The sequence below is a fragment of the Pan paniscus genome, chromosome 15, assembly GCF_029289425.2.
Source record: "Pan paniscus chromosome 15, NHGRI_mPanPan1-v2.0_pri, whole genome shotgun sequence".
NCBI lineage: Eukaryota > Metazoa > Chordata > Mammalia > Primates > Hominidae > Pan > Pan paniscus.
The window spans coordinates 24,926,803-25,066,529 of NC_073264.2; the positions used below are offsets into that span (position 1 = coordinate 24,926,803).

At 48.5% G+C, this 139,727-nt stretch overlaps 5 protein-coding genes and 1 long non-coding RNA gene across 21 annotated transcripts in view; 3 read left to right on the forward strand and 3 right to left on the reverse strand.

The window, feature by feature from the left end:
- Positions 1–23,349: 23,349 nt before the first annotated feature.
- Positions 23,350–58,785, reverse strand: ZFHX2 (zinc finger homeobox 2). Of its 3 annotated transcripts, none has more exons than XM_055097352.2 (10): positions 55,550–58,785; positions 37,496–39,585; positions 36,778–37,295; positions 35,692–35,932; positions 34,334–34,408; positions 33,924–33,982; positions 31,811–32,026; positions 31,069–31,195; positions 27,425–30,901; positions 23,350–27,164 (listed from the first exon to the last, which is right to left on the reverse strand). In XM_055097352.2, exons 2-10 carry the CDS (start codon positions 39,534–39,536, stop codon positions 26,185–26,187), a joined length of 7,734 nt encoding a protein of 2,577 aa, XP_054953327.1. In that variant the 5' UTR covers positions 39,537–39,585; positions 55,550–58,785; the 3' UTR covers positions 23,350–26,184. The 3 variants fall into 3 exon arrangements, with proteins under 3 accessions (XP_054953327.1, XP_054953328.1, XP_003808129.3); XM_055097353.2 differs by lacking the exon at positions 55,550–58,785 and adding an exon at positions 55,235–55,530; XM_003808081.5 differs by having other exon boundaries at positions 23,351–27,164; positions 31,826–32,026.
- Positions 58,786–59,946: 1,161 nt separating this feature from the next.
- Positions 59,947–63,791, forward strand: THTPA (thiamine triphosphatase). 7 transcript variants are annotated; one of them, XM_008960149.4, is made up of 3 exons: positions 60,195–60,558; positions 60,958–61,519; positions 62,909–63,791. In XM_008960149.4, exons 2-3 carry the CDS (start codon positions 60,973–60,975, stop codon positions 63,052–63,054), a joined length of 693 nt encoding a protein of 230 aa, XP_008958397.1. In that variant the 5' UTR covers positions 60,195–60,558; positions 60,958–60,972; the 3' UTR covers positions 63,055–63,791. The 7 variants fall into 7 exon arrangements, with proteins under 7 accessions (XP_003808131.1, XP_008958397.1, XP_008958402.1 ...); XM_008960154.5 differs by having other exon boundaries at positions 60,196–60,558; positions 60,958–61,254; XM_008960152.5 differs by having other exon boundaries at positions 60,196–60,558; positions 60,958–61,249.
- Positions 63,780–71,529, reverse strand: AP1G2 (adaptor related protein complex 1 subunit gamma 2). Of its 6 annotated transcripts, XM_003808082.7 has the most exons (21): positions 71,326–71,529; positions 70,780–70,904; positions 70,494–70,635; positions 70,280–70,376; positions 70,032–70,108; positions 69,822–69,917; positions 69,335–69,415; positions 68,777–68,875; positions 68,547–68,602; positions 68,260–68,373; positions 67,930–68,070; positions 67,798–67,852; positions 67,594–67,716; positions 66,719–66,808; positions 66,503–66,630; positions 66,177–66,281; positions 65,727–65,850; positions 65,511–65,646; positions 64,468–64,631; positions 64,151–64,249; positions 63,780–64,063 (listed from the first exon to the last, which is right to left on the reverse strand). In XM_003808082.7, the coding sequence occupies exons 1-21, from the start codon at positions 71,527–71,529 to the stop codon at positions 63,962–63,964; spliced, it is 2,358 nt and encodes a 785-aa protein (XP_003808130.1). In that variant the 3' UTR covers positions 63,780–63,961. The 6 variants fall into 6 exon arrangements, with proteins under 6 accessions (XP_003808130.1, XP_034793198.1, XP_054953330.1 ...); XM_034937307.2 differs by having other exon boundaries at positions 70,032–70,376; positions 70,819–70,904; XM_055097355.2 differs by lacking the exon at positions 66,177–66,281.
- Positions 71,530–72,247: 718 nt separating this feature from the next.
- JPH4 (junctophilin 4) lies at positions 72,248–83,293 on the reverse strand. Its single transcript, XM_024925535.4, has 6 exons — positions 82,401–83,293; positions 81,296–81,845; positions 79,906–80,677; positions 76,012–76,130; positions 75,138–75,670; positions 72,248–73,930 (listed from the first exon to the last, which is right to left on the reverse strand). Exons 2-6 carry the CDS (start codon positions 81,672–81,674, stop codon positions 73,847–73,849), a joined length of 1,887 nt encoding a protein of 628 aa, XP_024781303.2. The 5' UTR covers positions 81,675–81,845; positions 82,401–83,293; the 3' UTR covers positions 72,248–73,846.
- Positions 83,294–92,130: 8,837 nt separating this feature from the next.
- Positions 92,131–136,722, forward strand: LOC100977394 (uncharacterized). Its single transcript, XR_008620819.1, has 8 exons — positions 92,131–93,599; positions 119,507–119,652; positions 126,027–126,170; positions 128,817–128,925; positions 133,400–133,461; positions 133,821–134,103; positions 134,464–134,590; positions 135,537–136,722. It is a non-coding gene; the product is annotated as an uncharacterized LOC100977394 (long non-coding RNA).
- Positions 136,723–136,972: 250 nt separating this feature from the next.
- LOC100976049 (dehydrogenase/reductase SDR family member 2, mitochondrial) overlaps positions 136,973–139,727 on the forward strand; it is a 15,372-nt gene continuing 12,617 nt past the window's right edge. The window contains exon 1 of one of the 3 annotated variants that reach the window (XM_057299686.2): positions 136,973–137,093. The gene's annotated coding sequence lies outside the window, so the exon portion shown is untranslated. Of the gene's footprint in view, positions 137,094–139,597 lie in introns of those variants that run through there. The other 2 variants (XM_055097231.2, XM_008960145.5) reach the window with 2 other exon arrangements.

Consider the following 139,727-nt stretch of genomic DNA (forward strand, 5'->3'; position numbering starts at 1 on the left):
CTCATAATTACATCTCTCTCTTTTCTTAAAAAATAGGTACTCTATAGCTCCTTACTTGGAGCTAGATACTTAGCAAAGCCCTTGATAAATATTAATTGATTGACTAAGGTCTGACAATGAAAAGTAAGCCATTTCTGAGGGCCTTGGTGAAATAGTTTTGCATCACTTGACAAAATAAAACTCCCTTAGCTCTTAAAATTATATAGTGCTTTAAGATCCTTGGAGGGAGATATTGAAGTAAATGCAGAATGCCATCATTAGTCTGATGCATGCCATTGGGAAACCCTTGTCACCTTATGAGATGTGAGCTGCCTGTAGCTTCAGTCCAGGCCATGTGTTATAGAGAAAAGTGCCCTGGATTATGAGTCAGAAGACCTGGGTTCTACTCTCACCTCTGCTACTTACCAACAGGGTAAGTTTGAGGGAGTCAGCCTTTCAGTTGCCTCATCTTTAAAGAGAAAGTAATATCCACTCTGTGTTGATACATAGAACAGGAAATTTCCAAAGCAAAGCTTAAAGTAGAATGTGCTCTTAACCACAAAAACACTTTCCTCGGAGGCATTAAGTCTCCTGCGTCCAGGTAGGTCTGAAGTATCCCTGCCTTGCAGATGAAGTAACTGAGACCTACAAAGGTTATACTTTGAGCTGATCTTGTCTTTGTTTCAGAGAATGATCTTTACTCAAATGTCCCCTTCTCTATGACTGCTCTATTTAAAATGGCCCTATCTTTCCCTCTATACAAACCCCTGTCCCCCTTCCCTGCTTTATTTTTCTCTGTGGCATTTTCAACATCTAACATACTACATATACTTAGAGATGGCTTATCTACTGAACATTGCCTTATGGTACAATTTCTGCTGGCATTTCAAGAGCAGAGGAATGTCGTGGCTAGAGTGAGCCTTGGACATTATGCATCTTGGGTCTTGCCTTCTGGCTAAAAAGGGATCCTGCCAAGTGGAAGGATCTTGGTAGTCTGTTTAGCTGTGTTCAGCTTCAAGGTCAAGGATAAAACTGGTAGTAAATAATATTCGGAAGAAGAAATCTGGGAAATAGGACTATTGTGTTCCTTTGTTCCTGAGCTTGTCCCAGGCACTGTCCTGTTGGGGAAAGCCAAGAGGGTTCAGAGGGCTCAGGTTCCCTAGAGTGAATTCCTTGTAGATTGGTCCAGTTACTAATGAGGTTACTATATTAAAAATTCAGATTTATGGTGGCTCACACCTGTAATCCCACCACTTTGGGAGGCCGAGGTGGGCAGATCACTTGAGGTCAGGAGTTTGAGATCAGTCTGGCCAACATAGCGAAACCCCGTCTCTACTAAAAATAAAAAAAATTAGCTGGGCATGGTGGCGCATGGCTGTAGTCCCAGCTGCTGAGGAGGCTGAGGCAGGAGAATGGCTTGAACCCAGGAGATGGAGGTTGCAGTGAGCTCAGATCATACCACTGCACTCCAGCCTGGGCAACAGAGTGAGACTCCATCTCCAAAAAAAAAAAAAAAAAAAAAAAAAACCAAAACTCAAATTTATGCAAAATTTAATGATTAGTGAAAACGGTTTTACTTACAAAAAGATTTGGGACATTTATGTGCTATAGATGACAAAACCCTGGACTAAGACTTAGCAGCTCTGGCCTGGGTGCAGTAACTCACACCTGTAATCCCAGCACTTTGGGAGGCTGAGGTGGGTGGATTGCCTGAGCCTAGGAGTTTGAGACCAGCCTGGGCAACATGGCAAAACCCTGTCTCTAAAAAAAGTACAAAAATTAGCTGGGTGTGGTAGCGCACACCTATAGTCCTAGCTACTCAGGAAGCGGAGGTGGGAGGATCCCCTGAGCCTGGGAGGTCGAGGCTGCAGTAAGTCATGACTGTGCCACTGCACACCAGCCTGGGTGACAGAGTGAGACCCTGTCTCAAAACAAACAAACAGGGCTGGGCACGGTGGCTCACGCCTGTAACCCCAGCACTTTGGGAGGCTGAGGCGGGTGGATCACCTGAGGTCAGGAGTTCGAGACCAGCCTCAACATGGAGAAACCCCATCTCTACTAAAAATACAAAATTAGCCGGGCGTAGTGGTGCATGCCTGTAATCTCAGCTACTCGGGAGGCTGAGGCAGGAGAATTTTTTGAACCTGGGAGGTGGAGGTTGCGGTGAGCCGAGATTGGGCCATTGCACTCCAGCCTGGGCAACAAGAGCGAAACTCCGTCTAAAAACAAACAAACAAATAAACAAACAAAAGACTTAGCTCTGCATTCCAATCTTGGCTCTGCAGCTAATTATTTGTGTGGCCTTTGGTAAGGCACTTAACTTCTCTGAAGTTGGGTTTCACTATTTCTTCCTAGGTTGCGATCTCTCTAGTTTGATCACATGAGATCTTAGGTTTAAATTTTTTTTTTTTGAGTTGGAGTTTCACTCTTGTTGCCCAGGTTGGAGTGCAATGGCGCGATCTCGGCTCACCGCAACCTCCGCCTCCCAGGTTCAAGCAATTCTCCTGCCTCACCCTCCCTAGTAGCTGGGATTACAGGCATGTGCCACCATGCCTGGCTAATTTTGTATTTTCAGTAGTGACGGGGGTTTCTCCATGTTGGTCAGGCTAGTCTCGAACTCCTGACCTCACGTGATCCACCTGCTGTGGCCTCCCAAAGTGCTGAGATTACAGGCGTGAGCCACCGTGCCCTGACAGGTTTAAAGTTTTTAATGCTAGGCCAGGTGTGGTGGCTCACGCCTGTAATCCCCAACAGTTTGGGAGGCCTAGGTGGGTGGATCACCTGAGGATAGGAGTTCAAGACCAGCCTGGCCAACATAGTGAAACCCCATCTCTACTAAAAATACAAAAATTAGCCAGGCATGGTGGTGTGTGCCTGTAGTCCCAGCTACTCGGGAGGCTGAGGCAGGAGAATGGCATGAACACAGGAGGCGGAGCTTGCAGTGAGCCGAGATTGCACCACTGCACTCCAGCCTGGGCGACAGAGTGAGACTCTGTCTCAAAAAAAATAAAAATAAAAATAAGTAAAAGTTTTTAAAACTTATAAAGGAAAGAAGGATATGAATATGTGTTAGCATTTATTGGGTGACTCCTAAATGCCAACCACAGGATAAGGGGTTTTTCTTAGGAAAACTAGCTCATTTAATCTTTACAGTCACTGGGGCATTTTGCAACCATCTTACAGATGAGGAAACTGAGGCTTTTGGAGATTTTTCCTTAGAGAGTGAAAAAATTTTCCAGGGTTCCAGATTTATTACAAGAGCTCCTTTCTCAGATGTGGATCTTGGTCCTCAGGATGCTGCCTAGCTGCCCCCTTGGAATACTGCTGTTGCTGTACTGGCATGCTTCTTTGCTGAGCTTCAGCATGAGAATATAAATAGTTTTTCTTGGCTGGGTGCGGTGGCTCACGCCTGTAATCCTAGCACTTCGGGAGGCCGAGGCGGGTGGATCACGAGGTCGGGAGATTGAGACCATCCTGGCTAACATGGTGAAACCCCATCTCTACTAAAAATGCAAAAAATTAGCCGGGCGTGGTGGCGGGCGCCTGTAGTCCCAGCTACTCGGGAGGCTGAGGCAGGAGAATGGCGTGAACCCGGGAGGCGGAGCTTGCAGTGAGCGGAGATCGTGCCACTACACTCCAGCCTGGGCGACAGAGCAAGACTGTCTCAAAAAAAATAAATAAAATAAAGAAATAAATAAAATAGTTTTTCTCATTCAGTGGTGTTAAAATGGGAATCATCAAACAAAACAGTCCTAAGCAGTGTTCTATGGCAATAGCCTGAATGGGACAGATTAGCATGGCCACAAGATCTTTGGCTTTGCCCAAACCCAGTGGACCTCACCATTTGACCTGTTGAACTTTTCTTCTTGAAACTCTTCTTCCTTGGTTTCTGTGATGTACACTCCCATTGGTCTTTGCATCTCCCTGTTCCTTCTTGGTCTCTTTGGCTTCAGAGCCTTCTCTCACCCCTTAGACATCTTAAGAGTCTGTCCTCTTTTCTGCTTCTCATGCAGCATTTTCTCACTGGGTCATGTCATTCACTCCCATGGTTTCAACTACATCAATTTCCTAATAATTCCTAAGTTTCTATCTTCAGCTTCTAACTCCTGTATTCATTATTTGATGGGTACTTTCACCTGGATGATCTAAACAAACTTTAGTTTAATTTTTTTTGTATTTCAATAGTTTTTGGGGAACAGGTGGTGTTTGGTTACATGATTAAGTTCTTTAGTGGTGATGTCTGAGATTTTGGTGCACCCATCACCAAGCAGTGTACACTGCAACCAATGTGTAGTCTTTTATCACTCAACCCCCGCAACCCTTCCCCTCAAGTCCCCAAGGCTCATTGTATCATTCTTATATCTTTGATTCCTTATAGTTTAGCTCCCACTTATAAGTGAGCATATACAATGTTTAGTTTTCCATTCCTGAGTTACTTCACTTAGAATAATGGTCTCCAACTCCATCCAGGTTGCTGCAAATGCCATTATTTGGTTCCTTTTTATGGCTGAGTAGTATTCCATGGTATATATGCACCACATTTTCTTTGTCCACTCATTGATTGATTGATGGGCATTTGGCCTGGTTCTGTATTTCTGCAATTGCGAATTGTGCTGCTATAAACATGCATGTGCAAGTGTCTTTTTCATATAATTACTTCTTTTCCTTTGGGTAGATACCCAATAGTGGGATTGCTGGATCAAATGGTAGTTCTACTTTTAATTCTTTAAGGAATCTCCACACTGTTTCCCATAGTGGTTGTACTAGTTCACATTCCCAGCAGCAGTGTAAAAATGTTTCCTTTTTACTGCATCCACACCAACATCTATTATATTTTGATTTTTTAAATTATGGCCATTGTTGCAGGAATAAGTTGGTATCACATTGTGGTTTTGATTTGCATTTTCCTGATAAGTAGTGATGTTGAGCATTTTTTCGTATGTTTGGTAATTTGTAGATCTTCTTTTGGGAATTATCTTTTCATGTCCTTAGCCCACTTTTTAATGGGATTATTTGTTTTTTTCTTGTTGATTTGTTTTGAGTTCCTTGTAGATTCTGGATATTAGTTCTTTGTCGATGCATAGTTTGCAAAAATTTTCTCCCACTCTGTGGGTTGTCTGTTTACTCTGCTGATTATTTCTTTTGCTGTGCAGAACATTTTTAGTTTAATTAAGTCCCATCTATTTATCTTTGTTTTTGTTGCATTTGCTTTTGGGTTCTTGGTCATGAACTCTTCGCCTAAGCCAATGTCTGGAATTGTTTCTGATGTTATCTTCTAACATTTGCGTGGTTTTAGGTCTTAGATTTAGGTCTTTGATCCATCTTGAGTTGAATTTTATAAAGGTGAAAGATGAGGATCTGGTTTCATTCTTCTACATGTGCCTTGCCAAGTATCCCCGCAGCATTTGTTGAAAAGGGGTGTCTTTTCCCCACTTTATGTTTTTGTTTTGAGACGAGTCTCGCTCTGTTGCCCAGGCTGGAGTGCAGTGGCGCGATCTCAGCTCACTGCAACCTCCGCCTCCCAGATTCAAGCAGTTCTCTGCCTCAGCCTCCCGAGTGGCTGGGATTACAGGTGCCCACCACCACGTCCAGCTAATTTTTTTGTATTTTTAGTAGAGACGGGGTTTCACCATCTTGGCCAGGCTGGTCTTGAACTCCTGACCTTGTGATCCACCCGCCTCAGCCTCCCAAAGTGCTGGGATTACAGGCGTGAGCCACTGCGCCTGGCCCCACTTTATGTTTTTGTTTGCTTTGTTGAAGATCAGTTGGCTGTAAGTATTTGGCTTTATTTCTGCATTCTCTATTCTGTTCCATTGGTCTGTGTGCCTACTTTTGTACCAGTACCGTGTTGTTTTGGTGACTATAGCCTTGTACAGTTTGAGGTCAGGAATGTGATGCCTCCAGATTTGTTCTCTTTGCTTAGTCTTGCTTTGGCTGTGGATGCTTGTTTTTGGTTCCATATGAGTTTTAGGATTGTTTTTTCTAGTTCTGTGAAGAATGATTATGGTATTTTTTTGTTGTTGTTTTTCTTTCTTTTTTTCTTTTTTTTTGTTGAGACTGAGTCTTGCTCTGTCACCCAGGCTGGAGTGCAATGGCACAATCTCAGCTCACTGCAACCTCCACCTCCTGGGTTCAAGTGATTCTCCTGCCTCAGGATTACAGCTGGGATTACAGGCGCCCGCCACCACGCCTGGCTAATTTTGTATTTTTAGTAGAGACAGGGTTTCACCATGTTGGTCAGGCTGGTCTTGTACTCCTGACCTCAGGTGATCTGCCTGCCTTGGCCTCCCAAAGTGCTGGGATTACAGGCGTGAGACACCGTGCTGGGCCTTTTTTTGTTTTTCTTTTTGAGATGGAGTTTCACTCTGTTGCCCAGGCTGGAGTGCAATGGCGTGATCTTGGCTCACTGCAACCTCTGCCTCCCAGGCTCAAGCAATTCTCATGCCTCAACCTCTCGAGCAGCTGGGATTACAGGCATGTGCCACCACACCCGGCTAATTTTTGTATTTTCTTTTTAGTAGAGATGGGGTTTCACCATATTGGCCAGGCTGACCTGGAGCTCCTGGCATTAAGTGATCCATCCACCTTGGCCTCCCGAAGTGCTGAGATTATGGGTGTGAACCACCATGCCCAGCTGATGATGGTATTTTGGTGGGAATTGCATTGAATTTTTAGATTGCTTTTGGCAGTATGGTCATTTTCACAATATTGATTCTACTCATCCATGAGCATGGGATATGTTTCCACTTGTTTGTGTCACCTATGATTTCTTTCAGCAGCATTTCGTAGTTTTCCTTGGAGAGGTCTTTCACCTCCTTGATTAGGTATATTCCTAAGTATTTTATTTTTTGCAGCTATTGTAAAAGGGGCTGAGTTCTTGATTTGATTCTTAGCTTGGTCACTCTTGGTGTATAGCAGTACTACTGATTTGTGTACATTGATTTTGTACCCTGAAACTTTACTGAATTCATTTATCAGATCTAGGAGCTTTTTGGATGAGTCTTTAGGGTTTTCTAAGTATACAATCATATCATCAGTGAACAGTGACAGTTTAACTTCCTCTTTACTGATTTGGATGCCCTTTATTCCTTTCTCTTGTCTGATTGTTCTGGCTCACTTTCTTTCTTTCTTTTCTTTTCTTTTTTTTCTTTCTTTCTTTCATTTTTTGTAGAGACAGCGTCTCACTCTGTTGCCTATTGCTAGTCTTGAACTCCTGGCCTCAAGCAATCCTCTAACCTCAGCCTCCCAAAATGTTGGGATTACAAGTGTGAGCCATCGTGCCCAGCCTTAGCTTAACATTTCTAAAGCCACTACATCATTTCTCTGCCACATTTACTTCTTTTTTTTTCTTAAATAAACTTTATTTTTTTAGAGAAATTTTTGGTTCACAGAAAAATTGACTGAAAATTACAGAGTTCCCATGTCCCTTGTAACCCCTGTGTCCACACATGTACAACCTCCCCCATTATCAACATCCCCACGCCTCAGTGGTACATTTGGGGGTTTTGTTGTTTTTTTTTTTTTTTTTTTTTTTTTTTTTTTTTAGAGATGGGGTCTCACTAGATTGCCCAGGCTGGTCTTGAACTCCTGAGCTCAAATAATCCTCCCACCTCAGCCTCCTAAAGTGCTGGGATTACAGGTGTAAGCTGCCATGCCCAGCCTCACAGTGTACTTTTGTTACAACTGACAAACCTGTATTAACCCATCATCACCTAAAGTCCATGGTTTACAGTAGGATTTGCTCTTCATGTTGTACAGTCTATGAATTTTGTCAAATGTATACCGACATGTATTCACCATTATAGTATCATACAGAATACTTTCACTGACTTAAAAGTCCTCTGTGCTCTGTCTCTTCATCCCTCCCATCCCACTGACCCCTAGCAATCACTGATCTTTTTACTATCTCCATAATTCTGCCTTTTCCAGAATGTCATTTGTTTGGAATCATACAGTATGCATAGCCTTTTCAGAATGGCATTTTTCACTTAATGATATGCATTTAAGTTTCCTCCATGTCTTTTTATGGCTTGATACCTCATTTATTTTTAGCACTAAATAGTATTCCATGTACCACAGTTTGTTTATCTAGTCACTTACTGAAGTATATCTTGGTTGCTTCCAAGTTTTGGCAATTGTGAATAAATCTTCTATAAATATCCATTTTCAGTTTTTTGTGTGCTTATAAGTTTTTAACTTTTTTGGGTAAATACCAAGGAGCATAGTTGCTGAATTGTATGGTAAAAGTATGTTTGGTGGGGCATGGTGGCTCACGCCTGTAATCTCAGCACTTTGGGAGGCCAAGATGGGCGGATCACGAGGTAAGGAGTTCGAGGCCATCCTGGCTAACACAGTGAAACCCCGTCTCTATGAAAAATACAAAATTGGCTGGGCATGGTGGCAGGTGCCTGTAGTCCCACCTACTCAGGAGGCTGAGGCAGGAGAATTGCATGAACCCGGGAGACAGAGGTTGCAGTGAGCCAAGATCGCACCACTGCACTCGAGCCTGGGCGCCAGAGTGAGATTCCATCTTAAAAAAAAAAAAAAAAAAGTTCATTTTTTAAAGAAACTGCTGAACTGTCTTCCAAACTGGCTGTATCACTTTACATTCCCATCAGCATTGAATGAGCGTTCCTGTTACTCTGCATCCTCAACAGCAGTTGATACTGTATTTTGTTTTTAGCCATTCTAATGATATGTAGTAGTATCTCATTGTTATTTTTATTTCCAATTCTCTAATGACATATATGTTGAACTTTTATTTATATACTTACTTGCCATCTATGTATCTTTTTTTTTTTTTTGAGATGGAGTTTTGCTCTTGTTTCCCAGGCTGGAGTGCAATGGCACGATCTTGGCTCACTGCAACCTCCGCCTGCCGGGTTCAAGCAATTCTCCTGCCTCAGCCTCCTGAGTAGCTGGGATTACAGGCACCTGCCACATGCCCGGCTAATTTTTTGTATTTTTAATAGAGACAGGGTTTCACCATATTGGTCAGGCTGGTCTTGAACTCTTGACCTCAGGTGATCCACCCGCCTCAGCCTCCCAAAGTGCTGGGATTACAGACATGAGCCACTGCGCCCAGCCTGCCATCTGTGTATCTTATTTGGTAAGATATCTGTTCATATCTTTGGCCTATTTTTAAATTGGGTTGTTTTCTTATCATTGAGTTTTACATGTTCTTTGTATGTTTTTTGGATAATAGACTTTTATCAGGTATGTCATTTGCAAATATTCTCTCCCAGTGTGTTCCTTGTGTTCTCATTCTCTTGATATATATATATGTGTGTGTGTGTGTATCTGTATGTGTACACAAACACACACACTTTTTTTGGCAGAGCAGAAATTTTTGATTAAATTTTTTAAAATTTCAATAGGTTTTTGGGAAACAGGTGGTATTTGGTTACATGAATAAGTTCTTTAGTGGTGATTTCTGAGAGTTTGGTGCACCTATCACCTGAGCAGTGTACACTGTACCCATTGTGTGTGTAGTCTTTTAGCACTCACACCCCTCCCACCCTTTCCCCCGAGTCCCCAAAGTCTTTTGTATAATTCTTATGCCTTTGTGTCATCATAGCTTAGCTCCCAACATTTACTTCTTTTAGTCACTTTCCAGTTGGTGGTTCCAGTATCTTCCTGATCACCTAAGCACATAGTCTGAGCATCACTCTGGATTTTTTCCTCCACTTGTCCCTATATACCATCAGTTAAGGAAAGCTAATATTACTTTCTATTACCTATTACCCATGTTTTTGTTTAGTTTCTAATTACCTCTAACCTGAACCAGCCACAACCTCCTCTTACCCCTGCCTCTGGTATTATTCCTATTCAAATCTCTTCTTCAATTAGCCACCAAAGTAATCTATCTGAAGCATAAATCTTACCATTACTGTAATCCCAGCACTTTGGGAGGCTGAGGCAGGTGGATCACCTAAGGTCAGGAGTTCAAGACCAGCCTCACCAATATGGTGAAATACTGTCTCTACTAAAAAATACAAAAATTAGCCGGGCGTGGTGGTGTGCACCTGTAGTCCCAGCTACTCAAGAGGCTGAGGCAGGAGAATCGCTTGAACCCAGGAGGCAGAGGTTGCAGTGAGCTGAGATCGCACCACTGCACTCCAACCTGGGGCGACAGAGCAAGACTCCGTCTCAAAAAAAAAAGAAAAAAGAAAAAAAATCTTACCATTACTCCCCTGCTTAAAATCCTTCAATTGCTCTTAATAGCCTTCAGAATGACATTTAAATTTCTAAATGTAGCATACACAGAAAGCCCTTTCTGACCTGTCTTCTGCACATCTTTGCCTTATACTTTTTTTTTTTTTTAAGAGACAGGATCTCACTCTGTTGCTCAGACAGGAGTGCAGTGGTGCAATCATAGCTCACTGCAGCCTCAGAAATCCTGGGCCCAAGCAATCCTTCTGCCTCAGGCTCCTGAGTAGCCAGGACTACAGGTGCATGTCATCATGCCTGGCTTATTTTTTATTTCGTAAAGACAGGGTCTTACTATGTTGTGCAGGCTGGTCTTAAACTCATGGCCTCAAGCAATCCTCCCGCCTTGGTCTCCTGAAGTGCTGAGATTAATAGGCATGAGCCACAGTATCTGGCCCCTTGCCTTATACTTTTTGCTGTACAGCAGTAATCTACTTGTAGTTTCTTGTGCTCACCATTGCTCTTTTGCAGGCCTAGCACAGTTCCTGGCATTAAGTAGGTACTTATTAGTTTTATGTTGAATGATAGTGAAATATATAAATGTGAGATCGCATGGACTAGAAGTATTCCAGGTTCAGAGCTTCTAGAATAGGATACTAGGGAACCATCTTACCTAGAGAGCTTAAAATTTCCCTGAGGGGATATGTGGACACTACTGACTTTATAAAATTCATTTCTGCTGTTGATTCTATGGTGGGAGACTGATGTCCCAGCACTGTCCTGGAATTTAGGAGACTTAGATCTAGTCTTGGATCTGTCACTTGGAGCAACTAACTGGCCATCTATAGGCTCAGAGTCAGTGAGTTTGCAATGTAGTTAAAACAGTGGGCTCTGCATTTACTTAAGACAGACTGTGAAGGGAGTAGGTTTAGGGGTAAAATCAAGAATTTAGTTTTTGGAATAAGTTCAAGAGATCTATTGTACAAAATGATGACTATAGTTTATAACAATGTAGTGTATTGAAAATCAAGGCTGGGTGCGGTGGCTCACGCCTGTAATTCCAGCACTTTGGGAGGCCAAGGCAGGCGGATTACCTGAGGTCAGGAGTTCAAGATGGGTCTGGCCAAAGTGGTGAAACCCTGTCTCTACTAAAAATACAAAAAAATTAGCCGAGTGTGGTGGTGTGCGCCTGTAATCCCAGCTACTTGGAGGCTGAGGCAGGAGAATCACTTGAATCCGGGAGGCGGAGGTTGTAGTGAGCCAAGATGGTGCCATTGCATTCCAGGCTGGGCAACAGAGCAAGACTCCATCTCAAAAAAAAGATATAATGTTTTTTACCACATTTTTACCACAAAAAATGGTAAGTATATGAAGTAATACATATGTTAATTAGCTCAACTGAGCCATTCCACAATGTATACATATTTTAAAACATCATGTTATACACAATAAATATATACAATTTTTATTTGTCAATTAAATAAGTAAAATTTTTTTAAAAAGAGTGGGCTCTGGAGCCCAGTCTGCCTGGTTAGAATCTCAGCTGTTCCTCTCACTAGTTAACTTCTCCTTGCCTCAGTTAATAGGTGTAATAATAGACCCTATTTCACAGAGCTGTATTAGATGAGTTAATATAGCACCTGATATAAGGGAAGTGCTGAGTAAACACTGCTTGTTATTGTTATTGTTGAAGGAAATACAGTTGGCCTTTGGAGATCTCCAGGTGACATGACCTTAACCTAGTAGAAGCAGAGGAGACCCAGGGCTCCTTTTCAACCCCTAGTCTTGGGATCTGGCCTAGCTATATTATATCTGAGTGACCCACTCTTCCCTATTCCCAAACAATACTTGTTACTACAAATACCTTGTGGATGGGGAGAGTTATTAGAATGCATATTTCTGGGTCCTTCCTCTGCCCTAGTGAATCAGAGTCTGTGAAACATGGTCTGGGAATAAGCATTGTCAGCAAGCTTATCAAGTTATTCTTATGCTTACTCAAGTTGGAGAACCATGGCTCATCAAGTTATTCTTATGCTTACTCAAGTTGGAGAACCATGGCTCTAGAAGTTTGTATTTAATCTGGGATAGCCTGGAATAGGGGACTGAAGTCTGTGGAGGAGGACTAAGCAACCCCACTGAGTGCAAGTTGGGAAGGTGCTTGGAGTTCCAGAAAACATCCCACTGAAACATCCAGGTTCTCCTGATTGGCATGTTCTTGAGGCCATGGTGGAGACAGAGGAGGATGTAGAGTGTTTACCAGCCATCTTGCCAGTAGGTAGAGAACACTGAAATGACCCATTTCTCCCTGTGCTCAGCCTTAATGATGGAATTAATCAGATGGATCTGACCAAAACATATACCATTCTATACTTAGCTTTGTTCATTCAGCAAATATTTATTGAGCACCTCCTTTATTTCAGGCACCATTATTGGTGCTTGGGATATATCCGTGAATAAAGCAAAGATCCCTACCCTTGTGGAGGTTACATACCAGAGGTGAGAAATAGAAATAAACAATAAACATAATAGCTAAATTATGTAGTATGTTAGAAGGTAATAAATGCTTGGAAAAAGGAAAACATAGAGGAGGGTAAAGGGGTTGGGTTGGGTGTAAGCTACAGTAGGGTGGTCAGGGCCGGGTGCGGTGGCTCACGCCTGTAATTCCAGCACTTTGGGAGGCTGAGGCGGGTGGATCACCTGAGGTCGGCAGTTCGAGACCAGCCTGACCAACATGGAGAAACCCCATCTCTACTAAAAATACAAAATTAGCCAGGCATGGTGGCTCATGCCTGTAATCCCAGCTGCTGGGGAGGCTGAGGCAGGAGAATCGCTTGAACCGGGGAGGTGGAGGTTGTGGTGAGTTGAGATCGTGCCATTGCACTCCAGCCTAGGCAACAAGAGCGAAACTCTGTCTCAAAAAAAAAAAAAGAAAAGAAAAATAGAGTTGTCAGGCTAGGCCTCAGTGAGCAACAAGCAGGTGGAGGACAGGGAGCTTGCCACCCAGTTATCCAGGGACATGCATACCAGGCACAGAGGACAGCTAGTGCAGCGGCCCTAGGTGCGGAGCATATCTAGGTTGAAAGGTTGGAGTAGGCTGGTTCAGGTTGCAGGGGGGATGTAGAGGTGGTGGATGCTGAGGACTTTTCATCTTCCTCAAGGTTTCCTGGCCTTCTCTGTTTTTTCTCCTGCATAGCCTCCCCATCCCCCAAGGGCCACCACTAAGTAGTCTCTCCTGCTTCTTTGCTGCTAATGGTGGGAGGCTTGGAGAGTGGCTGTCAGGCCGAATGATGGTTCCAGAAGACAATATACAGTTTATCAATACTGAATCTTGTAGCTCACCTCTACCATCACTGTTGTAGGGAGCCAGCCAGGCTTGGCAATGTTATTTGATAATATAATAATCATCATTTATATTGCAGCTCTGGAGTGCCTCTGCTACTGACAACTGCTCAGTATCTGGGTGTTGGAGAGATAAAACAGGCTCTAGAAGAGAAAGTGAACCAGGATGGAATCTACAACCCTGGCAAACTGAGTACTGGCTTCTCTCACTGACCACTGAGGGGATAATTTATCAAAGATGTCACCCAATGATAAAAGCAGCCCTAAAATGCTTTCTTTAAAAAATGTGTCCTCTGAGAACATTTAGGTTTTGCCTCTAGACTCTGGTTAGGTGAGTGACTTCACTTTGTGCCCCTTTATCCTATGGTTCCTCAGCTAGAGGAGTAGTCAGCAGGTGGGACAGTGAGTCACACTCTAAAATGGCTCTGTCATTCCTGTGCCATAGGGCTGTCAGGAGTCTGGGACTTCTACAGGAGGCTTTAGAGAGGGAGGGAGGAGATGGGGTCAGCTGGGACATTGATAGGCTTTCAGAGTTTGGAGGGTCCTTATCACCTGGAAATATGAATGTAGATCTCTTTGGCAAATCAAAATTGTATTTTAAAGCTATTCTGTCTTTGAAATGGTATGGTGAGTTTTCTTGTGAAGAGTCATCACTCTTGTTAAGTTGTTGGGGGGGTTGTACACTGGGAGCATGGGTATGATGTAGGATGGGACCAACAATAGGACCCAGAAAGTGAAAAAAAATTGGTAATATTCTTATTAAAATGAGCTGGTCTCCACCTATTACCGTTGTTCTTCAGCTCCACAAAGGGCCATGCAAGGGAAGGTGGGCTCATTATGGCAGGGGGAGGCCATTCATCATGAGGGTAGATGTTCTGAAGCTCAAGGAGCTAAAGAACCACTCCTGGTCACTTGACAAGCTTTCCTCAAAGTGGAACCTGCTTCTGTGGGAATAAAATTTAAAATTAAGGTGAGTCATATGTCCCTGCAGGTTTCAGACAGCCTATCCTCTTGAGGACTCTGATAGAGAGGTTAAGTGACCTCAGGGACTCCAGATGCCTAAGTGAGGACAGGAAAAGGGAAGGTTGCTAGGGATGCAGCAGGAGATGTCCCAGGAGACATTTGTAGTTTCTGGACCAGAATGGGATTGAGGAGGTAATAGGAATAGAAGCTTTGTGTTGATGCCAATGGTCTATAGTGAAGGATGTCTTAGAAGAGAGAGCAGAGATGGCTTAGAACTGAAGTTCTGAATCCAAGATATCAGGAACACTTAGGGGAGATTTTGAAAAACACAAACTCCTTCTCCCATCCCCTACCCCTACAGGGATACAGAATAGACTTTCCTGGGGAAGATAGATGCTGCAGGGTTCCAAAGATGGGGTGAAGGCAAAGGGTATAGGTCTGTGATATGATTTCCGCACCCCATGAGCTGGTTTGGTACTTTCCTGTATTACTCCTACATTAGAAAGACAGCCTCACTGCTGTCCCTTTGTTCATGGACTGTTAGGATCCTGCTGACCTGGGTGGGGACGGCTTATCCATCTGCCAGCTTCCAGGTCAGAACCAGCCCTAGTTACTTGATAGGGCTTTCCACAAAGCAGAACACTGCTTCTGTGGGAATAAAATTTAAAATTTAAAATTTAAAATTGAAAGTTAGCTGGGCCTGGTGGTACATAACTGTAGTCTCAGCTACTTGGAGGGCTGAGGTGGGCAGATTGCTTGAGCCCAAGAGTTGGAGGCTGCAGTGAGCTGTGATCATGCCACTGCACTCCAGCCTGAGTGACAGAGCAAGAGCCTACCTCAAAATAAATAAATAAATAAATAAATAAATAAATAAATAAAAATAAAACTTAAAAAGTAAGGCCTCTATGGCCAAATAAGTTTGAGAATTAGTGGGTTAAACATGATCAACCATTTGGGTTTTTTAACCAGCTCCTCAGAGCCTTTAACATACCAGCATACATTGTGAATCTCTTGAAAGAGGGAATATGCAGTATTTCTCAAACTAATTTGATTGGGGGGTCCTTTTTTTCTTGAGGAGCATTTCATCAGATTAATGTTTCACAGAGCACACCCAGGAAGAAGTTTCACTATACTGGCATCTCTCTCCTTTTTAAAAAAATAACAACTCAAAGTTAGATAGCCCTTACTGACTTATTCCTAAATTCCTGACTTTTGAGGTAGGTAAGAGTACACACTTTTCCTACTCTGGAACTCCAAAGGCAGGCAGTGTTATGTTGTGGTCTTCCTAAAGCAGTCTTACAGGCAGTGCCAGCGATTCTCTGCTATTAATAATTCCCATTGATTTGATACCCTCACATTTCCCTATATTGATCTCCCATGTCTCCCTGCAGCAGATGTTCCTAGAATGCTCCTTCCCCTTGACAGAGAGGTAGACAAGGGCAAGTCAACAGGGGCCCCTCTGAGCCCAGAGTGTTCTCTTGGTGACCTGGTCTGAGGGTCAGTGTGGCTGAATTGACAAATAGTAGCTGTTGACTCCCTGGTTTGGGGTTGGTTTTCTATAGGAGAAGCAACTGTTGGAGTCAGCTGCCTGAGGAATATACTTCTCTAGGCTGGGGTGGGGAAATGAGCTTGAAGACAAGGAACTGGCTGAGTCTTAATTTGGGTAAGAAGGCTCGGTGGCGCTCACTTGGACCGCAGTTTTATACCCCATTTTCCATGCCTATTCTCCTCCTTCCCCCGCCCCAACCTGTCCATCACCACTCAGCTCTCTTCCTCCTTCATCCTTCTTTTGGGTTCTCTTTCCCTCCCCGCTGTTCTTCTAAGAAGACTGGCTGTCCTTCCTCCTCCCCCATCCCCATCTCTACTTCTCTTCACATCCCCTCTGCACCCCCAGCCTGGCAGCCTGCCCTGTAGGAATGTTAATTAGCATCCACGATTTAATTAATTCAGTAGCTAATTAATGATTGGGGACTGGGGGCTGGGGAGCTGGGGTGCAGGGGGTTGGGGGCTGGAGGTGACAGGGAGAAATAGCAGAGGCTGCAGAAGGCATCGCAGATGGCTGTGCGGTGGCTGGCACAGTGCCCACCGCCATGGATGCAAACACACTTGCGCGCACGCACACGTATACACACACACACACACACACACACAAAAAGGAAAGGGTGATCGAGGAATCAAAAGCAGGCAGGGAAGGGCACAGGGGCCCTGGGAACTGGGGCTGTGGGGCTGGGGGTGGGGAAGGCTCTAGATCTATTTGAATCTGCTCCGGAAGTAGAAGAGGAGAAAAAAAAGAAACAACCACAGGCGCAGAGAGAAGCAAGCTCTCCCGATACCCCACCTCACCCCACCCCCACCCCACCCCAGCCACCCCTCCTCCCTGGCATGGGATTCATGGGCACCAGCTGAGGACGGGGTCCCCTCCCTCTGCCTGCCATAAATATTGGTACTGAGGACCCAGACTCAGAAGGATAGGATATTCCCAAAGAAAAGAGTTTTTCTTTTAAGTTGCTTTAAAATATATATATGTGTGTGTGTGTGTGTGTGTATATATATATATGCATATATATGTATATATGCATATATATATATATTTTTTAATTGCACCCGTTCTGGTGTGAGGGCGAAGGCGAGTGAAAGAAGGTGACTGAGCCAGGAGGAGAGCACAGATGGCTTGGTGGTGGTATGGTGTGGTGAGTTGTGGGGAGGAAAAGAGGGGGGTCTGGCAGAGGTTGGGGGTGGGCGGAATGAGGACCCTGTTTTCTTCTTTTCGTATTGCTGTGGATGAAGGAGAGAGAGAAAAAGAGAGAAAGTGGGTGGGGAGAGAAGCGAGACAGATGGTAGAGTGGAGAGGCGGCAGCCAGTGCCGGCACTGCCCAGCCTGGGCGGACCCAGCTCCCTCCGCCTGCCAGCTCTCCAAATGCCACCCTTCCCCCATCCTCCCCTCTCCCCATCCCCCCAGCTTGGCACTGATCTCGGGGAGAGAGAGGGAGGGAGGCTGGGCAAAGAGCATCTGTTCCCTCCATTCTCCCAGCTCCATCGGCTGCCAACCTAGGGCCATCGTCTGCCTCCATCACCCCTCCGCCCGCCCGCCTACCCACCCAATCCCAAACGGGTGCTGGATCAGGTGCTGAATCCGGCTGCCTCCTCGGGTACCAGTCACTGTGCATTGCTGTGTGTCTGCCACCGCTGCCTGGCACTCATGGGGCCGTGTGTGTGTGTATGTGTGTGTGCGCGCATGTACATGTACGCATAAGCGTGTGCTGTACGTGAGCCTCCTGGGCATGGGTGGGGGTTGGCATTGCGGTTGCCAATCTAGTGTCCAACCAGAAGGACAGAGGGATGGAGTGGAAGAAGGAGGGGAGAGGCTTGGGGTCTGGGAGGGGAGAAGAGGGTGCATGAGTTGCTTCATGCTGCCTGCTTACAGGCATTGGCATTGTAGCTGCCACCCTTTTGCCCACGGAGATGGGAGGAGGCGAGTGGAGGGCGCAGCGGCAGGAGTCCTGTGCTCTGGGAGGAAGGCTTTGTACATGGGAGCTGTTGGCATCACATCTGTCAGGCCGGTGCCCAGAACTGGGGCAATGGAGACTGGGGGATCCAGGAAGCAGGGAGGAGGGGCAGAATGTGTTTCTGATGTTGCTGTCCCTCTAGAAGCTCAGCTCTGAAAAATGGTTGGAGTATGAGGTGATTAGTGCTCTTCCATCTTGAGGAAGTAAAGTGGTGGAGAGAGTAGCCAGGGAAGTGCCAAGAAACAGTCTACGAGCCAGGGAGGAGGGAGTGTGCCACCGTACCCAGGGAGAACTTGTTGGGGCTGGCAATCTGGCCCTTTGTCAGAGTATTGAAGGAGACAGCAAGAGGACCAGATGTGAGGTGGGTGGGTGCTGGCACTGCCCATGGCACCTGGCACAGGCTCTGGCATTGTGTGGAACAGGGGAGGGTGACAGTGCCTCTTGCCAATCTGGTTGAGAGGGCTATTGTGCCAGGAGTGAGAAGGAAGGAGGTGAAACATTTCGGGAGGTGGGGTGTTTGGGAGACCAGATTTTTTTCTGCCAGGTCCTCCTTCCCCTTCCCTCCTAGGCATGGGGAGTGGAGCAACAGACGGAGAGTGGCATGAAGACACAAAGGAGGAAACACACCATTGCCAAGACCCCAAGGAAGAAGGATGGAAAGCGCTGGCAGTCCTGCCTGGCCCCCAGCCAGTTCCCTGCTGAAGATGGCCAGATCCCCTTGTCTGGTCTGTATATGCCACTTTTGCTGGGGTGGAAGGAGGGAAGGGCTGGCTTGCTGAGCTAGGCTCTAGAATGGGAAGGGTACCTTTCTGCAGATCCCATTTGGACTCTCCACTTGAACAAGTGAGGTGTCTGATTTTCTTCTTTGGTACCTTCCTCTCCTCCCCCTCCCTTCGCCTCACCCCGCTTTCATCTCTCATCACCACCTGGGTCCTACTGCTTGGCACCCAACCAACTGGATGCCGCCATGTTTGGCAGTGCTGCACTGGCACGTGAACAGTGTCTCAGATCCTGGCACTGCAGCAAACCCAAAGCCACCAAACATGCTCATGATGCCACTTGGCAGCAGTCAGAGAGAGGGGGCTGTGCACATAGTGGTGCCAGGCATTGGGTGGAGCTCTGTGCAGGGAACTGGCATGAGAGGATGCCCTTAACAACTGGGCTGAGTCAGCACTCCCTGGTCAATCTCAGCTCTGCCTTCCTCCCAACTAGATATCCACCTCCTTCCTACCCTTATTGCCCCCACGAAAGGGATTTAGATGGTACCATATTGAGTGTTTGAGCACCATGCGAAAGGAAAGAAGCACAGAGGGACAGGCTAGAGCACAGGCTGTAGACACACCCAAGGCTGCAGGCTAGTGGACCATACATATCCTTGGACAACAACAACAACAACAAAACCCTAGGAGAGCAAAAGGAGGTGGAGAGAGGGACACCAGCTGTGTTGTTACCAGGATGGCACAAGAAGAGATTGGAAGGGAAGTAGGAAGGAGTGACCCTCAGACCTTGCTCTTGGGTGATGGGGTGGTTTGTACTTATGCATATTTCATTCTGCCTTGTGCCTTGTGATTTGCTGAGCTGTGGTTGAGATGAACTGGTTCTTTCTCCCTTGTTAAAAGGTCCATATTCAATAATAGTCCTAGAAAGATGGAAAGGTGCTCTAGGCCTAGAGAGGTAGACAGGTGTTAGGAAGACAAAGGGACTTGTCCTTCCAGAAAGACTATGCAAGGCACCCAGTTAGAGTTGGATAGATTTCCATATCTTTGAAATCCACCCCAAGAAGGGAGATTGAGGATAAGCAATGATCCCTGGTAGAGGGGAAGTCCCCTAGGAGGAGAATCCCCAGCATCTGTGGTTATACAGACTAGCCCTCAGAAAACTAGACCTTGGGCCCCCATCTGAAAGAATTTCTAGTAGGTTTGGCTTTCCCAGTGACTGGGCAGATCTTTAGAAGATCTGGAAGATTTGGCTGTGGGTGATGTGGAGGGGAGGCTGGGTGGCTCTGGGAGATAGGACCTGCCCAGAGGTAGGAGTAAAGTCCATGCTGGGCTGAGCTGCTCAGGGCTGGGGAAGTTCTGATTTCAGCATCTCTGGAAGTGTATGGCTACTTCAGAAGAAGCAAGGTGTTTTCCACAGCAGAGGAGAAAGCAGGGAGGCACTCAGCCAAAGTGGTGAGTGGACAATGTTTATATCTTTTCTCCTGTTCAAGAACAGCCAACGTGAGCCGAAGACCATGGTCAGTTTCCAGTATGTTGGGGGTGGGAGTCGGGGTGATGTCAGAGTAATGAAGTCGACAAATCTGAGGTTATGATAAGCCCTGGTGTGGTAGCCCCTGGGGTAGCAGGGTTGGTCCCTGGGTGCTGAAGAGATGGGGGCAGGTCACAGATATGGTGCTAAGCTCTCTAGGTCAGTGGTTCTCAAACTTCAGAGGGCATAGAATCATTTCAGGAGTTTCTGATTCAGTTGGTCTTAGGTGTGGTCCAGGAATATGCATTTTACATAAGCACTCATGTTGCAAGTGGACACTTGAAACGTTGAAAAACACTGTTCTGAGAGATGGCAGTCACCTTTAGGATGGTCGATCCAATCAGGGTTTCCCTTGCCTTTTGCATCTGTCTTCCCCAGACTTACTCATGTCTTTATGCTGACATGTTTGGGATATGTTTGTTGTGGGGTGTGTGTATGCGTTTTGGGTGGGAGCAGTGGGAGGAAAAGGAGAGATTGTGAGGTTGAATCCAGCGAATGTAACTGGTTAGAACAATGATCCTCACTGGCAGTAGTTACCACAGAAGAATCCTTTAGGGAACACTTTGAAAATTCACTCTTTCTTCACCCACAGATTCTGAAGGCTGGCTGCCCGTGGGTTTCTGAAACCTCATCATTGAGAATCACTAGGTTAGGAACATTGTCAAGAGATTATTCTCTGTGATCAAGTCAAAATTGTGTAGATTTTGTGGCTAGGTACAAGATGGGTCCTGGAGGCAGGCCTGGGTCCCGGGTAATGGAAGTAGGGGTCCGCAGAGTACAACTCAGCCTACTGCTGATACTCAGCAAATGGCAGAGGATGCTGTGGTTTGAGCACTTGGTGGGGACATCTAGAAATGAGCACAGCGTGGATCATTCTTCACATCCAATTGAGAAGACTTAGTGCAGGGTTTGGTATCAGGCAGGACCTGTAGATACGGGGCAGTGCTGAGCCCCTGCTGATTACTGGTTGTGGTGTCTTAGCCATTGTTTGTGTAAGAATATGTGTGCAGTTGGGTGGGATTATGAGTCAACCCCGGGTGCTGCATCACCTTTCCCCCTCTTCTTGGACAGGTTCAGCTTGTTCTGGTCTACCTATACTCAACCTGCTTCCCCATTAGCTTCTGGCCAGACTTCTTTCCATGGCTGCGGAATTGCAAGAAATACCATACTCAGACTACTGCCAGAGAATAATGACATTTACCCCTTGTCTGTGCTTTGTGTGAGGGCTGTCTGGGTCCCATATATGAAGGAGCGTCACTGGGTGGTCACGCAATTGAATCACGCAATTTTATCTTCTTCCCATAACATATAGTTTCTCTCAAGAGGAATTACCTTCATGATTACTTCCCATCTTTCCCCAAACTTGATGGGCCATGGTCTAGATCTTCTGCAAATGTCGTCTCTCAAATTTGCCTTCATCTGATCTTTTTATAATGTATCTGAGCTATAATCCTGTAGACCCTGAGGCTGGGTCTACAGACTTGCTGTAGCAAGAGCTTTCTCAGTATAAAGGCATTTCTTCCCAACTCAGTCTTCTAGAAATGATGCTTTCATGGCTTATAAGTTTCTGACTGGTTGCTTCTGAGAGAAATTGTCCCCTAATACCTGGCCATTCGCAGTTTACCCTGTTTGTCATGGTGACATCATATGAGTTTTCCCAAAAGTTTCCTCCTAATTTGCCTCCTACATATCTCTTCCCTGATGTCCAGAATAATTTACGGTCCTCTCCCCATCGGGTGTGTGTTTGTTTGTTTGTTTGTTTTTTGTGACTGCGAGGAGGGGAGTGGACCCCTCAACCATGTGCATGCCCCCGCTGCTGCCATCCCCCTGTCCCCTCTTGACTGCCAGCAACAGCTTGGTATGGGCCCAATGCCCATCCATTTTCAGGGCTAGTTGATTTGGCAGGTGAGTTGTTACACACTCCTTGGCAGATCCTCTCCCCATATGTTAATATTCAACATTTGGTCACTCTTCCTCTTACCGGTTACTTTTTCCTCTCACTTTCTCTGTTTATAAGCTTTTTCTACCTACTTTTGTGTGAGAAAAATTAGCGTGTGTTGGAGGGTGTTTCTGCTTATGGGAGTATAGGTCATGGGTCTTGGGGTATGTCCCTTGTACTTACACATATGTCCATGGGGCCCCATCCTTGCTGGCACTGGTGTGTTTCCCTGCAGCCCCCTCTGCTGGGGTCTGCTGCTGTTTCTGAGGGTGTGTTTGTTTGTTTCACTGGTGTAGTTATATATGTGGAGCTCTATATTTCAGATTTACGTATCTTTCCAGGGATGAATGGCTGTCTTAAAACAGATCACAGTGGTGGAGATTTGGAGAATCAGTGATCTGGTCTATAAGCCCTGAAAGTGGTTAAGAAACAAATACAAAGAATTAAGCAGATGGGTGCTATTATGCCTGGAATAAAAGGCTTGCTTGGTTCTTAAGCCTACTTCTGTAAGTATACTCCAGGGCTGGAAGGGTGGGATAGAAACAGATTTCTTTATGTGGTTCCTGTTGCAAACTCTGTCTTGTTTGGCCATTAAGGCTTCAGATTTTCTTATATTCTTCTAGCAATCTTTTTGTTCCTAGTTGAGGATTGGACACCTTACACCATCCTCACACAGACTCTGGTTTAGAGCAAAAATAGCCAAGATCACTTTCACCACCGCCTCTCGGTCTGACCCTGGTCGTTAAGTAGGGCGGAGATCAATTTGGATGCCTCTTTAAGGACGAGTGTATGTTAGAAGCCCTAGGTTTGCGGGGGGGAGGTACTGTAAAATAGGTGTTATTGTGCCAAATGCTTGAGTTACGGCTGTTACTCCACAGGAGAAGTACCATGATTTAATTCTGGTGACTTGGCATTAGCCTCTAGGATTCTGCAAAGGATTGTGCTGACTCAGCCTTCTGTCCACCAGAATGCCCACTGTGCATTGCTCTCTGGAGCAGGACTGCTGCTGCTAAGGACTTCTGGTGTGAGAAAGGGACTGGGAAGGAATGCTTCCAGCCACTGGGAACATGGAATGGTGCCCCCTCAGGAAGCATGTTAATTGACCTAAGTCAGCAGAGTCAGCCCGGCTCTTTTGCCCCCAAATTCCAGGGTTCCAGGTAAGTACAGTTGCTTAGAGTCAGCTCATATCTACTGTTGGGACCGCACATGGTATTGCCAGGCCAGGGTGTTAGGTGTAAAAGAACATGTTGCGTGACAAGAGGAGGGGGGATTTCTGGTTACATCAACTCTCGGTGAAAACACTCATAGTTCAAACTGAAGTTGGCTGAAATCCTTAAGATACAGCACACCACACTTCTAACCATTCCATGCCAGGTGTTTGTCGATGCTTTCTTTAAAACGTTTCCTTTGTCTTGTTTTTGTTCTAAATTGTTTTTGGTTTCTAACTTTTATACACAAGTCACATTCCCAGAAAGCACAAGTGAAGAATCTTCTTTCCTCAGATACATGCTGCTAAGAAAATAGTTTTATATACAGAATTTCAACAGGAGAGAGAAAAGGACAGGGAGGGAGGGGTACAAGAGAGGCGGGGAAAGAAGGTGGCAGTGAGCACAAGACCCGGTGGCCAGTTTCTCTCCTGTTGCCTAGATCTGTGACTGGCATTTTTGGTATCAGAAATTGGGGTGGAATTACAAAACTAACTCCACCTAATTTGCTGTTAGTTAGAAAACTAACTCCACCCCACCCCTAATTTGTTGGAGTTGGAGTATTTCAGAAGTGAATGGGACAGGAAGTGAGACTCACGGAATATATGGGGGCTACTGACTGAGCTGAATTTTCTGTCCCCTCCCATTCTGTCTGCATGTAAGACACTGCTTCAGTATTAACATGTTCACAGAGTGATGTGACTGATAGAGCAGAAAACCTAAATCCCAGGGCTGGGTGAATTTGTATGAGAATATGAAATGGATAATGATAGAGCAACAGCCTGAAGGGGAGAGAGGATGGAAGGAGAACACCTTGAAAGAGAAGTGGTCTTAGGGACAAGAGTAGTAGGAAAAACTACCTGGAGGACGAGGAATTTTGCAGACTTTTCTTTGCTAAAAGAAAACATGGACTTCTCTACCCCACACTACTTTAGCTGGGCTTTAGGGTTGCCAGAATTTTCACCTGATGGCTACAGAAACCATTTGCCTAGGGGTACGCAACATTCTTCTAGGTTCTATTGGTTCCCTTGGTGATAACACCCTATCAAAGATTGACCTGTGCTTCAGTCATCTCCTTGCCCACCCCATCCCCTCAATTCGTATCAGCTCTAGAACCCCATGAGTCTCATGGACGGGTCCCGATTCCCTTGGGAATGCCTCCAACAGCTGCTGCTTAATGGAGAAGCTGGGCTGGGCTGGACTGGAGGGAGCAGGAGCAAGGGCAGAGGACAAGGGGGAAGAAAAGGAGACTGGGGGGAAGGGAACAAGGGACCCAGCAAAGGTGGGCCTCTAGGGAGGGCAACAGGATTAGGAGTTTGTGAAAAAAGTAAATGCAAGGAAAAGGTAGGAGATGAAAGAGCAGATCTCAGATTCAGAAATTAAATACCCCACTCACCCCTTTCTTCCTGGGACTGCCAAGATACTTTTGGTGACACTGACTTTTCTAACTCATAGCTGGAAATGAAGGGCTATTACCTGTCCTAATAAATACCCAATTCAGGGAACTGGGACCTGTCTCTCCCCAGAGTTCAGGCTCTTCTCCCTATATTGCCAGCTCCCACCTTGGAGACTGGGCATAGCCAGGGGAAGGTTGCACTGACATCAGTCCTTCGAGGACCACCAGACCCATAGCAAGGAGCTAAAGCTGTTTGGTCTTCCAAAGATGAGGTGGTTTAAAGAAACCCTTAAACTGGGGGGATGGGAGTGGGACGGGGAGCAGGGAGTGACACAAATAGGAAAAAAAACACTTGTTTGATGGGAGTTCTCTTTCTTTTTTTTTTTTTCTGTATTTTCCAAGTTTATGTTTTTCTTTAGTTCATTCCTCTGGTGTCCATTTCTCTTTTTTGTGCGCGTGTGCACATACTCTCTCTCGCTCTCGTTTTTTTGGTTGTGTTTCAGTTTTTTTTTTAAAAGAACTTTGGATATGCCGTTGGTGGGCAGTGCCTGTCCCTGGAGGCTGGACCCTCACGTGGCAGGGCTAGGACAAGGGGCAGGCCCACGGCCGCTGAGAGGATCTCTGTGTTTAAAGCCTTTGAGAATAAGTTACTGCAGTTCCCAGGGTGCAAGGTAGGGATTGGCAGAGGGGTTTCTGGTGGCGGCATCCCCTAGAGTCCAGGCCACAGGGGCTCCCCTGTCAGGCAAGGAGAGGGTTAGGAGGGAGAGGGTAGGGAGAGTGAACCAGAAGCACTTCTCCCATGCCAGCCTCCAGTTTGGTTAGAGTTTTGTGGGCTCCCTGCCCATGCCAGGCTCCAACTTTGGGAGCCAACTGAGCATTTGGAAAGAGTTTGTGAGCGGTGTGGTGCTCTAGACAAAGGGTTAGGAAGGAGAAGAGAGAGTGGCAAAGTTTGTTTTCCTTCCCCCTTCTTTGCCTTGGGCTTTCTTTTTCGTTTCTTCTTTTTATCTTCTTTTTCAAAATTTTTTGGTGTTTTCTCAGTGGAACATCATGGGATAACGTGTGTGTGTGCATGTATGTGTATGCATTTATGGGGATGGGGAGCTGGGAATTCAGTGAGGAAAAGGAAGATAGAACCAAGGATATATTTTGTGTGTGGTAGGCAGACATGTATGAATAATCAGGGTGCCAAGATGGGTATATGTGTCTGTGAAGATGGGCAAGGGCTACATCTGCAAGGAGCTGAGGATGAGGATCAATGTGTGTGTCTGTGGGGATTGGGAGGAGGCAGGACTCTGCTGGAAGTGGGGTGTGTGGTGCCCACTGAGGGTGGGAACTGAACAGTTCCTGTGAGGTGGGCGGGGCCAGGGGGTGGGGTGAGGGATTTGAGCTCCCACCAAACACCCCTTGGGGTAAAAGAGGGAGCCCTGAGGCCCTCCCCTCTCCCCATCTTGGTTAATCTGTTTATAAAGCTAGAAGTGTAGAGGTAGTCGTAGTTTTTGGGTTGGAGTCCGTGTGAGGTAATCTTGCTTCCTCTTTGGCAAAAGCCACAGCAGCCGAGGCAGCAGTGGCGGCGTTGGTGATGGAGATGGGTGGGCCCCCTTGAGGTGGGGCTGCCTTGCGCCTGTGGGCCGAGGAGCGCAGGTGGGAGGCTAGGGCTTCACGCCCACTCAGCAGCACCTCACATGCCAGGCAGTGGTAGGTGCAGATGGGCACCCGCAATGGGGGTGGCATGGAGCCCCCAGAGCCCCGCCCAAAGAAGCAGAAGGATCTCTGGTGGGCAGTAGCCGGGGCCTCCCCGTCAAATGCCATCTTGCACTGGCGGCACAGGTAGCGATGGGTTACATCCACGGTGGAGATGCCAGTGCTGCCTGTCAGCAGCTCATCAACCTCACCAGCTTCCCCCTCCCCTGGAGCAGGCAGTTCAGGAGGCTTTGGAGGTGCTGTGGCTGTGGGCTCAGGGGGCTGGGGTGGTGGCTGGAGGAGGGCATTGGGGAGCAGCCCAATGAGGGTCTGAGGTATCATGGGGTTCATGGGAAATAGCCCCTTCTTCATGCCATAGAGCTGTTGGAAGTAGGCCCCCTGTAGCTGGGGGCCAAAGACAGCTGGCGGTGCTGTTCCCCCAGCAGGGGGCAATGGAAAGGGCAGGAACTGGCCCCCCAACAGGGCTGGGACAGTGGTCTTCCATGCTTTGAGGTTCTTGAGGGCATCATTGGAGGAGCTGGTGGGGCCTGCAACTGGCTTTCGCTCACTGGAAACCTTGTCCCCCAAGGGCTCAGTAGGAGGGCCTGGGACAGGGTCAGTGGTGCCTGCTGTGGAGGTGTTGGTTTGGTCGGGCATGGGTCTCTGAGGTAAGGGGCGGCCTGGGCCAGCAGTCTGGACCACTGTGGTGGTAGGCAGGACCGAAGTGGCGAGGCCGAGGAGGCCTGAGGAGGCTGCCGGGCCTAGGAAGGTGAAAGGAAGGATGAAGGATTAGCCATCTCCTGTCCCATCATTCTTCCTGCCATAGGCCACCTCCAGCCACACGCACCCATTCCCAGCACCGGATTTCCATGCCCCTTCCCTCCTCCTTTCCCCCAAGAGCCTGACGCAAAGGAAGGCCACAGGAGATTGGGCATGGGAAGAATCAGGGAGGAAAAGGAAGGGCATGTCATTAGAGGGGGATGTTCTCTGAAGTCCAGCTCCTCCCAGCCTCCCTACTCACCTGAATTGAAAGGAGCTAAGTTGCCCAGCGGTGGCTGAGCCAGAGCTGGGCCAGATAAGAGGACCGGCGCCAGGCGAGGCAAGGTTGGGGCAGCCCCGAGGGGCATGGAGGCAGGTGTGGTGGCAGATGGGGCCTTGAGAGCTGGGGGAGCCTCAGGTGCTGGGGCCAAGTCGTAGCACTTGCTTTCACTCTTCAGCTGGGCTCGAACCGCCTCCTTGAGCTTGGCCAGGTGCTGACGGGAAAAGAGATGGCCTCGGCAGGAGACATAGAAATCATACTTGACATCACAATAGGGGCAGTCAGTGCGCTGGGCTGCTAAGGGGCCCTCACTGCTGCCCCCAGTGCTCCCAGCGGCTGTCCCCTGTAGTTTGGCCTTCTTTTCCTTGGCACGAGCATTCTGGAACCAGACCTGGATGACTCTCTTGGGCAGCCCAATCTCCTCTCCCAGCACCTCACACTCCTGCATGGTGGGGGTGCGGTAAGCTTCATAGCAGGCTTTCATGATCTTCAGCTGCAGGCTGCTCATCTGGGTCCTGTAGCGCCGCTGCCCCATTCCATCTGGAACCCCAGTCCCACCTCCAGGCCCCCCACTGGTCCCTCCAGCCCCAGGGGATTCTGGTTCAGCTAGGCTGGAAGCAGATGAATCACTCAGATCTCCTGCAGACAGACTGCAAGCCTCACTCTCTGGAGAAGCTTTAGGTGGTTCCTCTGGGCCCTCTTCCTCGCTGGGTGGAGGGGGAGGTAGGAGAGGTAGAGGTGGCTCTGGTGTTGGGGTGGTGGCCTCTTTCCCAGGTGGTAGGAAAGGCTGGGGCCCAGAAGCAAGCGTGGCAGTGGGGTGGGGAAAAGCAGGTGCTTCCCTCTTTGGGGCTTCCCTCCCAGTGCCATCATCTACCTTGCCTAATAAGAGGTTGAACTTGGGCAAGGATGCAGGGGTGGCTGTGGCAGGCGGTTTCACTGCTGGACTAGGCACCCCCCCAGGGGTGCTTCGAAACTGGCCTTTCCTCTCCCGGGCCCTGGTATTCTGGAACCAGACCTGTACCACTCGCTTTTTGAGCCCCACCTCCTCGGAGATGCAGTCGAGCATCTTGCGTGTTGGGTTGGAATCCTGCATGTACCAACGGTACAGGATCTCTAGCTGCTCAGGCAAGATGGTGGTGCGCAGGCGCTTGTCCCTGGGGGGCTCGCCCTCCCCTCCTCCCCCTGCTTCACTGCCTGTGGGAGACAAGCTGCCGTCCTCATGCTTCCGTTTGAGAGGTGGACCTGGCATTGGTGAGGTGGCTGCCACCAGGGGGTTTCTCTCCCCAAACACCAGCAAGGGCAGATCTAGGAGTTGGGGGGGAGCACTGGGCTGCAGAGATGGCAGGAAATGTAGTCGGCGGTGACTGGTCAGGAGGTCCTGGCTGGAGAAAGAAATGGCACACTGGTCACAGGTATGGGCTGGGGAAGGTGATGGAGTAGCCTTCTCTTCAGGCTCTTTGCCTCCTGCCTTTGTTGCCTCTGCTTGGCTCAGCTCCTCCCCATCTGGAGGCTCTGGTAATGGGCCCTCAGGCCCTGCTGGAGGTTCAAGGCCCTGTTCCTCCTCTACTTCTTCTTCTTCCACCTCTTCCTCCTCTTCCCCTCTCTCTGCCTCTTCCTCCTCCTCTTCAAGGGTCTGGTCATCATAGCACTTCTTGAGGTGGCGCACCAACTCAAAAACACAGGAGAAAGTGGCGTGGCAACGCCTGCAGCCGGAGGCTCCGCCAGTGCCTCCTCCGGTTGGCATGGACCCACCCTCACAGGCATTTTTGCGTGCTTTCTGGCGGGCATTCTGGAACCACACCACCACCACACGGCTAGCCAGACCCAACAGACTTGCGAGTCGCTCCACCTCTCCGTCTTTGGGGTAGGCACTAGTCTCAAAGAAAGACTGCAGGGCTTGGGTCTGGAACTCTGTGAACTTGGTTCTGGAGAACCGGCGGCCAGCAGGCACCAGGGGAGGAAGATTCCCTCTAGAGCTTTCTTCCTCCTCTATGGGCCAGTGTCCCCCTGCTCGATTTCGCTCTTCAGGGGCACGGGTCCCCCCTGCCTCAGGCTCTGGGACCAGGAAGGGTGGGCCCAGATGGGGAGCAGGTGAATCCAGAGACCCATCAGGAGGTTTGGGAGGCTCTGCAAGGGGCGGGTATAGGCTGTCATAGCTCTTTCGAAACTGAGCAGCATAACGGCTCAGGGCTTCAAAGGGCAGAAAGCGGCGGTGGACATGTTCCTCGTGTGTCTTGAGGATAAGCATATTGGAGAAGAGTTTCCCACAGGCCCCACAGGCCAGCTTGTCCCCACCCCCGAGGGCCTCAGGTGGGGGTGGGGTAGGGGGAGGGGGCACAGCTTGCTTCCCTTCATTGTACTGGATCACCAGCTCAAAGCCAAAGTTTTCTAGAAGGGCTTTGGCTGCAGTGCGGGCAGCCTCGTTGGGCAATGGGTCGGGGGGTGAGGAAGGCCCTGCCTCATTACCCTCTTTGGCCATGGGGGGCCGCTCCCACTCCCGCTCAGCCAGCTCAGCCTTGGGAGGTTGGGGTGGAGGAGGAGGGGTGGCAGCTGGCAGGGACAGCACAGGTGCAGGCCCAGCTAGTGTCAGCTTGGGCCCCACCTTGAGATCGTGGAGGTAGAAGGGCAGGAGCAGCTGCTGCTGCTGGAGCTTAAGCAGTGATTCGGGCACCAGAGGGAAGGGGGGCAGGACTGGTGGGGTGAAGAGAGGGGCTGGGAATCGGTGCAGGTCCAAGGGAGGTGGGGGAGGGGACAGGAAAGGCAATCCAGATATGAAGCCACTGGTGTCAGGGCCCTTCTTCTCAGTGCCCACCTCCCCCTCTGTCTCGCCTTCCTTGGGCTCTTCTTGGCTGCGTTCTGGCCCTTCAATCTTGGAATCAGTCTTGGTTCCCCGAGAGCGAGTCTGATGCAGAACTGACCGCATGTGGATCTCCAGGGTGGAGCTCTGGTTGTAGGAGACTCTGCAGACTGTGCACTTAAAGGGCTTGTCTGTGGCAGCAGTGGTGGTGGATGGGGCACCGGCCTCTCCCCGTGCAGGGGCAGAGGGGTCAATGGCAGCCTTCTTCATCTTGTGAAGGTGGGAGACAGAATTATAATGAACCAACAGAATATTCTTCTGGGTGAAGGACTCCTTACACACAGTGCACTTATAGGGCCGGGCAGGGTCGAGAAACTTGTCCAGGGCAAAGTTGGTGGTTTTCCGATAGGTCAGAGGGTGGCGAGAGTCAGCTGGAGCTGGCTCTGCAGAGCGGAGCTCCCCAGTGGTCCCCTCTTCCTCCTCAGCCATGGTGGGTGGAGGAGCTACGTCTTCAGCTTGGGCATCAGGTTCAGGGACTGGAGATGGGGCTGGAGAAGGGGGTTGGCCAGGGCTTCCCGAGGGTTTGTCTGGGGCCTCAACTGAGGCCAGGGGAGGCTCAGGAAGAGGATCTGGACTGGCTTCTGGGGTCAGGTTAGGGCCTTCTAGGGGAGAGAGAAGAAAGTACAATGAGGAGGGAACTTTGTTTAAGCCAGACCCCACCCACTCAATACCAAGGCAGTGGACCTTGGCCTCAGTCATCTTCAGACCTTGTTGGCCCATGGAGTCCCCTTTCCTGGTACCTTGGGAGGTTTGCTGTTCCATTCCTTACCTGCTGCCTGGTCTCTGCTCGGTGTAGGCTCTGGCCCATGAGTGGGGGGTTCTTGGCCATTGTCCAGAGGGCTTAATGTGGGTCCAGACAGCACTTTGGTTGTAAATGTCATTTCTACAGTTGTAGCCTGCAATGAGAAAAAGCCTAGTGGCTTCACCACCACCCCCCACTGCCCCTATGCCACTCCTGACCCATCTGCCCTACACCTGTACTTGTGCCGAGATCCCTTTCCACAGATCCAGCCTCCTGTCTGAACAAACCTCCCACCTAATTGCTGCTTTTGCTACAGATGAGAGAGCCTGGGCTGCTGCCTCTCCTATCTGGCTTCCTCTTTCCCCAAACCAGAAGTCATCATTCTTTGAGGCTACCTGGTCTGGCAGGCTGATACCTGCTGTTCAACAACTCTTCTCAGGACTTAGTGGAGGTGAAACAGAAGCCTCTGCCTCATCTCTTAAGTAGAGGCAGCTAGACAAGCTCAGTTCTGAGTCTCCCTCTCTAAAATCCAACTTCAAATCCATGAAATGCTGCTTTTGTTGCCAACACATGCACTTGCCTGAATACTCCTGCCTCTTCCTCCCCTCCTGGATGGCCCTAACAAGGCCTTGTCGGACCGTCCTCACCCAGCCAGCACACGCACTTGCCTGAATGCCCCCTGCCCCCAACACATGCACCTGCCTGAATACCCCTGCCTCTTCCTCCCCTCCTGCACAGCCCTAATAAGGTCTTGTTGTAGCGTCCTCACCCAGCCTGTACTCACTACAAGCAGCAGCTTCTCAACGCACTCGGGCACCACGTTGTGAAGGTGGCTAAGGTGGAAGTGCAGGGCAGGCCGGCCCACCAGCTGTTCCTGGCACAGTGGGCATCTGTACTTGGGCTGCACTGCATGCTGGGAGAGTGTATGAGCCCTCACCTGGCTGGACTCTGGGCTCAGGAAGCTGCAGTATGGACAGCAGTATACCTGGAGGGTACATATGGGCAGTGGACGAAGTGTCAGGGAAGGATGGGACCCACCATCACATAGTCCTTTGGATGCAGCACTGGCCCGCCCCCACTCCTTTTTTTTTTTTTTTTTAGATGGAGTCTGGCTCTGTCACCCCGGCCGGAGTGCAGTGACGTGATCTCGGCTCACTGCAACCTCCGCCTTCCAGGTTCAAGCGATTCTCCTGCCCTCAGCCTCCCAAGCAGCTGGGATTACAGGCGTGTGCAACCACGCCCAGCTAATTTTTGTATTTTTTAGTAGAGACAGGGTTTTGCCACATTGGCCAGGTTGGTCTTGAACTCCTGATGCCAGGTGATCTACTCATCTTGGCTTCCCAAAGTGCTGGGATTACAGGCGTGAGCCACCACGCTTGGCCTCTCACTCCTAATTTAAGAGGAACTAGCCAGATAGGAAGGCATTACAGCAGACCCAGCCTCCAGCCACAGTCCTGAGAGCTGGCTCCTCCCCACTTTCCCTTGGATTGGGACAAAGGCCTAGCTTAGGCCGCTACCTTGCACTCCTTCTTTGTCTGGCCCTCTTCCACCATCCTGGCCTCTCTGCCTTTTCTTGGTATGACTTTCCCAGTCTTTGCTGCCTGCCTCAACCCTCCAGCTAACAGATGGCTCTGTACCTACTGCCCCCACCTTGGATTTAGTTTTCTTCCTTACCTATCCTATCCTGTCGTGTCTTCTCTGTGAAATGGTTCCATTTCCTCTGGGCATTTTCTGGACCCAGAGGCTCCCTTGTCCCTGCCCACTCTGCCTCTGTGAACCGTCACCTGAAAAGGGGCCCTACCTGTCTGCTCAGAAGCCAGCTCATCCTCCCTCAGGCTCAGCAGCTCCCACCTTATTTTCCATCTTTCTTTTTCCTTCTTCTTTTTCCTAATGTGAATAAACACCACAGCTCCCCCAGTGGCCCAGGAAAATTCTGGCCCAGCCCTCTCAGCACATTCTCAGCCACACTTCCAGAGGGGTGAGGCTGCCAGAGGCCCCACCATCACCTGACTGCCAGACCTACCCAGCCTGCATCCAGGCTGGCACCAGTGGCACAGGCCTGTGTGTCAGGGAGGGGATGACCATAAAGGAAGGGGATCCAGATGCTCATCTTAATGCACCTAGCCCCTGGAGCAGACATCTGGAAGAGGTCTGTTGGCGGGAGCAGGAGTTAGGAAGAAAAGATGCTGAGGACATAAGGCATTACTTCAGCTTGCAGTAATGCAGTAACACTGCGTATTGCAATAACAATAAATGTTACATATTGTATTCCAGTTTGGAGAGCTGTGAGGCACAGGATGGCATCTCAAACCAGAGGCTGGGAATCCCCTCAGAACACAGAGCTGCCATTCCTGGGTGCTGCCTAGGTCTGAGTCCTGGGGATTTAGAGATTTGTGGCACATGCTGTCAGCGTGAATCATTTGGTTGGTGCCTCTACCCTTAGTAAGGGGATGCCAGGACAGTTCCATCCAGGCTCAGGGCGTTTTGTAGGGTAGGAACACCGGTGTCTTGTCTTTCTGCTCCTAACTGAGGGATAAAGAGCTGGGCAGTAGCTGGTTGTTTGCTTTTGCCTTTCTCCTCCCCTCCTTCCAGCATGTACCCCCACTCTTTCCTACTCTCAGCACAATTCCTTTATTCATCTTTCCCTCAAGTTCCTGCTGTCTCCCTCCTATCATCTCCCTCTGTGCTTGACCCTGCTGGGCCAGCTCTGCCCCTCAAAGTGCTGAACATGTGGAACTGGATCTGGGTGGAATTTCTTAACTGTGCTATTCTGAGTGAAATAAGTCAAAGCATGACAAAATTACGTCTGCCTTTAGAATATGAGCAGATCTCAGTAAAGCCAGGCCCCCACTTCAGCTCTTCCCAGTTACCCCAATTCTGACCGTGGTCTGGTTGGCACTGTCTCTGGAAGGGCCAGTCTTGTTTTCTGTCTCTTCTGAAGCTGAGGATGAAAGAAGAGGAGATTAAGGAACCCTGACAGCCCTCAAGATGATTTGTAGCAGAGAGCTTCCAGGGTAGGGAGTTGGGCACTAGGGAAAGGGCAGGAAACTCAGTAGATAGGTGAGGCTTGGCAAGGGCTGACTCCGAGTCAGTAGGATGGTCAGGTCTGAGTTCTCAAAGAGGGCGGAAGTGCTTAGCCTCTCGTGGCTCAGCCTCCCTTCCCCCTGATGAGCCCTTTCTTTAATCAGTTTTGCTCCTTGAGCACAGACATTGCTGGGCTCCTGGATTACTGCAGGGTCCCATGAGCGTCTCAGAATGTAGGAGGACTTGGGGGAAGGGAGGGAAAACTCACCCAATTGTTCTGTCTTGTTCTGGGCATCTTTCTCAGGGGTGGGTGGCTCAGCTAAGGGGGTGACAGGAGCCTTCCCTGTGTAGGATGGGGGGAGAGTCAGCTTAAAGAGGTGTGGCATCAGGGAAGGGAGGACATAGGACAGAGGAAGCAGGACAAGCAGCCAGTCAATGAAGGAGAAAATGGATGGATCAATCAGCAGGTAGGAGAGTATGAAAAGCCAACAAAAAGAAACACGCACACAGAAGATAGAGGGAAAATTACAGTATTAGAACTGGTAGGGCCTAAGAGATCATTTTATTAGAGTCCAGCTCCTGTCCTTTTATAGAAGTCCAGCAGTAGACAGCAGAAACAAGACCAAACTCAGCTCCCTGTCTTAAATGACCCAGGAAGTGGGAAGCCCCAGAAATGTAGTGGGAGGGGCACTGAAGAAGGAAGCCTCGGCTGAATGGAAGCAGCTGCTGCAGTGAGCAGGAAGTGGCAGGTCTAGCTGGAAGAGGAGATTACCACTCAAGTAAGAATTGACAGATGTGTAGGAATTTATTTTCGGTGGCAGCCTAATTAAAGTGTTAAAGTTCCTTAACTCCATTCAGCCCTGCGCCAGGATCGTTAGCTATTGATCTGGGCCCCTCCGGCACTTAACTCCAGCCAGCATATTGGCAATTCAATTAGCACCAGTCAATGCTGCGTGTTCCTGGCTCCTGCTGCCCATGCCCTCGTCCTTGCCCACCACTGGCTCTGCAAAGCCCGACGCCCATGCCCACCTCTGGCAGCCCCTTGCAGGCTCTTCTCCTGTACCCTCTGGATCAATGGTGCCTGGCTGGCTGTCCCCGGCCTCTGCTGGTACAACCTCAGCTGCCTAAGGGTGACTCTAAGCCCAGCCTTAGGGCTGAAGACCTCCTAGGAGACAGGAAGAGGCTGGGAAGCTTGTCAGGGGCCTCTTCCCATCCCTGCTGCCTTTGGATCATGCCCACAGCTCCTATCTCCTTCCAAGAAGCCCTGGCCCAGCACAAAACAGGTTCTCTCTCCTTCCTACCCAGCTCCAGCCTGCCACCCTCCAGCATTACCAGGACACTAGTCACTACTCAGAATCACTGGGTGGTTCCTCTTCACCCTCTTCCTGTTCTATGTCATCCACCCAGCAAAGCCCCTGCCCTTCTTTGCCCCTCCACTCAAGGTAGCCTCCACGGTGCCTGACACGCTCATTCTGTCTTATCCCTTCACAGCTTCTTCCCATTTAGTATAGGTGGCCTACAGGCCCGCTTCACCTTACTTGTATCTCTAACTCCGCAGCCCCCGTGCTCCCCACATCCTGCTGCCCTCCCTGCCCAGCTCTTATTCTCCAGTCCCTTCTTCCTCACCGGGAGTCCGGAGCTGCCCGTGGCTGAAGCTCAGGATGCTCTGAAGAGCTGCGAGTCCTTCCTCAGCGGTTGGGCCATTCTGTAGCAGCTGCAGACGCCTCTGGGCCTGGGCATCGCGGTGGGCAGGTGTGCGCAGGTGTTGCAGCACAGCCAAGCGGGAGGGTGTCTCCCATGCACACAACAGGCAGTGGTATAGCCCCAGCTCTGCCCCTGCCTCTGCTCCCTCCATGTCCAGCAGAAACTAGAACCATGGGAAGAGGCTGGCTCAGGCCCAGAAGGGACATGCCGGACCTCAGGGGACTTTTTTTTTTTTTCTAGAGAGAGTCTTGCCCTGTTGCCCAGGCTGGAGTGCAGTGGCATGATCTCTACTCACTGCAGCCTCTACCTCCTGGGTTCAGTGATTCTTATGCCTCAGCCTCCCAAGTAGCTGGGATTACAGGCATGCGCACCACACCCGGCTAATTTTTGTATTTTTAGTAGAGATGGGGTTTCACCATGTTGGCCAGGCTGGTCTCGAACTCCTGACTTCAAGTGATCCTCCTGCCTCGGCCTCCCAAAGTGCCGGGACTACAGGCGTGAGCCACCGCACCTAGCCTCAGGGGACTTCTTTGCCTCCCCTAAGGGAGACTGACTAGCAGCAGCCCCCTCCCCACCCCTCGCTTCCTCCTCCTGAAACCCCCCCTTTACCTCCTATGGCCACCTAAGTATTATTGCTTGCTCTCCCCAACCCTTTCTCTTTCTCCTACCACTCCTGGACTCCCTCCCAGCATGCAAATGGAGTCTGGTTCCATCCTCTTGAACCTCTGGTGACATGACAAACTGAGCTGATACCACCCCTCCCTCCAGGGCCAAACACCAGAAGAGCTGAATAAAGTCTGTTTCACTTGTCAGAGTTTACTATCCTTTGGTCTCTTTCTCCATGTCTGTCACTTTGTTACCCTGGTACATATGTCGTTACCTGGTGCATACTTTCCTTTTTCTCCATTTGTCACCCAGGGTTTTTCTATCACTTTCTTATTCTGCATCTCCTCCCTCTGTCCCCATTCCCTTCTCCTCTTCCGATGGCCCTTCCTGACCCAGCCTCACCTTATAGATTTGGCTGTTTTCTTCGTGGGCTGCACCCCTGGCATGCAGCTGCATCTTCTCCTTGCTGTTGGACTCAAAGTCACAGATGTTGCAGCGCAGGTGTAGTGGGGAGACAGACCCATAAGGAGCCCCATCTCCCAGGGACACTGGGGAAGGGGTGCCCATGGCTCCACCCCCCTCCCACAGGTGGGCTGCCAGCTGGTACTTCTGAGCATGTTTGTCAGTCTTGAGGTGGAGTTGGAAGTTGGCCTTGAGCTGGGTGCCATAGCAGCAAAGCTTGCAGCGGTGGGTGTCACCGGCCACCTCCTTCCATTCAGCTTCCGGGAGGCTCCGGCCTATGCTGCAGTGGTAGAGCAGCAGCTCCAGGTTGTCTGTGCTGAAGGCCTGGCACACTAGGCAGCGGAACACCTTCAGGGACAGGCTGTCGTCTGGGGGTGGTGAGGTGGGCAGGCTGTCAGATGAGGAACCCAGGAGCTGACTTGGAGGCAGGTGGGCATCAGGGGATAGGCTTCGAGGGGCTAGAGGACAGAGACAGATTAGTGGCCCAAGAAAGAAATGGGGCACGGTTGGTTCACTATGTGGGGAGGTGGGTTAATGAGTAGGATAGTGCTCAGAGGGACTTATGGTTACCTAAGTGGGGAGTTGGTCCTTGGGAGAAAGCACGGAATAGAGTTTGGCCCTGGGGAGGAGAGAAGAGGGAAGAAGCACAGAAGCTTACCGGATGTGGGGAACTTGTGGGCAGGTGCTCCTAGGTGGTGGAAACCATTGAGAAGTAGCTGGGTTTCCAGGGGCTTGTCTGGCCTCAGCCCTGGGCCAGCCAAGGGAGTCTGAGGCTGCCCTAGGGCCTGGGGCCCAAAGTACTGGAAGAGTTCAGGGGGGCTAGTGGGGGTAGCCCCTGGTGGGGGAGGAGGGCCTGGCCCCATCAATCCAGGTGGCAGGCCCAGCGGCAGCCCCTGGTGCAGCATTAGGACATTCTGCATGTGCTTCTCAGAGGTCATATGGATGCGCAGGTTGCGGGAGATGTTTGTCTCGTAGCTGCACACCTTGCACTGCCAGGATGATTTGGTCTTAGGCTCTTTGTCTCCTGCGGAGGGTGGGAGTGATGCCTCTGGTGGACTTCCCTGCCCACCAGGGCCCGCCTGGAAGCCCTGCAGGTTGGCCAGGTGCTTGTCAGACTGCATATGGATGCTGAGGTTGCCTTTGGTGGTTGTAGAGTAGTTGCAGACGTCACAGCGGTAAGGTTTGTAGCCACAGTTGTAGCTCTCTCCACGAGCAAGGCGGGGGTGGGCGCCCCCAGCACTGCAGTAGCTGCAGTGACTATTGCTCTCAGGGTGCTTCTCTCGCATGTGCACATCCAGGGTCTGCTGGTACTTGTAGTGCCAGTTGCACTTGGGACACTTGAGTGTCTTGCAGGAGTTGCGTGAGTGGAGCAGGGACATGTGGCTGGACAGGCTGAGGCCCTGGAAGGCTGCAGGGGCTGGGGTATAGTCATCAGCTAGGCGATAGGGCTGGGGTGGGTCACTGGGGTCTTCGGGGGAGCCCACTGGGGCAGGGAGAGTGCCCCCCTCCTTGGAGGTGGGTGAGCTTTGGTTGAGTGGTGGGCAGAGCCCTCCATCCTCTTCTTGCCCCTCAGGGAACCAATCTGGCCCTGCCTCGCCTGCTGCCACTGGCGATTCTTTGGCTTGGGTTGGGCTGGGGTCCCAGGTGGCTGTGGGTGGAGAGGGTGGGCTGAGGGCCATAACTTCTTCATCCAGGAGGATAAGGGCCTGGACTTCTGCCTCAGGGGGGCCATCCTCTGTCTGGGCCACATTCGCCTCCATGTTCACTGTGCTGCTATTGTCAAGGGGTATGTCAGAAGAGGGGCGAGCAGGGAGTTTTGGCTCCAGAAAGCTTATGAGGGCCTTGCAGCCTTCATCTCCCTCCTGGAGCACAGCTGGGCTACCTGACAGGCCCTGATATTGGGCAGGGGTTAGCTTCACCCCATGAGACTGTGTGTGATCCATAAAGGCCTGGGGCTTGCTGAAACCCAGGCGGCACAGAAGGCAGAGCCAGAAGACTGCCACGTGGTTGCCCCCGCTGTTCCCCATGGGGCCATCTTTGGGATCTCCGGGTGGATTTGGAGCCAGTTGGTAGCTCCAGAAAGCTCCATGCCTTTCCTCACAGGCAGCCGGAGATGGTGCTGAGGTATCATGGGACAGAATTTGGTCAGAAGAGCTAAAGCCTTGGATTGGGTCAAAGCCATGTTGGATGTGAAGGGCAGTGAGGTGTGAGGGGGGTGGGTAGGCAAGGAAGGGCAGACTGGGCTCTTCCTTGATGCCCGCCTCACCCCAGGGGAAGCCCTTTGGTAACAGGAGTTCACTGCCACCTGGCAGGGACAGCTTGGCCACTAGGTAGGCCTCACCTCCAGCTGTGAAGAATAAGTGGTTGCTTAGGTCCATGGGAGGGAGCCCTTCTTCTTCCTTCTCCTGCTCCTTGTCCTTTTCCACCCCTGGGTCATTTGGTGGGAAGTGACCACGGTCAGGCCCTTCCTGGGGCTCCCCAATCTCCTTTGGTGGGACGAGGCCACAGCCCGACTCCAGGAGCTGTCCCCCTGGCTCTGAGGACCTCATGTTCTCAGAGGTGGAGGAGGCAGCAGGGGGATCTTTGGTGACAGGATCAGAGGGGGTGCTGGAGGAGGAGGTGTCCGAAGGCAGGGATGGGGCATTGTGCCCAGGGGAGGGGGTGGTACCAGTGGTAGAGGCTGAGTTAAGGGTGGCCATGGTAGACGGAGGAGTGCTGGGGGCTCATGTCAGCGTGACAGCCAGTACCCTGTAGGGAGACAAGGAGAGAGCAGTGCTGTGAGGCTGCAGGGACCCCAGCTGGGCAGCTGGATCTCTGGATACTCCTGCCCCATCCTCTTCCCTGAACACCAGACTCAGACACCACTTTGCTAACCTGAAATTTCACTTAGTGTCTAACATGCTTCACAACTTAATATGTCCAACATCAGAACTCTTCATTTTATTTATTTTATTTTATTTTATTAATTAATTAATTTTTTTTTTGAGATGGAGTTTTGCTCTTGTTGCCCAGGATGGGGTGCAATGGCGTGATCTCGGCTCACCGCAACCTCCACCTCCTGGGTTCAAGTGATTCTCCTGCCTCAGCCTCCTGAGTAGCTGGGATTACAGGCTTGTGCCACCACACCTGACTAATTTTGTATTTTTAGTAGAGACGGGGTTTCTCCATGTTGGTCAGGCTGGTCTCTAACTCCCGACCTCAAGTGATCCGCCCACCTCGGCCTCCCAAAGTGCTAGGATTATAGGTGTGAGCCACCGCGCCCAGCCTAGAACTCTTTATTTGTCCCCTGAACCTGCTCCTCCCCATCTTTCCTATCTCAAAAGTTGGTACCAACATTTATCCAGTGGCTTAGACTAAAAACCCAAAGTTTTATCTTGCCCTCACCTACTGGACATATCCACTTCAACAGCAACCTCTAAAACATGTCAATCCCTCCATTTATCTCCTTCACTAACACCATCCTGGGGCCCGCTGAAATCCGGGCAGCACAGAAGGCAGGCCATTATCATCTCTTTCCTGGACTAACACAACAGATGCCACACTGGCCTCCCACTTCCACTACTGCCCGCTACAGTGTATTTTCTCTCTATCCAGCAGCCAGAATGGGGGCTTTAGTTTTTGCTCTATCTTTAGCACAGAAAACAATGCCTGCCACAGTCAGTATCTTTTGAATGGCAGAATTCTAGGAAAGACCCTCAGATTTTCCATACCCTGATGAGGTAAATTCCCTAAGTCTTGCCAGAGATAGGGCATAATTGATTTCCCCTGGCATGCAGGCACCATGCTTCTCTCCAATGCCTTCCAGATCCATCTCTGGTCACAGCATGTGGAACAGATGGGAGCTTCTCTGGTCAGTTGAAAGATAACAGCTAGTCGGTTGCCTCCTCTTCCTCCCAAAAGAGGTAACAAATAATAAGTAATAGTAATAATATTACTAATAGTTATGTAGGTACATATACCATGGTCCTGGCACTATGTTAAATGCTTTATGTTAATCATCTCATTTAATCTCACAGCAACCTTATTTTACGGATGGGGCATCCAAGAAACAGAGATGTTAAGTGAGCTACTGAGGGTCACACAGCTCCAAGATAGTGAAACTAGAAATGGACTGATGAGGCACTGAGTAAACCCCAAAGTTGTGGTCTAGACTCCTCCACCCAGCTAGACTGTCCCTTGGACACAATACAGGCAAAATGAGACTCCAAAGGACTAGAAATGAGGATTCCAGTCTGGGCACGGTGGCTTACATCTGTAATCCCAGCACTTTGGGAGGCCGAGGCAGGCAGATCACCTGAGGTCAGGAGTTTGAGACCAGCCTGGCCAACATGGTGAAACCCTGTCTCTACTAAAAATACAAAGAAATTAGTTGGGCGTGGTGGTGCATGCCTGTAATCCCAGCTACTCAGGAGGCTGAGGCAGGAGAACAGCTTGAAACTGGGAGGCAGAGGTTGCAGTGAGCCGGGACTGCACCATCGTACTTCAGCCTGGGCAACAAGAATGAAACTCCGTCTCACCAAAAAAACAGAAAGAAAGAAATGAGGATTCCTGGGCTGCCTCCAGCTGACAGAAGCACCAAGGCTCCCATCCTTTTTTTTTTTTTTTCCTAAATCAGGAACCTCCCCCTCAAACTCACCAATTCCCATGCCTCTCCATCCTATACTTCCCCCAAGGTCCCAGTTGGCCCATCTACGTCCTCTCTAGCTCTCGTATTAGCAGATCTCTAGTGATTAAACTGGTAGTGCTTCAGGCCAGAGTGCTTCGTGTAAGGGGCGAGGGGCGTGGCCTCTCTTTTCCTGGGCTACCTCTAACCCTCACCTTCAGATTTTTTTATTTGGAATGGGTCCTCAGTCTGGCCCCACCCAACCTGAAGGCCCCATTGTAGCTTCCCTCCTCCTGGGGTTCTAGCCAGGCATGAAGTCAGAGCCATTAAGGAATGCTGAGTGGAATGGGATTAGCATGGTAATGAAAATGCAAATCAGCACCTGGGAAAGGGGTGGAAGGGATGGGGAGGTCGGGGGAGTCGGAGAACCAAAAGGGAAGTGAAGGAACTGGACTGAGGGGAGCCGATTTCTCGATAACCAGAAAGCAGAAGCCCTCAAGTTGAGGGAGAAAGGTATTCCTCCTACAGAATCCACGGTGGGGGAGAGGGGTAAGGGTGCTGGTTTGTGAGGGTCTGTTATTCCATCGTCACCCACAGGGTGGGCCACACCACCCTTCCACTACCCCTGGTAGGAATAACTGACTGGGCAAGAGGCCCTGTCCTGGGCCCTGCCGCCAAGGGCTGGACACAGGTGTGTGCTCTCTCCCAGCCGGCCCAAGTGCTACAGCTCACCCTCCCTAAGCCTACCAGCTGCTTCCTGGCTCCTGACTCACCACGCTCGATCACAGCTCAGAGTAGGGCTAGGCAGACCTAAGCCCCAAATCCTGCAGTAACTCCCAGATCCTCTCTCAAAAACATCTATTTCCTAGAACTGGAAAAAGACATAGCTGATTCCTAGCTAGAAACCAAAGGAGCTTAGCTTTTGGCTAGCTTGTAGGTGAGACTCTGATCGGCCGAGGGTAGGTTGGCAGCTATTTAAAATTGCAAATCTCTTCCCCACCTCCCAACCTAACCCTCCTCCTCTTTAGGAAAGAATTTCAATTGCAAATATATCTCTGCCTCAGTACATCCTCCCCCAACCCCAACTCCCCATCCCCCTTTCTTCTCGGAGCTTCTCCCATCACCCACTATTTATTACAAACCTTTAGCTGCAGCGATTATTTTTTCGCTTTTTTTCCCCTCATTGCATTTTCACTCCTCCATCTTTCCTTCCTTCCCTCTCAGAATCGCTAGGTCCCTTTCTTTGCCCTTCCTACCTTGAACTGGAGACAGTGCAGAAACGGACAGGCCTAAGAGTCATCCCCTCCTGCCACCCCCAAGACCAAGATTCTTGCTCATCCTCAGACCCATCGCCATTCTTCCCTTTAGTTCCCGGCTTTCCTTAAGGGCATCCCCTATCCCTGCGGACACATCTCAGATGTGGGTAAAGAGACAAGGCGACCCCTGAAAGGCCCTGACATTGTTGCCTCTGAAGGAGGCAAGAGGAGGAAGGAGGAAGAGGGTGGATCTGGTGTAGGGTGGAGGTTGGGGACGGTCAGGGAAGACCTGGGTAGAGGCAAGGGCTGGGGGCCTCTGTGAAGGAGAGGGGTTAGGGGAGACAGAGCAGGCAGTGGCGGTGGTGTGATTAGAGAGGAGATTGATGTGAAGGGGCGCCACAGACGGCAGAAAGAGTCAATAAAACGAGAGGATCACATTAGAGGCGACAGAGAGAGCTTTAAATTACAAGGCTGCTGCCACTGAGGGGGATGGGAGGAGGGAGGCCTGGAGCCAAGGGAGGGCGGAGAGTTCTGAGGGTGTAGTCATCCCCTGAGATGAATCTTGCAGCTCCAAAATGGCCCTTAGTCTCCAGAGTTCCCTGCTGCCCCTTCATTCTATCCTCCTCCCCTAATGCACTGTTTCGTCACAAGGCTGAGGAGGGGAGGAAGATGAAGATGGAGAGAAAGGTGTGGAGAAATAGAAGACATTTTTTCCTTTTGCTATTGCCCTCTTCCTCTGTCCAGACCCAGGTCTCTGTTTACTTCTCAGGATGAGAAAGGAAGGATGGAAGTGCAACTTTCAAGGCTCAGCCAGGGAGTTAATGCCCTACAAACAAAAAAATATATACAGTCGTAATTACTGAGCTGCAAATGTTCTTCCATGGAGGTGGGAAGATACACATTAGGACCCAGAAAGCTGCCGAGAGAGAAATGTGATGAGACAGAGATAAGAGGCTCAGATGTACAGTTGCAGAAACACAGGTGGAAAGCTGAAAAGGCAGGCCCTGACCGAGCAAGATGGGGGAAATAGTGAGACTTAAGGACCGGAGAATTACAAGAGACAAAGGGCATGGGCAAAGGAAGGACCAAAAAATTGAAGTCTGAGAAAGGAGAGAATCTGCCCCTCACTGAAGAGGAGCCATGTCGTGGATTCAGGCTGGCCGGCAGAACTGGAGGCAAAGCTGACCAGGGCTGCTTCCTCCCATCCCCCAGCAAGACCAGGGCTCCCTTTGGTACAGCCCCCTCCCACCTCTGGCTGACCAAGAGAGGAAAAGAAACACTACTGCTCCCTAGTGGTTACAGAGGGAATATCACCAAGGAGTTGGCAGGACTAATGGGACCTGACTGGCTCTTTCCTCCCTAACTCCCCTCCAAAAAACAAAACTCCTCCTTTTTCTCCAAACCCAACTCCATGGCAAAGTCTTTCGAAGTGAAGTCTATCAGGGCACCATCAAGTTTGCATACAATGATTTTCACATCAGGGCCTTCCAAACAGTTGTTTTTCATTTTTTGAGACAGGGTCTCGCTGGGTCTCCCAGGCTGGAGTGCAGTGTCACCATCTTGTCTCACTGCAGACTCTGCCTCCTGGACTTAGGTGATCCTCCCACCTCAGCCTCCCTCCCAGTAGCTGGGACTACAGGCATGTGCCACCACGCCCAGCTAATTTTTGTATTTTTTGTGGAGACAAGGTTTCGCCATGTTGCCCAGGCTGGTCTTAGATTCCTGGGCTAAAGCAATCTGCCCGCTTTGGCCTCCCAAACTGCTGGGATTACAGGCATGAGCCACCAAGCCCAACCTTCCTAACAGTTTTGCCTTTCACTTTTCTAATTGTTTAATCTACCCACTTTCCCTTAGAGTCAATTTTAGGACCTTTTTAAAAAAATTCCTCTCTCTTAAATTGTTGCCTCAGGCATTGCACCCTTCCATACTCACTGTCCTCGCCTTCCTCCCCTTTTTGTCTCAACCTGTTGATTACAAGAGGAGGTGACCATGGAGAGAAGGGGAAGAGAAACAGGAAGGATGAGATGTGTGTACCCCTAGTATGGAGGATTGTTTGGTATAAACAGCAAATAAACTATAACTAGATGAGCTCTATTTTTTAGGGCAATGGAAGAACATGGGCTTTGGATCCACGCACAGCCAGCCAGGTTCAATCCTTGCTCCATCACTCACTAGCTGTGCAACTTTGGGAAATTACTTATTGAGCCTTAGTCTCCTTATCTGGGAAAATGAGAATAATGATATTTTCCTTACTCAGTTGTGAAGACCAGATAGGTAACGTGTAAAGTGCATTTGCTGGGTGTTCAATGAGGGTAGTTCTTTTCCTTCTCTCTTGGCTGTCTCCCATCACAGAGTGGAGCATGGTGTTTGCACAGAGGCTGACAGCTTTCCTTCTGTTCACCCCTTTTTCTTTTTTCTCTTTTTTTTTTTTTTTGAGACAGTCTCGCTCTGTCACCCAGGGTGGAGTGCAATGGTGTGATCTCAGCTCACTGCAACCTCCACCTCCCAGGTTCAAGTGATTCTCTCTGCCTTAGCCTCCCGAGTAGCTGGGATTACAGGTGCACACCACCAGGCCTGGCTAATTTTTGTATTTCAGTAGAGACGGGGTTTCACTGTGTTGGCCAGGCTGGTCTCGAACTCCTGACCTCAGGTGATCCACCTGCCTTGGCCTCCCCAAGTGCTGGGATTACAGGTGTGAGCCACTGCGCCCGGCCTCTGTTCACCCCTTTCTTGACCAAGACTCATCCTCTAATCTCTGCCCTTTTCAACTGAGGGCAGAATCTTAGATGGACAGGATTTTTTTTTTTTTTTTTTTTTTGAGACGGAGTTTCGCTCTTGTTGCCCAGGCTGGAGTACAATGGTGCAATCTTGGCTCACTGCAAACTCCACCCCTGGGTTCAAGCGATTCTCCTGCCTCAGCCTCCCAAGTAGCTGAGACTATAGGCAGGCTCCACCATGCCCAGCTAATTTTGTATTTTTAGTACAGACAGAGCTTCTCCATGTTGGTCAGGCTGGTCTCAAACTCCCAACCTCAGGTGATCTGCCCACCTCGCCCTCCCAAAGTGCTGGGATTACAGGCCTGAGCCACCACACCCGGCCAGGATTTAAATCTAGTCTACTCAGCCATAGAGTTCACTTCTTACTTAGCCCTCTTGATTGCTGGGTCTAGAGAGACCCATTATTCCAGAGCAAAGAGTAGAAATTTTGCCCAGGCTCACATTTGGACAGAAGCAGCTAATAAGTGGATCAAAACTATTCTGGCCTTTCCCTGCCTGTCTTCTTTCTTTCTGTTTTTCCAGAGATCCTTTCCAAGTCATCCCTGCATTTAAAACTATCATTCTATCTCTAAATCTTACCTTCTATATTTAAAAAGAAAACAAACAGTACTTTGATTCTTCCCTTTTAATTCTACCTATCTCTTCTAGACCCTTCCCCTTCTATAAATATTTAAGGAGAGCTTACTTTGTGCAAATAAGTTTTGTCCAAAAGAGAGAGAAAGAATGAGTATGGCAGGAATGAGACAAGCAGGAAAAAGAGTGTTGTAAAGGGCAAAGAAAGATTGCTAAGGCAGAGAAGAGGAGGGAAGAAGAAGGGAAGGAGAGAGGGAGAGGTAAGGAAGTGAAGAGGAAGATGAAGCTAGGTCTTGATTTGCATATATTGAATCTTTTCCAGGCCTCCCAGCTCTGGCACCAGATTGGGATGGTGGCCTGTCCCCAGTGAGAAGGAGGTGGCAAGGAGGCTGTCTCTTGCACTTTGCAAGATGCTTAAGGTGGGCATGAGTAGATTGGGTGAGGTGTGAGGAGAAAAGGGTAGGCTCAGGAAGAAGATGGGGGTGGTAGGGAGCAGACAGGAGGAGAAGGGAAGCAGTAGGCTGAAACCACACACGTTCACATTTGCATGGATTTGCTGAGGTGTGCTGCAGAGTGTCTGCTACTGATGGGGGTGGGTGTCCAGGAGAGGAGGCATCTCCCTTGATGACTTGGAAAGTGTTGGATGTGTTAGGACAGCAGTGTGGAGCTGCTCTGCTGCACAGATCTATGTGATTTTATAGTACACTGGAGAGACTCACATCCTGCTAGATGTGGTTCTCTCGTTCTACATACCACAGGCTTAGACAATCACGAACCAGCTCGGAACCCTTCTTCTGTATGAGCACTCAGGGAGCTGTCCCCTTAAATTCAGAATCAGGATCCTATCTGATCCTTGCATGGGGGACTGCTGAAGAATTTGGTCTCCCAGAACTTGGTAGGAAAACATTCTTTTTTTTTTTTTTTTTTTTTTGGAGATGGTGTCTCTGTTGCCAGGCTGAAGTGCAGTGGTGTGATCTCGGCTCACGGCAATCTCTGTCTCCTGGGTTCAAGCAATTCCCCTGCCTCAGCCTCCCGAGTAGCTGGGATTACAGGCGCGTACCACCACAAGCAGCTAATTTTTTGTATTTTAGTAGAGACAGGGTTTCATCATGTTGTCCAGGATGGTCTCTATCTCCTGACTACCTGACCCGCCCACCTTGGCCTGGGATTACAGGCGTGAGCCACTGCGCCCGGCTGGAAGGAAAACATTCTGAGTGACCGTGTATGTAAATAAGTCTTTCTGGTTATTTTATTCTGTGAACCTGTGTGATGTAATGACTGCATTTAAATAGTATTACAACAACAAAAACTAATTGTAATAATAGTAAATAGCTAACATCTTTAAATGTTTGCCATGGGCCAGGCACCGTGCTAGGCCCTCGGCAAGTATCACATCACCTAATCCTCCACTTCAATCTGATGCAATAGATGTAGCTATTCATTCCTATTTTACAAACATGGAGACTGATTTAGATGGGTTAAGTAATTTTTAAGATCTCCTGCTTAAAAAGAAGTAGAGTTGAGATTGGAACTCAGGTAGCCTGATGTCAGTACCTCTGCTCTTGGGTTAATTTGTAAGCTTCTGAACTCTGGCTGGTATGCATTTTGAATGAGGTCTTTTGAGTCTGATTGTATTACTCTGTGTGTCACCTTGAGCATATGTGCTATCATGTTCCACTTGAAGGTGCTAGATGGCTGTCTTCCATTTGGTTTGTTTCTTAGTATAAGATGGGCCAGAAGAGGAGCACTGCTTTGTGCAACTCCAGGGTGCGTCATTCACACTGCAGTCCATGCAGGGGCACTGGCCATGCCCTGTGTGAAGGAAGGGAAGGAGCGGGAGGGAGGGAGTGGGAACAGGAGGGAAGGGATAGATAATGGCGGGTAGTGTTCTTTGAATGATATGTGTACCCATTTGTGACAACATCTCTTAAAGTTGAAGGTCTACACATGTGTATCCATATTAGCATATGAACTTCATCAGACAAGCACTCTCCCTCCAACAGAGGGAGACCCTGTCTCAAAAAACAAAAAAACAACAACAGCCTTTAGAGTCAGACAGACCTGGAATCAAATTCTAGTTCTGTTTCTTAATATGTAAATGACCTCAGGTAAGTTGCTTAAAGTCTCAATTCAGTCTCTTCATATAGAGAATGGGGCATGCGCCTATAATTCCAGCACTTTGGGAGGCCGAGGTGGGTGGATCATTGGAGGTCAGGAGCTTGAGACCAGCCTGGCCAACACAGTGAAACCCTGTCTCTACTAAAAATACAAAAAAAATGAGCCGGGCGTGGTGGCATGCACCTGTAATCCCAGCTACTCAGGAGGCTGAGGCAGAAGAATCGCTTGAACCCGGGAAGCAGAGGTTGTAGTGAGCCGAGATCGCACCACTGCACTCCAGCCTGGGTGACAGAGTGAGACCCTGTCTAAAAACAAACACATCAAAAACAGAAAAAAGAAAAAAAAAAAAAAAGGGAATGGGGAACTCATGGAGTTGAGTCCATTGAGAGGATCATCATTGAGACTGGCACTTTGGGTGTATCAATAAATGGAAATGGAATAATTATTCATCCATATGCCTTATTTCCTGTGTTGGGGTATGTGTATGTTGTTTTTTGATTGTATGTGGGGCAGCTGGTAACCTGGCTGTAGCCCTGTCCCAGTACTTCTTTGGGGTTGGTGAAGGTGCTTGTTCTCCCTGGCTGGATTTTCCCAGGCCCTCCATGTACACGTGTGTGGGCCCTGTGCTTCCCTTTCAGTAGTAGGGTATCCTGTTCAGTGTGTTGCTGTGAGCCCGTGTGTGGTTGGCCCGGCTGGCGCGGGCGTGTTTAGGGTGGTGGTAATTACTGGGATGGCCCAGCCCTAATGAGTGTGATCTCGTTACACTCTCGCTGCCTCTAATGGAGCTAACCTCATTTCACAGCCATTAGAGATGGAGATGAGGCCCCGCCCACTGGCCCTGCCAGCTGCAGCTTTTGCAGCCCTGGCCACGTTCTTTCCCTCCGGCTCGCCATTTCTCCATTCCACTTCTCCTTCTCCCACCTTTTTTTTCTGCTCCTCCTACCAGGTTTCCCTTTCCTGTCCCCCATTGTTCTTTTCCCTGGCTGTTTTTCTGCACCCCTCTCCTCCTTCATTCTCTTTTCATGTCTGCCTTCCCCGCTTCTCTCTTCGATTCCGGGCTCCTCTTCTCTTCACTCATCACCCTCCCTTTTTTCTCCTCTAGTCAATTTGTCCTCCACATTGCCATTTCTCCATCCTCTTTTCCTTCCCTCTCCCCCGCCCTTCACGGCTCCAGTTCCTCCCCTCCCCTACATTGCCCTGTCTGGCCAAAGGACAAATCTCAAGGGGAAACCAGCAAAGACAAACAAGGAGCAGTGACTTCATTATCGTCGCTAATTTGCCACTTCAGTTCCTCCCATAAGGGTCAAAGCCAGCACTGCTTGAACTCAGGACTGACACGCAGGCTGAGACCATGGCCTGGCTTTTCAGCCCTACTTCTTACACAACCACTCGTCCGCCCTCCTCAGCTGTCTTCATTTCCCTGCGGAGGGGTCAGGCTTCCTGTTTGCTCTCCAATTTCTTAGTCCTCACAGCCTACTGCACTCCTTCCTTTCTCATTTAAATTGTGGCCATCTCTCTGTGCTCTCTCCCATCTCCAAGTCATGGGTTTTTCACCTTTGACTCCTATCTCTGTCATACTCTCTCCCAACTTCTCCCTGCCTAATCTTTTCAGAACCTCTTTCTCATCCTTCCCTGGCCTTCTCTCTAATTTCAAGTGCACTTCTTTCCCTAAAGCAGCAGGATTTATCTGTAGGTTTGTGGAAACCACATAGCCTGAAGAAGCTGGAGATGAGAAGAAAGGCCTCTGTGGCCCAAGCAGACCACTGATACAGAACACAGAGATGGCTGGGGGGAAATGCAGACAACTGTGATGGAGGCAAGAGAAGCAGCAAAATCTAGACCCATGCCCATGGCCCAGGAATAAAGAAGACAGAGGCTTGAGACTAGGGAAAGGAAAGGGCATCACAAAACAAGGAATGAAAAATCTGAGGATGGAAATGGCGTTTACCCCATCAGGTCCTCGGGGAAACACAATCTAACACTCTTGGCCCACCCTCTGCCCTCCTTCACTGAGAAGCCAAACGACTGGTAATTGACTCTTGACCTCTAGCCCAAGCCCAGCCCCAAAGGGAGAGGTCCAGGGCAGTTAGCTATGACTGGAGGAGGCACTAGGGAAATGTGCATACATGAAGTTAAATTCCTGCCTACACCCATTCTGCCCCACTGACTTTGCACATCAACGTGCTCCACAGGACCAGACTCTCCATGCATAAACCGCTCTGCAGAGAGGTCTTGCACACCCTGGAACATTCATGTCTTTCTGATTGCACAGGCCCCTGTGCATGCGACATTCCAGTTGATGGTCCTGCTGGGAATTCCAAGGCCTGAACTTTAGCTTTGATGTAATCCTGTGTTCCTGCCAAATACAGAAAGAGGGCTCCTGTTCTCTCATTAGACTTTGGGGTAAAAAATGCTGAGGGGTGCTGAGCATCTCAGTAGAAATTAGAAAAATATATCTTCGTCTAGGTGTATGCAGCCCCCATGCCAGTGGTACAGCTTGGTGACAGGACTGTGGGTGGACCTCAGCTCTGTCACCCCTTAACAACTGCACATGAGGACCCTGGTCTCTGGACTAGTTCCTACATGAGGAAGCCACTGAGAGCCCATGGGATTACCCTACGGGGCTGGAAGTTACTTCTAAATCTTTCACCCCTGCCTTGCCAGCCTGGGGAGGAGGAATGGGCAGGCAGTTCCCTAGGACTTTCCCCAGAGAGGCAAGGGGCTCTGGGAAAGTGGGTGGTGGGATGACCGAGCTTAGTGTGAGGAGCTCGAGAAGAAAGATGGAAAAATCAATGAAATGAGTTTCTAACGGTGAGGTAAAGGACCGCTGTGTCGACAGCCTGTCGCTTGCTGCAAAATATGAGCTGCCCAACTCCGTGGCGGTGGCTGACAGTGCAACAGCCACCACTGTCCTTCCTTCAGGCCCCCCGCCCACCAGCCCCTTCTCTAGCTGCCCTGGCCTTGCTTATTATAGCCAGACTGTCCTCCAGCACTCCCAGCTCTCTCCCCTGTCTTCTTTCGTAGATTTCTCAACCCATTCAGGGGCTTTTTGGCCCTTCATCTCGTGATTCCTGATTGGGTGCATGTTTTCTATAGCTTCTGTGTATTTAGACCTCCTCTTTCTGCAGATTTTGCTCTGAGAGTTGTGGTGAGTTTTACATCTCTTGCCTCCCCCTCTTCTAGATACCTCTGGAGTCTTTCAACAATGGAGAGTCAGATGTCAAGGCCATCCCTCACAGGGTTCTTTACATCAAGATCTGGGCAGCAGTAACTTCTCCCTCCTTTGGCCTTTTGGCCCACATGGCCAATGCTGCCTTCGTTGTATTAATAATTACCTGGCTTGGGATAGGTGTTTAGAATGGGTCTGGTATTGATTTATGAACTCCTTATTTGCGGCCATTGTATATATACGGTTATGACCAATTCAATTGTAGTTTCATGATTGGGAATGGGGTGGGGATGCTACTTTTAATTCACATTTGCCAACTCTCTCTTTGGAAACAACTCTCAACCTTTTCTGGAAACCGCCTCCTTTCTCTTCCCTCCTCCACATCTTCCTCTTGGGCTCCTAGGGCTGTTCATTCATGTTTTCCTCCAATTATCACTACAAAGACTCTGCACATGAGCCCTGAGAGTTCCCCTGGCTGCCTCCAAGTGTGACCCTAACCCAGTCTCTCCTGTCTGCCTCAGATCTCACTGTCACTGGTTAACTACCCTCCAGCCATTCCCTCCGGTTTCTGATTTCCCAGTTTGCCCGTTAATGTAGACTTAGGTGGGGGGAGTGGGTGAAAATTAGGTGGGCAACTCTTTCCCCCAGCCTCTCCCTACTAATTCAACATTTGATCAATAGATATTTATTAAGCCTTTTCTGTGTGACAGACACTGTGCTAGGTGCTGGAAAACAATTGGAAACTAGACAGATGTAGCCACTCCTCAGATGACCATGTGACTAACCCTGAGTCTCTCACCAGACAGCTAAGTCTCTCAGACTAGGGGACTCTGTCCCATTTCCCCCCTTTCTGTACAGCCAAATTCCACTGTGCCCTCTGGCATTTCACAACCCTTCCCTTTTCTCAATCCCTGAATGAGTTTACACTCACACAGCCCTGATCCCTTCTCTCTGCATTCTAGCTTTAGTCTCCATTCCTAAACCCAAAGCCATTACACTTTCAACAACTCTCCTCCCCACTCACAAAGCCCTTCTCCTTTCACATTCTGTAACTGCCATTTCTAGTCCTCCTCTTCTGTCTCTGCCTGCCTTTTGATCCAACCATCCCGACCTCAATGCCCTGTCTTAGGTTCCTTCCTCTTGCTACTGTCAGGCTCTAGCAAACCTCAGGTGCTCACAAACAAGAGTTATTTGTGACAACTGTTGTTCTGAGCTGAGAAGAGCTCCAGGGAGGCAAAGTCAAGCTACCAGAGTCAGAAATCCTACCAATTCGACCCAGGCCCTGGCCCATAGGTGATACAGCACCCCGGCAAAGCAGCAAGTGATTCCTGTATGGGTCTCAAGGTAACACCAGCTGCCTCTGACATCATGGAGGGAGGAACCCTGTCAGGTTGCCAAGGCAATACCAGCAATTTATGACATCAGAGGCTTGAGGTCTTTGGTTCTCAGGGGCTGAGAAGATTCAAGTTCCTCTCAGCTGAAGTTTATGGGAATTCTACTTTTTCATCTCTTTGCTTGTGTTCTGGCTTGGGAATGAAATACAAAGGCCTTTTGTGGGGGTAGTGAGTGATTAGGCCAATGAAATGAATGCTCGTGAGGTTCTCTCTCTCTCTCTCTTCCCCGGATATTTCTGCTTTCTCTCCCTCTCTTGGGCATTTCTCTCTTCTGGGGCTTCGCCCAGTGGTATTCCTGCTATTTCTGCTATGCTTTTTTTCCAACCCCCCGGTCCCCCCGCAGTGCTCTCGCTCTCTTTGCATCAGTCACGCTGTGTCCTCCTCACACCAGAGGCATTTGTTTCCTTTGATACCTCATCCTCTCCTCTTTTCCTCCTACCAAGCTCTGTGCAGCTCTGATCTGCCTCAGCACTCCTTCGTTTGCCATCCATTTACCTTCTTTGTACCATACTCTCTTCCCATCTCATCTTGTTCAGCAATTCCTCCCTTCCCCCTCTTTACTACTGTATTAATTTCATAGTGCTTTTCTGTTGACCTCCACTTTAGGAATATTCTATCATTTCTCTTCCTTTTACCTTCTGTATTGCTATCAACACGTTTTGTTTCATTCTTCCAATTTCTTATTAATCACCCCTTGGTTCCTCCCCTGCCCCCGAGTCCGCATAGATTTTCCTCCCTTCCTTTGCACATCCCTCACGTCATACATTTCTCTACCCCGTGTGTTTATTGCACCGACCACCCCTTTCTTTCTTTAATTCTGTTCACCTCTGAAATCGTCCATCTTCTGCCCATGGCTGCCTGCTCCTTTTACCTTTCCAAGCTCCTGAGGTTTGGAAAAACAATGATGGGCTAAAAACTAAGGTAAACTCTCCAGATCCTTTATCCACCCTTACTGTTCTTCAGGCTGAATGAACTTGACTCCTTACATACGATAGCTTTTATTACACTAATAAACACTGCCTCATTAAAAAAAAAATGGTGCTGGATCTAAATATGATAGTAGCAGGGGCCTAGGAAGAAGATGAACTAAAAAGTGAAGAAAAAGCAACTGATATCTAGAATGAACTGAAGGATGGGTGGCAACCAGGCAGGGTGGAGCTTAGAGTCCTAGGGAATATCTCCTTACAAAATCAAAGTTGACAGTTAACTGACATAATGGCACTGACTGATGGAGGGGTTATATGCCCCTGGAAGCTCATTAAATTTATTTCTTGGCCTGTTTATGTGCCTTCACAAACCATACCCCACACCTCTCCCAGCCCTTTGCTTGCTGGTACTTTCTGCTGCTGGGGTTAAAATGCTGGATAAGAGGAAAAGGGATAAAAGAAACTAGAAACTTAGGGTGATCAAGAAGAAAAGGTAGGAAGAGGGCAGATTATGGGAACAAAGGTGGAAACTCAGAGCTCATGGGAAACAGATGGAAAAAAGGGGTGAAGCAAAATGGGGAAATAAAAAATATACAATGATAAAGTGGGGGAAGGGAGTAAAATTAAGTCAGCAGGGAAGAGGTTTTGTTGTGGGAAGCTCCTGGAAAGGCAGATGACACGCATGAGACCAGAAGGTGAGGTTCTGATGAGGGAGACAGGCACATGGCAAAGGGGACAGTCAACAATGCTAGGAAGTTCCAAAGCTTCTCTGGTGATGGTGGAAGAAGAGGCTGTCCTGGCCATGCTGAAGGCACTAGAGGCTTTGGCGAAGACACATTTGCTCCATCATCCCACTCCTCCAGGCCCTGACTGTGACCACCACAATCATGACTGATAAGCAAATTCCAAAGTAGCCTGAAAAGGCCAGAGATATCCAGACAGACTCTGAAGGAGAGGGCATGGAATCCTAGACCGACAGAACAGGCAGCCAAGGCGTGACACATAGTGATAGAGACACACAAGGAGAGGATCACTCAGATGGGAAGGGTCACAAGTGGAGACAGTGACATACAGATCCAGAGATGGATGGGATGGAAGAGACAAGATGAAGAACAGCAAAACCAAAAGTCAGGGACACATGGACAGAGATCAGCGGGGCTACAGGCACAGCGAGAAGCGTGGTCCTGTGCTTGAAAATGATAGGGCTGCTCAGAGGGGCAGACGAGCGGATGGGGGTGGTAGGATGGGCGTGCAGGACAGACACGCTTCACCTTGAATGGGCTTATGGCCTCCCCTCACCTACTCAACACTTTCAAAAAAAGGAATGGAAAGCCCAACTTCAGCCAAAAACGAACGAAGACTGAGAGTATCCACGTCCCCTCCCACTCCACGCCCCAGCGCGCTAGCCCATCCATCAGCCCGCCGGCCGCGGTTCTCCCATCCCACAGCCGGCGGGGGGCCGCCGAGACCCAGGCCCCTCCAGGCTGACAGCTCTGAGCCCTCACACTCACCGGGCCTCCCCTTCCCCCCGGGACCCCGCTCCCTGCCCAACTCGGCGCGGTCCGTCTAGGCTTTCCATACCCTTCGTCTGTCCGGCGGGCCTCTGCCTTTCCCGTTGCCGTTTCTCCCTCCACCCCCGCATCTCTCTCTTCCCCCATCCTCGCGCACGCCCTCTTCCTCCCACACCCCTGTCCGCTATCTCCCAGGGCTCTCGGTCTGTCTGTCCGTCCTTGTCCCCTCCCCCAGCCCCTTCCCGTCCCTCTCCGTCCCCTCCAGCGGCAGTCTCCAAGCGCCTCCTCTCCCGTCTCGAGCTTCCAAAGAGCAAGGAAGGGAAGAAGAGAGAGAGGGAGAGGAGAAAAAAACCAACCCAGCAGCATCGGAAATCGATGCACTTACACCTCAGCTGGAAGCAGGGACGGGAGTCGAACCGCGGCCACCGAGCAGCGCGAGGCGGGGAGGGGAGGGGGCGGCTCTTGGAAGGGACTTCTCCGATGTGTTGATTCCTCTTTTTTCCCCTCCTCCTCCCTCCCTCCAGCGCTCGCTCCGGGGCGTCAGGGACGGAGATGGAAAAAATAAATAAATAAATTCACGGCGGTGAGGGAAGTGAAGGAAAATAATCAATGCTATTTGGCTGCGGCTGAAGTGTTTCCCCGGCTTCGTGAGGGGGTTTCCATTGATTCACCCTGGGCACTCGCTCGCTCCCTGCCTCCTCCTCCTCCTCCTCCTCGCCCTCCTCCTCCTCCTCCTCGCCCTCACTCCTCCGCCTCATTCACTGGCTGGAGTCTAGGCGTCCCACACAATGGAATAATCAATACCCAGGCGCCCGGGGCTGCCCCACTGAGCAGGTGCAGCGGCCCGCCCGCCGCGGCGCATGCCGGGAGTTGTAGTCTGTTCGCGCCCGCCTGCCTGCCTCGCGGGACCCAGGGCCGGAGGCAGGCCGGCCAGCCCACCAGGTCGCCTCCAGGTTCAAGCCGGTGCCTGCAAAGAGGGCAGGCCCCTTTAAACTCTTTTCCGTCTCCTCTCCTCTTCATCCTGTGGCCTGCAGAAACCATACATGTGTTTTGTTGTTTTGTTTTAAATCAGCTTCAGAACAAGCCCTGAGCCGCCCAAGGCCTCTTTTTTTCATTCTCTTCTTCCTGCCTTATTATTCCGCCTCCCCCATCTCCCCCCGCGAAATTGGGTACTAGAACCTTCTCTACCGCAGCAATTACTCTTTAGTCTCTGAGAGCTTCTGCCTCCTCCACATGGTTACATAGTCCCCTGAGCTGGGTAGGGGGAGGTTCGGGCTCCTCCTCATCTTCAGTTTATTGCTTATTAAGTGCTCCTGAATTTTTTTTTTTTTTTTTTTTTTTTTTTTTTTTTTTTTTTTTTTTTTTTTTTTTGGAGACGGAGTCTCGCTCAGTCGCCCAGGTTGGAGTGCAGTGGTGCGATCTCTGCTCACTGCAACCTCCACCACCGGGTTCAAGCGATTCTCCTACCTCAGCCTCCTAAGTAGCTGGGATTACAGGCATGCATCAACACACCCAGCTAATTTTTGTATTTTTAGTAGAGACGGGGTTTCACCATGTTGGTCAAGCTGGTCTCGAACTCCTGACCTTGTGATCCGCCTGCCTCGGCCTCCCAAAGTGCTGGGTTACAGGTGTGAGCCACCGCCGCGCCCAGCCCGTTTTTTTGTTTGTTTGTTTTTTTCTTGAGACAGAGTCACTCTGTCGCCCAGGCTACAGTGCAGTGGCATGATCCCGGCTCACTGCAACCTTCGCCTCCCAGGTTCAAGTGATTCTCCTGCCTCAGCCTCCCAAGTAGCTGGGATTGTAGGTGCCCACCACCATGCCCTGCTAATTTTGTATTTTTAGTAGAGACGGGGGTTTCACCATCTTAGCCAGGCTGGTCTCGAACTCCTGACCTCAGGTGATCCACCGGCCTCAGCCTCCCAAAGTCCTGGGATTATAGGCGTGATCCACCTCACCCGGCCGCTCCTGTATTCTAATAACAATAATTTTTAAGATTTCTTGAATGCACAGGGACAGTTCCAAGCACTTTTACATATATTGTTTACTCCTCTCAATACCTCAAGCATGAGGTAGATGCTATTATAGTCTCATTTATTGAGGAAACTAAGGCACAAACAAATGAATTAACAGGCCCAAGGTCCAATGGCCAATAAGTAAGTGACAGTGCCAGGACTCAAAAACCTCCATGGTCTGGCTCCAGGGCCCATACTAACTGCTATAGCCTACTTCTCTTAAACAACACAACAAAACGCTGAAGTTCACATGACAAAAAGGAGAGATAAAGGAACATTTTGAGTTTATACTATGTGACAGTTTATGACTGAATCCTCACAGGTAACTGTGAGGCAGGCCACATTTTCTCAATGAAAAAGCAGAGGCTGGCCGGGCATGGTGGCTCACTCCTGTAATCCCAGCACTTTGGGAGGCTGAGGTGGGTGGATCACCTGAGGTCAGGAGTTCGAGACCAGCCTGACCAACATGGAGAAACCCTGTCTCTACTAAAAATACAAAATTAGCTGGGCGTGGTGGTGGGCACCTGTAATCCCGGCTACTCGGGAGGCTGAGGCAGAAGAATCGCTTGAACCCGGGAGGCAGAGGTTGCGGTGAGCCAAGATCACACCATTGCACTCCAGCCTGGGCAATAAGAGTGAAACTCCGTCTCAAAAACAAAAACAGGCCGGGTGCGGTGGCTCACACCTGTAATCCCAGCACTTTGGGAGGTGGAGGCGGGTGGATCACGAGATCAGGAGATCGAGACCATCCTAACAGGGTGAAACCCCATCTCTACTAAAATTACAAAAAATTAGCCGGGCATGGTGGTGGGCACCTGTAGTCCCATCTACTTGGGAGGCTGAGGCAGGAGAATGGCATGAACCCTGGAGGCGGAGCTTGCAGTGAGCCGAGATGGCGCCACCACACTCCAGCCTGGGCGACAAAGCGAGACTCCGTCTCAAACAAACAAACAAACAAACAAAAATTAGGAGGGTGGGGTGGCGCGTGCCTGTAGTCCCAACTACTCAGGAGGCTGAGGCGGGAGAATCATTTGAACCCAGGAGGCAGAGGTTGCAGTGAGCTGAGACGCCAGAGTGAGACTCTGTCTCAAAAAAAAAAAAAAAAAAAAAAGCAGATGCTTAGGAAAGTGGAGTAGCTTGCCGAAGGCCAAACATCTAGAAAGTGAAGCTGGGAGTCGACCTCAGTTCTGGCTCCGGAAACTGGTCTTTCTGTTCAAATAAGCTGCTGCTTTTGCCCCACTGGATTGGACCTTATAACATAAGGAAAAATTAGGTCTTCATCCCAGGTTAACAAAACCTGAAAGCAAAAGATGGATGAAAAGCAGGCTTTAGGAGCTGGGGTTGCTTCTCTCCCTAACCAACAGTGCTTAACATGGAGTGGGGACAGAGGTTGACCCAAGCTACTCCAAGTTCAAGATGCCATTTGTTTATTTATTTATACACAGGGTCTTGCTCTGTTGCCGAGGCTGGAGCGCAGGCAGTAGCAGGATCGTAGCTCACTGCCCTTGACCTCCTGGGCTCAAGCTATCCCGCTGCCTCAACCTCCTGAGCAGGTGGGACCACAGGCATGCACTACCACACCAGGCTAATTAACAATTTTTTTTTTTTTTTTTTGTAGAAACAGGGTCTTCCTATGTTGCCCAGGCTGGTCTCAAACTCCTGGCCTCAAGTGATCCTCCTGCCTCGACCTCCCAAAGTGCTAGGATTACAAGTGTGAGTCAACACACCTGGCCAAAATGCCATGTCTTTAAAAAAGTGTCCTTCTCCCTATAATACCTCTCACTGGTCATGTATTTCCAGAAACATACTGGTGAGAGGGCAGGTGTTGAGAACATGGCACTTCTCACCCATCATAGGAAGGAGTCCAGGAGTTAAGAGCCATGGTTCCTCAGGGAGCTTCCTCACATGTAAGGTCAGACATATAGTTAGAGTCTCCAGATAACCATAGTCCTCAGAGGGAGTAAGAAGGAATCGTCTCTATTAATATTTTGTCTCCCAAAGCATTCAAAGGGCCAACCCCCATGTTTTCCTGAATTTTATTTTTTTGGGGACAGATGGAGTCTCGTTCTGTCGCCCAGGCTGGAGTGCAGTGGTGCCATCTCAACTCACTGCAACCTCTGCCTCCCAGGTTCAAGCAATTCTCATGCCTCAGCCTCTGGAGTAGCTGGGAACACAAGCACGCGCCACCATGCCCGGCTCATTTTTGCATTTTTAGTAGAGACGGGGGGGTTTCTCCATGTTGGCCAGGCTGGTCTCGAACTCCTGACCTCAGGTGATTCACCTGCCTCGGCTTCCCAAAGTGCTGGGATTGCAGGTGTGAGCAACCGCACCGGCCTTTCTGTATTCTAAATGAACATAAGTAGTTCTACACCTGACAAAAACTGCTTAGGGACCGCTGGAAACTCTGACAAACTCCTCAGTCTAGCACTCAAGGCTTTTCCCTCAACTGCATTTCTAGCCTCGTCTTCTCCTTACGTACCACCCAGGTGTTCTCCAGTTTCTGGGCCTTTGCTTAGGCTACTCCTGTCTCCATCTAGGTCTCCAACTGTTGAAATACCATCATATCTTTAGTTCCTGGCCAAAATACCACTTTATTCTCTGACAGAAAGTTTCTCACCCACTCTTACCCTCAACGTTCACGCCAGGAGGTATTAGATCCCCTCTAAAACTCCAGAGTAGCTAAACTGGACTTTATTACGCGCTGCCCCCGCCCCCTTCCCTCCCCCCCACCCCAACCCCCCTCGCCACCATTGCCACTGGCCTGCGCTTAGCTGGCTGCTATAGCAGATATCTGTTGGACGGTGTGAATGGCTTGTATTCCAGGCCCATCTGCCTGCGTTGGGGGTGCGAAGGGGGGTGTTGGAGATGGGACTGGGGCTTGAGCTCCTTGCACCCGACTCTCCCCGCCGCCTTGTAGCCCCAGTTCAGCTTTAGGTAGAGTACCGCAGGCACCAAGTGCAGCTTTCCTGTCACCATAGCGACGGGCGGGGCGAGAGGGCAAAGTCTCCCTTTGGAACTACATCTCCCATCATGCATCCGCGCCTCGGGGTGCCTGGCTCAGCCTCAGGCATGAGACCTGTACCAGCCCCCGGGAGCCGTGCGGGGCCGACAATGAGGAGAAGAGTGCAAGGGGCGGCCTCGCTCCCCTGGCCACCGCGGGGGTCGCGGCCTCCCATTACATAGCGCGTGTCTCGAGCCCCGGCCTGCTCTCGGCACCGCCACAACGGGCGTAATATGGCCGCTGGTGCCGGGACCTGCCGGGCGCGCGGAGGGTCGGGCCGAGGTCCGGGATCCGGAACTGCTCCCGGCATTCCTCGCGAGTGTATGGCGTGGGCTCTCTTCCCCCTCTGTGGGTCCCGCGAGGAGACTCTCGGGCTTTGAGGTGAGACCTGAGGTTCCGCTGGCCGGTAGTGTAGCAGGAAAGGGCAGGTCCTCCCGGGTCGTGAGCCACTAGCCTCCTGGGGTGGCAAGGTGTAGAGAGGGGGGCGTTGAAAGGACACCCGCTACCCGGCCTGCTTTCTAGGGGTCTCTTTGGATTGAGGACATCAGCAGCAGTGGAAGGGATTTTACTGGAGACCTGTCACTGTCAGAGCCTTAAAATATCACCGACGGGGCCTTAATGTCACCGAGGTAGAGAGAAAAGGGCAGTAGCCCTAGAGACTATTGCGACACAGTGTGCCCCTCATAAGTTCTTCCAGGGAGGGGGTCTGTACTGAGTTGACGCCCCAGGAGCTGAGCACCAGGCTTTGCATCCTTGGGAACTCAGCAAACGTTTGTTCAGCCAATTGCAGGTAGCATGGCCCAGGGCTTGATTGAGGTGGAGCGAAAGTTCCTTCCAGGGCCTGGCACAGAGGAGCGGCTGCAGGAGTTGGGGGGCACCCTGGAGTACCGGGTCACCTTCCGAGACACCTACTATGACACCTCTGAGCTGAGCCTCATGCAGGCTGACCACTGGCTGCGACGACGAGAGGATAGTGGATGGGAGCTCAAATGTCCTGGAGCAGCAGGTGTCTTAGGACCCCACACGGAGTATAAGGAACTCACAGCGGAACCTACAATTGTGGCCCAACTCTGTAAGGTGCTGGGGGCTGACGGCCTGGGGGCTGGAGATGTGGCTGCTGTGCTGGGCCCACTGGGGCTGCAGGAAGTAGCTAGTTTTGTGACTAAGCGGAGTGCCTGGAAGCTGGTGCTCTTGGAAGCTGATGAAGAGGAGCCACAGCTCAGGGTGGACTTGGATACAGCCGACTTTGGCTATGCTGTGGGTGAGGTAGAGGCCCTGGTGCATGAGGAGGCTGAAGTACCAACTGCCCTAGAGAAGATCCACAGGCTCAGCAGCATGCTTGGTGAGGGTGACAGGCCCTTTTGTGCTTTTCCTGCTCCCCACTTTTCTCTTTTGGAGGCACCCGCTGGACCATGTAGTGGGGGAGGGCCTCCGGATTAAAAAAATTTTTTTTAATAGAGACGAGGTTTTGCCGTGTTGCCCAGGCTGGTCTGGAACTCCTGGACTCAAGCAATTTGCCTGCCTCAGCCTTCCAAAGTGCTGGGATTACAGGTGTGAGCCTCTGTGCCTGGCCTGGATTATTTTTGTAATGGGAATTGTTTTAGCAACTTTCTAAGTTTGCTTACAGTTCTGTGAAATCTCGTTTTCTCTTTAACAGTAGCTAATTTGGATCTAGTCCTTCCACGTGTCTAATTCCAGCCAACCTGCCTCATTTAGTTCTCATACCTATAGCCAGATCTCCTTCAGTTTCATTTCTCAGTTCCCTGCTTTGACTCTTCCTTCCCCCAATCTCTTTTTTTTCTTCTTCTTCAGTCACCACTCCTCCACAAGGAGTAAAAAGTAAGCCTTTTTACAAAAGCTGCCCTCTGGGAGGCTCAGACCCAGGATCTTCAGATCATGAGACTGATGCACTGCCCACTACACTGAGAGTCCAACCAGTCTTGTCCTTTTGTTTTACAATTACCTAGATCCTTTTAATTTGTCCTTTTGGCTTTTTGTAAAGGACAATAACATTATAGTTATGTGAGACAGTGAGGCATGATTTGGCAGATTTGTTCCTAAGCATAATTCCCTTGTAGACCGTTCATCCACACTAGGAATTGTGCATCCCATGGGGCCTTACAGCCCTGCAGTGCTGTTTGAGCCCCCTCAGCAAACATACACTGAGTTCCTTGCTATGTGCCCAGCATGCTGCCAGGCACTAACAACAAGACACTGGCAACAGGCAGTTCCATTCTCACCTCACCACATAGAGGCGAGAATTCTATGTGAATCCCACCCCATGGCTATAGCTTCCCTCCTCTTCTTTCTATAGCTCTTGGTTTCTATGTGTACATCTCTGCATGTGCTTCATTACTAAGCTAATGAGCTTTGGCCTGGTCTAGGGCTTTAATCTTGATTGCAGAACAGGGTAATAACTGAAATGAGCTGACGCTGAGGCATCCTTCGTTTTCTTGGTGCCTGGGTGCCTCTTCGCCATTTCTCCTTGCTGGAGGAGAGAGGCTCAGGTGTGGCTTCTAGTCCCACTCTTGCCTGAAGTTGCTCTTTTAGGTCCCACTTCCACAGGCAGGCAGGGCGTGGACTAGTGTGTTACAGAAGCTGGGTGGGTGACATTCAGAACCCCAGTGTGGCTTTGGAAACATCCATGGAGTCCTGGCTAGGTGGGCAGGGAGCAGAGTCCAAGTGCTTGTGGCTCTGTCCATTTCTCTCCTCATTGTCCTTTTACCTGTAGGTGTGCCTGCACAGGAGACAGCACCAGCCAAGCTGATTGTATATCTACAGCGTTTCCGGCCTCAAGACTATCAGCGCCTGCTAGAAGTGAACAGCTCCAGAGAGAGGCCACAGGAGACTGAAGATCCTGACCACTGCCTGGGCTAGGGGTGTCACTTCCTGGAAGGGGAAGGGAACTCTGGGTCTAATGGAGTCCACTCCTGGGCCCACTGTGCCTCTCCCCTCAGTGTCCCTTCTGACAGTGACTCCTCTCTCTCCAGCGCTGCCTGTTTCTTCCCCCTCCTCTAAGCTACTCTTCCTTGAGCCCTCCCTGGCTGCTTCCTCTCGCTCATCCGTCAGATGCAATCTGTGGGCCGCCCCTCTCCCCTGGCCGCTAAGCAGCCTCCATTGATTTCCGCTCGTGTTTATAGGATTTCCACTTAGCCGTGATCAGTAGTTAAGCACAGGAAAATCCCTTGCCACCCCCCCTCCCTTGGTCGATGCCATTGATTCTGCCAGCGGCTCCTAAACCGCCTTACAGCTGAGTTAGAAGATGAGGAGAGGCAGCAGGGATTTCCCTGCCTTGGGGTGCGGGAAACAGAAGAAAGTTGAGGAAATGGTTGGGAATCGCTGTTAGAACTCTAGAAATTCTAATCTGACTTTGCCACTGTGCCCAGCTCTGGCCCAGAGGGTAGAGTGCCTCCTGTGGAAGTTTAGGGGCAAATTTGTTCCCTGACCTGGAGAGGGTTAGAAAGAACCAACAGCTGCCCCCTCCCCGCCCCCGTGTTGAGACAGGTTCTCAAGGCTCAGGGGAAGATGCATACCTCCTATGTAAGAATGCTTTTCCCTTGCTGTTATTCATACACACTTTCCACTTCAAATATACCCAAATATGGCTTTCCTCACTTCTCAGGCTTTATTGGGCTTTATTTGTGGGAGAAGGGGGCTGGTCCCCAGTTTTTGCAGTGCAAAGCCAGAGCGCCACCTGCTGGTAGCCCTCAGGTGTAGGTTCGAAGCTGCTGGGGCCCCCTGGGGTTTGGGACACAGGAGAATTTCAGGCTGTGAGTGGAGACAGTTACTGCCACGATTCCACAGGCAAGTTGTTCACCTCAAAGATCTCCTGCACCGACTGGTGAAAGTGGTCATAGGTGAGGCGCAGCTTTAGCCGCAGGGGGGCCTAGGAATAGGAGAGCAGGGACCAGGGTTAGCACCCACGGCTTCTTCTATCCCTGGGTCTTGTCTTGGGGGAACTCCTGAAGCTCACCTTGTTAGGATTGAGGATTCTGAAGAGCTGGGTGATAGGAAGGCCACCCCGAGCTGGAACTGTGTTCCCACTGGGGGCCTGCAGCTGCAGCTGGAGACTCTGAACACAGGAGTTTAACAGAGCACAGTATGGCAGTAGGTAGGGCTCAGGCAGCCCCTCTATACTCAGTGGCTCCACACCCTTTTCCTGTAACTCCCCAAGTGCTGATCTCCAGATGACTCAATCCCATCTCACACTGTCTCCCACCCATCTCCTCCACTTAGTGGCCTTTTCTCCTGGAGTCCCCAGGCCACCTCTGAACTCTGATCTTTACAAACCTTGGGCACAGCAGCCTGGCAGATGAAATGGGTGACATCACCCTCTGAGAAGTTGGTGGCAGTGACGGTGATTAACAGCAAAGCAGGGTTTTCAGGGGGTCGAATGAAAGACAGATTCAGCTGTACTCCCTCACGCTCAAACACTTTGAGATCTGGGATGGGAGCTGGAGTAGGGAGACAGAAGCAGCTCAGTGTGCAGGTTTGAGAGAACATGTTTGTTCATTCATTCAACAAAAATTGAGCAAACACCTACTGGCCCTGCACTACTCGAAAGGCTAGTAACAAAGTAGACATGTAGATGAGGATGGAGCTTACTGTCTAATGGGGGAGAGAAACAATAAAAAAAGGCCGGGCATGGTGGCTCATGCCTGTAATCCCAGCACTTTGGGAGGCTGAGGCGGGTGGATCACCTGAGGCCCGGACTTGGGAGGCTGAGACACAAGAACAGCTTGAACCCGGGAGGCAGAGGTTGCAGTGAGCCGAGATCACGCCACTGCACTCCAGCCTGGGTGACAGAGCAAGACGCTGTCTCAAAAAAAAAAAAAAAAAAAAAAAGGCAAGATAATTACAGACCATAATAGATGCTATGAAGGAAGTAAGTCATGCCAGAATAACTGGGGAGAACTGACTTAAATAGGAGTGGTAGGGGAAGGCATCTGACATTTTAGCTGAAGACTGAAGAGTGAGAATGAGCTGGTCATTTGATGTGCTGGGGAAAGAACATTCCATGTAAAAAAGAACATGAAATGCCAAGGGTGGGAGGGTGTGAGGAGCTGAGAAGGGGGCAGTGAGTGGGTAGTGGGAAAGTGGTATAAGAAGGGTTGGGGAGGAAGCAGGGCCCTGTAGGCCAGGGAAAGAAGTCTGGAACAAAGGGAAGACAGATGACCATGATTGACTTCATTCTTTTACCTCCTGAGACGGCGATGGGATGGAGGACACACAGGAAGAAGCAGGGTCCATGAACCTCAGCCCTTGGCTTAGGAGGAGGAGCAGTACATTTCCACCTACCTTCTCTAAGACATCTCCCCTTTGCTTAGGCTTACCTGGGGGTGGAGGTACACAGGGAAGGTCAAGCAGGTGTATCAGGGCACCTCCTGGGGAGGGGTCCAGAGGGGGAGGATGCTGGACATCCCCAGAAGCCCCATCCAAGAGATCTAGCAGATCCAGGAGCTGTGAGGCCTGGCAGAAGGGACAGAAGGGGCAGGGCTGGGTATGAAGCTCAGCCCATCTTCCTACCCCAGAGTTTCTAGCCTTCTCACCTGGGGCTCTGTGGGCACTGGGGCTGCTTCTGAAAGCTGGGCTGCTTCTTTGCTTTCCTTTGCTTCCTCATCAGCCTGAGGGCCATCTCGCTCCACAAGAGGCATTTTTTCCAGGATGGCAGCCCTGAGAGGATGGAATGCAAGTGTGCCTCTGTGTGGTCTCTGGGCCTTTCACAAGAGGCGTCTAGGATGAGGACTAGGAATATGGAGCCCTGGGCACATGGTGGCTCAGAAGTACCCTTCTGATTTCCTAAAATGACATGTTGTTGCTGATTTTCAGATGAACAAGGAGGGTTGGAAGCCAGCTTAGCTTCAATTAACAGTGGGTGGGAAGCTCTCACCGTGGATATGGAAGAACACAGGTGAGGATGAGGCCCTTGTACCTAGAAAAGGGCATTTGGGAGAGGGCAGGGGTTTGGGTCCCATGCTGCAGCACAGTGCTGGACACACCTCATGTGGTCGTATTTCCGGAAGAGTGTGTCATACTCCACAGCCCGCTGCTGCAGCTCCACGTCCAAGCAGCTCCCGTAGATGGACACCACCTGGCGGATGCGGCTGGGCCAGTGTAGTATGTAAGTGGCTATGGCAGTGTGCCACTGCAGGATGTGGCAAGAAGGAAAGGCCCACGGAGCAGGGAAATACCCAGATTTGGCTCAAAAACAAGAACCTAAGGGCTGGGGGGTAGGGAGGGCTGGGCATGTATGCCTAGAAAGAAACTCAAAAATGGGTGGACCCAGTGACAGGCCATCTCTCAAGGGGCTGGGACCCCTTCTTACTTGTTGTCCCCACAGAGGCGAGTGCTGAGCTTCATGAGGGCTGTGAGGGCATATCCTCGAGTGGCTGGCAGGGACATATGGGACTGCAGCACCTTTTCCAGCAATGCCAGCACTTCCTCTTCGTCCACCTTCAGACATGGATACAGTTAGTGGCCCTGGTGCAAGTCCTGTCCCCCTGACGAGTCCCTCTTCAGTGTACCCCCAGTGAGGTCTCACCTGAAGGGGCTCAATCTCCTCGCAGTTCCCCGCCAGCAGGAGGTCCCCATACTCCCCAATGCACCAGGCTGCCACCTGCACCAGTGGTTGCTACATGGGATAAGAAACTGCTGGGCTGGCCAGGCATGGTGGCTCAAGCCTGTAATCCCAGCGCATTGGGAGGCTGAGGCGGGAGGATTGCTTGAGACCAGGAGTTCAAGACCAGCCTGGGCAACAAAGCGAGACCCCCCCATCTCTATTTAAAAAAAAAAAAAAGAGAGAGAGAAAGAAAGAAACACTGCTGGGCCAGTGTCTGAGGTCCCCTCCTCACTTCCAGACCTGGCAATATCCCTTTAGGCAGTGCAGAGATGGTGGGGGGTTGGAGGAGTGGGGAAAGGGAAGTTTGTTACCTGGCTCCCACTGCCCTCTGGTGGCCAAGCATCAGAACTACATGGCCTAACCAAACAGGATGGAAATGTGAGAGGGTCCCTCCCTTGTGGAAGGGGTGGATGATGCTTTCTGCCCACCCTATTTAATTAAGATGGAAAAGGGGGCTATAGATACTGGCTGGCATCTGTTAATTCATTCAGCATTCAAGGTAATAATAAAACCTCATAAACACAAGAGCTTTAATCTCAAGGCAGCTCTAAGAGGCAGTGAGGGTACATGGAGCATAAGGGAAGTTAGTCATCTGTAGTTACATAACCAGGAGGTACCAGAGTCAGGACAAAAGCCCAGATGTTCTTAAAAACAGGGCTCTGTGCTCGGATGTCTTCTGCACTATGTAAGCAGCTGTGACCTTGAGAGAAAAATTGGAATCTAGTAGGGAGGAGGTGGCCCAGGATGGGCAAGGGAGTGGTTGGGCAGCCCTGGGCCTAGGTAGGTGGGAATGGTACCTGGGAAATGTCTTCTGCCAGGGCATTGTAGAGGCGGCGCACAGAGTAGGCATGTAGCTCCTGGGCCCCCCCAATCAGCTGGGTCAGGTTGGCCACTGCATCATCCCGCACATGGGTGCCCGCCTGGAAGGTGTGGGCATGGCCAAGTCAGTGTGGTGAATCTTGACCACTTCTGCCCAGCTCTCTGACTGGCCCCTGCCTCACCGTTGTCAGCACATGCAGGATGGTGTCTATGTGCCAGCGTTTGGTTGGAGCAAACCTAGGGGATATATGGCTCATCAGTCCTGGTACTGACGCTCCCCAGATTCTACCCTCTTCGACTCCTGGGCACCTCACCTCTCTGCAGCCAGCAGGATGCCTGAGGCACAGTCAGCCCGTAGGTCAGGAGGGCAGGACTCCAGAAAGGCCTGCAGCTCTTGCATCATGGCTCGCACATTGGAGCTATTTACCAGAGCCAGGCTTAGTTCCAGGGCTCTCCTGGCAGGAGAAAGAGGTTTCCATGCAGGTAGCCCAGGTCATCCTGGTCCATGCCTCAGGCCCTCTGCTTCCCCAGGGACCTGTCCCCCTTAGTCCCCTTACTCCAGCTGCTCTAAGCTGGCTCGAGTGTTGGCCACCGGGCACTGGGAACCTCTGCCCTGCCCTCCTGTCCCCTCTATCACTGCTCACCGGCTGAGGGAGGCATCAGTTTCCCGTAGACATTCCACCACAGTGGGCCGATGCCGCTGCACAGCACTGTGATCAGACTGCACCAGTCGAAGCAGTGATGTCAGGGCTACATACCTGGTCAGGATGGGGGAGGTTCTATCATACCATGGCCATCAGCCCCCACTCCCCGTCCTGTCCTGGGTATAGGGATAAGATAAGAGAGAAATGGATCAGGAGGCTCTGGAGGAAGGAGGGCAGAGGGCCAGGGGATCAGTGGCACAGCCTAGGTAGACAGTTGGGACTATTACCTAATGTTCCTGTCACTGTTGAGTAGGAAGCGGCCAAGAATGTTGACAGCTAGAACCTATGAGAGGCAGAAGTTGGGGTCAGTCAGGAAAGGAGCAACCTGCTCAGCCATTGAGGACTGGGAACACACTGGCGCAAGATGATGGGGCTAGGAGGGAGAAACCAGCAAGCAGGACCTGTGTGGGTGAGGTGGTGGGCGGGGCCGTAGTGGGAGAGGCATAAGGGGTGATACCCGTAGGCCAGCTGCAGAGCGGATATCCATGATGGTGAGTACTGTCTCAAACAGGACCGCATTTCCGGCATTTCGGCTGGTGTCTGTGTTAGTGGCCACCTGAGGGGATGAGAGAGGAGATGTATCTGCTCAAGGCCCTCCTCAGGTCTCCTTTTTTTGATACAGGGTCTCACTCTTATCGCCCACAGCTCACTGCAGCCTTGACCTCCCAGGCTCTGATGATCCTCCTGCCTCAGCCTCCTGAGTGGCTGGGACTACAGGCACATGCCAACAAGCCCAGGTAATCCTCAGGATTCTTGAAGGACTCCAACATGTCATCTGTCCATCCTTCAACCATCCAACAAAGTTCCCTGAGCCTCTACTATGTGCCAGGGCCAGCCTGGGCACTGGGGCAATAGCACTAAGACAGACTGTGTCCCTTCTTCATGGAGTTCACTGTCTAGAGGAGATGGAGAGGCAATTACACGGCCACTGCACAGTGACGAGTCATGTGAGGGGCACCCAGGGCTGATGGGGTCTCCAAGCAACACAGCTAACCAGTGCCCTCCCAGGCCCCACCTGGGCCAGCAAGTCATTCATGGTCTCACTGCTCTCCTCGTGGTTCCGGCCCAGGATCCGAAGCAGACGAAGTATCTGGACCTGAGGTTGGGTTGAAAATGGAAAGTTGGAGGGGTTCATAGGATAAGGAGTCATGGGGCTGAGGAGAAAACTCCAACATGTGAGGGTCTGGCTCGCTCCCTAGAGCCTTCCCCCACCTCCTCACCTCCACAGGTCCCTTGGTCCTAGGAGGGGAACAGAGGTGTGTGAGGCCAGGGGAGTTTAGGACAGGCTTAAAAAAAAAATTGTTACCAAACTGTATTTTCCTGACTTTTAGGCATTCCCTCTCCCCTCACAGGTCCTGGGATGACCCGAGCAATCCTGTGCCTGCTACTCTGCTGCCCAGGACACTGAGAGAACCAGTGTTCTCTGGGAGGAAACCACTGGTCATGGTCTTACTGCTATGCCCTCTCTGATCCAGGGATACAGCAGTGAAAGGTCACCCCACCTGCAGGAAGGGGTCGCTGACTCCAGATATGCTGTGTTCTGTGGAGTATCCCATTGTCACCAGAGTCCGGAGGATGTGTACCAGCTGGGGTACCACCTGGAGGGAGGGCACAACTTTGGGCATTCGTTCTAATCCTCTCCAGCTAAAGCCCCATTCCTTCCCCACTGACCCTCTCTTCCAGGCCCAGGGCCTGCCCCTTCACCAGCCCACCTTTCGGAAGTGCCTGAGGGCTGCAGGGCTTCGTTCGCAGAGCTCCGTGATCAGCGTGATGGTGCCCAGCAGGATGCCTGGGGTCAGGGTCGGGGAAGTGAATGGTGGGGGCCAGGGGCAAGAGAGTCTATTGCGTGTGTGCCTGTGTGTGTGCACTACCATTCTCCTATGAGCTGGGGTTCCCATCCGATTTTCAATTCTTCTGTCCATAGACCTGAAGCAAAGGATGGGGGGCCCCACAGCCTTACCATGGTGACGCTCATGAAGCAGTTGGGCACAGGGTGGGAGGAAGACACTGGAGAGTTCAGGGACCTTCCGGATCATGTGCACTGCAGTCAGAATAGCCTGCAGAGGTCAGGGGCCTCAGACAGGGGTCAGATGGGATGGACCCCTGCATCTACTACTATATAGCACGCAGCAGGCAGTGTGCAGGAGCACGTGCCAGGAGTCCCGCCATCTCACCTTCTTGCGCACGTAGGGACTGGGCTGCAGGAGCAGTTTCTCCACCTCTGGGGCCAGGTCTCGGCACATCTCAGCAGAGCCCATGGTGCTCAAAGTGCACAAGGCCAGGCCTTGTACTGGCTGAATCCCCTGGCTCAGGTCACTGCAGGGGATTTGGGAGGACGGTCAGTCAAACCTCTGATAAAATCAGTCCTTTTCAATACCCACAACAGGCAGTCCCCTGGGATTTCCAAGGTCCCTATTCTCCCATCTCCCTGATTCCAAGTGATTGCCAGAACCCTCTCACTTCTTGATGCTGTTGGTAATGAGCAGGTGGGCATCGTGCCTCTCATCCAATAGAAGCATGGCCCCCAGGTAGCCCACCCTCTTGTCTGTGAATCTGGAGGAGGCGATCAGTTTCAGGCACTCCATCTATAGTGAAGGGGGCAGACCAGGAAGAGGCAGGGGTGAAACCATAGACACTCACATCCCTGTTCCATCTTCCTCTTTAAAACCAGATTAACCTGTGGGGCATCATATCTCATCACTCTCCCTTCAACAAGAGGAGCTTAGGAAATTCAGGCGTTAGTGGGTAGGAGGAACTAGGAGTTGAGGAGGATGGGAGCGGAGAGGAGGAGGTGCCTGCCCTAAAGGAGGCTGGCCAGAGAATGAAGGGTTCAGGCCAGCTGATGCCCAGTAGGGGTAGCAATGGGGAAAGAGGTTTGCAGTGCAGGCTGTGAAGACTCTGAAATTGTAGAATTTAAAAAACCAGGGCATAAACAGGTGAGAGAGTCTGGGACTCTGCCCCACTAGCCTTCATCAAGCTCAGGAGGGAGGTATTCCTGGCCAGTACCTGTCCAAAGTGGGCGGGGTAGCCCAACATGTGGACGTAGAGCAGTTTGGCCAGCTGCCGGTGCCTGTGCACTGGGTCCCCGTCGCGGAAGGAGGCCCGGATGTGGGCACACTCCTTTTGGATCACCTCCCGCTCCTGGGCCTGAGTCTTGGCCCCGCGAATCTCTTCGATGAGGTCCTGAAGCTTCAGCGAAGGCACCACCATCCTGACTGGCAGAGTCCGGGAGTGGAGAAACACTCTCTGGTCGGGCGTGCCTGGGCTTTCGGCCCAGGCCCGTCCTGTGTCAAGACCCTAAGAGCCCGGGTCCCACAGGTACCCTAAAATTGCGCCCGCATTTTACCTTTCCCGAAGTGGGTCTCCAAATTCCGCGCCCACCCCACCGCCCGAGAAGCCCACTACGCATGCGTCCGCACCCCACCGGCGCCCCTTCCTATTGAGCATGCGCGCGAGCCCCACCTATTTCTCTCTACCGTTTCCTCCCCCTACCTGGTACCCCATCTCTAGCTCAGCCATTGCTTTTTTTCCACGACCCTCCGCTGTTTCTTCCGCGAGCTTCCTCCCCCGATTTCCATCTCAGGCAGCGGCAGCGGCAGCGACAGCCTGCCTACCCCAGGACTCCAGCCTCACCTGGCTTCTGCCTCAACTCCGCTCCTCTGCCCCCCAGCGCTTCCTGGTACGGGGCCGAGCAGGGGTTGGTGCTCCGTGCGGTCCTTCCCTCTCCCCGCCTCCACCACGGGACCCCGCCCTCCTGGGCCGACTGCAGAGCCTTCCTGAATCCTCTGACCTCGGGCCTCAGGCTTTAGCGGAGAGACAGCATGATAGGCCTGGAGTTCTTCAAGAGGCCTCCTCGCACATCCTTACCACCCGGAGAGCCTCAGTTTGGATTTGAAGCCATCGCACCCCAAAGGAGATGACAATCCCCCCCCTTTTTTGAACTTTTTTATTAATATATTTTTTTTGTTAAATTTCTTTGTATTTTTTTCCTGCAAGACTTGGTGTTGGCGGCACTGTTGTAGTTTAACTTCAATCCCAAATTCCATGAAATAGAAATCAGAAGTAAAGGTTGAGAGGGGAGGAAGGAGGGAGGCAAGCCAAGGAATAAACAAGAGTTTGACTAGAAAAAAAGAAGAGGGTATGTGTGGTGGGCATTCCTGGGCAAGGCCATTCCTTGAGGGAGGGGGTTGGCAGGCAGCTTGCCTCTGCCTCATGCAGGGGAGGGAGGAAAGATCCCCTGGGGACCCTACAGTCCCCTCTTCCTAGGGCTTCCTGCTCCCAGGGGAAAAGCTAATACCAGAGAGGGATCAGCCACAACCTCAAACAGGGCTCTCCACCCACCTGTCACCCGGGTTTGACTCCCACCTCTGCCCTGCCTGGGAAGCATGTGAGATCAGCTATCTTTGATCCCCTCCTTCTGTTGTTTTCCCATTTCACAAGATTCTGATGTAAAGGGGGAAGGGATATAACCCATTTTGGGACTACTAAACTTGTCACAGCTTCTGCTTCCATGTGAGCTCCTGTTATCTTGTCTGGTCCTATCCCCCAGAAGTGCCTCCTCCCACCACAACTCCCAGAGTTGGGATGTGGGGGCCTTGCTCAAGTGCCTCTAACCCTCTGCAGTAGAAATGTCTTCTTCAGGCCCCTTAGGAATTTAATCAAAGGCCACAAGTGAGTCCAGACCAACCAAATAAACTATTATGGGGGAGACAGAAGGGTGGGAGAAGTCAGTGGCAAAGTCTGGGCAGGGTGGACTTGACTGCATTGGATATTCTCTGTTCCTTTACACGTTGCTCTTGGCATGGCATGCCACCAGAGGGGGCTGGAGGAGGGGCTGGCCGATGAGGAGAAAAAGAGGGAAATGCTAGGGAGTTACTCTACTTTTCACTTCCTTTCTCTCCTTCAGGGAAGGATGGAATTGGGCAGTAACCCAGCTCAGTGCTTGGAGGTAAGATAATAGCCTCCAAGATTAGCAGTGGAGGATGCACCTCCTGCAGCTTTTTCACTAGGCGTCAGAGGGACAGCAGGCCCCTTAGGCTAGGGAGCCACAGCCGCTCAGCCAGTGCCTTGCCCGACATTCAATCACTCCTTCTTCATTTTCTTCCTCTTCTCCATTCAGCTTCCAGGAGTCTCCTTAGGACACCAAACCCCCACCCGCAGCGAAGTTGAGGTCTAAAGAAAAGGTGGGAGGGCGTGGAGCAATGGTCTGACTTAGATTTGTGTGTCTCAGAGAAGACAGCAACTCTGAGAGAGAAAAGCCCTTCATATGTAAACAATCTAGAGAAAGAAGGGGTTGGGATGGGGAAGGGAGTGAGGAATACAGAGACAGATCCAGAAGAAATGAGATAATCTGAAAGAAGACAGGGAAAGAAAAAGCGAGAGAAAAAAACAAAGGAGCACAGAAAAGAAAGGAAGAAGAGAAAGAAAGATAGGAGAAAACACAGCCAGGAAGAGAGAAGAGAAAAAAGGCAGGTCAAAGGGGTGAAGAGGCACGCAACCAAAGCCAGAACCAGGCCAGGAAGTAGCCTCAGGTGAGGAGCTGGGAGAACAGGAATGCCAGGCTGAGGTCCAGGAGGGCCACGGCTCCCACCACCAGGGGGTTGGCAGCTCCCTAGAGAGACAGAGGGGGAAGCAGACTCAGTCCCCAAGGACAGGGCCCACCTTCCTGCCCTGACTGAGGTGGCAGAGCTGAAGGGCCTCAGGCACCTCCCTGCACAGTCTGTAGCAGGGGGATCGCCAACATTTGTTTTGGATTGCAAAACCCCCTCTTCTCCCAGGCAGGGCCCCACCTTTCCTCTGACACCTTCAATGCAGGGACAGCCCTTCCACCTCCTCCCTCTAGTCCCCTCCCATCAGCATATCATGTGTCCCACGCAGGAGGTGCCTGGCCTTAGTAGCAGACATTGGCAGCAGCAGCCAGTACTGCAGTAAGGCAGAGGGATGAAGGGGTGAGGATGTGGTTGCTAGGAAACAGAAGGCCTAGAGCCCAATCAGAGTAGAGGGTTCTGGGCAAACTCCGCCTCTCCCAGTTTTCTGCCTTCTTCTCTATTTCAACTTCTTCCCAGGAGAGGGAGGGAGAGTCAGGGTAGGGAGGGAACAATCTTTTCCTTTTTTATTTCTGGGCACCAAAGAGAGAAAGTGCGGAGGTGGGGGTGGGGGTGGAGTAGGAAACTGAGAGCTGGAAATGATATGGAAGGAGAACGGGGGAAAAATGTTCTGGCTCTCCCATTAATTATTAGTTTATAACCCTGGGCAAGTTACTTTTTTTTTTTTTTTTTTTTGAGACAGAGTCTCGCTCTGTCACCCAGGCTAGAGTGCAGTGGCGCGATCTCAGCTCACTGCAGGCTCCGCCTCCTGGGTTCACGCCATTCTCCTGCCTCAGCCTCCCAAGTAGCTGGGACTACAGGCGCCCGCCACCACACCCGGCTAATTTTTTTTTGTATTTTTAGTAGAGACGGGGTTTCACTGTATTAGCCAGGATGGTCTCGATCTCCTGACCTCGTGATCCGCCCACTTCGGCCTCCCAAAGTGCTGGGATTACAGGCGTGAGCCACCGCGCCCGGCCTGGGCAAGTTACTTTAAGTGCTCTGGGCCTCAGTTCCCCCATCTGTCAAATGAGGGAGTTGGGCTTGCAGGTGTGTAAGGTTCCTTCCAGCTCGAACGCCCTCTATTTTTTTGAGGTGGGATGTGGTCCAAGACTGGCCAGGCAGAGGAAGCCGAGTGAGATAAAAAGCCCCCCGGTGATCAGACAGTTCTGGAAAGGGTGGGAGGCAAGGCTTTGGGAGAAGAGGGCACACAGCAGGGACAGAGGATCTCACCGGCTGGGCAGGCCTCTCGGTTGCAGTGGGCTCCCCGAGCTCTTCTGTCAGGCACCCAGCATCAGGACCCCTCGAGGACGAGCCCCTCAGGACCAGCATGGCGATGGGCTCAGGCTCCGTGCCTGCTGGGGCCCTCAGTGGGGGCAGGGGCTCTTCATCCTCCCCCTCCTCCTCTCGAAGACTTCCTGAACTGTCGCTGCAGCCTCCGAGGAGCGGGGAACCGTCTCTGGGCCCTGGCCCTTGCATCCCAGCCTCATCCTCAGCCTCATAGCCAGCTAGTTCCTCTGCCTGCGCGCCTGCCCCCCCCCACTCCTCAGGCCAAGCTTTGGGGCTGGAGAAGGGACCCTGGTCCCCTCCAGGAGGCAGTGGGCTCCGGCAGGCAGGGGGTCGCCAGGGTTGGCGGGAGGAGGCAGGACTGCTGGGCAGTTCAGGGGATCCCTCTGAGGGGGTCAGTCCGTTCTCATATACCCCAGGGCTGTCCTCATCCAGGGGCTCCGTGTCGGAACCTTCTGAGTCCTGCCTGGGTCTGCGGCCTGGGTAGGGATAGCTGAGAATCAGAGGGGCCTAACTGGCCTTGGGCTGGAGTGGCTGCAGCTTTATTCCTGACTGGGCACTTCCCAGGACTTTGGAATTCCCAGGCTTATAGCCTCTCACCACCAGACCCCAAACCCCCCATTATCCTACTGCATACATTCCCAAGTCCCACTCCTCAGACTACCAGGTCTGGCCCCCACCCTGTGTTCCTTGCATCCTCATTCCTTGTTTTTTCCCATCCCCACTTCCCTTGCAGGGCTTCTCATCTGTTTCCCCAAACCTGAGCCTCTCTAGCTCCCTAGGGGCCTCACTGCCCTCCCCCCAGCTGTCCATGCCTCACCTGGGGCCTCTAGCATGGGCTGCAGGTCCTGGGCTATCAGTTTGGCCATTCGAGCTGCCTCCACGGCCTTCTCAGCGACACTGCTGGCTGCCACTGCCTTTAGGAGGGCGTCTGCTGCCCTGTCGGGTCCAGAGAGAGGGATTTAGCAGACCTTCCCCCACTTCAAATTAGTCCCTGCTCAGATGCTCCAGCCCCCTAGCCCCTGTCCCCTCTACATCACATCCTCCTCTCCTCTGGAGTCGTCACCCTTCGCCACACTCTACCAGCTGCTTCCCTTCCTGGCAGGCCAGGGCAGCTCCTGTTTGCTTTCCTCCCCCTGACCTGGGCTGTGTTTGCCATCATCACACCCTCCTGCTCCTCTCACACCCTTCTACCGCTATGTCCTGTAGTAACACTTCTTCCAGTTGCAAGGGCCAGGCCCTCCTGGAACTGTGTAATTCCATTCCTATCCTGCCCCCTTCCCAGTGACAGTCGAGACCTCACTCTTTTAGCACATCCCCTGCAGTCCTGCTTGGTGCTTATGAGCTATACTACCACCTTCTTTGCAGTTAGCACCTCCTGTTGTTACTAACCCCTCTCACCCCCCTGGAGTCACAGGCCTCTCTGTGGGGTCCAGCACAGGGTCCTGTACCTCGATCCTCCCCTCCAAGCAGCTTCGCCCCTGCCCCGCCCCTTGTTCAGAGCCACCGTCTCCCTTATGTTAACAGTCTCTGCCTCCCTTTCTCTTTCTACTGTCACTTCTCCTTACTATTAATCCTACCTCTACCTGTGCAGATTTCCTGGCATGAGAACTTCCTATCTTGCGTTCCTTCGGCCTCTTCTGTTATGACATTGTTCTTCCTCTTGTCACTGCTACCACCCCACTGCCCCCCGTCATGCTTTTCTGAGCTCTGGAACTGGAATAAGAGTGGGTCTCCCCTTCCGGTAATGATCCCATCCCCTCTCCCTACTAATATGCAATATGCTTTCTCACCATTGCAACTACACTTCTGGCTAAACCCTTAGTCTCCCTTCCACAACCCCCTACCACCTTCCCTGCTCCTTAGGTGCAGGCGGCCTGGGAGTCTGATCAGTCCTTCCCCACTGTTGCTTCTCAGTTCTCCCTCTGATGTCAGATGCTTCCTCAGTTTTCTCTTCCCTTTCACCCTCTGCTGTTAATCATAGGTGCCTTGTCATCCTTAAATGAGTTCTGTAATTCTGAGGGTGGGACACAAAAGAGCTGAGAAAAAGGCAGGCCGATGAGCTTGCTATGGGCTTGAATTGATCACACCCCATGACTTCCTCTGGTCACAGGCCTGTTCTCTCTGGCTTAGGAAGGCAGTCTGGTATGGGGGTGGGGAAGAGGATGGTGATATCTACTGTGCGTATTCTTAGTCCATAGCCTCTTCTTTATGTTCTTTGGGAGCTGTGATTAGCCCCTTCTCCTCAAACCTGGTGGGTCAAAGATCTTTAGAGCCTGTTTGGAGGGATCTCAGATAACGTGGCTCTTCTGTCTTAGGACTTTCAGACTGTATATAACTAGCCCTGTCCTGAAACTGAGCTGGACTCAGGGTGCACAGTGGGCACATGTGCAGTCTCCTGCCTCTGGCCCTTCAGTGGGGCAAAGTCAAGGAGAAGGTGGACAGGGCTGTCAAGGGCACCTGTTGAGCCGTGAGCGTGAGGATCATGGTCTTGGGTTGTATTGAGTTATTTTGGTGGCCTGAAACTGGTGCACTGATGAGGCCTGTTTTTGTGTATGAAGAGTATGGATGATCAAGTCCCATGCAGTAGACTTAGTCTGTGCTCAGGCATCAGACTCAGGCCAGGCTCAGGCTACCTGGCAGAGGCACCTGCTGCTGAGGCTCTGCTGTTTCCATGGCAGCTGGCAGCCAGTCGGGATTGCCAGGCCTGTTGCTGGGGAGACCAACCAACCTCCTCCCACTGCCTGATCCTCTAGTTACTGAGATCAGTTTTTCCTGCACATGTCTCCACCCTATCTAGCCTAAAATGTTCCCTGGTGCTCTGCCTTCCCCCTTCCCTGGCTTAAGTCCCTGGGCTCTAACATCCAGACTCCCAGACACATCTATAGATGCACATTCTCTGACTCAAACGTCTACTCTGCATTTGGCATGTTTATATTCTTTCTCTCTCTCTCTAACACACACACACACACACACACACACACACACACACACACACACTCTCACTGTGTCACCCATTATACAAACTCATTTAAGCATATTTGGACATATCCTGATCTCTGATCTCTCAAAAAATCTCAAATTTAAATGAAATCCTCCACCCCTTTAAAAGAAAATTCAATATGTAAAAATTCAAATATGTGAGTTGTATAAATAAGGGGTCTATGAATCTCATTACAAGTGGATTTTTGGCTTCTTTTAGATTTTCTTTTTTTTTTTTTAGACTGGCTTTCACTTTTCTTGCCCAGGCTAGAGTGCAGTGGCGTGGTCTCGGCTCACTGCAACCTCTGCCTCCCGGGTTCAAGTGATTCTCCTGCCTCAGCCTCCCGAGTAGCTGGGATTACAGGAACCTGCCACCACACCGAGCTAATTTTTGTATTTTTAGTAGACAGGGTTTCGCCATGTTGGCCAGGCTGGTCTCGAACTCCTGACCTCAGGTGATCCACCCACCTCAGCCTCCCAAAGTGCTGGGATTACAGGCATGAGCCACCGTGCCCGGCCTTCTTTCAGATCTGTGCTATTTAATTCAGTAGTTACAAACCATATGTGGCTATTAAGCATTTGAAATGTGTCTAGTCTGAATGGAAATGATGTGATTTAAGTGTAAAATTTAAGGGGCGGTCCCGTGCTGCCCACCTTGCTGCTCACCTCGCTGCGCAGGGAGCCTCGCTTGCTGCCCAGGGAGCTGCAGGTTTCAAAGACTTAGTTCAAAAGGAATTTGTAAAATATCTTAATAATTTTATATTGGTTACCAGTTGAAATGATAATATTTGGATATATTGGTTTAAATAAAAATATTATTAAAATTCATCTCACCTGCTTTTTTAAATTTTCTATTCCGTTGTTTGTTTGGTTTTTTGTTTTTCAGAGACAGGATCTTGCTATGTTGCCCAGGCTGGTCTTGATGGGCTCAAGTGATCCCCTTACCTCTCAAGGGTCTACAGGTGTGTGCCACAATGTCTGGCTTCTTTTTGTTTTTTAATGTGGTTACTATGAGATTTAAAACTACCTATTTGGCTTATATAATATTCCTGTTAAACAGCACTGCTTTAGATAGCAAGGTTCCTGATGCAAGGAAATGTAATTTGATTTACAGAAACGTTTCATTTACAGGGAAGCCTCCTCCCCTCAAACCTCCCATCAGTTGGGTAAAAGAAGGCAGAGGGGGCAAAACTGGGAGAGACTATCTTTTCAGGCGGATAGGTCAGCTGTATAAATTAGACTTCCCAAAGGCCCAAGGCTGAAATGGTGTCAGGCTGGGACGTGGTTAGGAAGGGACAGTCCCTATTCCACCCAGGGTTGATGCTCCCAGCCTGAGGCCTGGAGGCTGGATCAGCTGCAAGAGGAGGAAGACTAGGGACATGTTTTGAGTTCCAAGAGATTTCTGGGCCTGCACAAAACAGCTTCCTTGCTACTCCCACACACAACAATGGATTCCATAGACATGCATCTCCACACAAAAGACACCGAGACACATTTACAGTCTTACACCATCTCCCTCAAATACCCAGCTACCCAGAGTTACACCCACATCCACCTGTAGCCTCGGATATAAACACCAAGAATGCCCAGGGGTACAACTGCCTGGCCTTAGGCTTGCAATAGCAGGCCCTGGGCCTTGGGGCTTGGTCCTCCCTTAGGCACACCCGCCTTCCTGGTCCCCAGCGCACCCCCTCCTCTTAGCCCAGCTTTGGCCTCTGAACTGGACGCCCACCTGGCAGCGGCGATCTCCTGGCGCTGACGGGCAGCACTCACGGCTCGACGGGCGCCCTCGACAGCCCTGTCCACCTTCTCCTTAACTTTGCCCCGCCGAAGGGCCAGAGGCAGGAGACTGCGGACGCGCCCGCCGTGCACCAGCCGGTTGCGCTTGTACTTGCCCTCCTCGCGGGAGCCGTCGGGGCGGGTGGTGCGCCCGTAGCCGTGCCGCCGGTTGCCCAGCCACTCGCCCTCGTAGCGCAGCCCGTTGGAGCGCTGGCTGACGCCGAAGCCGCTGCGCCGATCTGCGCGCCACTCGCCCGCGTACACCTCTGTGGCCGAGCCCTCGATGAGGGCGGGCGGCGCTGCGGCCGGGGGCCCGCTGGCCTCCGAGCCGGGCGGTCCGGTGCTGCCCACCTCGCTGCTCACCTCGCTGCGCAGGGAGCCTCGCTTGCTGCCCAGGGAGCTGCGACGTCCGCCCGCTCGGAGCCCGCTGAGCAGCAGCGAACGGCGAAAGAATCCGCCGGCCGCCGGAGTGCGCTTTCGGGACGACGCGCCGTCGGCGTCCCCGGGCCCGGCCAGCACGAAGCCGCCCCGGGAGCCCGAGGCGGGGCTGCCTCCCTCGTCGCCCGGCAAGGGCAGGGGCGGGGGTGGCGTCGGGGGGTCGCTGTGGCCGGAATCCAGGGAGGTGCGGCGGGGTGAGCGCAGCAGCGCCGCCTGATGGTAGGGCACACTCTGGCGCACCCCGTAGCCGTGGCGCTTCCCGGCCTGCCACTGGCCCTGGTAGGTGCCTGCGGGCGGCGGAGGGGTGGGAGAAAGAGTCAGGACGTGCCGCTGGGCTCCTTGCGCCCCAAGTCCCAAGCGCCCCTGGAAGCCCAAGCGTCAGGCGGGAGAGGTGGAGGCAGTTAGTGTGGAGGTCGGGGAAGGGCACTGGGAGCCGGGAACAGGCCAGGCTGGGCCGGAAAGTGTGGGAGAGCAGAGTGAAGACGGGCAGGTAGCAGGAGCCCTACGTGGATTTTGGCAGTGCGGGTAGACAGGGGAAACGGGGAGGGCCCGGCAGGCATGCGAAGGACAGGCTGGTCAGGGCGTTTAGATAGGCAAACAGTACTCTGAGGGGCACGCCGACCCGACGGAGAGCAGAGGTGTTGGGGACAGGCAGGTAGAGAGGGAGGTGTGAGGACAGGCAGACAGGGAAGGGATGAGGGAGAAGCAAGCAGGAGACAGACAATTGAGGAAAGCATAATCATGGTGGGAGAGAGCAGAAATTGGGGGCTGGGGGTCACATCGATGGGGAATGGTGGCGGGGGAAAGAAGGATGGGCGCAGGGGCGCAAATGGCGGGCGAAGGCGCAAGGCTGGGGAAGGCGCACGCGGACGAGCAGACAGACACTGGTGGGCCGGGCCCCGCACCTCCGTCGGAGTAGGTCTCGGTGCCGTAGCCGTCCTGGAAACCGTCCTTCCAGAGCCCGGCGTAGCGCAGGCCGGACACGCTTTCCCACACGCCGCTGCGCCCCTTCAGCCCGCCCAGCCACTCGCCGCGGTACGTCCAGCGGCTCTTGCGCTCCACGCCCAGCCCTTCGCGCTTGCCCTGCTGCCAGTGGCCCTGGTAGCTGTGTCCGCCGGGCCCCGTGAAGACGCCCAGTGACTCGAAGCCGTGTGCCCAGCAGCCGCTGTACTCGCCCTGGGCGCCGGGGCCCGTGCACACGCCGTAGCCATGTGCCCGCCCCGCCTCCCAGCCCCCCACGTAGCAGCCCCCGTCGTCAAAGTCGAACTTGCCCCCGGGGGACATGCATGTAGTTGGCGCGGCCTCAGCCCCCCGGCGGCTCAGCGCATCCTGGGACTGGAGAGCCGGCTGGGGGCCTTGGAGCCGGGCGAGGCCTCGGGGCGGGGGCAGTTAGACCGGGGCCGGGCGGGGGGGCCCCAGCGAGGGCAGGCAGGGCCGGACCCTCATCCTGAGTGGCTGCGGAGAAAGAGGGAGGGGGGCAAGTGGCGAGAGAGGCCCCTCCTCTTTGCCCGCCGCTCCCTGGCCCGGTGGCTCTGGGGCATCAGCGCCGCCCCCCAATCCACCCCCCTCCTTCGGCAGCATCTTCCAGCAGCTCCCAAGCTTTGGGGGAATGGGGGCTTCCCCCATTTCTGTCTTTGTGGAGCGGGCCCCTCCCAGGACTTGGGGCCCCAACCCCAAGCGGGAGTCCCAATTCTCCAACCTAGAACCCCGAAGTGTCGAGTGTGGATGGCAGTTTGGGGGTCCTGAGAGGGGGCTGGGCAGAATCGTAGGGCACCCGTTTCCCTGGCTGCTGTCAGGACCCCTCTGCCCCGGTTCTTCGGCGTCTCTGGCAAAGGGATGGGGGTGGGGGGTAGAATATGTAGCGGGGAGATCGGACCAAGGTAGGCAGACGGTTTTTCGGGGGGTTTTTCGGGGGGTTTTTCGGGGGATGGGGCCCAGGGGAGGCTCTGCAGGGGAAAGGCCAGGGTGGGGACGGGCAGACAGGCAGAAGGGAGGGGGCAGGCTACTCACCATGTGGGCTGGGGCTCAGGCTGCCTCCCCGGCACAGCATCCATGGCAGGATACCTCCACTCCCACCTCGCCCGGACAAGCCAAGCCCCCTCCCCTTCCGGAGAGACTGCTCCAACCCAGAGAGGAAAGGTGGGGGAGTCCGGAGAGTCCCCTCTCTCCCCAGCTGGAGGAGCAGGCTGGGTGGGGGGGCGAGGTAGTGGCAAGGGTGGGGGAAGATGAGAATAGTGTAGGGGAAAAAATCTGCCTTGGATGGAGATAGGGAAGAAGAGCTGGGAGCTGGATGCAAAGGGGGAGGGGGCTCTCAAGAGGGGGTGTTTTTATTATTTTTTTCTTCTTATGGTTGGGAGAGGAAAAATAAATCAAAATTCCGATTCCATCCCAGCACAAATCAATGTTTGCTCCATCCCAGCATCACGGGGGAGGCTGGGCCAGGCAGATTTAAAGGGGCAGGGAGAAGAGAAGAGAGAAGAGGGTGGGTAGAGAAGGATACGGTGAAGAAGAGACAGCGGCAGTGATGCGGGTGGTGGTGGGGTCCCCAAGCAGAAAAGGATGGGTGTCCGCTAACCCTTCGGTGAGGGAGGAGGCAGGCAGAGAGGAGAAGGAGATGCACTGAGACCCCCAGGGAGGAGAGAAATCCTGGCATGCGGGCTGGGAGTGGGGCGAGGCGGAGGGGAGGGAAGAGGATCGAGGGGGAGGAGACTGAGCTGAAGATGGGGAGGCAGGGGGAGGCCGAAGCCGGGCGGGGGAGGAGAGATGCTGGCGAGGCTGGGAGAGGGTGAGAAGAATACAAAGAAAGAGGTGCAGGGGTGAGCACTAAGGACGGGGGAGATGCAGCCTGAGAGAGGGGAAGGCGGGGAGACCCATACTGGGGCTCCGGAGGGATGGCAAGGAGGAGAAAAGCAGGGGAGGAGGGAAGAAGGGGGAAAGAAATAGATATGGAGACTGAGAGAGCGAAATAAGCTCCTGAAGGGAGGGAGAAAGCTCTGCAGAGGGAAGGGCAGGCGTGGGTATAGAGATCCAGGCAGGAAGAGCCCAGATAGAGGCAGGAGGGCCGGAAGTGGTGTTTGTGGGGCCCTGGGGAGAAGGATGAACCTGTCAGCTGCTTGGACTGAAGCCAAAAAGCTTTGGGGCATGGATGCGGGTGTCCACTGAGTCCACTATCCTCCGGAAGAAAGCACTGGAGGGGGACCAGGAGGCTCACGCTCTTGCACTTTCTGAAGATGCCTGAAATGGGACCCTGCTAGGAACCCTGGCCCCATCAATGCTTCTCCAGGCCTCCCCATCCTCCATCCCCACCACCCATTTCTCTCTGGGTTGTCCCTCTGAAGGAGAAGGGGGTGTATTGCTTCTGAATGGGGAGGAGGGCATCATGCTTGGTGATGGCAGGAAGATCCCAGGGCTTTAGAATCTTTTCTTTTGCAAACCTAGAGGCAAAGACATATAGACATGTTTGAGAGGGCCCTTATTATGGCAAGGCCCCCTCTAGCCCACCACCCCTCTGTCCTGTCTGTCCTCTCACCAGAGGGCCAGCACATCCTGACCTTGCTGTTTACAGACAGAAGTAGGCACACACTGTCTTCCCTCTCCCCTTAGTTTACTTAGACTCTGCATCTAGTTCTATCCCTGCCTCTAAGCCTTTTTGGGAAGGAGGACACTGTGTCCAATTACACACAACAGAGTACATAGTCAAATGCACTAAATTGCTCCTATTTTCATACACAGCTTGGTCCACCACTCCTCCCCCACTGCATTCCCATTTTACAGAGAAGAGAACTAAGGCCCAGAGGGGAAGTCATTCACCAGAGGTGAATGACAACAGAACTGGCAGAGCTAGCAGTAGAACACTAGACTTCAGACCATTTGAGCCCTGTAATTCCTGCCAGGATTCCATGAACTTGGGGACCCTCCCTTAGGCTCAGGGCCTCCATTTTGAGTACTCTGGTAAAATAAAGAGCATGAGGTTTGGAATAAATAGGGATTTCTCTTGCATCGTGTCTTCCCACAATTCACATGAGGTTGGAGAAATGTAAAATTTAAGCCTCCAGGAAAGAGACCACATCTTCTAAGTGCTTAGCATAGAACAGGTCAGCTGTGGGTCCACTTGGGGCATGACTGTTGATGGAGAGTTTATTCATTTATTCATTCACTCATTTCTCTATTCATCAAGTATCTACATAGTTTACTGTGTACCACCCACATAGCCAGGTGCTAGAGACACAGTGGTGAACACTGTGAGGCCTGCCTTCATGGAGTTTACTACTGTTGAGAGGTGACAGAGTGCTGGCAGCCCTCGCAGCCCTCGCTTGCTCTTGGTGCCTCCTCAACCTTGGCGCCCACTCTGGCCAGGCTTGAGGAGCCCTTCAGCCCGCAGCTGCACTGTGGGATCCCCTTCCTGGGATGGCTGAGGCTGGAGCCGGCTCCCTCAGCTTGCGGGGACGTGTGGAGGGAGAGGCACGGGCGGGAACCGGGTGGGCGTGGGCTTGGCGGCCCTGCACTCAGAGCGGCCAGCCGGCCCCGCCGGCGCTGGGCAGTGAGGGGCTTAGCACTCAGGCCAGCAGCTGCAGAGGGTGTGCCTGGTCCCCCAGCAGTTTCGGCTTACTGGCGCTGTGCTGGATTTCTCGTCGGGCCTTAGCTGCCTCCCCGCAGGGCAGGGCTCGGGACCTGCAGCCGGCCATGCCTGAGCCCCCCTCACACCCCCCCACCCCCCCTCACCCCACTCCCCTCACCCCACCCCCCCCACCCCCTACCCCACCCCCCTCACCCCCTACCCCACCCCCCCTCACCCCCCTACCCCCACTCCCTCCTCCCCGCCTCCCCCCGCCGTGGGCTCCTGTGCCTCCCCAAGGAGCTCTGCCCCCTGCTCAGCGGAGCCCTGTCCCATCCACTGCCCAAGCGCTGAGGAGTGCGGGCTGAGGAGTGCGGGTGCAGGGGGCAGGACTGGCAGGCAGCTCCACCTGCGGCCTGGTGGGGGATCCACTGGGTGAAGCCAGCTGGGCTCCTGAGTCTAGTGGAGGCTTGGAGAACCTTTATGTCTAGCTAAGGGATTGTAAATACACCAATCAGCACTCTGTATCTAGCTCAAGGTCTGTGAACACACCAATCAGCACTCTGTGTCTAGCTCAAAGTTTGTAAATGCACCAGTCAGCACCCTGTGTCTAGCTCAAGGTTTGTAAATGCACCAATCTGTGCTCTGTGTCTAGCTGATCTGGTGGGGACTTGGAGAACCTGTATGTCTAGCTAAGGGATTGTGAATACACCAATTGGCACTCTGTATCTAGCTCAAGGTTTGTAAATGCACCAATCAGCACTCTGTGTCTAGCTCAGGGTTTGTAAATACACCAATCAGCACTCTGTATCTAGCTAATCTAGTGAGGACTTGGAGAACTTTTGTGTCTAGCTCAGGGATTGTAAATGCACCAGTCAGCTCCCTGTCAAAACGGACCAATCAGCTCTCTGTAAAACAGACCAATCGGCTCTCTGTAAAACAGACCAATCGGCTCTCTGTAAAATGGACCAATCAGCAGGATGTGGGTGAGGCCAGATAAGAGATTAAAAGCAGGCTGCCCCAGCCTGCCTTGGCAATCGGGTAAGGTCCCCTTCCAGAGGGTGGAAGCTTTGTTCTTTCGCTCTTTGCAGTAAATCCTGCTGCTGTTGGCTGTTTGGGTCCACGCTGCCTTTATGAGCTGTAACAGTCACTGTGAAGGTCTGCAGCTTCGTTTCTGAAGCCAGCGAGACCACGAACCAACCAGAAGGAAGAGACTCCGAACACATCCGAACATCAGAAGGAACAAACTCTGGACGCGCCGCCTTTAAGAACTGTAACACTCATCGCCGTCTCTACTAAAAATACAAAAAATTAGCCGGGCTTGGTGGCAGGCGCCTGTAGTCCCAACTACTCGGGAGGCTGAGGCAGGAGAATGGTGTGAACCTGGGAGGCGGAGGTTGCAGTGAGCCGAGATTGTGCCACTGCACTCCAGCCTGGGCGACAGAGCAAGACTCCGTCTCAAAAAAAAAAAAACTGTAACACTCACGGGGAGGGTCCGCGGCTTCTTTCTTGAAGTCAGTGAGACCAAGAACCCACAAATTCTGGACACACCTTGTAGTAAAGGCAGGCAACCAACAAGAAACTCTAGGGTGGTTAGTGCCACATCAAGTTTGTGGGGTGGGAGTAGAGAATAGGGATGGAATCCACCTGAGGCTGGTGCTCTAGAGAAAGAGGCATTTAAGATGAATCCAGAAGGGAGTCCTGGGGCAGGCCAAGCTGTGTTGCTCACCCCTAGATATTCAGCCTAGGGTGTCAACCTTTCCTTCTCCACACAGTGCCTTGTCCCACTCCACCCCTAAAATTCCCCTTTTCTCCAAGCAAAAGGGAAAACAAGAAAAGAAAAACCAACCTATGGTCCTGGAACACCCGTGCCTTGTTTCTTAGGGAGAAGAGGTGACAGGGTGTGATGCCTTGTTGGAAGCTATACTGTATTCTGAGCTGCAAATTAAGTGTAGGGTCCAATGAAGTCCCGAAGAAATCTCTGACAGAAGTACTCCCAGAATGTGGGATGCACAGTCCCAGCGCCCCCATGTCTCCCTGAGTGAGCCAGCCTTCCAGCCCCTTTCTTTTCTGTCCTTACAGGCTCTACAGTTCCCTCCTTCAGGGCAGGGGCACTTTTTTTTTTCAGAGAGTGCACTGGTTTGTTTTGCCACAATTTACCAACATTCAGGTGTCAGAGAAACGGGAAGTAATGTTTGATGGAGCAGCTCTGTGCTAGGAGCCAGGTACTGTGCTTGGCGCGCAATCTGTATGACCTCATTCCATCCTCACAGCAAAACTGTCACTGTGAGCAGTCCAGGCTGGAGGCCTGGAGCAAGGTGTCCAAAGATGGTCAGACTTATGTCTGAATTCTGACTCTATCTGCCACCTACTAGTTGGGTGAACCTGAGCATATCACCTAACTTTTCTGAGCTGCAGTTTGTTTATCTCTAAAATAGGATTATGATAATCTACTCCATGCCTTATTTTAAGGATCAAAATGATCATGTATGAAGTGTAAGTATGCATAATATGTATAATAATATAGAAGGGAAAACCACTTGGCATAGTGTCCAGCACATAGTAAGTGCCCAGTAAATAATGGCTTGAAAAATAGATTGGCATTATGCCAGTTTTATAGGTGAGAAATCTGGGACCCAGCAGTTAATTTGCTTAATGTTGCCCAGCTAATAGATGGCAGCCCTTGGAGCTTGATATATATCAGACTCCCAAGTTAATATGCTTTAACAAATGCAATTTTGGGGGTCCTGTTTATAAAAGTAAAACATGCTCATTGTAGAATAAGAAAATACAGCATACAAGAATAAAAATTAAAACCACCCATAGTCTCACGTATAACGGTTTAGTATATTTTTATATAGTCTTCTATGTACTTTTAACATAATTAAAAACAGTGCATATACGATTTTGTATCCTACTTATTCACTTAGTTTTCATTGTAAGCATTTTTTTTTTAATTATACTTTAAGTTCTGGGGTACATGTGCAGAAGGTGCAGGTTTGTTACATAGGTATACACGTGCCATGGTGGTTTGCTGCACCCATCAACCCATCACCTACATTAGGTATTTCTCCTAATGCTGTCCGTCCCGTAGCCCCCCACCCCCCTACAGGCCACAGTGTGTGATATTACCCTTCCTGTGTCCATGTGTTCTCCTTGTTCGACTCCCACTTATGAGTGAGAACATGCAGTGTTTGTGTGTCTGGCATTGGTGGGTGCTTGGTCTCACTGACTTCAAGAATGAAGCCGCGGACCCTCGTGGTGAGTGTTACAGCTCTTAAGGTGGCGCGTCTGGAGTTTGTTTCTTCTGACGTTCAGATGTGCTCTGAGTTTCTTCCTTCTGGTGGGTTCGTGGTCTCGCTGGCTCAGGAGTGAAGCTGCAGACCTTCGCGGTGAGTGTTACAGCTCTTAAGGTAGCGCGTCTGGAGTTGTTCGTTCCTCCTGGTGGGCTCGTGGTCTCGCTGGGTTCAGGAGTGAAGCTGCAGATCTTCATGGTGAGTGTTACAGCTCATAAAAGCAGCGTGGACCCAAAGAGTGAGCAGTAGCAAGATTTATTGCAAAGAGCAAAAGAACAAAGCTTCCACAGTCTGGAAGGGGACCCGAGCAGGTTGCCACTGCTGGCTCGGGCAGACTGCTTTTATTCTCTTATCTGGCCCCACCCACATCCTGCTGATTGGTAGAGCTGAGTGGCCTGTTTTGTCAGGGTGCTGATTGGTGCGTTTACAATCCCTGAGCTAGATATAAAGACTCCACGTCCCCATCAGATTAGTTAGATACAGAGTTTCAACACACAGGTTCTCCAAGGCCCTACCAGAGCAGCTAGATACAGAGTGTCGATTGGTGCACTCACAAACCTTGAGCTAAACACAGGGTGCTGATTGGTGTGTTTACAAACCTTGAGATAGATACAGAGTGCCGATTGGTGTATTTACAATCCTTGAGCTAGACATAAAGGTTCTCCACGTCCTCACCAGAGCAGCTAGATACAGAGTGTCGATTGGTGCACTCACAAACCTTGAGCTAAACACAGGGTGCTGATTGGTGTATTTACAATCCCTGAGCTAGATATAAAGACTCTCCACGTCCCCACCAGACTCAGGAGCCCAGCTGGCTTCACCTAGTGGATCCTGCAACGGGGCTGCAGGTGGAGCTGCCTGCCAGTCCTGCACCGTGTGCTCGCATTCCTCAGCCCTTGGGTGGTCGATGGGACTGGGCACAGTGGAGCAGGGGGTGGTGCTCGTCGGGGAGGCTCGGGCCGCACAGGAGACCATGGAGTGGGTGGGAGGCTCAGGCATGGCGGGCTGCAGGTCCCGAGTCCTGCCCCATGGGAAGGCAGCTAAGGCCCCGGCGAGAAATCGAGCGCAGCGCCGGTGGGCCAGCACTGCTGGGGGACTCAGTACACCCTCCGCAGCCACTGGCCCGGGTGCTAAGTCCCCCATTGCCCCGGGGCCAGCAGGGCTGGCTGGTTGCTCCGAGTGCGGGGCCTGCCAAGCCCACGCCCACCCGGAACTCCAGCTGGCCCACAAGCGCTGCATGCAGCCCTGGTTCCCACTGGTGCCTCTCCCTCCACACCTCCCTGCAAGCTGAGGGAGTGGGCTCCGGCCTTGGCCAGCCCAGAAAGGGGCTCCCACAGTGCAGTGGGGGGCTGAAGTGCTCCTCAAATGCCACCAAAGTGGGAGCCCAGGCAGGGGAGGTGCCGAGAGCAAGCGAGGGCTCTGAGGACTGCCAGCATGCTGTCACCTCTCATTTGGTTTTCTGTTCTTGTGATAGTTTGCTGAGAATGATGGTTTCCAGCTTCATCTATGTCCCTGCAAAGGACATGAACTCATCCTTTTTTTTATGGCTGCATAGTATTCCATGGTGTATATGTACCACATTTTCTTTATCCATTCTATCATTGATGGACATTCGGGTTGGTTCCAAGTCTTTGCTATTGTGAATAGTGCTGCAATAAACATATGTGTGCATGTGTCTTTATAGTAGAATGATTTATAATCCTTTGGGTATATACCCAGTAATGGGATTGCTAGGTCAAATGGTATTTCTGGTTCTAGATCCTTGAGGAATCGCCACACTGTCTTCCACGATGTTTGAACTAATTTACACTCCCACCAACAGTGTAAAAGTGTTCCTATTTCTCCACATCCTCTCCAGCATCTGTTGTTTCCTGACTTTTTAATGTTTGCCATTCTAACTGGTGTGAGATAGTATCTCCTTGTAGTTTTGATTTGCATTTCTCTAATGGCCAGTGATAATGAGCATTTTTTCATATGTTTGTTGGCTGCATAAATGTCTTCTTTTGAGAAGTGTCTGTTCATATCCTTTGCCCACTTTTTACTGGGGTTGTTTTTTTCTTGTAAATTTGTTTAAGTTCTTTGTAGATTCTGGATATTAGACCTTTGTCAGATGGATAGATTGCAAAAATTTTCTCCCATTCTGTAGGTTGCCTGTTCACTCTGATGATAGTTTCTTTTGCTGTGCTCTTTAGTTTAATTAGATTCCATTTGTCAATTTTGGCTTTTGTTGCCATTGCTTTTGGTGTTTTACTCATGAAGTCTTTGCCCATGCCTATGTCCTGAATTGTATTGCCCAGGTTTTCTTCTAGGATTTTTATGGCTTTAGATCTTACATTTAAGTCTTTAATCCATCTTGAGTTGATGTTTGTGTAAGGTGTAAAGAAGGGGTCTAGTTTCAGTTTTCTGCATATGGCTAGCCAGTTTTTCCAGCACCATTTATTAAATAGGGAAACTTTTCCCCATTGCTTGTTTGTGTCAGGTTTGTCAAAGATCAGCTGGTTGTAGATGTGTGGTGTTATTTCTGAGGGCTCTGTTCTGTTCCATTGGTCTATGTATCTGTTTTGGTACCAGTACCATGATGTTTTGGTTACTATAGCCTTGTAGTATAGTTTGAAGTCAGGTAGCATGATGCCTCCAACTTTGTTCTTTTTGCTTAAGATTGTCTTGTCTATGTGGGTTCTTTTTTGGTTCCATATGAAGTTTAAAGTAGTTTTTTCCAATTTTGTGAAGAAAGTCAATGGTAGCTTGATGGGGATAGCATTGAATGTATAAATTACTTTGGGCAGTATGGCCATTTTCACGATACTGATTCTTCCTATCCATGAGCATGGAATGTTCTTCCATTTGTTTGTATCCTCTCTTATTTCCTTGAGCAGTGGTTTGTAGTTCTCCTTGAAGAGGTCCTTCACATCCCTTGTAAATTGGATTCCTAGGTATTTTATTTTCTTTGTAGCAGTTGTGAATGGGAGTTCACTCATGATTTGGCTTTCTGTTTGTCTGTTTGTCTGTGTATAGGAATGCTTGTGATTTTTGCACATTGATTTTGTATCCTGAGACTTTGCTGAAGTTGCTTATCAGCTTAAGGAGATTTTGGGCTGAGAGGACTTTTTTTTTTTTTTTTTGAGATGAAATCTTGCTCTGTCTCCTAGGCTGGAGTGCAGTGGCGTGATCTCGCCTCACTGAACCCCTCCCCTCCTAGGTTCAAGCAATTCTCCTGCCCCAGCCTCTTGAGTAGGAGGGATTACAGGCTCCTACCACCATGCCTGGCTAATTTTTTTTCTTTTTTTGAGACAGAGTCTCACTCTTGTCACCCAGGCAGGAGTGCAATGGCATGATCTCGGCTCACTGTAACCTCCACCTCCCAGGTTCAAGCGATTCTCCTGCCTCAGCCTCCCGAATAGCTGGGGTTACAGGTGGGCACCACCACGCCTGGCTAATTTTGTATTTTTAGTAGAGGAGGGGTTTCACCATGTCGTTCAGGCTGGTCTTGAACTCCTGACCTCAGGTGATCCACCCGCCTCGGCCTCCAAAAGTGCTGGGATTACAGGTGTGAGCCACCTTGCCCAGACTAATTTTTGTATTTTTAGTAGAGACAGGGTTTCGCCATGTTGACCAGGCTGGTTACAAACTCCTAACCTCAAGTGATCTGCCCACCTCAGCCTCCCAAAGTGCTGGGATTACAGGTGTGAGCCAGGCACATTGTAAGCATTTTCCATGTCATTAAAACATCCTTGATTTTTAAATGGCTATATAATATTCCAGTGTTTGGATGCACAATAATTTGTTTATTTTAGCATAGCACTTTTACATTTTTTTCTATTAAAAATTAACAAGTGACCAGGTGTGGTGGCTCACACCTGTAATCCCAGCACTTTGGGAGGCCGAGGCAGGCAGATCACCTGAGATCGGGAATTCCAGACCAGCTTGACCAGCATGGAGAAACCCCATCTCTACTAAAAAAATACAAAATTAGCCAGGAGTGGTGGCACATGCCTGTAGTCCCAGCTACTCAGGAGGCTGAGGCAGGAGAATCACTTGAACCTGAGAGGTGGAGGTTACAGTGAGCCAAGATTGTGCCATTGCACTCCAGCCTGGCAATGAGAGCAAAACTCAGTTTCAAAAAAAAAAAAAAAAATTAACATGTTCGTATACAAATCTTTGTATCTCTGATGCTTTCTTTCTTTTTTTTGAGGGGTCTCACTCTGTCACCCAGGCTGGAGTGCAGTGGCATGATTATCTTTCACTGCAGCCTCATCCTCCCAGGATCAAGTAGCTGGGACCACAGGTGTGCACCACGATGCCTGGCTAATTTTTTGTATTTTTTTTTGTAGAGACAGGGTTTTGCCATGTTGCCCAGGCTGGTCTCGAACTCCTGAGCTCAAGCAGTCCTCCTGCCTCGACCTCCCAAAGTGTTGGGATTACAGGCATGAGCCGCCACGCCTGGCCTCTGATACTTTCTTTAAAAAGTTTTATAAAAAAAAGTTTTATCATGGAACATTTCAAACATGTACCAAAGTAAACAGAATAGAATAAAGAACCCCCATGTATCTATCACCCAGGTGCAGTAATTCTCACTCTTGTCCAATCTTGTTTTCTCCTCCCTCATTTATTTCAAATTCCAGGTATCATGTTATATCAGTCTATTGATTTCTTCGGGCTGGATTCTTTTTTTTTTTTTTTTTTTGAGTCACAGGATAGAAACATTTTTAAAGATTTTGGCTTTATTTTACCAGCATCTCTGCTAGAAAGTTTGTACAAATTTACACCCTCACCAATTGTTCATGAAAGTGCTTGTCTTATTGCACCCTGACCTGCATTGATCTTTAGTTGTAACACACACACACACACACAGAGATACACAGATACACAGACAGACACACATTTTTGCCAACTTGATAGGTGAAAAGTGTTTTATACAGTATACATTTGTTTGATTGATTGCTAGGCTTATATTAAGTAGGCATCTGGTGACTCCAGTGGAGCAAATCCTCCTGAAGGTGCCCTAAACATGCTGGCACCTCCTGGGGACCTCAGCTGAGGCCTGTGGGGGTGGAGGTGGGAGGGTACAGCTTTTCATCTGTGCTGGGAACCGGGAGCTTCCCCCTGCCCTTAGAGCGGGGAGGAGCTTGAAAAGATTTTCCTCCTCATCTCCCGGCAGCCACCAGGGGTCAGGATGGGGCCAGAGATGCTGCTGGTGGGAGAGGGTGAAGATGGCCAGCTGCCAGACACTGCATTTCCTCTGTCTGGCCACTGCTGGCTGGTTGCACAGCTCCCCTCTGCTTATCAGATCATGATTCCAGAATGTTCTTCATGGCTGGCCTTCGCTGTCTGACTGTCCCCGCCTCTCACTGCTCCCAGGTTTGGCTTGCTGAAAAGGGAACCTGCTTGACAGATACTACCCTGGACATATAACTTGGTTTTGCTTTGTTTCTCTACACATCTCTGTGAGACTGGGTTCACTATGGCACAGGGATTTTTAACCTGAGATCCATGAACTGAGAGGCCCAAGGACAGGCCTTAGGGACTGTAAACCCTCTGAAATTGGACAAATGGGGTATACATCTCCTTTTTCCCCGTCTGGGGAGAGAACAATAGCTTTGTGAGATTCATGGCCCCCAAAGTCCAGCATCTTCCGGTACCCCTCCTCCCTCCTTAGCCCATTTGCTTCCTATGATGGCTGCAAAGAGAGAAGCTTGCTGTTGGAAACAGGGGGCCTTGGGAGTCAGGCTAAGGGATTGGACCTTCCTCCTCACCCAATGAAACTGAGAGAAGAACCTGCATTTTCCCTGGGGTGGGATGCACTGGTAAAGGGGAAGTGGGCAATACTGTCAACCCCTGGGGCAACCATCGGGGCTGTACTGGATCTAGGTAAACAGTGAGGTACCCTGCCTCATACTGATGTGCATATGCTTGCGTGCTGTTAATGACTGGGTCCAGGGAGCAGAGGATGAGGGAAGAAGGCTGATCTCAAGCTAGCGGTCTTGGAGCCTATATCTCTGAGCCCTGAGCAGTGGCATGAGCAAGATACCCAAAATGTAGCAACCAGCCAGGTTACTTTCTGCTGGGGTACTGCTTATTTTGCTTATTTTAGTCTTAATAAAGCAAAGTCAAGTCTTATTTTGCTACAACTTGATCTAAGTATTAACTCTTGTGCAAGTGTGGGTGGGATGTGCGGTTAGGACTCACGAGACTCTCAGAGCAATGCAGCCTTGCTCTACAGCAAAAAGAGGAGCTGGGGGCTTGGCGAGGCTGAGGGTCAAGGCCAGAGTTGTCCAGGACATCAGATATGCAGAAAAAACCTGAGCATTACTAAATCCCATACTAGTGCTTCATTTTATCTCACAGTAATGATTTATATTTGTACATAAACTAAGGCTGGGCACAGTGGCTCATTCCTGTCATCCCAGCACTTTGGGAGACGAAGGTGGAAGGATTGCTCGAGGCCAGGAATTTGAGACCAGCCTGGGCAACATAGTGAGATCCCATCTCTACAAAAAATTTGAGAAAACACTTGAGCTAGGTGTTTGAGACCAGCCCTGGGAACATGACAAAACCCCATCTCTACAAAAAAACCCCAAAACTAGCTGGATGTAGTGGTGCATAGCTGAGGTCCCAGCTACTTGGTAGGCTGAGGTGGGAGGATCGCTTGATTCTGGGAGGCAGAGGTTGCAGTGAGCTGAGATGTGCCATTGCACTCTAGTGAGACTTTGTCTCAAAAAAAAAAAAAAACACCAAAACCAAAACCAAAAAAATTTAAAAAGCTAGCCAGGTGTGGTGGTGTGCCCCTGTAGTCCCAGCTACTCCAGAGGCTGAGGTGGGAGGATCACTTAAGCCCCATACTTTGAGGTTGCTCTTTCTCCAAAAAAAAAAAAAAAAAAAAAAAGGCAGGTGCAGTGGCTCATGCCTGTAATCCCAGCACTTTGGGAAGCCGAGGTGGGCAGATTACCTGAGGTCAAGAGTTCGAGACCAGCCTGGCCAACATGGTGAAACCCCATCTCTGCTAAAAATACAAAATTAGCCAGGCTAAGGCATGGTGGCACATGCCTGTAATCCCAGCTACTTGGGAGGCTGAGGCTGTGTTTTAGTAGAGACCATGTTGGTCAGGCTGGTCTCGAACTGCTAACCTCAGGTGATCTGCCCACCTGGGCTTCCCAAAGTGCTGGGATTACAGGCATGAGCCACTGTGCCCGGCCTACTTGGAGCTATTTTGAAATACATAATAGATTATTATAAACTATAGTCACTTTACTGATCTATCAAACACTAGGTTTTATTTCTTCTATCAAACCGTATATTCTTCTATTAAACCATATATTCATCCCCCCACCCCCTTCCTGGCCTCTGGTTACCACAAATCTACTCTCTATGTTCATGAGATCCACATTTTTAGCTTCCACATATAAGTTAGAACATTTTAAACAATTTCCCACCTCAGGTCCAAAAAAGTTAGAACATGTGATATTTATGTTTTTGTGGCTGGCTCATTTCACTTAACACAATGATCTCCAGTTCCATCTATGTTGCTGAAAATGAGAGGATTTTATTCTTTTTTATGGTTGAATAATATTCCATTGTGTATATATACCACATGTTCCTTATCCATTCATTCACTGATGGACACTTAGGTTGATTTCATATTATGGCTACTGTGAATAGTGCTGCAAAAAACATGGGAGTGTAATATCTTTTCAATTTATTGATTTCTTTTCTTTTAGGTACATACCCAGTAGTGAAATTGCTGGGTCATATGGTAGTTCTAATTTTTAATTTTTTTTTTTTTTTTAATTTGAGACGGAGTTTTGCTCTTGTTGCAATGGCACGATCTTGGCTCACCGCAACCTCTGCCTCCCACATTCAAGCAATTCTCCTGCCTCAGCCTCCCGAGTAGCTGGGATTACAGGCACTCACCACCACACCCAGCTAATTTTGTATTTTTAGTAGAAACAGGGTTTCTCCATGTTGGTCAGGCTGGTCTCGAACTCCCGACCTCAGGTGATCTGCCCACCTCAGCCTCCCAAAGTGCTGGGATTATAGGCATGAGCCACCACACCTGGTCAAATTTTTAGTTTTTTGTAGAAACTTCATCTTGTTTCCATAGTAGCTGTACTAATAATTTACATTCCTACCAACAGTGCACAAAGATTCTCCTTTCTCTACATCTTCGCTAGCATTTGTTATTCTTTTTTGTTGTTGTTGAGAAAAAGTCTTGTTCTGTTGCCCAGGCCAGAGTGCAGTGGCACGATCTTGGCTCACTGCAACCTATGCCTCCTGGGTTCAAGCAATTCTTGTGCCTCAGCCTCCCGAGTAGCTGAGATTACAGACATGCACCACCATGCCCAGCTACTTTTTGTATTTTTGGTAGAGGCGGGGTTTTGCCATTTGGTCATGGCTGGTCTCAAACTCCCGGCCTCATGTGATCCACCTGCCTAGGCCTCCCAAATACTGGGATTACAGGCATGAACCACTGCACCTGGCTGCATTTGTTATTCTCTATTGTTTTGGTAAAAGCCATTTTAATTGGGGTTAGATGACATCTTATTGTGATTTTGATTTGCATTTCCCTGGTGATTAGTGATGCTAAGCATTTTTTCATGTACCTGTTGGCCACTTGCATGTCATCTTTTTGAGAAATATCTATTCAGATCTTTTGCTCATTTTTAAATTGGATTATTAGTTTTGTTTGTTTTCCTATTGAGTTGTTTGAGCTCCTTATGTATTCTCATTATTAATCTCTTGTCAGATGGATAGTTTGCAAATATTTTCTTCCATTCCGTGGGTTGTCTCTTCACTTTGTTGACTGTTTCCTTTGCTATGCAAAGCTTCTTAGCTTGTTGTAATCCTATCTATTTTTGCTTTGGTTGTCTATGCTTTTGAAGTCTTACTCAAGAAACCTTTGCCCATGCCAATGTCCTGGAGCATTTCCCCAATGCTTTCTTCTAGTAGTTTCATAGTTTCAGGTCTTAGATTTAAGTCTTTAATCCATTTTGATCAATTTTTGTATGTGGTGAGAGATAGGGGTCTAATTTCATATTTCTGCCTATAGTTATCAATTTCCCCCAGCACCATTTATGGAACAGTTTGTCCTTTTCCCATTGTATATTCTTGATGATTTTGTTGAAAATGAGTTGTCTGTAAATGTGTGGATTTATATCTGAGTTCTCTATCCTGTTCCATTGGTCTGTGTGTTTTTGTACCAGTACTATGCTGATTTGATTACTATAGCTTTGTAGTGTATTTGGACGTCTGGTAGTATGATAGCTCCAGCTTTGTTCTTTTTGTTCAGGATAGCTTTGGCCATTCAGAGTCTTGTGTAGTTCCAAATAAATTTTAGGATTTTTTTTTCTATCTCTGTGAAGAATGTCATTGGTATTTTGATGAGGATTGCACTTAATCTGTAAATTGCTTTGGGTAGAATTGTCATTTTAACAATATTAATTTTTCCAGTCTATGAGTATGAAACATCTTTCCATATTTTTGCATCCTCTTCAATTCTTTTCATCAGTGTTTTATGGTTTTGCTTGTGTAGATCTTTCACTTCTTTGGTTAGATTGATTCCTAGGTATTTTTTTTTTCTTGAGATGGATTCCACTCTGTTGCCCAGGCTGGAGTGCAGTGGCATGATCTCCACTCACTGCAACCTCCTCCTCCCGGGTTCAAGAGATTCGCCTGCCTCAGCCTCCTGAGTAGCTGGGATTACAGGCGCGTGCCACCACACCTGGCTAATTTTTGTATTTTTAGTAGAGACAGGGTTTCACCATGTTGGTCAGGCTGGTCTTGAACTCCTGACCTTGTGATCCACCCTCAGCCTCCCAAAGTGCTGGGATTACAGGCATGAGCCACCATGCCCAGCCGATTCCTGGGTATTTTATATTCTTTGTAGCTATTGTAAATGGGATTGCTTTTGGATTTCTTCTTCAGATTGTTGGCTGTTGGTGTATATAAATGCTACTGATTTTTTTAATGTTAATTGTATCCTGCAACTTTACTGAATTTGGCAGTTCTAAGAGTTTTTTGGTGGAATCTTTAGATTTTTCTAAGTCTAAGATAATGTTGTCTGTGAACGAGGCTAATTTGACACCTTCCTTTCCAACTTGGATGCCCTTTAATTGTTTCTCTTGCCTAATTGCTCTGGCCAGGACTTCCAGTGTTATGTTGAGTAAAAGTGGTGAAAGTGGGCATCCTTGTCTTACTACAGATCTTAGAGGAGGCTGGGTGTGGTAGCTCACGCCTGTAATCCCAGCACTTTGGGAGGCCAAGGCAGGCAGATCACTTGAGGTCAGGACTTCGATACCAGCCTGGCCAACATGGTGAAACCCTGTCTCTACTAAAAATAAAAGAAAAAAAATTAGCCAGGTGTGGTGGTGCATGCCTGTAATTCTAGCTACTCGGGAGGCTGAGGTGGGAGGATTGCTTGAACTGGGAGGCAGATGTTGCGATGAGCCGAGATCGCACCACTGCACACTCCAGCCTGGGCGACTCTGTCTCAAAAAAAAAAAGAGGCTTTCAATTTCCCCCTACTCAGTAGCATGTTAACTGTGGGTTTGTCATACATGATCTTTATTATTCTGAAGTGTGTTTTCTCTATATCCAGTATGTTGAGTTTGTTTGTTTGTTTATTTTTTGAGACAAGGTCTGTTTCTATTGCCCAGGCTGGAGTGTAGTGGGCTCACTGCAACCTCAGCCTCCCAGGTTCAAGTCATCCTCCCATCTCAGTCTCCTGAGTAGCTGGGATTACAGGTGCGTGTTCACCACCATGCCTGGCTAACTTTTTTTGTATTTTATGTAGATGGGGTTTCTCTGTGTTGCCCAAGCTGGTCTCGAACTCATGAGCTCAAGCGATCTGCTGGCGTGGGCCTCCTAAAGTGCTAGGATTACAGGGGTGAGCCATCTTCCCTGGCCTGTTGAGGGTTTTTTTTTTTTTTAAATCATAAAGGGATGTTGAATTTTATCAAATACTTTTTCAGCATCTACTGAAATGATCATATGGTTTTTGTTCTTGGTTCTGTTAATTGATGTATCGCATTTATTAATTTGGGTACGTTGAGCCATCCTTGTATCCTTGAGATGAACCCCGCTTGATCATGGGAAATGATTTTTTTAATGTGTTGTTGAATTCAGTTTGCTAGTATTTCATTGAGGACTTTTGCATCTATGTTCACCAGTGGTATTGGCCTGTAGTTTTCCTTTTTTGTTATGTCCTTGTTTGATTTTGATATCAGGGTAATACTAACCTCATAGAATGAGTTTGGAAGTATTCCCTTCTTGTCAATTGTTTTGAAGAGTTTTAGTAGAATTGGTAATAATTCTTTAAACATTTAGTAGAATTTAGCAGTGAAGCCATTGGATCTTGGGCTTTTCTTTGACAGGAAACTTTTTATTATGGCTTTCATCTCCAACTTGTTATTGGTTTGTCAATATTTTCTACTTCTTCATGGTTCAATCTTGGTAGATTCTAGATTCTATGTGTCCGAGAATTTATCCATTTCCTCTAGATTTGTCAATTTGTTGGTGTATATTAATAGTTGTTCATAATAGTCTCTAATGATTCTTTGTAGTCTTTTTTTGTTGTTGTTTTGTTTTGAGACAGAGTCTCTCTCTGTAGCCCACGCTAGTGTGCAGCGGTGCAATTATGGCTCACGGCAGCCTCAACCTCCCTGGCTCAAGCCATCCTCTTGCCTGAGCCTCCTGAGTAGCTGGGACTATAGGTCCATGCCACCACACATGGCTAATTTTTACATTTTTTGTAGTTATAGAGTCTTGCCATGTTGCCCAGGCTGGTCTCAAACTCCTGAGCTGTAGCAATCCTCCCACCTCAGCCTCTCAAAGTACTGGGATTATAGGCATGAGCCACTGCACCTGGCTAATTCTTTGTAGTCCTAGGGTCTCAGTTGTTATGTATCCTTTTTTATTTCTGATTTTATTTGTTTGGGTCTTACTTCTTTTTTTCTTAGTCTAGCTAAAGGTTTGTTGATTTTATTTATTCTTTCAAAAAATCAACTTTTAACTTTTTCAATCTTCTGTATTGTTTTTTAGTCTCAATTCTTTTATTTCCACTCTGATTTTCTTTCTTTCTTTCTTTCTTTTTGAGACAGAGTCTTGCTCTGTCACTCAGGCTGGAGTGCAGTGGTGGCGTGATCTCAGCTCACTGCAACCTCCGCCTCCTGGGTTCAAGCAATTCTCCTGCCTCAGCCTCCCTAACAGCCAGAACTACAGGAATGTGCCACCACGCCCAGCTAATTTTTGTATTTTTAGTAGAGATGGGGTTTTACCATATTGGCCAAGCTGGTCTTGAACTCCTGACCTCGTGATCCACCTGCCTTGGCCTCCCAAAGTGCTGGAATTACAGGCATGAGCCACCACGCCTGGCTCACTCTGATCTTTATTATTTCTTTCCTTCTATTAATTTTGGGTTTGATTTGTTCCTGCTTTTCCAGTTCCTTGAAGTGTATCATTATGTTATTTATTTCAAGTCTCTCTCTCTCTCTCTCTCTCTCTCTCTCTCTCTCTCTCTCTCTATATATATATATATATATATTTTTGAGACAGGGTCTTGCTCTGTCACCCAGGCTGGAGTGAAGTGGCATGGCCATAGCTCACTGCAGCCTCAGATTTCTGGACTCAAGAAATCCTCCTGTCTCAGCCTCCTAAGAACTATAGGTGCGCACCACCATACCCAACTAATTTTTTTAGTTTTTGTAGAGATGTGGTCTTGCTATGTTGCCCAGGCTGGTCTCAAACTCCTGGCCTCAAGTGATCCTCCTGCCTCAGCCTCTCGAAGTGCTGAGATTAGGGGTATGAGTCATCATCCCTGGCCAAGTCTTTCTACTTTTTGATATTGGTGTTTTTTGCTATAAAATTCCCTCTTAGCACTGCATTTGCTGTGTCCCATAGATTTTGGTATATTGTATTTCCATTTGCATTTGTTTCAAGAATTTTTAAATGTCTTTCTTAATTTCTTCACTGACCATTGACTGTTTAGGAGCATGTTTAATTTCTTTGTGTTTGTGTATTTTCTGAGGTTCCTCTTGTTATTGATTTCTAGTTTTATTCCATTGTGGTCAGAAAGGATATTTGATACGATTTCTACTGTTTTGAGTTTGTTAAGACTTGTTTTGTGGCATAAGGTATGGTCTATCTTGGAGAATGTTTCATGTACTGGTCAAAATAATGTGTATTCTGCAGCAGTTGGGTAAAATGTTCTTTAAAAAATATTTTGTAGAGATAGGGTCTTGCTGTGTTGCTCACGCTAGTCTTGAACTCCTGCGCTCAAGTGAACCTCCTGCTTCAGCTTCCCAAAGTGTTGGTATTACAGATGTGAGCCACTGCACCTGGCCAAAATGTTCTTTAAATGTCAGTTAGGTCTATTTGATCTAGTGTATAGTTTAATTCTGATATTTCTTTGTTCATTTCCTGTCTGGATGATCTGTCCCTTACTGAGAATGAGATGTTGAAGTCCCCTACTATTTTTGTATTGAAGTCTATCTGTCCTTTCAGATCTATTAATGTTTGCTTTATATACCTGGGGGAGCTCCATTGGTGGCTGCATAGATATTTATCATTTTTTTTTTTGAGGCGGAGTTTCACACTTGTTGCCCAGGCTGGAGTGCAATGGCGTGACCTTGGCTCACTGCAACCTCTGCCTCCCGAATTCAAGTGATTCTCCTGCCTCAGCCCCACGAGTAGCTGGGATTACAGGCATACGCCACCACATCCAACTAATTTTGTATTTTTAGTAGAGACGGAGTTTCACCATGTTGGCCAGGCTGATCTCGAACTCCTGATCTCAAGTTATCTGCCCACCTCAGCCTCCCAAAGTGCTGAGATTACAGGCGTGAGCTACTGCACTTGACCTGATATTTATAATTGTTATATTCTCTTGCTGAACTGACCCCTTTATCACTATATAGTGACCCTCTTTATCTTTTTAAACAGTCTTTGATTTGTAGTCTCTTTTATCTGATATGATTGTAGCTACTCCTGCCCTTTTTTGGTTTCCAGTTGCATGGAATATTCTTTTCCACACTTTCACTTTCAGTCTATGGCTTTATTGGTGAAGTGGGTTTCTTGTGGAAGCATATAGTTGGATCTTTTTCTTTATCCATTCAGCCACTGTATGCCTTTTAATTGGATAACGGAGTCCATTTACATTCAGCTTTATTATTAAGTAAGGACTTACTACTACCATTTTGTTGCTTGCTTTCTGTTTGTTTTATAACTCCTCTCTTCTTGCTTTCTTACTGTCTTCCTTTGTGGTTAAGTGATTTTTCTCTTGTAGTATTTTTTTTTTTTTGAGACAGAGTCTCGCTCTGTTGCCCAGGCTGGAGTGCAGTGGTGTGATCTTGGCTCACTGCAACCTCCATCTCCTGGGTTCAAGCAATCCTCCCACCTCAGCCTCCTGAGTAGCTGGGATTACAGGCTCATGCCACCATGCCTGGCTAATTTTTTGTATTTTTAGTAGAGACGGGGTTTCACCATGTTGGCCAGGCTGGCCTTGAACTCCCGACCTCAGGTGATCCACCTGCCTCGGCCTCCCGAAGTGCTGGAATTACAGGCGTGAGCCACTGCGCCCGGCCAGTATGTTTTAATTCATTGCTTTTTCTCTTTAGTGAATCTATTACAGGTTTTTGTATTGTGGTTAATGTGAGGCTTACAAAAAACATCTTATAGATATAACAAGTTATTTTAAAAGGATGCTAACTTATCTTAGATCACAAAGAAAAGAATACAAACAGACACGCACACAAAACTCTACACTTTAACTCCATACCTCCCACATTTTGACTTTGTATTGTTTCAATTTATACATTTTTATAATGCTTGTCTCTCTCTCTCTCTTTTTTTTTTTTTTTTATTTGAGATGGAGTTTCACTCTTGCTGCCCAGGCTGGAGTGCAATGGCAGGATCTTGGCTTAACGCAACCTCCGCCTCCCAGGTTCAAGCGATTCTCCCATGTCAGCCTCCTGAGTAGCTGGGATTACAGGCATGTGCCACCATGCCCAGCTAATTTTTGTACTTTTAGTAGAGACGGGGTTTCTCCATGTTGGTCAGGATGGTCTCGAACTCCCGACCTCAGGTGATCCACCCGCCTCTGCCTCCCACAGTGCTGGGATTACAGGCATGAGCCACCACGCCCGGCCTATAATGCCTGTCTCTTAACAGGTTGCTGTAGGTATTATTGTTTTTGATAGACTTGTCTTTCGGGCTTCATATTAGAGTTATGAGTGGGTAGCACACCACATTTACAGTATTAGTGTTTTGGGTTTGTCTATGTACTTAATTTTCCCAGTGGGTTTTATACCTTAACAAATTTTCTTCACATTAGTGTTTCTTCTTTCAAATGAAGAACTCCCTTTAGCATTTCTTGTAAGGTAGGTCTGGTCCCTTAAAAGAAATGAGAAGAAAAAGTTAAGAGGTGAATTCTCTCACCCTTTCACCCTTTTTTTGGGGGGGAAAGGCTATCTCTCTTTCATATTTGAAGGGTAGCTTTGCTGGATACAGTACTCTTGGATGGGAGGTTTTTTTCTTTTGGCACTTTAAAAATGTTGTGCCACTCCCTTCTGGCCTATATGGTTTCTGTTTTGGAAGTCTGTTGCCAGATGAATTGGAGTTCCTTTATATGTTATTTACTTCTTTTCTCTTGCTGCTTTTAGGATCCTCTCTTTGCCCTCGTTCTTTCAGAGTTTTATTCTTATATGCCTTGGAGTAGTCCTGTTTGAGTTGAATCTCTTTAGTGTTCTCTGACTTTTTTGTACCTCAGTATTTATCTCTTTCCCAAGTTTTGGAAAGTTTTCTGTCATTATTTTTTTGAATAAGCTTTCTACCCCTTGTTCTTACTCAACTCCCTCTTGAACACCAATAATTTTTAGATTTGGTTGGTCTTTTGAGGTAATTTTCTATATCTTTTTTTTTTTTTTGGAACAGGCTCTCACTTTGTCACACAAGCTGGAGTGCAGTGGCACTTGGCTCACTGCAGCCTTGACCTTCTGGGCTCAAGTGATCCTCCCACCTCAGCCTCCCAAGTAGGTGGGACTACTGTACAGGCCATCATGCCCACCTAATTTTTAAAATTTTTTGTAGAGATGGGGATTTCACCATGTTGCCTAAGCTGGCCTTGAACTCCTGAGCTCAAGCAATGTACCTCCCTGGGCCTCCCAAAGTGCTGGGATTACAGGCATGAGCCACTGTGCCTGGACAATTTTCTGTATCTTATAGGTGATCTTTGTTCCTTTTCACTCTTTTTTCTTTTCGTCCTCTGACTGTAGTTTCAAATAACCTGTCTTCGAGCTCACAGATTCTTTCCTCTCCTTGATTCATTCAGCTTTTGAGAGCCTCTATTGAATTTTTCAGTTTAGCAAATGTATTTCTCAGTTTCAAGATTTATTTGATTTTTATTATTTCAAACTCTTGTAAAATTTCTGTGATACATTTCTGAATTGTTACCAGTCATAATGGATTAGAGAAGAAAAGAAAAAAGTTCTGAATTGTTCTGTGTTATCCTGGTGATTATTGAGTTTCCTTAAAACTGATATTTTGAATTCTTGGCCATAGAGTTCAAACATTGCTGTCTCATTAGGGTCAGTTGCTGGTTCCTTGCTTTGTCCATTTGAGGTCATGATTCTCAGTTTGCTGTTGTTTCTTATGGATGTATGTCTATGTTTCGGCATTTAAGGATTCATTACTTATTCCAGTTTTCTCAGTCTGCCTTTTTTTTCCTCTTGAAGGTATTTTATCCCTCATTGTTTTGTTTTTTACGCAATGTTTGCTTAGGAATTCTTTGTAATTTACCTGTTGATTTTCTTACTTCTTTTTTCCCTGCTAAGTCGCCGCCTCCTTTTTGGCACTAAATGGTGCCTTAAGCCCAGGTTTGCCTCAGTTTTAGTAAACAGAGTGTGCCTGTCAAGAATGGGGGAGGTCCCAAAGGTAGTATAGTGTAGGAAGGCTGCCTAAAGGTTCACGCCTAGGGACTTGTGGAATGAACTTCCTATGGTGTGGTGCTGCTGAACAGCTGCTCTTATTTGACATCTCCTTTGGCTGAGTTACAGAGCAGAGTTTCTGTGTCTGGGGATGCTAGTACCACCTGTCCACTTTGTCTCTGAGATATTTCTCCCTTTAGGGACTTCCAGCGCTTACCCTGGGTTGAGGCAGGAACAGATCTCCTGCCCGGGAACCCAGGATAGTGGGGAAGCTGGTTGTCCACCTCAATCTCACTTTTTTTTTTCAGTGTAGAAACTGTGAGTCAGGGGAAATTTTCCATATGCTTGGTGCTGGACAGATTGGGGGCAGGGGCATTGTGGATTTGGAAGTCTGATTCTCTTACCATCTGCTTGGAGCTTTTTCCCTTTTATTGTGGCCCCAGAAACTGTCTCATCTTTATATTTGAGTTCTGGACTTCTGGGATATTGCTAGTGATAATCTTGGTGCTGTATGTTGGTTACTAGTTTTCTATGGAGAGGGAGTGAAGCCAGCTTGCTTCATTTGTTTGTTTGTTTCTTTTTTGAGACTATCACTCTATTGCCCAGGCTGGAGTGCAGTAGCGTAATCTCAGCTCACTGCAATCTCCTTCTCCTGGGTTCAAGCAATTCTCATGTCTCAACCTTCCGAGTAGCTGGCATTACAGGCTCATGCCACCACGCCTGGCTAATTTTTTGTATTTTTAGTAGAGATGGGGTTTCACCATGTTGGCCAGGCTGGCCTCAAACTCCCAGCCTCAGGTGATCCACCTGCCTCGGCCTCCCAAAGTGCTGGGATTACAGGCATGAGCCACCACGCCCAGCCCAACTTGCTTCTTTATTGCCATTTTGGAATCAGAAGTCTAGAATTCTTAGTTTCTGATGCTTACTCTGAACTCAGTGGTTCAACCATCTTGTTTTCCAGGGTGGAATTTTACTTTTTTTTTTTTTTTGAGCTGGAGCTTCACTCTTGTTGCCCAGGCTGGAGTGCAATGGCGTAACCTCAGCTTACTGCAACCTCTGTCTCCCAGGTTCAAGTGATTCTTCTGCCTCAGCCTCCTGAGTAGCTGGGATTACAGGCATGTGCCTCCATGCCTGGCTCATTTTTGTATTTTTAGTAGAGACGGGGTTTCTCCATGTTGGTCAGGCTGGTCTTGAACGGCCGACCTCAGGTGATCTGCTCGCCTCGGCCTCCCAAAGTGCTGGGATTACAGGCATGAGCCACTGCGCCCGGCTTTTTTTTTTTTTTTTTTTTTTGATGTTGCCCAGCCTGGATTGCAGTGGCACAATCTCAGCTCACTGCAACCTCTGCCTCCTGGTTCAAGTGATTCTCCTGCCTCAGCCTCCAAAGTAGCTGTTATTACAGGCACCCGCCACCACGCCTGGCTAATTTTTGTGTTTTTTTAGTAGAGATGAGATTTCACCATGTTGGCCAGGCTGATCTTGAACTCCTGACCTCAGGTGATCTGCCTGCCTCGGCCTCCCAAAGTGCTGAGATTACAGGAGTGAGCCACCGCACCCAGCAGGAATTTTACTTCTTATAGCTGAGCTGTTTACTTTGCACAGAACTTCCTTATGAAATAGGAAATAAGGAAAGTCCTTATTAAATAGCAGATGTTAAAGACATATTAACATCTAGTTGACTCTCTCTGATGAAAATAGAAAATAGAAAAATTGAAAAACATATTTTTAAAGCAACATATTTGAAGAAAAATGGGAACAACCATTCAGAATGATGTGTGCCAAAAATAAACGCAGGAGATTTCAGGATCTATGAAATCCATTTTCAGGTAAAGAAGCTTCATCTTTTGCCCCATGGGGCCAGCAGAGGCCCCACCCCTTTCCTCCCTTTGCCTTTGTGTGATGCCTTCTTCTAGACAAGGCTACCATGAACTCGGTTCCTGCTGTTTATACTCGAACAGCCCTTGACCCGCATTTGCCCTTGTATAAATGTAAGGGTGTTCACACCATGAGGTTAACCCTTAGCCTTACACTTCCCTAATGAAATCTCTGCATAAGCACATCAACCTTTCCAATCGGTTCTTTGACTACATAGCTTTCCAACAACCCTGGAATAGGTGGTGGTAAAGGCTCATCATTACATGGAACATGGAGAAGTTGAGGTTGATTTCACTCTTCAGTGAGGACTGAGCAGCCAGTATGTGCCCTGTTCCCTTGTGTGGGAGATATAAAGGAGGCGTCACACCTGGCAGGTCATGCTTCACACACCTGGTAGCTCTGGAGTGGGGGCCTGAACCAGGGCACCTCCCAGAAGTTCTCAGCTCTCCCTCTCTCACTGCATGGGAGGGAGATGTGCCTCATGTCTTTTTGTCAATGCTATGGGTACTTGACAGATGACACTGACCAGATAACTCAGGAAGAGGGCACCACTAGGCTGTGGATTCTTTTTGGTTTGCAGATTAGGTGGGAGATAATGGTGATAATAACTGGCATTCACTGAAGGCTTACTATGAACCAAGCCTTGTGCTAAGTTCTGTACTTGCAGTATCTCATTTAATTCTCAAAATAACCTATGAGGTAAGCACTATTTATATTTGAGCCCATTTTACATGTAAACCCATTTTACAGATGAGAACACTGTGGGTTACAGAGGTTGGTAACTATGTCTACGGTAAATGGCTCTCAAACTTTAGCATACAATGAAATTAGTGGCACAGCTTGTTAAAACAGTGTGTGGGACCTCACCCCCAGAGTGTGATTCCATAGTCTGGGGTGGGGATCCAGAATTTTCCTTTCCAGCAAGTTCCCAGGTTAGGCTGATGCTACTGGACCAAAGGCCACATTTTGAGGAATACTACCCTTGGCCATACAGCTGCGAAGTGTAGGGTCATGTTCGTTTTCCCCCTAAAATCTATGTTTTTTAAACCACTGCACATGTTGCCTCATTACAAACTTTTCTTTGTAGATTCCCCCAAACCCTGTCCTTGGTGGGAGATGAACTGGGTGAAGCATGCAGCCAGCCTCCCTCTCTTCACTCTAATCATACCTGTAGCTTTCTCTCCTCCTGGGAAGACTTGCCCCAGCCACCCAGCTCTTTTTCTGTATGGCTGTGTGCTATGGTCTGAATGTGTCCGCCTCAGATTCATATGTTAAAACCTCATCTCCAATCTCCTGGTGGTATTAGGAGGTGGGGCTTGGGAGGTGATTAGGGATAAGAGTGTAGCCATCCCAGAGAGCTGCCTTGCCTCTTCTACCATGGAGGACATAATGAGAAGGTGCCATCTGTGAACCAGGAAGTGTGCTCTCACCAGGCACAGAGTCTGCTGGCAACTTGATCTTGGACTTCCAGCCTCCAGAACTGTAAGAAACAAATTTCTGTTGTTTGTAGGCCACCCAATCTGTGATACTTGGTTATAGCAGACAGGACAGACTAAGACACTCTGTTACCCTGTCAGGAATGTCTTCCTAATGACACCATTCTACCATCTCCTCTGTCCTTGATTCTCAGGGGGCATCCTGCTCCTACCCAGTGGATGGAAGGAGCCTACAGGAGTAATTTGATAGTTTGGCTTCAAGGCCATGTGGCTGCTGGTCTTGAGATGATCCTGGGGCTCTTTTGTGCCACTGAATCTGACCTTGTGGCTTCATGCTCCAGATCACATGATGACTGAGGCTCTTGCTTGTGGGTCCCTGACATCAACAGCCAGACCTCTTTTGTACTGACCTCCTGCTCACTGGTATTGACAGGTCTCTTCCTGCTTGACCAGCACTCTGCTTATGCTGGCACAGGAGCTGTCCTGAATACGTTCAGAGTGACTGTGGGCATTCTTTCCTCTGGGGTGCATGTCTAAGGTCATACTCGCATTCTTGGAGGTGGGCTTCCCTTCACCTTCAACCACTACTGTGTCTCCTTGATGATAAGCTACAGGAAAAGAAGAGTAGGGTAACTTTAACTGCACTAATATTTAGTGGTGATCCCGGCACCCCTCCCCTGACAGAGCAAAGTCTTGGGGCTGAACTGAAGAGGTAGTGTGACCCTGTTTTATAGCAGAAAGAACATGCAGGCATTACATGAATACTGAGACCCAGACACCACATGCAGCAGCTCAGGTGCCTAGTGAGGCTCCCACTGCAAAAGGCCACTGTTTCATCTTTAATAAAGCAAACATTAGATAAAGCACATTAGAAAGCCAAGTGACTCATTTCTATTTCTGGCCTTCAGACATCAGTGACCGTGGTGACCTCAGGCTGTGGACAGGAAGGATGGTTGAGGGGTTGGCAGCGGTAGGATGGGCCCCAAACCCTCTGCAGGAGACCCTGAACAACTTTGGAAAGACTTCTGACCATTTTTGCCTTGAATGATGACGCACCAGGGCCCTCTGGTCCTTGCCCTCGTTCAGATCTGACTCCTGTGCTCTCGTCTCCGTGAGCTTACCTGTGAGTACCCCTCTTTCCCACTCTCCCAGCAGAACTAGTGGCTCTCCCCTTTGGAATCCCACAGGACTTGGTTCCTCTGCATCTCAGGAGTTTCTTACATTGTCTTATCTGTGGTTGTTCTGCCCGCACCCGACCCCTAGGCCCTAGAGGGCAGGGACCCATTCCCAGTGCTATGCAAAGCCTGACAGTGATGACTAAAAAGCTACAGGCTGTCACGTAACATTGGGGGCTGCTAGCCCCACCTGAGACCCCACTGGGTTGCCAGAGCCTAGGTATTCGATCCCTGGTTTTCTAGATTTGTCCTGAAATTCAAAGCTCAAGCTACTGTAGCCAAATGGCCACAGTGGGCAGGGAGGAGGCCGGCAGGGGAGGGTAGGTGGGGTGCAGGAGCTCTGCAGAACTGTGCTGGGACCAGAGGACTGTTCCTGACTTGAGCCAGGCTCTGGAAAGCGGAATTCGGTCAGAAGGGAAGGGAGGTATTGGTGGGAGGGGTGCCCAAAGGACCAGCAGTTAGAGGAAAGAGGCCCATCTGGAAGCCCATCTGGGCTGGACCCACCCACCCACCCTTTGGAATGCATTTATGCTAATTGGATACCATGTCTTAAAGTAGATTTAGAGGTTCATAATGTTTTTATTAAAAGAAAAGAAAAAAAAGAAACCATGTCAAATAGGTTTGGGATCTGATGGGCTTTAGGGTGGGAAAGTCAGAAGGCCTGGGGTACCTGATGGAGAGGAAGCAAAGGTGAAATTTGTGGTTTCTTAGGCCAGTAACCTATCTTCTCTAGACTGCAGTTTCCTCTCTAGACACAGCTTTGGTGTTAGGTCTGAGTTTATCCACCAGTTCTTCACAGGCCACTGGGGCCCCTAATGAGGCTCCTGGGGGGCTCTTTCCGGGACATCTGAGCAGGCTCTGGAGTCAGGAGGACCCTGCCAGGTTGTAGCTTGTGTGTCTTTGGGAATGTTGTGCAACCTCACTGAAACTCAGTTTTTCTTACCGTTAAAAAGGGTGTCATGTGCCGGGTGTGGTGGCTCAGGCCTGTAATCCCAGCATTTTGGGAGGCCGAGGCGGGTGGATCACGAGGTCAGGAGTTAGAGACCAGCCTGATCAACATGGTGAAACCGCGTCTCTACTAAAAATACAAAAAAAATTAGCCGGGGGTGGTGGTGCGCACCTGTAACCCCAGCTACTCAGGAGGCTGAGGCAGGAGAATCGCTTGAACATGCGGGGCGGAGGTTGTAGTGAGCTGAGATCACGCCATTGCACTCCAGCTTGGGTGACAAGAGTGAAACTCTGTCTCAAAAAAACAAAACAAAACAAAACAGTTTATTAAGAAAGTAAAGGAATAAAGAATGGCTACTCCTTAGGCAGATCAGTGGCTTGGGCTGCTGGTTGAGCATTTTTATGGTTATTTCTTGATTATATGCTAAACTAGGGGTGGATTATTCATTTATTCATGAGTTTTCTGGGAAAGGGGTGGGGAATTCCCAAAACTGAGGGTTCCTCCCCATTTTAGACCATACAGGGTAACTTCCTACATGGCCATGGCATTTGTAAACTGTCACGGGGCTGGTGGGGGTGTCTTTTGGCAGCTAATGCATTATAATTAGCGTATAAGCAGTGAGGACAACTAGAGGTCACTCTCATTGCTATCTTGGTTTTGGTTGGTTTTGGCTGGCTTCTTTTTTTTTTTTTTTGAGATGGAGTTTTGCTTGTGTCACCCAGGCTGGAGTGCAATGGCACGATCTTGGCCCACTGCAACCTCTGCCTTCTGGGTTCAAGCGATTCTCCCGCCCCAGCCACCCGAGTACCTGGGATTACAGGTGTGCACCACCATGCCCGGCTAATTTTTGTATTTTTAGTAGAGATACGGTTTCACCATGTTGGCCAGGCTGATCTCAAACTCCTGACCTCAGGTGATCCATCCGCCTCGGCCTCCCAGAGTACTGGGATTAGAGGTGTGAGCCACTGCGCCTGGCCTGGCTGGCTTCTTTAGTGCATCCCGTTTTATCAGCAAGGTCTTTGTGACCTGTATCTTGTGCTGAACTTCTATGTCATTCTGTCACTAAGAATGCCTTAACCTCCTGGGAATGCACCCCAGTAGGTCCCAGCCTTATTTTACCCAGCCCCTATTCAAGATGGAATTGCTCTGTTTCAAACACCTCTGATAATACCTCACAGGTTGTTAAGATAATTACGTGGGAAAGTACCTGAGGATGTGCACCACCAGGACTGGTCTAGGAGTTCTTGGACCTGGCCTCCCTTCATTCCTTTCCTCTAGCTCCAGGGAGTTGGTGGTTATGGAGCTACTCTGTGACTCTCTGGCAAAGTTTCTGGGCTCAGAGCCTCAATCCCCAAGCACTGTGGCCTCTCAGAGCCTTTGGCTTGGTGCTTCCAGTCCCCAGTACTCTCCCTGGGGCTCTGGAGTAGGAGGCTGAATGCCAGGCCAGAGACCCCTTTGAGTCCTCATGGCTGGCATCTCCAGGCTGGGGAAGATGGAGAGGGTGCTTGTTCCACGATCTTTGCAGAGTGGAAACTGGCTCAAGTCCCACACCCTGACTCAGCCACCCAATGTCTCCTGCTTCAAGGTTTCATTCTTTCTGGATGCCATTACCTGTCAGGAAAGGGGACAGGGATTGGCTGTAGGTACTTCAAGCTTAAGCCTTGCATTGATTCACATAGGGCCTTAGCTTGCCAGAAAAAAAAGGGCCCTGCTTAGAGGTGAATGTACAGGTGTTAAAGATGACACATTGACTCCCTGCACAATTCTGCCAACCCTAGCCCTGATTGTCTTCACTTGTCTACACACAGAGGCTAGGTTGTCAGTCCTGACCCAACTGAAACCAGTGATTCTTGACAGTAGAGAAGATCTTTTCTCTGGCAGGGCATATATTCCAATAGAGCTTCATAAATAGGAAAATCCACCAAGAGTACAATTGTAAGAGGTGGAGAAAAGCCCACAGTTAGAGGATAAACTTGAAGGGGCCAACAAGAGAGATTTGTGCCAACAGCAGACATAGCTGTCTAGACACAATTAACAAAGAATTTGGGCTCCAAGCACTTATCAGAGACTCTCCCATGGCACTGCTCATTAAGTTTTATACATGGTAGTTGCTGACCGAATGACAGCACAAAAGACACAGACAGAAGGAAGGAAAAACACTGGGAGGAAGTGCTTGTGGAGGGAGACAGGCCTGTGTACAGCCTAGACTGCGGGACAGGTGGGAAGCATCACAAACAGAAGGCATGGCAGGAAGCCCATTTATGCTGAACACGCACAAAGTCAGTGTCCCAGTCTTTGCGTGTCCCATGGCTATACCAACACATCCCAGGGTTGTCTGGCTTTTGAGTTTTCCCTGTGGCATGACACTCCTAATTCATGTTTAGGTTGTGGCCGACTCTGACTCACAGCTTTTCTTCTATTATTCTTGTACTCAGCCACTTGAGCACCAACCTACACTTGTGGGATATGACTTTCTAGCTCTATTTTTAGAAGAGCAACATCATTCTGAGAATGGAGGGGTCATCTTGCAGTTTCTTCTCCCCATAGTTGTCATGGTCAATCTTTTACATGAAAATTAGATGTCACTTCTGTGTTCAAACCCACTGCTCAGAGTAACAGCTAAGTCCTCTTCGTGACTCAAAGCCTAACCCTCTCTGAGTTAGTTCCTATCCCTCTCTTTCAGCCTATTTACTCCAGGTACACTAAGCCTCCTTGCTGTCCCTCGAACTATGCCAAACACTCTCCTACCTCCTGCTTCTGCCTTGGTTTTTCCCACTGCCTGGAACATTCTTCACTCTCACTTATTTAAGCCTCTGCTCACTTGTCAACTCTTGAGAGAGGCCATCCTGATACGGGCCAGAGAAAAAAATCACTCACATCCTGCACTCCCTGTCCCCCTCACCTTGTTGTATTTTTCTTCAGAGCACTTCTGAGCACCTGCCATTTTTATGTCTACTTGTTTATTACCTGCCTCTCCCACAAGAATATAAGCACCATGAAGGCATTTTTTTTTAACTCACTGCTGTATCAATACCACCTAGAGTAGTGCCTAGCACACAGGTGGTGGTGAATAAATATTTGCTGGATTAATTAATGTCATGAAGACGTTTAAAACACCCACAATCCTCTGTGCTCACAAGACAGCTCTTGGAGGGGCATCCCTGGTAATTCACCTGTGCTTGCTTACCCACAAGAATATCTGCAGGAGCAGGGAACTTCAGCCAGTGCCCAGGTGTGTTCTGTAATCAGAGGCAGGGCCAGGAGAGTGCAGTGTAGGGAGGGAGAGAGTCAGGAGGGAAGGTGGCTACCCCCGGGTTCCATGTGTTTGCCAACTGGGAGGATTGACAGTCCTGACACGGGCAGAGCCATCTCCATGCTTCTCTCCTGCATCACAAGGGACCGCCTCAGACCCTGCCTCTCACAAACTCTCACAAGAGGAGGCTGCGTCTTGTCTGCCTCCAGCTCCCGGGCCCCTGCCACCCCCTGAGGATGACTTCTGGAAGTTCCTCAGCTCATCACCCTCTTTGCAGGCATCCTCTTCACCTCTCAGCAGTGGCAACTGCTGCTCTCCAGGACCTTCTTCCTGAGCTTCTTTTCCCTTCAGTGTGGGGACACTCCTAATTTGCCTCTTCAGTCTTTGACTTCTCCCTTTTGGCTTCCTTTTCTTCCTCCCCTCCCTAAAATGGAAGGATTTCTGTGTCAGTCAGAGTCCAAGCAGGAAAACGATTCCATGCAAGGCATTTCTTACAGAAGGGATGTATTCAGGGAATTGACTACTCCAGTGTTGGAGGGTTGGAAGGGCAAATGGAGATGCTGCAGTGACCAGATATGGTAACTACAGGAGTTCCTTCTCAGGGCTGGAGGGACAGAAGAGAAGAAGTGGGGCCACCAGAGCCTCCAGGCTCAGCCTTGCCTGGCCCATGTTCAGACCACAGAATGAGGATGCATTGTGATGGGGTTGAGCCTCTGGGGCGCTGGTATCTCCAGGAGGTGCAGTTCACCTGCTGCCAGGAGTGTCTGAAGAATTGGGAGCTAGCACGGGCAACCTATTGCCCATAGGCCAAATCCAGCTGCCACCTGTTTCTCCATGGCCCATGAGCTAAGAATGTTCTTCACATTTTGGCCAGGCACGGGGCTCACGCCTGTAATCCCAGCACTTTGGGAGGCCGAGGTGGGTGGATGGTCTGAGGTCAGGAATTCGAGACCGGTCTGGCCAACGTGGCAAAATCCTGTTTCTACTAAAAATACAAAAAAAAAAAAAAAAAAAAAATTAGCCAGTCATGGTGGTGCACACTTGTAGTCCCAGCTACTTGGGAAGCTGAGGCAGGAGTGTTGCTTGAACCCGGGAGGCAGAGGTTGCAGTGAGACGAGATTGCGCCACTGCACTCCAGACTGGGTGACAGAGCAAGAGTTCATCTCAAAAAACAAGCAAACAAAAAAAGAATATTCTTCATATTTTAAAAATGGCTGAAAATAAAACCGAAAAGGAAGATATATCTCATGGCACATGAAAATTATAAAACACTCAAACTCCAGTGTCCATGAATAAAGTTTTATTGCAATGCGGTCATCCTTATTCATTTATATATTGTTTATGTCTGCTCTTGCCGTACAATGGCAGAGTTGAGGAGTTATAACAGAGACCATATGGCCTGCAAAGCTTAAATTACTTAATATCCAGCTCTTTACAGAAAAAGTTTGCCAAGCCCTAGGCTAGAGTCCTCCTGGAGGGACATTGACAGGAGCTGGAAACAGGAGGAAAACCCTTCTCTCACCCTATGTCCTTCAGCCACGTCTCAGTGCCTCTTAGTAGCAGAATTGAATAGGAAGCCAGCTGGCAAGAGAGAGTCTGGGAAAGGCTGTTGGCAGTCCCTTGGCCCTCACACCACAGGGGAGGGTGGCATGGGCCAAAGAGGCAACAGGCAAACAGCACAACTTGCAAGTATCTTATACTGGCCTTTTCCTCTTCTGTCTCTGCCCTCCCTCCCTTAGTAATCCTATCCACAGCCATGGCTTCTATCACATCTCTGTAGACAATGCACACATCCATGGCTCCATGCTTGACTTCTGTTATCAGTCTTGCATTTCTAACTGCCTTCTTGACAACTCCATTTAGAAGGCTTCCCTTCATCTCAAAGTCACCATGTCAATAGGTAGAATTCATATTTTCTATCAAGCTTGTTTCTTCTCCTCTGTTACCTATTTCTGTTGGCAATGCCACCATTGTCCCTGGCTTCATGTTTGGATCCTCTCTGTCTCTTTTCTCTCATGTCAAAGCATTTAGAAAGACCAGATCTTTCTCTGTAAGACTTCGCAACTATTCTCTACGTTCCCTTCCCAGCACCATCACCTGGGGTTGTGCCACCATTACCTCTTGCCTAGATTATAGATATGACCTCATAATGGGTATTACCCCACACAAGTTTCATTCCAATTCCTCTCACACATAGTTGCCAGATTAATCTTCTGAATCATCAGATTCAAAGTCCTTTTGGTTTCCCTTTGTTTATGCATTAGCCAGAAATTCAAAATTTTATATAGTTCTGTATTAGTTCATTTTCACGCTGCTGATAAAACATACCCAAGACTGGGTGACTTATAAAGAAAAAGAGGTTTAATGGACTCACAGTTCCATATGGCTGGGGAGGCCTCACAATCATGGCAGAAGACCAAGGAAGAGCAAAGGGACTTCTTACATGGTGGCAGGCAAGAGAGAGAGAGCCATGCAAAAGGGGAAGCCCCTTATGAAAACATCAGATCTCGTGAGACTTATTCACTATCATGAGAACAGTATGGGGACATAGCCAAACCATATCATTCTACTCCTGTGGTTTTGCAAGGTACAAAGTCCCTCCTGGCTGCTTTTATGGGCTGGTGTTGAGTGTCTGCGGCTTTTCCAGGTGCATGGTGCAAGCTGTTGGTGGATCTACCATTCTAGGTTCTGGAGGATGGTGCTCCACTAGGCAGTGCCCCAGTGGGGACTTTGTGTGGGGGCTTCAACCCTACATTTCCAGGCCCCGACTGCTGTGTATGGAAATGTCTGGATGTCCAGGCAGAAGTTTGCTGCAGGGGCAGGGCCCTCATGGAGAGCCTCTGCTAGGGCAGTGCAGAAGGGAGATGTGGGGAGCTACAATTCAGGATGAGTTTTGGGTGGGAACACAGCCAAACCATATCAAGTCCCAGTGACTACAGTTTGGTTTTCCAAATTTGTTTCCTATTTCTTTCTTTCCTATCCTCTTCCTTTCCAATACTTTCATACAGCCTCTTGTTCCTTCAGGTTCTGTGCACTTTATTTATACTCTCCCCTCTGCCAGAAATGTTTTTGGTACTTTTTAGGATTAGGTTAAGTTATGAGTGAGACAAAACCCAGTGTAAGGGGCCCATTGAGGTTGCACCAGAGCCCCTGTGACCCGTTTAATCATCTCCCACAGCTTCTGCACATCAAGAGAAGCAGGGGCAGCCTTTATCTGAACTAGGTAAAAGCCTAGTTCCATTGTCTGAAATCTGGGCAAACTGTGAGGTGTAGTTTACACTCCAGAACTGACCTTTGGGACCAGGCTAAGGCTGGGGCTTTGCTGAAACATTCCCTTACTTGTCCTCCTCCCTTCCCTGTCTTACTTTCCACACTCCCTTACTGGTTTCTCCTGGGAGCATTTTTTTAATTTTTATTTTTGAGACAAGGTCTCACTTTGCCACTAAGGCTGGAGTGCAGTGGCATAATCATAGCTCACTGTAACCTCAAACTACTATGCTCAAAGGAACTTCCTGCCTCAGCCTCCTGAGTAGCTGGGACTACAGGCACACATGACCTGATCAGCTAATTTTTAAATTTTTTGTAGAGACAGGGGTCTCACTATATTACTCAGGTTGGTCTGAAACTTCTGGCCTCAAGCAATCCTCCTGTCTTGGTCTCCCAAAGTTCTGGGATTATAGATAGGAGCCATTGCTCCCTGCTGGGAGCATCTGTTTAATAAACTACTTGCACATAAAGCCTTGTCTTAGGATCTGCTGTGGTAACCCAACCTAGGACACTTGTAACAGTGGCTTAAACAAGATTGTAGCGGGCCTCATATCGTGCCTTCATGATCAGACTGCCTCAACATTGTAGTCCACATCCTCAACATGTGCCTTCTGAGGCCAAAGATAGCTGCTTTGTCTCCAGTCATCAGAGTCATGTTCTAGACAGCAGGAGGGAGACAAAGAAAGGAGGTGGGCATGCTCCTTCCACTTGAGAACACCTCATGGAAGTTTCATCCCTGACTTCTCTATAACCTTTTATGCAGAACATGGTCAGGTAGCCGTGCCTGGCTGCAAGGGCGGCTGGGAAATATAGCCTTTATTCTCAGTGGTCAATTGCACAGCTAACCTTTTGGAATATGATTACTGTGGAAGAAGAGGAAACGGACATTAGGAGACAACTCGTAGTTTCAGTTACATGCTCCTTCTCATCTCTGCCTGTCCAGAGTCTTCCAAACCCAGTGCAAATGCCACTTTCACCTCAAATCCTTCCTTGAGCTACTAGTTAAAAGTTCTCACTCCCTCATGGCACTTTGTGTGCCCTTTCCTTGTGGCACCGCAGTTTTTCTACCTGGCTTGTAGTTACTTAAATATGCCTTCCCCACAGGACTGTAGACATCTTTAGAGTAGAGGGCAAGCTTCAGTGAATTTCTGAGTTGAAAATTGAAATACTACAATCCCATACTCTGGAGAGTGTGGTTTTGGAGCCCGACCAATCTGGTTCAAAGGCAAGCTTTATCTTTAAACCAGTTATACAACATTCATTTGCTTATTCTACAAATATTTATTGGTGCTTCCCCTCTGTTGGGCACTATTACAGGTGCTGGAAACTTGGTGGAGAACAATACAAATAAGCACCCCACTCCCATGAAGGTCATAAAGGATGAGGGCTAAGAGCACAGATTCGGCCAGGCGCGGTGGCTCATGCCTGTAATCCCAGCACTTTGGGAGGCCAAGGTGGGCAGATCACCTGAGATCATGAATTCGAGACCAGCCTGGCCAATGTGGTGAAACCCTGTCTCTACTAAAAGTACAAAAATTAGCTGGGCGTGGTAGCACACGCCTGTAATCCCAGCTACTCAGTAGGCTGAGGCAGGAGAATTGCTTGAACCCGGCAGGTGGAGGTTGCAGTGAGCCAAGATCACACAACTGCACTCCAGCTTGGACGATAAGAGCGAGACTCCGTCTCAAAAAAAAAAAAAAAAAAAAAAAGAGCACAGACTCCATAGCCAGACTGCCTGGGCTTGCATCCCAGCTTCACGACTTACAAGCTGTGTGACCACAGATAAGTTACCTTGCCTCTCTGTTGCTCAGTTTTATCTTCTGAAACACAGAGATGTTCAGAGTGCAACTTTTCAGGATAGTGGTGGAGACTAAATGAGTTTACACATATAAAGTACTTAGAACAGTGCCTGGCACAAAATAAGGACTACGTAAGTGTTAGTTATTAGTATAAGCTTGCAGAGCTTACATTCTAGTAGGTGAGGAAATAACCTAAACAAACAAACAAAAAATATTAGGCAGGTGATAAGTGCCATGAAGAAAATAAAAGAGAAAGGTGGGAGAGAGCGCTGCTGAGGATCTGTCTCATACCAGGTGGCCAGGGAATGTCTCTATGAGGGTTGACATTTAACAGCAATGAAGTGTTTGTGGGAAGAGCTTTCAAGGGCCAGCAGATACAGGGGCTGTGAAGGCAGGCCTGACCTGGCCGGCTGGAGGCTGGAGCACGCAGGTGGAGGGGAAAGTGCAGTAGGTGGTCTGGGAAGAGCTTGGGGCCAGACACCGTGGGGGCTCTGTAAGTTGGGGAAATAATTTGGATTTGATTCTTAGTACAATGGCAAGCCACTGCAGAGTTTTAAGCAGCGGAGACTGATGTTTAAAATGCTAATGCTGTCTGCAGGTGGAAAGAGAATAGCTTGTGAGAGTGTACGAGTGGAATGAAGGGGTCAGATGAGAGAGCGCGGCGGAGATGGAGAGAAGCGGAGAACTTGATGCATATTTTGGAGGCAAAATCAACAAGATTGGCTGATGGATTAGAAGCAGAAGGTAAGGTGAAGAGAAAACTCAAGGGACACTCAAATTTTTGGCTAGAACACTTTTCGGAGATGGGGAGATATGGAGAGAGAGGTGGGTGGGAATCTAGAATTCTACTTTGGTTACATTCAGTTGGGCAAATCACTTCAGCTCTCTAGGCTTCAGTTTCCTTATCTAGAGTAAGAAAATAATAATAATAATGTCCTCTTCTGTGGACAGAAGAGCACTGTGGTTAAGGGAAGAGAAGCCTGGGCTGAAATCTCAACTCTGCGTTTACTAGCTATGTGACCATGTGCCAATTACATTATCTCTCTGTGTCTCAGTTTCCTCATCTGTAAAATCAGAACAATCCTAGTACCTATCTCAAATGGTTGTTATGAAGAGTAAAAGATTTAATATTTACAAAGTGCCTAAAATAGTTTCTGGCACATGGTAAAGCTACAGTAGAATCATAGATATATAAAAACAAATAGGGTAGGCTGGGTGTGGTGGCTCATGCCTGTAATCCCAGCACCTTCAGAGGCTGAGGTGGGAGATTGCATGAGGCCAGGAATTCGAGATTAGCTTGGGCAACGTAGCAAGACCCTGTCTCTACAAAAACTTAAAAAATTAGCCAGTTGTGGTGGTGCACGCCCATAGTCCTAGCTACTTGGGAGGCTGAGGCAGAATTGCTTGAACCCAGGAGTTCGAGGTTGCACTGAGCTATGATCATGCCATTGCACTCTAGCCTGGGTGACAGAGCGAGACCTCATCTCAAAATGCAAACAAAAACAAATAGGGTAGAATTGAACCTTATAGTAGATAAGTGGCTCACCTCCACAAGCTAATCATTAACCATTGTTAAATGAAAGAAAGAAACACTTGTCCCCTCTGGAATATACTAGAGAGATCTGCCCAATTCCACATAATCTCTTCCAGAAAATGGAAGAGGAGGGAATATTTCCCAATTCATTTTATAAAACTTGTTTTATGCTGATATTAAAACCAAATAAAGACAGTACAAAAAAAGAAAAAGGAAAGCTACAGTCCTATATCCCTCATAAATGTAGATGCAGAAACCCTTAACAAAATATTAGCAAATAGAATTCAGCAGTTTATAAAAAGCAGTATATAACATGACCAATCATGCAAGTCTCATTCAATATTCAAAAATCAGTCCATGCAATTTACCATACTAACAGGCTATTTTTTCTTCTAAATGTTTTATAGTTTTATGTTTCACCTTTAAGTCTGTGTTCCGTTTTGAGTTAGCTTCTGTGTAATGTGTGAGGTTTATGGGGAGGCTGACTTAATCAACACTCCTGATACTGGAACCCAGGAGGGAGTAAAGGGAGAGGGAAGGCAGGAAGGAGCACAGGGGGTGGAGGAGAGTCCTGGGGATGTTCTGTGTTTTATATTGTGAAATGAACACCTTACCAATTCCTAGAAAAATAAAATAACGTATGACTTGGCAACAGTTTGTTGAATCAATAGCTAGGATTTACAGACAGAATATATCCTCAGGAAAGAAGGGGATGGGGGGAAAGGCTCCTGAAGGTCCTTGGCGTGCAGCCTTGGAGGACATACCATCAATCTTTCCATGAATTAACCTCTAGTTTCCAGGAGCCTGAGCTGTACTCACCTGGTGAGGGCTTGGGGGTGGATAGGAATTGACAGACCCTTGTTTATGTATAGTGTCCCAGAGGAAGAAGCTGGAGCTCTTTGCCTGATGACAGGGGATGATGGGAAGTGGGTGGCTGTGTGGGAGTGCTCTCTGGGTCATTTTCCTCAGGGCAGGGTGATGGGGATCTGGGGGAAGCTCTGTCCGGGGGCTTGGCTATTTGTCCTGCTCTGCATGGGAATGCCCAGCCAGTACCGGATGCCCCTAGGGCAATCTCGAACCTTCTGCTCTGCCCCTCTGTTGCCAAGTGGGCAACTCAGACCTGGGAGGTTAAGGGTGGGAAGGCGTTATAGGGGAGAGGGTCATTTGGGTTCAGGAAGGTGGGCAGGTACAGGTTAGGAAACAGATTAAAGGCTTAGTGAAAATGGGAGGCCCTCAAAATGAGTCCCTGGGAGTTTGGGAGTGATGGCGCCAGATTCCCTTCTCTCATCTTTTGTAGGGCAACAGACTGCCTCATCTTGCCATCCTATACCACCCAGGGGGTGTGAGAGCCAGGGTGGGACATACAGGTGATACAAATAATTTGATGAGTGATTGTGTCATTGAAAAGTGGCAGCCCCCAGGATTTCTTTCACTGACTTTCTATCCAGCAGGCCTTCAGTGATGTCAGTGTATAAGGTTTTATGATCTCTCAGCCTTTGTGTGGGCTTCTCCAGCTAACGCGATACAATAACTTACCCTGGCCTTCTCCCAGCTCTGGCATGGGGTGGCCAGAAGTATTTGGGGCCAGACATGTAACATATGGGAAAGGAAAGGAGAAAGGGCTAGCTGCGGTGGCTCACGCCTGTAATCCCAGCACTTTGAGAGGCTGAGGTGGGTGGATCACATGAGGTTAGGAGTTCGAAACCAGCCTGGCCAACATGGTGAAACCCCATCTCCACTAAAAATAAAAAATTAGTCTGGTGTGGTGGCAGACACCTGTAATCCCAGCTACTCAGGAGGCTGAGACAGGAAAATCGCTTAAACCTGGGAAGCAGAGGTTGCAGTGAGCTGAGATTGTGCCACTGCACTCCAGCCTGGGCAACAGAGAAAAACTCCGTCTCAAAAATAAAAAATAAAAAAATAAAAAAGAGGAGAGAGAGAGTTATCTATCATCCTATCACTGCTTGCTATGTTCCAGGTATGCTGCTAGGTGCTTCACAGGTACAAACCACTGCAAGTCATTGGAAGATCTCATTGGAAGAATCAGGCAGTTGTCAAGTTCATGATGGCAGATACAAATTTTTCACAATTCTTAGTTTCGCTGGAAAGTTCAAATTTTATTACTGGCAGCAAATATTGTCAACTAATTTTCTTGAAGTGAGATTCTCTTTGCATTTCTAAGAAAGTGCCTGCAAAATACTCAGACCTGAATAATCATAGTTTGTCATTCTTTCCACTAAAAATCGTGTTTCATAAAAAATGTACACAGTTCAGCTATCTTGCATGGTTGCACGAGTACTGTTTCTTGAGATACCATTGTTCTTTAGCATGCAGCAGAAACGCTTAATGTATACTTTCCATTTCTTCACAAAGATTGTTGAAAAGACATGTTCTCTTGAATCAAGATTTAAGAAAATAACTGGAAGTGAAACTGGCTTTTCCCCCTCATTGCAAGTGTGTGGCATTAGGGAATAGAATGACGACTGGGACAGTTTGGTGCCACTGCTTTGATTTGTGCTAAATGCCAGCAGTTTTACCCACCGTTGCTTTTGTGTCATCGAAGAAAATATCAAAACTGTTGTTCTAGAAAAAACCATGAAAATAAAAAAAGTCAGCACTGAAAATTTTACCACCCTTTGTGTGTGTGTGTGTGTGTGTGTGTGTGTGTGTGTTTTTTGCCAAGTATTCCCATAAAAGAAAATGATTAGTTGGTGCTGACACTGGATGAATACAAGAAAACAGCAAGTCTCCATGTGTGAGGCAAAAGTGCAATTATTTAGACAGGAGGTTAACTCAGTCTTCATGTTTGCAGCTACATGTTTAATTTGACGAGTGATTGTGTTGTTGAAAAGTGGCAGCCCCTAGGATTTCTTTCACTGATTTTTAACCAGCAGGCTTTCAGTGATGTCAATGTGTAAGGCTTTATTATCTCTCAGCCTTTGTGTGGGCTTCTCCAGCTAATGCAATACAATAACTTACCCTATGAGAAGCTTCAGTAACTTTTTCATGGCCAGTTTGAAAAGCTAACAATTTTTGGATTTTAAAGAGCTCACCATATCTACATTTAAAATGCTTAATTCGTTTTTCTCTAAACTCTAAATGATTGGTCTCAAAGTGATGCTGCAACTAACTATTAAGAGTAAACAATTAAGTTTAGTAACAGTATTGCTAAAATACTCTTCAAGATATTCTGTTGAATAAGACATAATAAGTTGAATTATTACTATACATATAGATGAGGGAAATATAGATTTCATTATTTTTTGGTTTTTATTTAGTTTTTCACAGTTTCTTCAGAGTATATCCCTCCCTTCCGCTAGTCAGACAACTCCCTGATATGCCAATTTCATCTTTACAAACTTTATTATTTATTTATTTATTTATTTAATTTTTAAATTAAATTGATATAAAAAATAAATAGAAGTGGGGTCTTGCTGTGTTGCCCAGGCCAGTCTTGAACACCTGGTCTCAAGCAATCCTCCCACCTTGGCCTCCCAAAGTGCTGGGATTACAGGTATAAGCAACTCCAGCTGGCCTAATTTCATTTTTTGTTTCAGTATTTTTATACTGGGACGGTGCACCTGTGGGTTGAGAAAGCAAATCTAATCAATCCATCTTACGCCAATGATAAATCCTTGACTATAAGAATAAACATATTGTAAAGAAATGGTCTAATAACAATTTTGGTTAAAATTACACAATTCATTAGGGTTTTAAAAACACTTAAAAATGTTATTACGAAACAAGACAAAGTGTATTGTTTCTTGTGTTTTCAGATAGATGTAAGAAAAACTTCAGAATTTCAAAATAAAAATTTATTAGATAATAGTATTGCAATTATAGCAGGTATAACTGAAGACAGCTAGGAAGATCACGGTAAGAACACAAGAAGAAACTGAGTTGTCTCCAAACAAGCATATTTGTATACCCTAAATCTACTTCTTTAGAAAAATTTGGAAAACAATGTATACATATGCATTTCATTAGCTGTCAGAGCAGCGGTGTCATCACTTGCCAAGCAGCCTCTGGAAAACTCCACTGTATGTTTGTGAGAGAGTAAGGGTGTAAAAGGCAAATAATGTCCTACTTCTATTATGAAAGTAATTTTGACCTCTTGGAACCCTACAAAGGGTTCCCCAAGGGGTTCCCTAACCACACATTGATAACTGTTAAACAAGGGTAATATTTATTCTGTGGAATGTTAGGCAGCTTTACAAAGCAATGAGATAGATATATATTGCCATGCAAAAAGTTGTACAACAATGCAACAGTGTTTACAATATGATACACACGCACACAAAGAACAAGCCTACATATTCTATGCTTACATATATATGTATTTAAATGCATAGAAAAGCTCTAGAAGAACACACTACTAACCGTGCTTACTTTTCGGAAGAGTACAGGGATCTGGTGGCTTAATGTTGGAGAACTTTTGCTTTATCTATATTTTGTAAATGGTTACAAGGAGAATGTACTCATTATTACTGGTGTCATTTAAATCTATTTTATAAAGGATATTTTGTCTTCACTTTTCTTCTGGATGATGTACAAAATTTATACAATTTTGATATTTTTTTCAGATCAATTAATTGTTACTGTTCTCTGGAAAATCCTTACTAGGGCAAAGGAGTATGATTGCTAGATAAAATACAGAATACCTAGTTAAGTTGGAATTGCAAATAAAACACAAATCAGTTTTTTTTCAATGTAAGTATGTCCTATGCAATATTTGGGACATACTTATATAAAAAGGTTATTTGTTGTGTACATGAAATTCAAATTTAACCTGACATCCTGTATTTTGATTTGCAAGTCTGGCAACCTTATAAAGGGCACATAGGGAGGTGGCCCTTTAGTGCCAAGATGTGGAGTAGAACCCAGATCCATTGGCAACTTACTGATGTTAACCGAAGTGTGTTGTATGCCACCTTTGACAGTCAGAGCTCACTAGAGGATAAGGAAGCTCTGACAGGAGGATAAGGAAGAATAAGGAAGGAGGATAAAGAGGATAAGGAAGCTCTGACAGGAGGATACTGGGGGCAAAGTCATGCAGGCAAGCCAACTTTTCTCCTGATAAATGCCTCTATGGCTGGTCAAGTTAGTGAGATACTATGATAATGGGAGTGGGGACTGAGTTGGAGGGAGGTTGTAAAATGTTGCAACTGGCATTTGGGCTTCATGTTTAAAAATGAACAAGTCTTGCACAAAATGTAGACCTTGGAGTTGCGCTTGCATAACTCTCCTGTAGCCACCATAAGGTTGGTAATATTTCCTGTGTTTCTGGACTCTAATAAGGCCCCTATCTTTCTACATTACCCCATGGCTATCAAAGGCTGCGGCTACTAAGGGGGATTTCCTTAAGATGGTAAAAGGTTATTGCAAGAACTTTCTTTTCCACCTTACTTTCTTCCCCTCAAGGGGATGTACATATACCACTTCCTCCATTTCTTGTTTTTCCACACTGTTTTTTCTTATAAAATTTCACCCTAGTCAATACTTCCTCAAATGTATAAACACTTAGTTTTTTTCCTTAGGGTTTTTTCTTCTTTTCTCAGTTTTTTACCTCTTTTCTCTCTTTCAGATTTTGCCATAGAGAAATCTCTTGCTTTTTAATCTCTCCAATTTGTGAACCAACCAACCAGTCTACCAACCAGCCAACCAATCAACTACTCAACCAGTCAACTAACTCCTCCCGGAGACAAAGATTGGAGAATGCTTGAATCTGGTACAAAGACTAAAGCAAAGTAATACTGTATCATGTACAGACCTCAACTCTGTGAAGACAGTCCCTCATGCTGTAGGAAGTCAGCCTTGAATATCTAGGCTTAGGGGAGGCTGAGAAAGGTCACCACTGGAGAAGTAAGCGGTTGGGGCAGGTCAGGATCCAGGGCTCTCAATTCTTATGGAGAGATTTTGCTTTTTTAAAACGTCAGACCTGCTGGTGTTTGCACTCAGTTTTCTTTCTTATAAAAATCAACTCTATTGAGATGTACTGCCCAATCAAGATATAGAACATTTGCATCACCCTAGAAAACTTCATTGTGCCCCAAATCACATCACTGATGTGATTTCTAGCACTATAGCTGAGTATTGTCTATCCTAGAACTTTATGTAAATTGTCCTTTTCTTTTGACTTTATGTAGTTTTTTTCTCATGTGGAAGAAAAAGAATTATTGTAGTTTTATGGTTTTTAAAAAATATTCAAATCGGATTCATCTGACATTTATTTTGGTGTAGTGTGTGAAAGGCACAGATCTAATCTCATTTATTTTCTCCCAGAGAGCTACCTGGTTGTTTCAACATCATTTATTGACAAATGTATCTTTTTTCTCACTGGTTTAAATGCCACCTTTATCATACATTAAATTCCCAAGTGTGCTCAGGTATATTTCTGGACCCTCCGTTCTTTTCCTTTGATGTGTTTATTCATGTCTCAATACAATACTCTTTTAATTATGGTTGGTTTATTTTTAAAATGTCTCATATTTTAGAATTTTCTGCTCTATCTCTTCAATGGGTTACCTCTCACCAAGGTTCCCATATTAGTTATCTATTGCTGCATAACAAATTATCCTGAAACTCAGCAGCTTGAAAATGTGTTATCTCACACTTTCTGAGAGTCAGGAACCTGAGAGCACTGTAGCTGGGTAGTTCTGGCTTAGGATCTCTCATGAGGTTGTGGCTATGCTGTCAGCAGGGCTGCAGTTGTCTCAAGACTTGACTGGGGCTGAGAGATTCCCTTCCAGGCTCACTCACATGATTGAGCAAACATGCCTTAGTTCCTCACTGGTCTCAGTTCCTCGCTGGTTGTTGGCTGGAGGACTCAGGTCTTTGCCATATGGGTTTGCAATAGTGAGGCTCCCAATATGGCAGCCAGAGTGCTGAGAGAGAGAGAGAGGAGAGAGAGAGCAAGCCTAAGACAGAACACTCTGTTTTTTACATCCTAACCTCGGAAGTGATGGACCATTACCTCTGGCAACTCTGGTGTGGTGTGAGAAACTTACGTGGGTGCGAGTACCAGTGGGCAGGGATCATAGTGGCCATCTAGAGGCTGGCTCCCACAGTTCCAATCCTGGCTGTCTTCTCTTTTCACTTTATTCACGCTCCTAGGAGCTCTCTTCCATTTGATGAGGCTGCTTCTACCTATGACCAATAATCCCCAAATAATTCTCCTTATCGCTAACTCAGTCTTGAACTCCGGAACTATTTATCCAGTTGCAGGGATACCTCCTCTGAAATATTCCATAGTGATATCCATGCCTTTAATTATGCTTTCCTGGGGTACCGTCTGAACCTTAGACCTACTTCTATTTTGACACGTATCCCTGGGTTGCATTTATCTGATTCCTCCATTAGACTATAAGCTGATTTTTATTTATTTCTGTAAGCTTATTGAGGGTAGGGACTATGTTTTCATTATTTTTTTGTGTTTGCAGTACTTGGTGACTAGCATGAAGTGGGGTCTGGAGCCTGCTTGAGTTTGGGGCTGGGGATTCATGGGTCCATCTGTTTCCATTGTGTGACAGCATCTTTGGAGACAGCCAGACTGCCAAGAATGGGTCCTCAAACTGTGCTTTGTACTTTTTTTTCTTCTTTTCCTTTCCCTCTTACTCCTCCCAGTCTCAAGATGTAACTTTGAGACAAACTGCATATATGTTACCTTTCATCTCGAAATAACAATCTCAGAGTGTGCTGTGAACCTCCACTCCCTTTCTTTCCCATGCTATGCTCCCACGCCTTATGTACATTTATTTACTTAAATGCTTGTTAAGCACAAACCATGCTCTCTTATCTGCAATATATTTCCTTAGAAGCTTTGTTGCAGTAGGTAGTCAGGCAGACAAGAGCAGGGCAGGAGAGAGCTCCCCACCCCACACCAGGAATACCAGTTGTTACGCTGTTTCTCTAAAACAATAATTGGTCACAGCTGATGCCAGGGAAAGGCCATCTCCCAATATATAGAAACACCTGAAGCTGGTGATCAGCAGCTTCCAGATAAGATCTCAGGAGTTGGGTGAGTGGGCTCAAGCATGCACATCAAGAGGTAAAATGGCTGAGTTTAACTGGTATATGACCACCTTCTAGGAATACTTGACTGGTAAGGGAAGAATGCTTAAAGTGAGCATGCGTACAACTCCAGTAAACACACTACACCCTGTCAGGTGCTGGCAGGCCATTGCACATGCAGAATGCCAGTATGTAAGAACTCAAGTCCAAGGTCAGACCTGGCACTCGATCTCTCAAGTTACTTGCTTGGCCCTCTTTCTAGCATACTTTACTTCCTTTCGTTCCTGCTCTAAAGCTTTTTAATAGCCTTTCACACCTGCTCCAACACTTGCCTGGGTCTCTCACTCTGCCTTATGTCCTTCAGTTGAAGTTTTTCTCCTGAGGAAGCAAGAATTGAAGTTGCTGCAGACCTGTATGGACTCACTGCTGCTGACGTACTTTGGTGCCATGTGGCTCGGATACATTCCCTGGTGGTAAGAGATCTCTACCTCTCACCTTCTTCAGCTCGAGGTGTTCAACCCCTGTACGCACTTTCCTTCTCTCTTTTCACTCTCCTGCCTACTAACCAACCCTCAGAATGATTCCTGTCAGCCACAGAGGCTCTGCTACCCCCGGCTGATCTCTCAGTTCACCCTGACCGGTGGGTTGAGGGGGTAGGAAGGACCTTGGAGTCTGCATTGAGTAGCTCTGAGGCAGTAATGGTTCTCCTAGAGAGGAAGCTTACAAGAGTAGCAGGGCTAAAGCCTAAAACCATGCAATACCTGGGGTTTCCTCTGCTTTTTCAACTAAAATCCACTCTTTTCCAAAATCTTCACTGTCTATTCTCCTGTTTTCCCTGTGTGTATTCTGAAATGGCCTTGCACACCCACTGACTGTCTGCCTCAGGGGCAAGTCTGCCTCTTCTCTGGTTTCACTTCACATGCTGTGTGACTGTCTTCTCTGCCTTAAAACTCACACTCCCTGTTATTTGTGTGCCCACAGCTCTTGATGCATCTGCTTAGCAGCAAAGACATGGGCTCCATTTGTGATTATCCTGAGATTTATACTTGTATACTTGTTTTTACTCTACCAGTGCAGAAGACCTCCAACCTTTCCCCTGTCTACTGGCTCACTGCTGGGACAGACATTAATTGGAACTCTGGCTCTGCCAGCTTCTTATGACTTACAATATGCTCTTCACTCCTTTTACACCCCAGGGCCAAGTTTTCTGGTGGCATTTGAAGCAGTTTGTCTGCCTGCATAGGACCTCACTCTGCCTTTTTTTTTTGAGTTAGGACTCCTTTGGGAAGAGGGAAATTCTTCCTTTGTCATTTGCAAGTTCTTACCCCAAGCTCCAAGTCCTGTGGAGGTTACTCGTTTATGTCAAGAGGGCAAATAAATGTTGCCCTCTCAAATCCAAGGGCTGGTATTTTTTGTGAGCATAAGAAGGTTTTCCTTGAGTATTCCTCTTGCTTCCTTCCACGTTCTCCAGTAGCCTCCATTTCTCTAATCACTTCCACACCCTTGTCAATGTGCATCAAGACCTTCAAGGTCATATTCAAAGGGAGGGAAGTCCACCCCCTTGCGGCAGGACAAGACAGGCTTCTCATCCACTTAAAGAACATGGGAAATGGGAATCTGAGAAAAGAGACAATCATTTTATTGCTCTGAGCGAGCATCACTATAAGGTCATGGAGACAAGGATACAGGCCAGCCCAAGGCTGCAGGATCAAGAGACCCATAGGACAGAGCTGAAGGCTGGTCCCAAGCTAACAGATAACCATTAGAACAGAGACCAAGGCAAGGTTAGAGGTACACAGTAATATCAGTTCATTCTGGAACCCCAAGGATGAACAGGGGGCCCCCTGTTCACTCCAGCATTTCCTTTGTTCTCAAGTGGGTAACTGTGACGAGATGGAACCAAAGTTAAAGGTACACAGTAAGACCAATTCATTCCAGAACCCTAAGGACAAATGGGGGACACCCTATTCAGGATAATAGGAAAGTAAGAAGGGGCAGCATCTTTTTCCTTTTTCCTCCTCTGTTCTGTCTTCACAGATGGGTAATTGTGTCTCCAGACCACAGGACATGCCCCTGGGATTCATCCTCCAAAACTGGAAAAAGTTTGATTCCCCTAAACCTTAAAACAAACAAACAAAAAAACCCCTAGTTTTTGTTTATAATATTGTTTGGCCTAAAAATAAACTGGGAGAAAATACAAAAGTCAGCCTTGGAACTTAGTGCCTTTATGCAGGAAATCCTCAAATTAGCCTCCTTGGTCTTTTATAACTGAGAGCAGAATAAGGAGGGCAGGGCTAGGGAGAAAGAGAAATGCAGGTACTAGAGGCAGGCTGAACTATTAGCTGCTTTGCAAGCCCACCAGTCCCCTCCAGGTTGCCCTAAGGACACTCCTCCAGATAAGTGCCATTGGTGCTGAAAGACAGGTCACTGGAAGGCAAACTTCCCCAATGAGAAAATTGGGAAAAAGGCCCACATGGCTTGCCCTGTCTTCCACAAGCTTGGCCACTGGAGATGGGACTGTCCTGAAGGCTGAAGGGCCCCTGGGACAGAATCCCAACCTCTTATGGCCCTGAGCTGAAGGGGCTCTCCACTCCAGCTGGCTTCCAAATCAGACATTGTCACCAACAGGACAAAGCCAAGGGCAACTCTGGAGGTGGCAAGTAAAATTTAAAGTTTCCCTTTTGGGTTTAAGAGCTGCCTACTCTGTGCTAATCTCCTTCTCTAAGCAACTCTCCTCCAAATCCTGTTGGGATCCACACCCCTTTATATCACTTAAGGGACTAATTACCATTCTCTCACCAGTCCCTGGTAATGTCTAGATACCCCACACCTCCTTGGGGCAAAAATATGCTTTCCAAGATGGATGCCTACTTAATATTTAGCCTATCTTTGAATTCATCTTTCCCTCTGATAGCCCTATTTCTCCCAAAAAGCTACCTAAATCTTTAACCTAAACATTTCTACCTCAGGGGTTTAGAAATAGCCCATTCTTACTCGAACAAGCCCTAGCAAAAAAATCTAACTGAGCAATCTCTTGAGAGGGATAACTTCTACAGTATGTAGACAATCTCTTTATCTGCTCTCACTTCATGGGACTTGCGCAGCAACATGCAGTACAATGCTTAACTTTCTAACAGAAGGAAAATTACTTTGTTAATTCAAAGGCTATAGAGATAAAGAGGTATTTTTGGTGAGGAAGGTTATAAATAAAAGAGATTTTATATGAGAAAAGTTCTTGTATGGTAAATTCTTGTCCTAAAGTAAAATGACTGGTTGTTTAGAAAGAGAGATGTTTAGGACAAGTCAGAAAGTCCAAGAATGTTGTAGATGGTTTGTGTAAGTTGTAAAAAGATTCGTGAAAGGGAATTTATGAAAGAAATGTTATACAATTTTAAAGGTTAGTAGGTCTACTAAATGCTTTAAGGTCATAAGCAACTACTATGACTCTTAACTGTGCAACTTGCCTGCTTTAAAGCTATTAAATTCTAGGTAAGGTCCTGGGACATGCAGAGTTAGTCACTCCCCCTAGCTATGCTGGAAAGTCAAACCTTATCTGCAGTTCTGTCTGGTGTTCTAGGCTCCAAACCTAGTACATAATTAGAATAGCTTACTTACTGTGATTTTCACCAAAAGTAAAAGTTGCTAAGAGTTAACAATGTAACATGTCTAGAAAAGCAGTTTTACAGGCAAGGCGTATAAGGAAAATAGAATGTGCTTTTCTAAAACCTTATAAGAAGGCATGGTAATGTAGACATTTTTGCTTCGTTTAGAGGGTTAAATAATGGTTTTAAGTTAGATAGAATATAGTTGAAGATTTGAGCAAGTTGTAGGAGGTCTGTGAAAGACTAATCTTGTAAAAGAAATTCTGCATGTGAACATATTAGCTAAAATTAAAGGAGCATTATTAAGTTTATCCATAAATTGAACATTGGAATAAACGTACAACATGGTTTTCTTAGAGCATTGTTCTGTTCTTTAACAGAAAATTGTAAAGGGTTGAAAAAGGTTTATAAAAATCTTACCTTATGGTCAAACTGATTAAGATTGGACAGATTTATCTACAAAGTTTTATTAAGAATTGTGTTTAACATCAATAGTATACTAATGCAAAAGTAATATTTAGCCAAAATTGTGTAAAACCCTTGTAATTCTGATATGACTTAGTATATGTTACCAGTGATAATTGTAATTGTTATGTTAAATTATTGTGTGCCACAAAGATAGCAAATTTCCTTGTCAATTGCATCTTTGGCCGTGGCTGCCCTAAGACTTTTTGTCATCCACAGACCATTATTGTCTTCTTTTGAACCTCTGTAAAAGATGGTTTTATAATCGCTATAGGACCCTAACAGGTGCTCTTAAATCCAGGTTTCTGATAACTTTGGAGGTTGTGACATTAGAATAGAAGAAAAAACTTTCAGGACTCTCACGGAGAGCTGAAATATTCATGAATATCAGGCAGAATAGGAGTTAATTGCATGGCCTGAACTAATAGAAGACTGAAATAATCCTTTTGTGACTTTTTGCTGAAAACATTGCTGATCCTTTGTTTTTCAGAGCCAAGAAAACTTTTCTCCTGAGCTGTTTACAGCTTTTAACAATTAAGTAAAATATACTGCTGTAAGCAAAATTTGGAGCATGTTTGTTTCTTTCTACGTGATTTCTTTAGAATTTGGAAACTATTTGTGAGTATTCTAAAGTTATGGCAATATAGTTGTTTGCATAAGTGCAATAAGAATCTGTTTCCTTTTGCAACAGGACACAATTGGAGAGACTGATTATTTTACCAAGGCTTTGACTAGAATGGTGTGCTTTCCTTTAAGGAATCAAATTTGACTTACAGAGCCAATAAAAGCCCCTTGGGAACACTGCCCTCATAGCTTGTCTACACAGTTCTTGTACAGGGTTCTTGACTTGTGGTAAGTAGAGAATGTCACTTTCTGACAGGTCCAGGAGCCTCAAGTTATCTTGGGACCTCTAGAGGAGAGGAATTTACCCAACTCATTCAGGTATTTGATAGCGCAAACCCATGGCTTGTCTTAAGGCTTTAAAAAGTCTTATCTGGGATTCCTCATGGAACAGTTTCATCAAAACCCATTTTAAAAGGAGATTATATGGCAAATAATTATTTTTACTGTATTCTATGTAAATAATCAGGCCGAGTATAATAAGACTAAAGCTTATTTTGTAAATAAGTCAGTCCTACCATAATTTGTTTTTAGTAAAAAAAAAGGGAAATTAGAGAGAGAAAAATTATGTTTCAAGAACTATGGTATACCTGTTATTAGATTCTAGTCTTATCAGTTGCTTTTGAGTTTTTTTCCCCCACAATTTAGACTGACCCTGCTTATTCCTGTGAACCAACCAGTGATCTCTGGCTGCAGCTCAGAAGAAACAAGAGGGATGGGCCATCAAGCTCCAGATGATCCTCAGTGAGGAATACCATCCTCTCAATATTCAGGAGTCACCCTTCTACAGAGGACCCCTAGAATGCTCATCAGTGGGACACAACAGAGGTGAAATTCTGCCCCTGCCTCCCTTGGACCTGGCTGAATACTGCTTTCACCAACCCATGGAGCCACCCTGCCCTGACAGCTAGCAAGAGGCCAAGACTCACAGAACAACCACCACTGCCCATCTGTCAGCAGGAGGTAGCTATAAAAGACTGATCTTTGTCCATTTTCCCCAAAGAATTGGGAGTTTTGGATGAACTCTTGATGGGGGAAGTGTTTACAGTAGGTAGTCAGGTAGACATGAACAGGATAGGAGAGGCCCCCCAACCAGGAATGTCAGGAGACCATCAGGTGATGGTCAGACAGTTGTTATACTGTCTCTCTAAAATAATAATTGGTCACAGCTGATGCCAGGGAAAGGCTGTCTCCCAATAGATAGAAACACCTGAAGCTAGTGATCAGCAGCTTCTTGATAAGATCTCAGGAGTTGGGTGAGTGGGCTCAAGCATGCACATCAAGAGGCAAAATGTTGGAGTTTAGTATATGACCTTCTTCTAGGAACACTTGACTGGTAAAGGAAGAATGCTTCAAGTGAGCCTGTGTACAACTCCAGTAAACACACTGTGCATGCAGCCCCCTCCCAAGTGCTGGCAGGCCACTGTGCGTGCAGACAGCCCACCCCAAGGTAAGAATCAGGGGAGAAGTAACACAACCCCGGAAGCCTGGCAACATATAAGACACCAAGTCAAAGGTCAAACTGGGCACTTGATCTCTCAAGTCACCTGCTTGGCCCTCTTCTAAGTGCATTTACTTTCTTTCATTCCTGCACTAAAGCTTTTTAACAAACTTTCACTCCTGTTCAAGAAGTTCCCCCAGTTTCTCACTCTGCCTTGTGCCCCTCAGTCGAATTCTTTCTTCTGAAGAGGCAAAAACTGAAGTTGCTGCAGACCCATATGGATTTGCTGTTGCTAACATACTTTGGTGCAATGTAACTCATATGTTCCCTAGTGGTAACATCTTTAGGTCTCAGATCCTGATAGGGACCAGAAAGCTCTGGAATTCTCTCTGCAACAAAAGATTACATCAGGGACAGAACTCACTCCCAGCTGAAGAGTGACTCAATTATTAGGTCGGTGCAAATGTAATTGCAGTTTTTGCATTGTTGAAATTTGCCGTTTGATATTGGAATACATTCTTAAATAAATATGCTTATGTTGGCCGGGCACGGTGGCTCACGCCTGTAATCCCAGCACTTTGGGAGGCCAAGGCAGGTGGATCACAAGGTCAGGGGATAGAGACCATCCTGGCTAACATGGTGAAACCCCATCTGTACTAAAAATACAAAACAAAATTAGCCGGGTGTGGTGGCAGGTCCCTGTAGTCCCAGCTACTCAGGAGGCTGAGGCAGGAGAATGGCATGAACCCAGGAGGCGGAGCTTGCAGTGAGCCAAGATCACACCATTGCACTCCAGCCTGGGCGACAGAGTGCGACTCCGTCTCAAAAAAAAAAAAAAAGAAAAGAAAAAAATATATATGCGCTTATGTTATATATCATTTTAATGTGCATTTCTTGCTTTGCATTTTTTTTGCTAAGGACTTGTTACTTGCTGTTTATTTTATACTTATTTTAGACTATGGAAATGGTGTTAAGACAAAAAGCAAATTTGAGTGATTTTCTTATTTGAGTTCAAAATGGGTTGTAAAGCAGTGCAGACAACTCACATCATCAGCAATGCATTTGGCCCAGGAGCTGCTAACAAATATACAGTGCAGTGGTGGTTCAAGAAGTTTTGCAAAGGAGACGAGAGCCTTGAAGATGAGGAGTGTAGTGGCCGGCCATTGGAAGTTGATGACAAATTGAGAGCAATTATCCAAGCTGATCCTCTTACAACTGCTCTAGAAGTTGCTGACCATTCTACGTTCAGCATTTGAAGCAAATTGGAAAGATGAAAAAGCTCAATAAATGGGTGCCTCATGAGCTGACTCAAAGTCAAAAAAATTATTGTTTTAAAGTGTCATCTTCTCTTATTCTATGCAACAACAGTGAACCACTATCCAGTTGAATCGTGATGTGCAATGAAAAGTGAATTTTATATGACAACCAGCAATGACCAGCTCAGTGGTTGGACTGAGGAGAAGCTCCAAAGCACTTACCATAGCCAAACTTGCACCAAAAAAAGGCCATGGTCACTGTTTGGTGGTCTGCTGGTCTGATCCACTACAGCTTTCTGAATCCTGGCAAAACCATTACTTCTGAGAAGAATGCTCAGCAAATTGATGAGATGCACTGAAAACTGCAACACCTGCAGCAGGCATCGGTCAACAGAAAAGGCCCAGTTTTCCATGACAATGTCCAACCACTCATTGCACAACCAACATTTCAGAAGTTGAATTAATTGGGCTTTGAAGTTTTGCCTCATCTGTCATATTCACCTGACCTCTCACCAACTGACTACCACTTCTTCAAGTATCTCGACAACTTTTTGCAGGGAAAACACTTCCACAACCAGCAGGATGCAGAAAATGCTTTCCAAGAGTTTGCTGAATCCTGAAGCATGGATTTTTATGCTACAGGAATAAATAAACTTATTTCTCATTGACAAAAATGTGTTGATTGTAATGGTTCCTGTTTTTATTACTAAAGATGTGTTTGAGCCTAGTTATAATGATTTAATTTAATTATTATATTATTATATTATTAATACTATGTAATTAGTCATATTCCGTATTCCAAACCCTTTCTTTGAAAACTCCTACGTTCCCTCCACAAATTGAAGAGTGGAATTGCTTTCTACTCTTCCCCTGCTAGCATGGATAATAAAGACATCTTGCTCCCTCTTATCATAACTATTATTATTTTGACTTCTTTCCACAAGCAGCAAGCAGCTGGACTCTTTTGCTGGTTATGCTTGTTAAGTGGTATGTGCAGCATTCTGCAGAATATTACTCAGACAACAAGTCCTGCACTTCCCCTAGGTTTCCTCCCAAGTTGTGGGCCTTTTCTGAAACCCTCCTCCAACCTTTCTGAATTCTGGGGCTATAAATTCCAGGAATCTTTGAGTTGTTCAGATAGAATCTGCAGTGCCTGAAATCCAGCCTGCTGCTTACTCACATCCTCATACTCAGCTGCAGACTGCCTGACAGAAGGGCTGCCAAACTGCACTCCGGACAGACAGGTGCACAGCCAGGTAAGCCTGGGCCAGCATCACACTGCCCAGGGCAGGCATGATGTGGCTCAGGCTGGGGCTGCCTTGCCTCACTGCCTTGGGTTGGGTCTATAATGACTGGAACTGCCCATCTTCACTCCTGTTTACTTTTTATGTTGATGCTCTTTCTTCCTGCCTCTATGTCTGCAGCTCAGTCTATTTCTTCTTTGATTATCAATACAAAGCTCTTGGGGCTATCAAAGTCCTTTGGACCACCCAAGTCAACCCCTTATTTTACTGTGATACAGATGGAGACAAGAGGGGAACAGACTTGTCCAAGATCACACAGCTTCTGCTGATATCTCCTTAGTGCTGATGAAAAAGAGTCAAACTGTAAAATATTTGAAGAGATTTATTCTGAGCCAAATGTGAGGACCATGACCCATGACACAGGCCCAGGAGGTCCTGAGAATATATTCCCAAGGTGGTTGGGTTGCAGCTTGATTTTATACATCTTAGGAGAACAGAAGCTACAGGCAGAGACATAAATCAATACATGTAAGGATTACATTGTTTTGGCCCAGAAAGGCAGGACATCTTGAAGTGGGGGCTTCCAGGTCACAGGTAGATTTAAAGATTTTCTGATTGGCAAGTGGTTGAAAGGGTTAAGCTCTGCCTAAAGAGTTGAGGTCAATAGAAAGAAATGTTTGTAGTTAAGATAAGGGGAGTTGTGGGAGCCAAGGTTCTTGTTACGTAGATGAAGCCTCCAGATAGTAGGCATCATAGATAATAGATTGTAAATATTTTTTATCAGACCCTAAAAGCTGCCAGACTCTTAGTTAAATCTCTCTTGGATCAGGAAAAGACCTGGAAAGAGAAGGGGATTTTCTATAGGATGTAAATTTTCCTCACAAGAGACAGCTTTGCAGGGCCATTTCAAAAAATGTCAAAGAAATGCATTTTGATGTAAAATACTTCAGTTTTTTTCAGGACCTGCTATCTGTCATGTGATGCTATACTAGAGTCAGGTTAGAATTTGGTATCTTATTGCTAAAAGTCTGTTTTCTCAGCCCTAAGATCTCCATTTTAATGTTAATGCTGGTCAGTCGTGCCTGAACTCAAAAGGGAGGAGGGTATAATGAGGCATGTCCAACCCTGTATTCCCATCATGGCCTGCACTGGTTTTTTAAGTTGACTTTGGAATGCCCTTTGCCAAGCAGAGGAGTGCTTTCAGTTGGTTGGGGAGCTTAGAATTTTATTTCCTGTTTACATTATTCTCTTTTCTGATTTTCAATATTTCTAACTCTTCCATGTCTCTCATTCTTTCTCCTCTAATCTTTGTTTTCTTCCTCTACCCCCCGACCCCTTTCCTTTTCCCTTCTCTTCTCTCTTTGGACCAGTGCTGAAGGCCATTCACCTCCAAGATGGGACTAGGTTAAGGGTGTGCTCATTCAGCTTCCCCACCCCCAAATTTGGGCATCTGAATGGATAAGCATGGAAAGGGGTATCAGAGTGGGCAGTGCCAGGCTCAGGGACCATTCTAAGCTCCCAGGACCTGTGGTCAATTCTGCTCCAGCTGACCGAGCTGACTGTTTTGGGGAAAGCATAAGTGAGTGGGGTAGGGTGAACCAGAGGCCTTGGAAGCTGCTCACTCTTCCCATCCTTCCAGGCAAAAGAGGGGCTTTGCATGGGAGGGGGAAGCAGGGGAGACAGAGGAGGCCTGACTTCATCTCTGCAGGTTGTGTACCTGCAACAGTCCAGGCAGAGTTGCCTTTCCTTACAATAGGTCAGCTTTCCTGCAAACCACATTGAGGCAAGTTCAGACAAGCAGGGCTTTGTGAGAACTGTTAGAGGCCAGAAAGGGGACAGCCAGACTTGCTGAGCTAGGAACACTTCTCACAGGTGCTGTTACTCTAGCTTTCCAGCAGGGGGCGTCCTGTCCCGACAAAAGGCGAGTCCTCTTTTTCCTGCTGTCCTCCCAGCCAAGGAGACTGGATTCCTCTCAACCTCAAAAGGGGGTTAATCTGCGCTCGCAGCAGAAGGAGAGGAGTTCCCCAGGGGGGGCATAACAATGTTCAGAATCTGGTGTCCTGTTTAGAAAAGGTAGACCAATCAGGAGCTGAAACCCCTTGTCTCCACGTAATGCAAGGCTGTAAATATGACCTTGCAGGAAGGAGAGAGGCGTGAGAGAGTAAGCGAGAGCAACAGCAGGCAGAGTGGAAGCAGCTGGGAGGAAAGAGGGAGGAGGTCTAGGACCTACAAAGATTGTTTTTAGAAATACAATATCAGAAGAGATATAAATCGGAAATCAAGGCTTCCTTCCCAAAGCAAAGCATTTGGTCGCCTGCATTTTGACACTGAGTACAGACTGATATTTAATAGACAGTTTCTTCACAATTCCTGAGCAGCACCCATTCACTTATAATTTATAGATACAGACCCCTAACTCGAAGGAACTGAGTTATGCAAGGGTTGCTAAGGAACAAGGGGAGATGCAGTAGGTAAGGCAGGGGTTGCTTAGTAACCAGGAGTCCCTTGGTGATGGAGTGGCCAGAGCATGTCTGGAACTGATGAGGGTCTGTAGACAGAGTCATCCCATGCCAGAGCCTCCTGAAAGTTCACATCTGTCGGCCCCTTGGCCCAGAGCTGCCAGAGCCTGCCTCTCTTCACCTTCCT

Excerpts from the sequence above, each read along its gene's own strand:
- ZFHX2 (XM_055097352.2), bottom strand. The coding sequence starts at position 39,536 with ATGGCCACCCTTAACTCAGCCTCTACCACTGGTACCACCCCCTCCCCT. Across the intron at positions 37,296-37,495 it reads CCACAAGTTCCCCACATCCG|CCCCTCGAAGCCTATCCCCT; the intron begins GTAAGCTTCTGT and ends TCTGTCCTCTAG. Across the intron at positions 35,933-36,777 it reads AAAACAGCCAAATCTATAAG|TTTCTGCTGGACATGGAGGG; the intron begins GTGAGGCTGGGT and ends CCATGGTTCTAG.
- THTPA (XM_003808083.5), top strand. The coding sequence starts at position 60,973 with ATGGCCCAGGGCTTGATTGAGGTGGAGCGAAAGTTCCTTCCAGGGCCT. Across the intron at positions 61,520-62,908 it reads CAGGCTCAGCAGCATGCTTG|GTGTGCCTGCACAGGAGACA; the intron begins GTGAGGGTGACA and ends TTTTACCTGTAG.
- AP1G2 (XM_008960157.6), bottom strand. The coding sequence starts at position 71,529 with ATGGTGGTGCCTTCGCTGAAGCTTCAGGACCTCATCGAAGAGATTCGC. Across the intron at positions 65,851-66,176 it reads CGGAAATACGACCACATGAG|GGCTGCCATCCTGGAAAAAA; the intron begins GTGTGTCCAGCA and ends CCATCCTCTCAG. Across the intron at positions 64,632-65,510 it reads CTGTGTACCTCCACCCCCAG|CTCCCATCCCAGATCTCAAA; the intron begins GTAAGCCTAAGC and ends TCCCTACTCCAG.
- JPH4 (XM_024925535.4), bottom strand. The coding sequence starts at position 81,674 with ATGTCCCCCGGGGGCAAGTTCGACTTTGACGACGGGGGCTGCTACGTG. Across the intron at positions 80,678-81,295 it reads CGAGACCTACTCCGACGGAG|GCACCTACCAGGGCCAGTGG; the intron begins GTGCGGGGCCCG and ends CGCCGCCCGCAG. Across the intron at positions 73,931-75,137 it reads CCGAGAGGCCTGCCCAGCCG|GGAGCTGCCAACCCCCTGGT; the intron begins GTGAGATCCTCT and ends CTGTCTCTCTAG.